Here is a 112,504-nt window from a genome sequence, read left to right as displayed (position 1 = left end):
ACATCTAAAATTATATACATCTATTAAAAATCACATTGTATTTCAATAAGAATAAGGATGCATAAATAATTTTTCAGCTATGAATTATCAAAACGCAGATTTTGATACGGAATGTCGCTGGCAATGTCAAATAAATTAACAGAATTGAACCACTGAAGAGGTCTATGAATTGAACAGAGTCACAAATGTACCGCATGACACAAAATCTAGGAACAAGGGATCAATACGTAGAAGGTTAATGCCAATGAGCAGTTTCAACTATCCTACTGTAATACAGTTATGGTCCTCTCAAACTTCACTCCTCTGAACTTGGATAACTTCATTTGGATTGTAAATTCTATCTCATCCAATTTTCTTGTTTTCAAACGATCTCTAATTGAAACAGAAAGTCAAGGTTCTCAGTTCTCGGCGTATATTTTTTCTGACTTTACTAAAGGAAGCGTATTTTTACCTTTGTGGACAGATTGAATGATTTTAAAATATGCATGGCAGGTACGACCGCCATCTTGGTTATTTTTATCGCAAGATAATAATGCCTTCTTGATTAAAAGATGGAACAACTGTTATACAATACAATTGGTGACGTTGCTCACCTAGTGATATCTATAGTCTTCAGTGACCGTTAAACAACATGTGTACCATTCATAATTCTAGAGGAAAAAATCGGCCGCGTGTCAAATAACAATAATTTTATAAAAGAAACCGATATCGCAATAATCCTTTGAGAAAAATTCTTAATTAAATATTAAGTCAGGTACATTAAGTTAAAATGTTATCGAGTGAGAGCAATTAAAAACTGCTTTATTTTTTAACGAACAATGATTTTTCTCGTAATTCTTATGGGATTATATCAATTCTCTGAACGAAACTTTTCCCTAAACTTATCTAGATAGTTAGACTAATGTTTTCTTAAAAAAAAAAAAAAGCTTAAATCTTCCTATAATTTCAGAAGCTATTCGCATAAATCAAGAACTGAACTTTTAAAACTCAAAATATTTCCATCAGCCTTCAAAATATTAAATAACAAAACGACCTCAATTAGGGACATGTCGGGCAAGTAATTAATTACAACGGCCGGCCTGCGTAACTGAAACTGTAGTCTATCGTAACATAATACGAGAATGACGGGGTTGTCTGGATATCTAATATATCCATCTAGACCCTTTTTGATGTTGAATATGCTTATTAACATCAAAACGAGCCACTAATATACACTAAAACGTACTCTAACTAAGTAAACTGTGTCTCGTGTCATTTTAATGGGGTCGTTACTAAGCTTTTAATAACGGAAAATATATTTTCACTCCGGCGACAAGATTGTTCCCTTGCGATAAAACTGTGAAAAAGTTTAACAATACACTGAAAATGAGAACTCAGTAGCGCAGGGACGATAGCGATAGGTATTTTTCGGCCCTTTTATAACAACTTCGTCTTTCAAATCTGGAGAACTAAATTTTAATAAGTCTTTTAATTATGACCAAAAATATCAGTGGGAATTCTTCACTTGTTTGCATCTGTTAGGACAATGTAATATATGTACATATTTAAACATATAATTTGAAAAATACATTTTCAAAAGGAAACTGAAATTGTAATTATTTCGTTAAGTATTCACTTAAGTTATCCAAAGTCTTATGTATGGCCCTGTACGGTGCACCTGTGTGGGCTGAGCCGCGCAACCGGGCCACTATGGCTCGGTTCCTGCGCCGGCCGCAGCGCACCGTTGCCATCAGGGTCATCCGCGGATATCGCACCGTCTCCTTCGAGGCGGCGTGTGTTTTGGCGGGGACGCCGCCATGGGAGCTGGAGGCGGAGTCGCTCGCTGCCGACTATCGGTGGCGCAGCGAGCTCCGTGCTCGGGGCGTGGCGCGTGTCCCCGAGAGTGAGCTGAGGGCGCGGAAGGCCCATTCTCGGCGGTCCGTGCTCGAGTCGTGGTCGAGGCGATTGGCCAACCCCACGTGGGGGCTACGGACCGTCGAGGCGGTTTACCCGGTCTTTGATGACTGGGTGAATCGTGGCGAAGGACGTCTCACCTTTCGTCTGGTGCAGGTGCTGACCGGGCACGGATGCTTCGGGAAGTACCTGCGCCGGATAGGGGCTGAGCCGACGACGAGGTGTCACCATTGTGGACACGACCTGGACACGGCGGAGCATACGCTCGCTATCTGCCCCGCTTGGGAGGTGCAGCGCCGTGTCCTGGTCGCAAAGATAGGACCTGACTTGTCGCTGCCTGGCGTCGTGGCGTCGATGCTTGGCAGCGATGAGTCATGGAAGGCTATGCTCGACTTCTGCGAGTGCACCATCTCGCAGAAGGAGGCGGCGGGGCGAGTGAGGGAAAGCTCTCCTCACTACGCAGAAACCCGCCGCCGCCGAGCAGGGGGTCGGGACCGGGGTCGTATCCGTGACCTGGCCCCCTAAGAGCTAGGGGTCCCATCCGTTTTGTGCGGGGAGAGACCCAGACGTGGGGTGGCGTGCTTGCACGCTCACCCGCAATAGGAAGCCGGGTGATGGCAGACCGCGTTCCCCCGACCGCTCTGGGGGAAGGTGTAACGCGGCGCCATCAAAGCGGGCTCTCGGCCCGCTGAACGAGGGAACCGGTGGTCGTGTCGCTGGCGGCCACCGGTCCGGCGTCCGTGGGACGGTGGGATGGATGTAATGTGCTCTGCGTCAACCCTGTCCCGCCGTTTCAATAGCCCCGACTGGGCTCCGGCCCGGTCCGAGGTAGGGCGCCGGTTGTGAGCGGCAGGAGTTTTTAGTGAGGTTCAACTCCCACATACCCCACCTGCCGCGCGGGTGGGGATCCGGCGATTTTCTCCTGTGGAAAAAAAAAAAAAAAAGTCTTATGTAAAAACATTTAATCGTATTTTCTCACTGATAACTGTGATAACTGGGAAAAAATCACGTACGGTCATCCGGTCCCAAATTAGGTTGTTTCCCTGTTATGGGTACTAGAGACTTGCATACATTCTTATATAGGTTTAATTATATACGTATATAGATAATAAGCACCCAGACAAAATGCAAACAAACATGTTCATCACACGAATGTTTACCCGATGTGGGAATTGAACCCACGACCCTCGGCGCAACAGTCAGGGGCGCTAACTACCTAAAACATAAAGTGCAAGATTTAACCTTAAAACTGGTATTAATAAGGTTCATTTTATTATCTCTTATATTTGGAAAGAAATCAATCTAGCTATTATTAAAAACTTGAGTTTAGTTTTATTCAATAAGGATCTGAATATTGTTAGGCAGCCAATATTCTCCGTTGAAAGCAACTCGATTCGCTGAAAGCTTTTCGACGGCTTATGACCGAGTGCTATCGGCAAAAGGATGATGTATTCTACTTTCACCACAATATTCATATACTGCAGCGTATTTGGGATTATCATGAACCGCAGTTTCGTGAAAAGTACCTCACGAACATAAACTCATCTCTATTTTCCCTATTATTTATCCCTATTCTATCGTCTGCGCTTCCGAGGCTCATTGTTTCATTGGAAGCGTAATTTAACCCTTAGAACGATATTTTATTGGCTAAGCAAAAAATTAAAAGTAGTTTCTATTTATAATGCATTGAAACGCATGAAAAAACGAAGGAAAACGAACTAAAAAGAGTGCGAAAAAAAAACGTAATAAGGGTTGAATTACACTTCCTGCGCTTCCTGAAACAATGAACCTTGGAAGCGGGAAACAATTTATATTTCAAAATCAATAACAAAATGAAGCCAATAGAATTTAATATTACGTAGTCCGATTCAAAACTCCTTCCACGAAACCCGATAAATTAATCAGATTTAGTTGGCTAGCCAATTGTGAAAGGCTAAGACGCTAGTTTGTATTAAACCAATTAAACATGTAAATTTTTTTTAATTTGCAGTGGATACTACAGTATGTAATCATGTTTGGATTTGTTCTTAGATTACCATAATTATTCACTGGAAGTAAAACTGTAAAGAAGGTCAAACGTCAAACTCCGTTTGACTTGAATGGATATACAGATGCCATAAATATTCAACCATATTTATGGGTGAAACGTCGCTTCAAATGATAAACGAGATATAAAATAATCGTATCAAGGAATGAAATGTTTCCATTTACTTATTAGAAAAGTTCAAAGACTTCAGTTGTATTTTTGTGATATTAAGAACAGAATGGAGGCTGTCCAAAATAAATCTCTTTTAAAATATTTTTTGAAAATGAAAACCTAATGCTGATCCATGTAGACAATACGCCGGTACCTATAGTAGAATTTAGTCGACTTAATAAAAGGGGCGCTTTTAGAACTAACACAATAGAGAAAGAAATGAACTCGAGATTTGTACTGAGTCGAATCACGTGGCAGCCGCGCTACATAGAAAGGCTGGGTGTTTCTTGTTATTAAATAACTTTTATCGACCTACACCCCGCCGCTTTGCGTCCTCCTTTCCACCAACCCTCGACCGAGAAACTTATTACAACAAAATATCTGCAAACAATCCACATATAAGATTATTTAACTTCCCACTCTTCATTGAATACCTTATAATTTTTTAAATGTGTATCTAAGACTATATGGCACTGAGTGAGGTACGTACGATACGATGTTTTTAACCTTCAACATTAAAACCAATAGGCAATTATTTTCGATAAATGTCGAAAATGTAAAATCATACAGCAGATATTAATATCAAATATCTGCTGTATGATTTTCCTATTTTAATTTAATTATTGTCGCTTAAGATGTCGCACGATTACCACCAAACGGTGCTGATACATAACTATTTTACATAAAATAAGAAAATAAATGTTCCAGTACAAATAATCTCGCGTAATACCAAGTAAGCTTATCCCCCAACTAAAGCAATAAGAAAAACTGATTAAGACTTTTCTGAACATTTTGGATGGTACCGACTTTCTTTCCTATCTATTCTAGTGACCTCCAGGGGTCATACTAGATTCACCGAATGAGCAGATGAGCTCACGGAGCTCTAACCTGATGAATTTGCTAAGACTAGCCCTAGCAAGAGCAGTGCTTCGCAGAATCGGCCTACGGATAGAATCGCACTCGGAAATCGAATTAGCACTCGGTATCTAAGTAGATACATACATATGTATGCATGACATAGACATGTGCATGTCTATGTTCATCATTTCGCAGTATTCATTAAAGTTAGTTAAATGCTTTTAATTCCGATTATCGGTTTGAATCGATCGCCGAAACTGGTCTGCTTGGATTTGCTTTTATTCTCATAGACAAAAAACAAATAACAGAAAAACCAGATGATGGAACATGATGATAGTCTATTTGCCTACTATTAACCGTAAAATAAGGATCCACAGTCATATGCTTTTACAACTTGTATATTTTTTCCGCATGAACTTTGTCTCGGTTTTCCTATACAAAGAAAAATATAATTATCTCGCGCTGGTGACACGCAGTCTGCGAAACGCTACGACTCTAAAAAATAACTTTTGGCTATCGACATCATTACTGCTACACAGGACTTTACCATGGTAGAGCTACAATAAAAACTCTCATAAATGTGCTCGCCAAAGCAATAACAACGTAAACCAAAGCCTACATAAGCGGTGATACTGTGCATAATATACGGTTTTTCGTTTAATTTTGTACAAACATAAACTGACTTGAGTATTGTTGGAACGGTTGTTATCGAAATCGTTGATACGAGAAAAATCGCCATGTTTTTTTTAGTTCCGTTATAGACAAGTCGACATAATAGGCATCCTGTCGGCTACCTAGGCCCGTAGACATCAAAATGCCGTCGCCATACCTGAGATATGAGGGCGCATTGTTCTAAAACCCCGTCGTTATCTACGTTTACTTCAACATCAAAGTCATAAAGTAAAACCTATCAAAATAAAATTTATCATCTTGATCTTAGACTCATGACCTCTAGGCTATAATTTCTTGCTAAATTACTCGTTGAAATCGTATTCCGAAAATGATCACAAATTTATAATACTAATATTTGAATCAGTAAAAAATTTAATCTAATGAATTTAAATTATGAATATCCGACTTTATGACCGTGAGGTCGAGAAATAAAATATTCATCCAATCAATACATTAAAATCGAGTTAATAGCCTATCTGGTAAACTATACCTAATATTATATTAATATTAGTATTCACGGCACACTAGCCTATCATTAGTAATTACACATATGGTACCTACCAATTTAGTTTGATTTTTAACACGCTTTTATTTGACAAGATATGAACACATGATATCGTATGTACCAGTAACATTGGAATAATGATATCGAACTACAACACAATTTTGTGACGGTGAATAAGCTAAATGACTTAATTATTAGGCTACAAACGCTTCCATATATATGTCGGCATAGGAAATCATAAAATGAAAGCGTTCCTTAGCTAGTAGGTACAAATAGGATTCTTAAAGATAAAGATAAAGAAGCCTTTATTAACAACCTTAATTCATATTTAGGTACATACTATTCATTTTTTTTCTTTGTATTTGACATCGGCTAAGTTTTTTTTTTGCTTTCGCATAGGCAATGGGATTCTTACCATGAAAGTAACCATGTTTGAAACCAAACATGGACCAAACCTTACCATGAACCAAAGTTCTTACCATGATTCTTACCGTGAGAAGCCACACGCGTCAGTAATAAACTGATTGTTAATTTATTTATTCATTTATTTTGGAAATTTAGGATTGCATTTACTTCTCATTAATATAATACAAATAGTGTTTTGTGAATATAAATTAAGGCTACGATCTAAAAAAAAAAGTAACCTTTATTATTTTATTTCATTTTATTATATTTTTAGGACAAATCTCGGAACCACGACATCCCCTCAGAACCATTTTAATATTGAGCCCTTACAGTGACTATCTCTAACATTTGTAGAGCCATTCAGAACTCAAAGTGGTCGCTTCCCCGTGAAGAACCCGATACTTTAATATTAAATTTGATTCCTTCCTGGCCTACCCTCAATGAATTTGAGCTCATAGCGTTCAAGAACTCCGTTTACCGTTTACTCCTTTTGAATTCGTAATTATATTTTGAACAACTCATTTGCTGCCACAATCGGAAGTTACGTATTTTGGTTTCCCGTTTTGATAACGAATTCTTCGTAAAATCTTTTTTTTTTTTTTTTATCATAAATAGATAATTATTTTGTTTTATAACTTTTTGTTTTTCTGTCAAGGTACACTTTTTTAAGTACAAGGTACAAATTTAGTCTCTCCAAATTAAAGTTCTTTTTTTTGTGATCAAAGAGTTAAAAAATATGTCTGTATTACACGTTAACCATAATATAAAGCTACTTGAGGGGGAAGGCAATGCACGAGAGGCTCTATAATAAAAGATAAGGCACGCACGGTTGCCACTGCGAATTTCATCACGAACCTCCAGGCTTTGATCTTTATTAACTTTATTAAATTTTAAAAACAATGTTAGAAACATTCACATTGCCTTATTTTATGAATTCAACAATCCAGCTATCGTCACATGTCAACTAAAAGAGGAAACAATCTAAATATGTCACGCTTGCGAACCTAAAAACGAATTAAACATATTAGAGATCACAATTATCTAATAAAATTAGAATAAATAGCTTTTAAGTCTCAGAACTTACTTAGCTCTGCATTAATGAAATTTTGACACTGAAGTCTTACCAAAACACCGACGACAAACATAACGACCGAATAAGGTTAATGCTTTGAAAGTCCCTGTGGATACATTTAGAAGCGACGTAACGATTTGACTATCACCAAACCCAGATAGAGGGAAATTTACAAAAAGAACAAAGAAGACTAAATCGCGTTATCTATTCTCGTTTCTCTAATTAATGAGTTAAATATTTAATGTTATAAAAGCGCCATTTCATAAATACCTACCTCATTTTACGAATTTCTTTACTTAATTTGAACTTATACATAATCTAATTACAAAATCTTTATTCAAGAATATTTAAAATCATATTTCTTTAATAAACAAAAATTGCAACAAAACTAACTTTCAAAGCACGACTTAATTTATTTATTGAGCGTCAAAGCAGAAATGGACATTATAATTAAGTGACATTTAAAAGGTACGTAGCGGACCGTGGCGCAGCTATTAAAATAACTAAGTTAAACGTGGACAAAGTTTGAGTACCGAACTGCATATTCTCCCTGACGAAACATTTAATGCAAGCACTTTTGAACACATCGTACATATTAATTTACATATATCGTACATTTTTGCATACTAAGCAGGCTGCTACTAACAAAGAAAATTTCGCACTTTGAGAAATCAGAGAAAAGTCACGTTTATTTTAATCTTAACATATAAGTTCGGGTTCTCAAAATGAAGAAAACTGTACCCTTATAGGATAAATTTGTTATACATCTATCCGACACTTAAGGTCATTATTATCAGGAGCGGTAAAACGTTTTAAGCTGAAATTAGTACTTAACACTACTATGGTTTACACGCTGGAAAGGAGCCGTAAAAATATATGGCTTATCGGCCAACGCAATCAAAACAATTCTTATATGTAGCCATATTTTTTACTTATAAAAACATATAGGGCACTTCTCATTCATGTCGAATTGTGAAAATCCACGAGATGTGAGATCGTATAGCACAAGTAAAGGGGAAAGGTTTAAAAATATTATATTTGACACAATTATTTTTCTTCAGTTTTTCGATTTAGTTTTCAGGCAAATCATAGTAAATGAACCATTTTAGTTCTGGGGGTGCCGACGGGTACCAAGATTGCACCCGAAACATCGGAACGGGAGCGAACATCGCCCATTGATGTTCATAGCCTATACCAGTGTAGTGTTCGCTCACGCGGGTCACACACACATTAACTATCTCCAGATCAGTCATCCAATCCCGTTTCTGTAGGATAACCGTCGGAGCACCATAGTATCTGGGGAGCGTTGATCTTCACGACGACCTCAAACTAGAATCGATGATTAAGTATAGTAGGACAGCGTCAGAACTCTTCTTTGCAAAAGCGGCGCGACACGACAACCCTCTTATCGTGGCCGCGTCTAATTACGTAACCGACCCGGACGACGCGGCAATACAAAGCCACCGCCATCTTAAGCATGTCTTATCGGATCCTCCGCTCTACTCTCCAAGCACCAGTCCGTTCTTGTCGAACTCATCGCTCGTCTCGTCGAAGAGTTCAATTTGCAACTTCATAGACATAACTGTGAGTTTTCGTCAGATCTTCCTAGTAGGTAGCGATTCCAATCCGGTGGAAGATTCAGCGATGCGCTGCTCTTGCTAGAACTAGTGTTAGCAAATTCCCACAGGTTGAGCCCGTGACCGTAAGCTAACAGCGACTAGGTAGGAGGAAAAAATCTAGATGTCAAGAATTTACAAAACCAATTGTGTTCTGTTTCATTACATTGTGTACATTTTTACTGTAAAAGTCAGATAACACGAAAAGGAAATAAAAACCAAAATCAGCCAATGAATCACGATTCGCCCGTGAAAGTTTCATGGCACAATAAACAGTGTTGTCTGGAGTCGAGATCCTCAAATATGTAATATACTATGTCGAAATAAAACAAATTTAGCAAACGCAATTTCTTTTCGTTCGTCCTACTTATCGATCCTGCGTACCGCCTTATTGCCGGAAACAAATGTATACTTAGTTATGTGATTTGGAAAGTATTTTCTTTTACTCCGCAGACGACACCGACATACAGGCTGTTTGTTCAGAATGTAATTAGATATTGTACGAGTATTACTGAGAGTACTTTTTATTATATACTAAAACTACATATTTCAAAATGCAAATTAAAAAAAGAGTATTCATCCCACGAATGGAGTGTGGCCAGAAACAACGATGAACTTTTTTGGTTTGAAAATAATGATAACGAGTAATTAAAAATAGCATCCAATTAAAAGTTCGTTTTAGCGCAACGAACAAGCAAGGTACTTACTCTATCTTGCTTGTTCGTAACTAACTAACGTCTGAGCATAACCGTCGCAACTTGGAACTCAAGTTATGAATTAGGTTGATCTAACAAGTGGAGCAGCTCCGCAAGTAATTCCGCCTTTGTCTACTTATTGTTAGTTTATGCATCCAATTCATATACCTTTGCGAACGCCAATCTTATCAAAAACCGGGTTATTACTTATAGTAGCGCACGTAGTCGAGCTATCGGCTAACAAACTAGTGTTCAGCAGTTACAAGGTCTTATTGAAGCCCTAAGATATCCATAACGCAAATTCCGCTACCAAGGGAGGGACTAAGACGTCTTGTTTTAGAATTGATATAGCCGTTATCATATCCTTTAAACCATATTATTCGTCATGACGTACAACTGATTCGTGACAGAGATAGGCTGGACGAGGGTTCCGAGTTTCCGACCACTAAGCGATCATATCACCGACTTACCACCCTTGACTACTCGAATTTATAAATTTTGTGGGTCTGATATTGTCACATTATATTATTTTAATTTATGGTGAAAATCGTCTGTGAATGTAGGTAGATGAAATATTTACATAGGTATATCAATATTTTTTAAATCTTATATACCCTAAGATCTAACTAAAAGTTCACAAAAAGCGCACTAAGGTCTTTTATCTATTTCATTATAGCTTTATACAAAAAAATTACTAAACTTCATTTTTCTACTATCCTAATAAAATACCGCACTACTTACTTACTAATTTACCTCAGAAATAGGACGATAGTACAAACCTGTGAAAACTTGAAATCGACGTGACCTAAAGGATAAGACGCCCGGTGCATTCGTATCAAAAGATGCGACTATGACGCTGTTCAAATCCCGCAGACAGTTACCAATTTTTTTAAATGTTATACGTACTTAACAAACGTTCATGATTGACAACAAGGTGAAGGAATAACGTCGTATAGTAACAATCAAACCCGCTATGTTTATAATTTGCGTAATTACTGGTGTTAGAACGTCTTGAGAGTCCGCACGAGTAGGCAGGCACCAGCACCCTGCCTATTTCTAGCGTGAACCAGTACTGCGTTTCGATTTGAAGGATGGGGTAGCCGTTGTAACTATACTGAGACCTTAGAACTTATATCTCAAGGTGGGTGGCGTATTTACGTTGTTGATGTCTATGGGCTCCGATAAAAACTTAACACTAGGTGGGATATGAGTTCGTCTATCTAAGCAATAAAAAAAGAAAAGTCCAAAATCTTACCAGTCCTTCCGGGATCTTAATTAAATCTTTGTTAATACATAAAATACAATACTAAGCACATGAATATTGTAGCATACGATGAATAATTCAAATAAACCAGCCATACGGTCGCTGATCCTTACCGAAGTGAAACATTTCATGAAATCCTGTGCACCACGTTTTTTCTCGGCTATTCATTGGATTTTGTTAGGATTTTTATCACGTAAAGGTCTTTCAATTTCGGTTGTGTCTCTCGATCGATACAACGTCAATTCGCTTGGACGCTGAATTCTCAATTTCGTTTACTGATGAAGTTGTCCCATTTCGTATGTATTGAGCAAGACTATTTGTGTTTAAATAGTTTCAATGTATTAATTAAAACGGAATTGCGTGTAATCAGAGACAACAGTATCAGATGTCGACCACCTCGCTACGCTTGCGACTAAATTACCAATTGAAATAAGTTCATAATCTCGAATATGTAACGTATATGTTAACCTAAAAAGCTCACAGAGTAATATAATTTCACAAACTGTACAATTCAGTTCTTATTTTCCACCATATTCAACTGATAAATGATAAATTGTCAAATAAACTATATTGGCAATAATGGTCAATAGGATAGGTCCTATTTGTAAATTACTAGCATATGGAAATGATGGTATATACATATGTACCGTATATAATTACAATACCATATCATGTATGAAAGGTGATTTCAGTATCATAACTGGCGTCAAATTTGCATTTATATTGCCTAAGGTGTCCTAAGAGCGTATGTTATCTTGTGCCACGCGATCTAATCAAAATTTATGTTATACATTTTCATGAGCCAGTAAAACTGACTTGACATCATGTTAGCGCGATGAGCGACGTTTCCAAAGAAAGAGCAAGGAACTTCTAAATAAAAAAAACATTGATCAACAAAACCTACAAATTCAATTCGATTAATCTTGTTCAGTTTTATTCACAATTCAGTGCTCCGTTTCACCCGCGTTTGAATATGAATAATTACTTCCGTTTCTTGCACAATCGATTGACCGAAAAGCCTGAAAATGTCACTGACGCAGTTACTGCCCGTGACGTCATTCCAGGCCGCTACTGCCCCAGCCATGATCACGTGTCTGTACACTGCTCTGTATACACAGAGTGTCTGGGCCTGACGAAGTGACGACACACACCCACGAACGTTATACAGATACGCTTAGTATTCGTGCGCTCTATAGCCGCATCCATGTTTCGGATCTTAATGCGTTTTCATCACTTTTATCAGCCGTTCGATGGCTTAAAATCTAGGCCTAATTAAGTCTGCGCTTGCTTTATCAAGAACCCTCTATAAAGGAATTACTCTGTGATGTTGTCAAATGTAGTCACTAAGATAATAATTAATCGTATTCTAGATTTCCAAAGGGTATAATAATAAAGTGAACGATCCTTAATCGTAAATTTTGTTTAAGACATCCAGAGAAAGAAAACGATACAATTTATTACTGTGAGGCATGTTATTAAATCCCTAAGATGCCTACATCGTAAATAAAGTCAAATAAAAGCCAAATTAGGCAGGAAGAATGACAATAAAGAAGTAACACTAGACGGCCGATGTCGCAACCCGTGTATTACATCTACCTATTTGAATAGGTAGAAACAAAACAGTTAAGTACCATTTTCTCTTCTGTAGTCAACCAAATTTTGTTTAATTAGCAGCTTTATTTAGTTGACGGCCTTCGTTGTTAACAACATATTATATGTAATGGATATATTGTTATTGTATCGTAAGCATGTATATCTTTCCAACGCACATCATGCAAGTGAAAAATCTAAGCTTGGTGCGATTGGATGTGAAAAGTTTGAACTTAAGCTATCTTCAGAATCAATAGACGTGAAAATAATAGTCGCCTAATCTAGAGAAATAATAAATAATCAACATGGTTAATTGAAGAGTTGTTGACTTTTAATTTGATTTGAAAATTTATGTTCCCCAAAATTTAGTCACATAAAAACAATAATTAGCAATTTTAAAAACAAAAAACAATTAAGTCACGTTAATATTATAACTGCGAAGTCGGCGTAGTCTGAAGTATTAGACGCAAGGATTACCGTTATCAAGAGATGTGACAATGCCGGTTTTTTAAGTTCCGGAGAGAAATAGTGTTTTTATAAAATAATATGCAATTAACTTGTGTTCACAAACAACTTTTTCTATGAAGCATTAACATCCTGTAATAAAAATCAAACCCGCAATTATTTATGGGTAACTTTTTTTCCTACCTATGCTGAAGCCTTGAGAGACTATTTCAGCTTCTCCTTGACGTGTAGGTGAGCTCACGGGGCTCAAACCGAAGTATTGCTAACACTGGCCCTAGCAAGAGTAGTGTTTCGCAGAATCTACCACCGGATCGGAAACGCGACCCACTGAGAAGATCCGGCGAGAAACTCAGTGGGCTGTGTCTATGGGTTAATTTACTCGTCGAGCCCTTCGTCGCAAACGACGGGTTCAGCGAGGACGGTAACCGGTGCTTGAGGTACCTAAAAGCACCGTTAATAGATCGGGAGGATCCGCAATGACGTGTTTAAGGCGACGACGACTGTTTCCCATTCGGTCCACAGGAACGCGTATGTAATTTCCGGCGGCCACGACAAGAGTGTTTTCATGTCGTGCCGCCTTCTTGAAGTGGCGCAATGAAGCCGACTGTAAATACTTACTGACTGAGTCAAGCTCCAGGTCATCATGGAGATCCACGTTCCTTAGGAACCATGGTGCTCCGAGGGCTATCCTGCAAAAATGGGATTAAATGACTTGAAGGGGCTTCAAGTTAGTGCGGGCCGCGTGAGCGAACACTACGCTTGCAGTGGATAACTGCTGGTGGTAGACCGTATTGTAAGTCCACACGTCAAGCTGAAACGCATAATTGTTTCGCGACAGAATTAAGCAGGCTGGCGGTGCCTACCTTGTAGCTTATAATATGCCTGAGTAAAAAATAATGAGTGACACATTTTTTTTGATTTAGTTATGCGCTACAAATTACAATTACAATTTCGATTTAACATCATTAAATATCCTTACATCATTAGATATTAATAACCTTTGTATTTTTACGAAGCCTAATGATAATATGTTATTTTGCGAATAAGCATCAACAAAATTAAATACGCATTCAACATTCAATGTATAAGGTAGAAAGCGAACTTTTAAATGCCAGTAGCGAGCCAGAGTTTAAAATATAAGTTATATCTCCTATTGTTAAACTATGGCGTCACAGGAAAGGGTCTTGGGTCCGTCCTTTGACGCATAGAGGTCATTGACACAAATGTGCGAGGGGTTCTGCAGATGTTTATTCGCGCAACCCTCATAGCGCGAAGTTGGCCACGCTACTAAATAATCATTTGACTGTGACATTTTTTTCTCGTGAACATGATTCGATTCTTATTCCGTTCGTTAAACGCAGAATCCTTGCGAATTAAATACTAAAGTACTACACAACTAAAAAATCGACAAAATTGCACACATGGTAATCACATTAAGATAAAAAATGTGTGCCGCGCATATACAAAATAAATTCGAATTTGGAATCTAGTAATATAAAAATGTTATTCCAATTTCGGTTAGTTTTTTGTGCATACAAAAATGCTACCGTTTGAAAATAACATTATATATTTGGCAATAATCACTTGAACTGTATTATCTTTACTAACATTGTATGTTTTACTCACTAATGAGATTAATAAAAGTAAAGTTTTTCGAAAGATAAATTAATTTATAAGGCATCACTTTAACTATAGCTGTGAAGGCAAATTGTATTAGCTCAATTATTTTAATCATGTTTCTGTGTTTCTACTATAACGTCTTTCTTCAAAAAAATCTTTAAAAATAAGCAGTACTTTGGCTGTACCCCTAACATTGACAACCACTACGAGCAACGTGACCACTTTCCACCAGGTGGGCCGTAAGCTCTTCTCCCTGCTTGGTAAAAAATATGCAAAGCTTGGCTTAACGTTAAATTTCATGAAATTATTGTAAATTATTCTAAAGTTGTTTCTGTTGAAAATACGGCTTACCTAGTAGTAATACGCCAATTAACCTCCATTGGATTCCCGCCAAATTGAGTGATCACCGAATACACAGAACGCATTTCATAGTTATGTCCATAGCTGACCGATCGATTTCGGTTCACCGTACTTCACATTCGGCGTCGGAGCGCTACAAGTTAGACAACGTGCCACTGACGGTTCTACATCACGTAATATTCTTAAGTTATAATTTTACACGCACGTCCACTCATGAGAAAGGCAACCTGAGACGACCGCAGCGTACGAAACCTTAATACTTCCCTTCGCTGCAAATATTGGGTGACAGAATCGAAGACCGAGTCGATTGAATGCCTTTGAGCCAACAATTTGCACAACTTCACAACCGATGCGAAACAAAATTCTGTTCCAAATCTACACAAAACTATTCCACATGTCACTATTTATATGGACGTTTCATAAAAAAAGATTTGAATTTAACGACAGAGACCTACAAAAAGTTCGCGACGCGTCTAGCGAGTACCAAAATAATTATGACCAATATGGGGACAGGAGCCGTAGACGCGTAATAATAAGAATGCTTGCGTGGGGATGGTACGGAGGGTGCATTGTGCACCGACGAATTTTGGAAGGGCCCGTTCCGAAAGCCCTTGTTTGCTCCCCTTGCACTTGCGCAAGATGCGAACCAGTTTTGATTTTAGTGAAACACCCGTTGAGTTAGCGTGTGTACAAAGGGTCTTGGCTTCTACTATTTTACCGTTATATACCGGACTTTTGTTACATGTCTTAGCTAGATAAACTTATCGAATTATATTCAACTCTGTTGACTAGTGTCTATTGAAATACCGGACATTTTATTAACTTAGGCGGATATATAAGTATTATCTTACATGTAGAATTCCCATAGAAGACTTTTTAATTTTGGCCGTTTGGAGTTCTAAATCAGATCGTCTTTAACGCTTTTAGCATTTTTTTGCTCTAGATGAGCTGATTAGCTCATAGCCTGTTTTCTTGTTGTTAGTTGTTATTGGAGCCACGAAAAGTCACGTTGCATGAGTGATGCCACACAATTGGAGACGTGTATGTGGACATTGTACTGTATAACGGTTGTTCTGCCCTTCAAGCTGGAATGCATGATTGCTTTGCAACAGAACGAGAGACGGATTTCACCTACTACGCTTGCGCTGACAGAAAATAATGTCATCTGTGCCATTCTTTTTCTTTTTATAATATCGTTCCCCATCGGATGATGTGGATTATTAGGACTATTTAAATAACGACTTCACGAATCGTGATTTTCTAATGCACTAGTGGGCCTGATGAGCTCAAGGCTCACCTGGTTTTAAGTAGATACCGGAGCCCATAGACAATCACAACGTGAATGTCGCTGCGAATATTGAAACATAAAAGTCCATGTCTCAGTTGAATTTTCAAACCGGAATGCATGACTGCTTCGCGGTAGGAAAGCAAAGGTTATGATGATACCTACCCCTACGTCACGATGCAAAACCACCAGTATAAAGATTCACAGGAATTATTTTTTTAAATAAAAACTTTTTGGTTTTGGGCTCGGTACAGTTTTCATAGCATGAACAAGCACAGATTGACGAACGACTTCCACGATGAACAAATGACAAAATTCCCAAATTACAAAATACTAAAAAGTTGTTAGTGTCAGTACTATTCATCACTACTGTGAAGCAATCTTACGTTCCGATTTAAGGGATAGGATATTCATTAGTGTAATGGAATGGGACAATTTTTCTATATTTCTTTTTACTGCAGATTGAAGATAGATGAATCGTGTCGCAACTGTTGTTAAATAGTTACCGAGACCCATACAGTACAATGTAAACAGCAGCCTGTCGATAAATTTAAATTATTGTCGCTAATTTTCCTTCACATTCTAGGTAATTTATCAGTTTTTGTAATATAACCGCACAAAGATAATAATATACGATCGTGCGGTCGATACAATCGTCAAGTCCTATAATGTTTTGTATATTTAATATGTATTCACGAACGACCTTCACGATGAGCATTATGTAATAAGATTTTTTTTTATTTTTTTTTTATTTCTGTATAGGCAGACGAGCATACGGCCCACTTTATGGTGAGTGGTCACCGTCGCTCATGGATGTTAGCAATGCCAGGGGCAGAGCCAAGCCGCTGCCTACCGTTTAATACTCTCCACAAGCCTCGTTTGAAGAAGGACATGTCATAGCGCTCGGGAAACACCGTGGAGGGGAGCTCATTCCATAGCCGGATGGTACGTGGCAAAAAAGATCTCTGGAAACGCACTGTGGATGAACGTAGTGGCTCCAGGTAGTATGGATGAACTCTACTCCGGTGGAGGGCGGTGCGATGGTAAAAGCAAGATGATATGATGATGAATCAAACTAGTAAAATAGGTTTTTGCGTAATTACTGTTGGATTGTAGCCTACACATGTAGGAAACACCACAAGACCTATTTTTATTGCGAGACGTCCGAGTGAGTACATGGGCAGTACGATTGAGATGTCAAGCCCATGTCTCAAGGTATGTGACAACATACACGATGTGCTGTCTATGTACATCATCATCATCATCATATGAGTAGCTCTAGTCTCTCATTTGAATGGAAAAAATAAGCTTCATTTGGATTCATTGTACATAATAGCTCCGGGAGCATACAGAAACATCAAGCACGTTCTAATAAATTTATTTTTTTAAGTGAACGGGACTTATAATCGGATACTTAATTATATATATCGTCATTTCTAAATTCAATCTAGAGATTATCGTGCACACACTGAGAGAGACACAAAGATTCTTTTAGACACAAAAAATCAGGTCTTAATGGAAATTAAACATAACAAATATGTTTAACAGAAATTAAAGGTACATTGAGACAAGAATTCTCCTTTAGTTGTCTCATGTCACACATTTCTGAAATTAACCATTAAACCTAGCTGAAAGAAATCACAGCAAACCTGTTATAGGAAATAGATTTGAATTTTGCCTATAATTTTTATTTTGGAAATTATTTGTAAGTTCAGTTTCAAAATCGACCACGAAACTTCATTCGAAATCTTGATTTCTTTTAGTTTCGAATTTCAGGTACCGTTATCATTATGACAAAATTAAATAATATAAATGGTAATTAATTTTTTTCGATATCAGTCCAACATTTATTTTGCAATAATGTCAGACTACAAAAAAAAATTTGTTGTAAAGAAGCTTGTTGCGTTTACGGCAAACGTAACTAGATGGCGTGGAACGCAATTCTTGTGAGCTCGCTTTGGATTGGCACTGCGCTATTGTATCGATTTTATGAAAACAAGTCAGGGTTGCTCGACTAAAAGAGCTTTATTGGAGAAATATGCAGTTTTCCTCAAAACAAACTCAATACAAACTTTATGATTATAATCATCTTTACCAAAAAAACATATGGGCACTCCGAAAGTGAACGATTTATCAAAATACGTCGTTTATAGTACATCAATTTTTTAACGTTTCATACCGTTTTTTCTAGCAACCCACAAGTGTCTATGAATTTGACCCCGAAGCTCGTGTCCGGATCAGACGGAGAGTGTGGTGTAGGGCTCGGCCCTTCGTTTTAGTCCTTCATCTTGTTGAATATTGTATAAAATGGGCACATAATAGGTAAATTGTTTCTTTTCAATAACAAACCAATTATATAAAATGTTAAATTTGATGAAGTGAATATCTATAATTTTTTCAACAATACATGGTTCGTGTCCATGCGATTTACTGGTGCTAAGAATATCATAAAATTTGTGTAATTACATTTTCAACTTCATACATTGAATTGCAGTGTTGTTTTAAAATGATAGGTAGTGCAAAATGTTTAGTAATTCAAAATTAGTGAGTATTTTTCGCAGTTTGATTAAAATGTCCTCGAAATTTTGGTGAATGTGTTGAGACAATGGGTGTATCGATTATTTTGCGCTAACTAAATGTCATCCCGGTGCCGTGTTAATATTAGAAGTCTATGTTTGTAGCAACTGTTATATTTGTCTAGGTATCTACGTGTTTTATATTAAGCAGTGAGAACTTCAATTTAGCTTGAGTGACCAAAATAGTGTAGACGATTTTCATTCGGATAAATTTCGTCCGCTGACTGCCCCTTGACAATATCTATTTTCTGACTATTTCGTGAGTGGAATGGGAATAGTTATCACGAAAAATATAAATAGAATGCATGGTGGAATAATTAGTGATTTAGAAATTGATCTGTAGAGGAATTAAAACCCATAAGTCCAGATCTTTGAAAAATTATTTTAACTCGCTTAAATTTACTATGAATCAGATAAACATCGGTTAAAAATAAATCAATCAACCTATCATTTCATATACTGCCATACGATCAGTATTCACAACAGAAAATATATTTTTTTATTTAATTTACGATTTATGAACTTTATATTTTAGAACTAGAAATATTTACTGACACAGTTTACCGAGAACGAAAGATACCGTTGAAAAAAATCATTAGTCGTTTTCTTTTTTTGTTTCAGATTTCTCCCCTGGTGCAGAAAATTTGTGCTCAAAATTGTACAATAGGCCCTTGTTGAAGCTGATAACGTAAGTACAACGTATTAAAATGGCTAATCCAAATCGTGAAAGTGTTAGCACGCGGTTTTCGGACAACTATGAACTTAAGGAAGAATTAGGCAAGGGCGCCTTCTCGATTGTTAGGAGAGCTGTACAAAAGTCTACTGGATACGAGTTTGCGGCAAAAATCATAAATACCAAGAAACTCTCTGCAAGAGACTTCCAGAAATTGGAACGAGAAGCAAGAATCTGTCGTAAACTACAGCATCCCAATATTGTGCGACTACATGATTCCATTCAAGAAGAACATTGCCATTACCTTGTCTTTGATTTGGTTACCGGGGGTGAATTATTTGAAGACATAGTGGCGCGAGAATTTTATTCTGAAGCTGATGCGTCACACTGCATTCAGCAAATATTAGAATCTGTCCATCACTGTCACCATAATGGAGTTGTGCACAGAGATCTGAAACCAGAAAATCTTTTGCTCGCAAGCAAAGCTAAGGGAGCTGCTGTCAAGTTGGCCGATTTTGGGTTAGCTATCGAAGTTCAAGGAGATCAACAAGCATGGTTCGGATTCGCAGGTACACCCGGTTACTTATCGCCTGAAGTATTAAAAAAGGAACCTTATGGTAAACCAGTGGATATATGGGCTTGTGGGGTCATTCTATACATATTGTTAGTTGGCTACCCTCCATTTTGGGATGAAGATCAGTATCGTCTCTATGCGCAAATCAAAGCGGGAGCATATGATTATCCGTCTCCTGAGTGGGATACCGTTACTCCTGAAGCTAAGAGCCTTATTAATCAAATGCTTACTGTTAATCCTAGCAAAAGGATCACCGCTTCCGAAGCTCTGAAACATCCATGGATTTGCCACCGGGAACGCGTTGCTTCAGTTATGCATAGACAGGAAACTGTGGATTGTTTGAAAAAATTCAATGCACGTCGCAAGCTCAAGGGTGCAATTTTAACAACGATGCTTGCTACCAGAAATTTCTCTGGTAAATCAATGGTTAATAAAAAAGGCGATGGATCGCAAGTAAAAGAGTCTACTGATAGTAGTACAACGCTTGAAGATGATGATTTAGACAAAGACAAGAAAGGAGTGGACCGAGCATGCACGGTTATATCTAAAGAACATGACGAAGAAGCCCTGACAAAAGCGGACTCGTTTGGAAAAGCTCGGGGCGATAGTAATGCTTCTTTGCGCCGAGCGGAAGTGATTAAGGTTACTGAGGTGCTGATAGATGCAATCAATAATGGTGATTACGACACATATTCCAAGCTATGTGATCCCAATGTGACAGCTTTTGATCCTGATGCTCTAGGAAATCTGATTGAAGGTGTAGAATTCCATAAATTCTTTATTGACAATACACCGCCACATGTGAAAACTAATACCACTATTCTGAATCCAAGAGTACATCTTCTCGGTGATGATGTTGCAGTCATAGCATACGTCTGCGTAACACAAAGCGTAGATTCCGAAGGTCGACGGGCTACACACCAATCACAAGAGACTCGCATTTGGCACAAACGTCACAACAAGTGGACTGCCGTTCATTTCCATCGCTCCTAACTAGTCTCCTCTATAAATCAAAACGTCTTAAAGATAGTCTCTGCATAATTATAACTTAGATCAGAGACTTTGAAACAACTACCATTAATTTCGTTGAGTGAACGAAAAGGTATATAAAACCTAAGACGTTTAAGAAAAGTATCCAATTCTGCTTTAAAATAATTACACGAATTTTATTAGAATTCTTCGTATTCAAAACTTTAAGTTAATAATTAGATAAAATTATATCTTACACTATTTGAGCGATCTTAAATGATAATTCTGATCAAACTTTCAATGAGCATTCTTGAATATAAGAAGCATGAATTGTAATGTGGCTAACATGTGATAACCGAAAATATCCATTGCTTTGTGCTAGTTTTATTAGAATTTAAATATTGATCTCGGCCACAATCGAAGTTTGTCAACGAATATCGAGGCAATTACAGTTAAACGATTAAAAAAACAAAAGAAATCTCATTATAACGTCATGATCTGACTACGTTCGAATCTATATAGGTAATATAAGTAATCAGCAACATGATTTACAATTTTAGCACATTTCTCATTAAGTCTCTCTACAATTTTTAACTATAAATGTTTTGTCGTGCTTAAAATGGTGTTCTATTTGTTATCAAATAACTAGGTAGTAATGAGTAAGTAACTAATGCAATACAGTTATTGGCACTACGCTTTTATAAGATACGCTTTTTTTTTGCATACATACTTACATTTGATTAAATTTATATTGTACGGGTTCAATAATTTCTTCTATAATTGTTAACTAATATCATTACCTATACTTTACTGTTGTATTTAAGTGGATTATATCAATTTTGTCAATTTTAGATTTTAATGTTGTATATTATTGTGCTTTGAGCTTTATAATTCTCATGTAAGAATTAAATTCGAAAACTTTTTAAGTTACCATTATTCCAAGTGTACCTAAAACAGTACCTGATCTAAATCAAATTATAGGTAAAAAATAAGGTATCTACAGAATTCATTGGGATTCATTCTAAATATTTTCTATTACTTTAAATTTACAAAAGCTGACGATTTGTACAGTTATTTTTTAGAAATATGATTTGTCATTATTAATCCAAAGTCTGTGGTACCTATAATTTTATAAAATAGGATTTCTATAAAACACAGATACACACCACCTTTTCATAAATTCGACTTAAACTTTTTTAGAATTATTAATCATTTCAATGTCTATAAAATCCGACAGAAAAGCATGCTCTTTGTGGACTTTGAGATCCTAACCCAGTTTTAAAAGTCAACAATTGTGCCATTGAAATTAGTGTCAATAACTGTAAAACTAAAATATATTCTAGTCTTTATTATTACACATATTTAGTATTTAATCAACATTTTATTAAATTAATTTTGAACATTAATATTATAATAGATACGTAGTTATTTACTTAATGTACATATTGGTTGCACACCGCATGTTTATATTGTTGTTGTCATTAAGCAATCCCTTTTTTGAGATATTTTAATGAAAGTTAATTAAACCTTCTTATTGAATTTTATTGAATTAACCAATTTCAAATTTTGCAATAAACTTGTCATTTTAGAGATTATAATATGATTTTTCGATCGTGTTATATAGGTACCTACCTATCTATTCAGGATATTCAGAAACAAGAAATTCTTTGTTCCGGTCGAGGTATCTAATCAATCAAAAGAAAATTTTAATAATTATTATGGACAACTATTATTATTTAACAAAATTCTCGTTAAAATTTCTTATAAATGTGCAAAGCATTAATGAAATATTAATCTTGTTGTTAGTGAAAATAAAGTTGCTACACAAACTTTTCAATCTTCAATTAAAATGATACTTCTTTGTGTTATTTCTTGATAAAAATAGTACTTAATTATATATAGAAAGGCTATTTAAATTCAATTTACTTGTAAATTCATTTATTAAAATATTTGTCGATGTTTCAGAATTTAATGCTAGCCACTTTTAAATATCATTATAATGTTTGTAATATTTAAATAGATAATTAACGTAATTTTCAATATAAATGTGCAGATTCGATGTTAATCTGAAAATACAAGATAATGGTTTGACAGTTACAAAATGCACAACATAAGTCCTCAACACTATCTTCCAGTATTACAAAACTATTAAAGAGAAATAAGGAAATTTATTTAAATAATCATTTAATTTTACTGTCTTCCTTCCTCAATATATACTTACCAGTGCGAGAATGATATCATACCTACTAGCCGTCTGTTTTTTTAATTAATTTAATATAAAATAGAAATCATGGCTCTCCCTTTTGTTAGAAGGCACGTTTAAGTACTTATTGGTTATGAACTTAGGACTTACTTACTGTCTACATTTGAGGTAGGTAGGTAGCTGGTTTTGTAAATTGTTTTAAATTGCCTGCTTTTAATTGAATAGTAATTTACACATGATACATTACTGTTTAAGCAATATATTTGACTTAAAGAGTCAAACTAAAGCACTTTAAAACATCGTATTTCAAATGGTCATCTAATCAATGGAGTCCATTTTATTCATAATGTGGGTGCAGTGCAATATGGTTATAGCTCTCGAATATTTTCTACATTACGTTATTAAATAATAATTCACTGTGGTACCGAACATTTATAATGTAAAAAGATGTCTCAATACATTAGCCTGCTTTGTCCAAGTTAACAACTTATTTAAAATTTAAAAACTATATAAAACGCTTCTTTTCCTTTACATTAATTACAAATTATTAATCTCAACTAAATACAGCTATGTATATCAAAGTAAATAGTTTAAATATAAATTGATGTTCTAGATTTAAAAAATGGATTGTGAAAATCAATGTTGTAAGTTGTTGTAACCAGCTTTTTAAGCTGGTACTACACTCAATGTATTTATACAAATATTGGTGTTGGTGAATTTGTTTGAAGTAAAACAGCAACTTTATCTGTACTGTCATTGGATTGATTTTGCTTTTACTATATGGCCATATGTTTGTATAAATACCCTATATTATGCTAGCATTAAATGTGGTTGAGATTATTTTAAATTTTGTAGTTTAATAAATGTAACTAGGTAACTTTAACTTCATTGCACCTATCATTTCAGTTAGGAACTTCTCTATTAAAAAATGTAGTAAGTACTCCTATTTGAAAATATAGGTGTAATAAAGAAATGTCAGTATAATATAAAATTTGTATTCGACATAATTTTTGAAACTCTGCATTGCCGATTCTCATGTAAATTCTCTAAAATAAAGTTCTTTTGATCTACAATTAACTACACTTTATTCATTTACAAAACTATCTTTTCTACTTGTCTATACTGTATACCTAGATACTGGCAACTAAATAGTTTCTAATTTAGGTACACAGCACTGTGTACTACTACTTAATTTACATTTTAACTTCTAATACAAACGTCGAATGGTGTCAAGCTATGTACACATTAATTGTTAAGTTCAATAGAAAAAAAAACATTAAGTAGGTATAAAAGTCATCTACATAACCAACTACCATTATGAATATTTTCATTTTTATATTGAAAATTTCAAATGCATTTGAGAAAACAAGACAATATCTCTCATTGTGATTTTATTTGCTTTAAAATACATAATATATCCAAAAACTTTAGTCAATAAATTGTGTGGTTTAAAAACAAGTAAAAACAATACATATAATTATGAAGTTTGCTATGTTACTTTTATTTTATTAGTTAATTCTGAAAAGCAAACTTCAATGAAAACTAAACACAAACTGACCTGAATCTTAAATAGGAACACTTACATCACAAATAAAGCAACAATCATGGACATATTTGGTAAAATTTTTATATGATCAAAATCCATTGTGGTACCTGTAAATGGAGATGTATTTGTTTAAAACAGGATGAAGCTATTCCTAAGCCGTTGAGACCACACACTCATGTTCTGGGCGTGCAACAGAAGGTGATGTGTCATCTATGGACTTTAATAATAATTTACTAAACACGAGAAAGACTGAGCTCATCAGCCATTGCATGTGTAACAGAAAACAAATTAATATGTAGTACTGTACATCAATACAAATAGTGATAATTTCAACAAAATTCACAGGACAATGGAAACTTATTTTCATAATAATAAAATAGTAGTAGTAGTATTTGTTGTAGTAGTAGTAATAGTAGTATTTATAGATGGTGTGAGAACAATTGGTTTGAGATGCCCATTGTTATAGCTTTCCTTGCATTCATATTGTGGCTTGCAATTTACACAAGCTGTACTGGGCCTAAGCCCTACTAAACAAGACAAATAAAAACATCACAGAACATTACCACCTACCTTGAAACATAAGGTCAAACATTAAAACTAATTGTAAGTTATTCTAACCTTCAAAACGGAATGCATGACTGTTTTATGGTAGAGATCCATTGGATGATGGTACTCACTTATGCAATCTCCCGATAAGCCCTACCACCATCAAACTTATAAATTCAGAATATAATATTGTTAACAGTGAATTTGAATATTTCTTTAGAAATCATATATATCAAACCTTTTTAAAGCAATTTAATCTTTGTGTGAACTCCTTTACACCCATCTACCGCAACATCAAAATTCTTCAGAAGTTTTTCGTAATCAACATTTTTTAGGTTCTGGCTGCTTGCCTCTTTTTGTATACATTGTCTCAAATGTAAGTTATTTAACAAATCAAATTTAACAAATGCCTTATGTACATTTACATCTTTAAAGTCTTCAGTTACTTTTACGTGAAAATTCTCATCACACATTTTCATATAATTATTCAAGTTATCACAACTGTATATTAATATAATAGTGATATTCTTATCTAGTTCTTGGCTTTTTTTTATAAGATCTTTTACATGTTGGTTCACAATTTTATCATTTCTACTCAGTCCATCAACAATGAAGAGTGAACTCTTACACAGTATTAAGCCATACATGAAGTCTGTGGAGAAAATTTCTTCAAAACTAGGCATCGTATAGTGGTATAAATTAGATTTTTTTCCAAACAATTCCATTATTATGGAAGCAGTATAAGTTTTACCTACTCCTGTACTTCCATAAAAAAAAAGTAACTTTGTTCCTTCTTTATTTAATACATGAATGATTGAATTAATGGCTTTGTTTTGTCCATATACTTGATTTGAGAGTGTTTCCTTTAATTGTTTTAAATCGAATTCATCAGAACATTCAAATTTTAGTAAATGATAGATTATTACTGACATGGCTAAAACCCCAACAATGGAAATGATTTTAAATTGAGGCGTTATTTTATTCATCTTAGGTTGAGTTTTAATAATGTGAAAAGTTTTCATTGGTTTCGAGGACGAACTTTTAATATCCTCAGCACTCACACAGGGTGAAATGGGTTCCCCTATATCGACACATTCATCTAACTTTTCCTTTTTAATTTGTGTCGCGTAGACTTGCGAGTCGTTATATGAAATATCCATATGTGTAACAGAATTGGCACTGTAATCCACATCCATGGATTCGTAGCTATTATCGTGAGATTCCATTTAAAATGTGTATGCTTATCTTATCTGACTTAAATGGATGTCTAATTGATACAAAATTTTGAGTTACAGCCAACAAGTAATAAAAATGTACCCCGTCTTCTGTTGTATGTTTGTTGCATTTCTGATACAGGCCTAAATGTGGCGTGATAAATGGTACCTAATATTAAATATCTTTAGGGATTCATAATCTCCGCATTATCTTTAGTCGCCGATAGCCCGAACTAAGTGTTTAATCTTTGCCCGATAAATTAATCTTGACATGAGATAACTGTCATGTAGGTTTTTTTTAATTTGTCCATTGAACAGACAAAGGAAACATGCGCACACTATATAGTTAATTTTGTGTAACAACTCTCTGAAATATGGTAAACAGTCAATAATCTATAATTATTAAATCTAAACACACTAATCACTTAATCATACAAATAACAAAGCATATTCACGTTTCCGCCAAAACTCTGTTAAGTCAGTTGCTATTTTTTATAAGATAGGTCGCGATTACGATGAGTTTAATAAATATAAATATAATAACCCTGGAAATATGTAATAAAGTTAAATACTTGTTGTCTGAATTCAAATTCCTGTATGTAACTAAAGTAATAAAAAATGCGATAATAACATACAGAAACAGTTTTTATAAACAATATCTTTGAAAATAATTGCGTCTTGCATACGAATAAATTAAATAAGATTCCAAAACGCTTGAGAAGATTCTATCATGGTATTCTTCCTAGATGTTGGAGTTTGAATATAAACGTGATGGCAGGCAACACTTGACACATATAAGATTACAGATTTGGAATATTAAAATCATAGACCTATATAGTATACTTCATTGATTAAAATCATAGAACTACTTCATTGATTAAAATGCTTTTAAATGTTTAAATCAAACGATTGTCTTCTCGTCAGTGAAGGCAAAGACTTCTCATCTAGACACGGTCAGAGCAGCATCTAAAAGTTTTATAAAGATAATAATTTTAAAACGGTGTAACAGTGTTCATAGTATCTACAATGTAATTATATTAATCATGAAGCAGAGTGTTTTTTAAATAGCCCCTCATCAACCTACAGAACCCAATCCCCTCAAATTTAACTGTCCAACACTAGATGTATAGTTTTAATATCATAATATAATGGTCATAATATTTACATAGCTAGTAACAGTATGAGTCATCTCTTGGCAAATTGCGGTACAAATAAATAGTGCAATATCAAAACAAGTAAGGCTATCTAATATGGAGCATGGATATCTAATATGAAGTCGTCTTGGTCTTAAGGATAAGAATCGAATAAATCGGATAGGAAGAAAATGTTCGAATCTCAGACGGGTACCAATTTTTTTAATGAAATACGTACTCAACAAATGTGCACGATTGACTTCCACGGTGAAGGAATAACATCGTGTAATAAAAATCAAACCCGCAAAATTATAATTTGCGTAATCACTGGTGGTAGGACCTTTTGTGAGTCCGCGCGGATAGGTACCACCGCCCTGCCTATTTCTGCCGTAAAGCAGTAATGCGTTTCGGTTTGAAGGGTGGGGCAGCCGATGTAACTATACTGAGATCTTAGAACTTATGTCTCAAGGTGGGTGGCGCATTTACGGTTATAGATGTCTATGGGCTCCAGTAACCACTTCACACCAGGTGGGCTGTGAGCTCGTCCACCCATCTAAGCAATTAAAAAAAGCAGATGTATCATACAGAATGATAAAGAGCTTACCTTTGAGAAGGTTATACTTTATTCTAAAACCTAGAGAGGGATGTATAAAGTTGGGATGAATGCAACAATATGGACGTTCAACAAAAGAGTACAAAGGGAGAAAAATTATGGTGTGTCCCGTGCCAGTCAGCCCAAACTTTTTTATTTATATTTATTGCTGCTGCTATACTATTTGAGGCCTACAGAAATGCGCTCTTGGAATCGTGCAACAGGTATCAAGAGTTTACCATGTTTTCCAGTTTGTCACGCTCCAAATAAAGCTTGATGATTAGCTTACAGGTTTCACATTCCCGATACTGCGAACTGAATATTAAACAGTTAACGTCGCCCTAAACACTTCATTTCGGATCCTCCCATCCACTAACGGTGCTTTTAGGTAGCCCAAGAACCGGTCATCGTTCTCGTCGAACTCGTCGCTTGCGATGAAGGGCTCGGCGATTAAATTAACCCACTCACACAGCACACTCAGTTTCTCGCCGGATCTTCTCAGTGGGTCGCGTTTTCGATCCGGTGGTAGATTCTGTAAAGCACTGATCTTGCTAGGGCTAGTGTTAGCAACGACGTTAGGTTTGAGCCCCGTGAGTTCACCTACTAGATAAGGTTACGCTGAAATGATATCTCAAGATCATGAGCTTGGGTAGGAAAAAAAAGTGTGTGTGTCCGCTCCGACGCACGACTGGAGTTTACTGGATATAAAAAATTAAACGAAACAATACGAGAAATAGTTCTATATTACGACAACACGATACACTACAGATTATTAACAAATTAACGAGACACAAAACAAACGACTAACAAATATATGAAAATACAATAATGAGAGAAACGCGCGATCAGTACGAGGCTTTGTGGCGGACTGCCGGCGCAGCAGCCCGGCGTCACCTGCGATAACGCGGCCGCGCGTTGGCTCCTGATTGGCGCGCGCACGCATCACGCAATCAGGAGCCAATCAGGCGCATAACGCATTTCGTGTGACATGCTAGTACGATTTTGATTGGCGCGCGCACGCATCACGCAATCAGGAGCCAATCAGGCGCATAACGCATTTCGTGTGACATGCTAGTACGATTTTGGTCCCCATAATTTTCATACCCCGGGCCTATATATGTAAATCGATTCTAAAGGAGTAAACTCCAAAAAAACAGGTTTCACTTTTAATGATTTGTCCCCATTTCGGTATTACCGCGCATAAAAAATTGGTATATAAGAATCGAAATTAATTTAGCGCAAAAAAGAAACGAAAAAACTTCTCGTTCATTTGGCACATCATGCTGAATGTCGATATTATTTTTTTAAAAATTAACATATATGGACGCTGTTCCCTTTGCTTGTGCAATGGACGGGTCAAACCAGAAGAAATTTTCAAAGAGAATATGTTCAGCCGTCAAACCGTAAACTGCATTTTTTAATCGGTCAAATCAACGTTACTTTCAAAAATGAATGATAAAAATGATCAATATAAATCATCACCTCCACCTACTCACAGAAAAGTTCGAAATCCTTTTGATAAAGTTTTAATAGAAAGCTTACACAAACCGATATGCAGGTAAGTTTAAGTCATATTCATTGTTTTGCGTGCTAATTATATGTATACAAATTTTACCATTCTTAGTCCAGGAATGTGCAAAATATACAAGCAGAAGAGCAACGGGTCTTTCCGATGGGACATCGATCAGGCATGCACATTAGTTCCTACAGAGATTGTTGCTTGTAATAGTCAATTTGAACCGTCACCTGATCCAGCATTAGAGAGAATCGCCGAAGAGGCCACTGACAAGTAAGTCCACAAATATTTGAAGAAATCTATGTAACACAAAATTTATAGTTAAACCATTGATTTCAATTAAATCATTTATTTTTGAATAATACGAAACATATCATTAGTGTGTGACAAATGATTGTTTTTTTTTATATATTCAATTATTGTAATATTCACAAATCCAAAGAGTTTGCTAGATGCTTATTTAGATAGAACGCAGGTCTGCTGAAAGAGATTTCTCAAAGAAATAAGCAGTGCCTTTGTACATAATTTTCCTATTACTCTGTACTGTGTCTTGTTTTCTGTGTGTACATAAATAAATAAATAAAAATAAATAGAAATACTTCTATAATTAAAACTTGTACTGAATAACTAGATTGATCCAATTGTTTTATAGCCTTACTACTACACAATGATAGTGCTAAATTATGGCATATCATCATGTCATCCTATTACATTTAAATATTTTACTTTCTAGATTTTTCTCACAGGAGATGGTAATGCCTAGTCCAATGGAATCATTAAAAAAGAATAAACCTATATTAAAGACTTCCTGTGAAGCCAGTGTACAAATAACTAGCCTTATTAGAGAAAAATTAATCATTACTAAAGATGGTTTGTATTTCAACAGATTTTGAATTGATTTATTAGTTTTTTACCTAGTTTGAATGCTTTATGTACTAGGTCGTATTATTAATGGACTCATGGTTCACTGGGTTGCAAGTGTAATATTTTCCTTAGATTTTGTGAATCATAGACATAACTAAAATTAGATAATTAATAATAAACAAGTAGTAGTAGTAATTAGTATTAGATATAATACTACTTTCATGGGATTAGTCCATTGATTTTAATTCATCAGGGTTTGAATATTGTGCTAACTATGACCTATGTCTCTATAAAAATAATACCTTTGTTGTCCATAACCACAAAAATTGTAAAGTATTTGAAACATTGGAAACAATATAATGACAATAAAAAACTATAGGTTTAACTGTAAATGTTGATTAATTAAGATTGCAACTGGTGATTTGAGTGTATAGTTAGTTACTCCCACATAAAAGCTTAAGGTTGAAGTCTCAGAACATTTGAGTATCAAATTTTTCAAGCTGAAATGCTAGTTTGGTTAATGGCAGAATCTGGTATTGATTTGTAAGGGCTTCACATGTGCTACCACTGTAAATATTGGAAGTTGTATTTTATTACAAAAAGTTTCTTAGAGGTAAAAGCAATAAAAACAATGATGTGATTAATAGATAATCAAAAATAATTGTACCTGCCTGGAGTATATTCACATGGCTACTCCACAGGGTGGGTGAAGTCATGGATGCATAAATGAGGGAATAGTAAATATTAATAATAGTGCTATCAAATGCGGTCATCTATTTTAAAATAGTTTCAGCACAAACGATACTCACACTCCCTCCGGAACTACCACCAGAAATAGAAAAAATTCTACAACCTTTCTGCACTTATACACAGGTAAATACAACCTTTACCAAGGTACAACCTTTCTGCACTTATACACTTATACATTCAAATTATTTCATTGTTAAAGTTTTAGTATCCTATTTTACTCAAAAATTTCAATTGAATGATGTTGATTTTAATAAAAGTATTCTTCAATAAATAATTTTATATAAAATAAACAGGTATCTTTGAAAGACATATTTTAAGTTGATTGTTGAAATTGTGAAATATAAATAAATATATATTTATTTATTTGAATTGATTGCGGTTGTTCTGTTCAATTCCAATGAGGCCCTGTGGCTTGGTAAGTTATGTGACACACAATAATCATTTGGTGTTAAAAAACTGCATTTAATAGTGTCTAAATTTACACAACACAATATCTATATAATGAAAGTGCATGTTTACCATGATGTTTACCATGATCAGTACACCTCTGCCATCTCCAAAGATGTTATGGCTTTGCAATATAATTCAGGGATCTGGACTCTTTAAGTGTATGAAGGCATTTTATACTGATTCCTGACAACAATTTATTTCCTACAGAAAGTTGTAAAATTTTGCAGAGAAAAAAATAGTTTAAGTTAATAACTACAAAGTTTCTTTGACATTTCTGTGGGTGATTGATTATCACTTAATAAGACATGGCTTTGGATTAGTAATTTCATATTTTGCTTACAATTATTGTAGAGAATAAATTTTCAATCACATGCCATTATTCATTAATCGTTCCTAGATTGTTTGATAACTAACAAATAGCTAACAAAAGTACCAGCAGAAGCCGGTAATTTTAATTATTATTAAAATTATTTTTTCATCTTCCATTTGGTTCAAACTACCAGTAAAAATTCCCAGTAAGCGATTAATTTGAAATAGCTGTGCATTATATATAGTCTCTTATATTTATTTTCATTTTTGAATTTGAAAGCACATGATAATTAATTGATAAAATTTAAAATATTACTTTTAATATTTTTGTTTATCTTTTTCTCATTGGTTCTGGACCAATATGCATCTTTCTTATAACTCATAGTCTACATTAGAACGGCAACTTCCATTAGTCAACATGTGAATTGTATTAAGAATACACTAGAAGTAATGTGGTTTTAATTCACTTTAATTCATTAAAGTAGTTTTAAACTGCATCGAGGGGCAGATGAGCCTACCTGATGTTATGCACACAGTTACTAGTGCACACAGACATCAGAATAGAATGTTACTCTCAGTTGCATTGTATTAACGGGTATCCTATCCTTCAGACTGAAACCTGTGATTTCTTTGCAGTATTCTTACTGGCAGTGTCATCATGAGTGGGCTTAGAACATACAAGGGTAATGAATAGAGATATTTGCTGAATAATTAAAGTGCTTTGGGTTGACGAAAGTACTGCTAGTAATGATTTGGCCACCCCAAGTTTTGCATACCCCTATTTTCTGAATAGTAGCTTGGTATACAATAAATATCTAAGTTCCTGTGTCCAGAACATATAAAAACAAAACTGTAATTAGGAGATCAGGGATACCTAAAAAGACATAAACATTATGTTGCAAATTGTACACACACTGAACTAAGAATATTCTGGGGTGTGCATATTATTTGAAAAAAAAAAAAAACGTTATTATTTTAGGATCAAACAAACATGTCAGATGAGTATGAAGTAACAGCAAACGGTTCCCTTTGTCGGAAACTGTTTTTCGAGGAGCACAGTGACATAGACCATTATGATTCAGAACAGACTGATGATGAAATACATGCAGAACCTCGGCCCCCTTCAAGTTACGAAGCACACACGCCTATAATATTCAGTCCTGATTTGGTAAGTGCTTTAGATAATTGATTTTAAGAAGTAATAATAAATCATGATCAGTTGCCTAATATCTCGAAATGTCATTACCGTTATCAAACAATGTGAATTCTTTTAATGATGAAGGTGCTTATGAAATGAAATGAAATGCGTTTATTTCAGGCAACTTAAGCCCATAAAATGGTACATACAATTACATAACATCTAAATCAAAATACAATAAAATTAAAATTACAATTTATCAGAATGACTAAAAACAAAAATAAACAAAAATAAAACCAAGTCAAAATTATTAAAATTAAAATTGTCAACTACTAATATAAAATTAAAATTAATAAAAGAACTTATACAATAAATAATGAAATAATGTTAACTGAGTAACCGCCACCATACCAGTCACTGTGTTAGATTAATGAGAGAGATGCTTATTACAACAGTGTCTTATAGGTCACTCAAGCACTGGTCTCCGCCCTTGTCGAACTCGTCGATTACGACGAAGAGTTCGGCGAGCGAACTAATCCATAGACACAGCCCACTGAGTTTCTCGACGTATCTTCTGGTGGGTCGCGATCCCGATGGTAGATTCTACGAAGCACTGCTCTTGCTAGGGCTAGTGTTAACAAATTCTCTCAGGTTGAGCCCGTGAGCTCAGGTACCCGAGGCGTAGTTGTAATAGCCCCTTAGGCTACCAGCGAATAGGTAGGGAAAAAATATAATATAAACATTCATGAAGATGCTTGAAATATTGGGGCTGAAACTTAGGGATATAATAACCTATGTGTGCTTATAACAAGCTACGACTGTTTACTTAAAGAACTAGCGGCTTTTATTTAATCATTATTTATTTATTATTAGTTAATATACTTACTTTTCTAAAAAATAATTAAAAATGAAAATATTTTTAACAAGCCATCATCAATATTTAAATTTGTAGTTTTTAGAAAATCGGCATATAAAATACATAAACTCGCTACATTCTATGCTATGAACGTCTAAACCTAAACATTTAATTTTGTTATTTGTGATGGTGCTTAGAAATAAAATCATTATTTTTATATACATTAACATTCTTAATAATTGCTTATTCTTGCTTGTTTAAGGTTCAAACTTTTACATTAATGTTATTATACTTACTTACACAGTGAAATTTTTTAAAATTTACTAAAGTTAGCATTCTGTATTTTTTATAGAGTCGTGACTTAGTCACGAAGGGTATGAAGAGAACGTTTGGTACTCCATTAAAGAAGAGTTCGTCGGCACAAAGGAAACCTTTTCGTAATAAAATATTGGACGTCGTCGACTTTGGCGAGACGTGCTTCAGCCCTATCGGGTTCCAAACACCGATACGCAATGATCAAAGGTCTGCTACATCGTCTTCTTTGGCGTCTGCTTCGATTTCTCCAGTCACCAAAGTGGCTTCCAGCGACGAAGAGGTATATAGCTAAAAAATAATCGCATCTATATAAGTACATGACGGTCTTGCATCCTCAGCGTCCACATCTCAGCCCCATATAGAAAGATTGGAAAGACCAGGCATCTCATTGAACGAACTTTTGAGTTTTTGTTTATTCTGCGGTCTCTCCAAATCCTTGTTCGTCCCTCAACTGAGGTTCTAGTTACGGCGCAATGTCTTCGGATTTTATCTTCGCAGTCTCCAGCGTTGATGATAATGGAGCTTAGATATATAGCTATTGACTATATACATAAATTAATCCCGCTATATGAAAGTCGAGGGCAAAAGATCTCGCGGACGATAATAATATTAATATAACTATATTTGACACCGCATGTACAGAGTAAGCATATAACACAAATAACAAACGGTGACATAAATTGGCGGCCTTATCGCTGAAAGCGATCTCTTCCAGGCTACCTTACAGGGAGAGAAATAAGCAAACTAGCATGGACGGTGCTATATTTTAATAAACTTACATAAAAATATATACTTATTATTATTCCACGATCTCCAACACGATGGACCGACTTCATAAAATTTGTGACTCACTCAAATATAAATGATTGCTCTCACACTGCGAAACATCGTGCCATATGGTGTCGCATCGCGAGAGCATCGGTGTCCCAGGATTCGACTGATGCATGACCACGACCACTCTGTCAAGAGTGTATGACTAGGATTAAGAAGAAGAAGAAGTACATGAACTTAAAAAACCCAAGTACTCATTTGGTATAAATTAAGGAAGCACTGAATCTACATCAATTATGTATTCCAGTTTGAAGAGTAGGACAGCCGTTATACAACAACTGAGTTTGACCTCACGTCTCAGGCAAGCAAGTGACCACATGCCTGTTTGTTTAGACAAGATCTTGAAACAAGGTGGACTACCTCAACAAACAAAGTCGAGTACAGTAAAAGCTCCTTATTCGCGCATCCTTCATTCGCGTTTTCACTATTCTAGAGTTAAAAAAAATTCGACCCAATTCCTATATTCGCAGCTAAAGATTTATTTATTCGCTGTATCTAATCGGTACATACCCATTGGTAAAAAGGATTCGAATATGTAGGTATCCAACCGAATTTCCTTTGCAAACGCGTGTAATATAAAAGTAAAATAGATCTTAATACAACTATGCTAAAAAGGAGGAGGTGTTATTGATTAATTAAAGACGGATTTTGGTGAAATAGCGAGGTGGCGCTTCGGCGTCGCGTGCGGTTACATCTAGTAATACCCGGCGATGACGTAACGGCGCATGCGCAACCAACCGTAAATGGTTTAATTTAAAAATTTAAATTTCATTTAATGTACAAGATTCAAACTAATTCTAATTCCGCGAACTTATACCGCGAATGTAGTAACATTAGGCATATGATTGTTTTTTTTTTTTTTTTTTTTCCTTAGATGAGTAGACGAGCTCACAGCCCACCTGGTGTTAAGTGGTTACTGGAGCTCATAGACATCTACGACGTAAATGAGCCACCCACCTTGAGATATAAGTTCTAAGATCTCAGTATAGTTACAACGGCTGCCGCACCCTTCAAACCGAAACGCATTACTGCTTCACGGCAGAAATAGGCAGGGTGGTGGTACCTACCCGCGCGGAGTCACAAGAGGTCCTACCACCAGTAATCACGGCAGAAATAGGCAGGGTGGTGGTACCTACCCGCGCGGACTCACAAGAGGTCCTACCACCAGTAACAGTAATATGTAGACGACGACGCGCTTTATATGCGTATATTTTGTCTCCTAAGAACGTATCCCCCTTATGATCCCTCCGTATGATCCCTTAATATTAACCTATGTAAATTACCATTCCATATTCACGGTTTCTGTATTCGCAGATTTTTAAAGGAACAACACCATCATCATGATGATGAGGACCCCGCGAATAAAGAGCTTTTACTGTATGTTCATTTAAGGACGAAGAAGTTGGTGTAATAATAACTCAAAATAAATCTTGCAAATACTTTTTTGCATTTTTCTAGAAAAACAACTTCACTTCGCCGGAATCCGAAGCGATGGCTACATGCCTGGATTGCATCTCGGACCCGCGCAGCGAAGAGAAGGGACCGTGTTTTTGTAAGATTACACCTAACAAAATAAAGAGGAGTGCGTCACTAAAAGAGTCTCCGCCTCGAAGCCGGAAATCATCGTTGTCGTTTTCAGAAAAACGTAGTTTAAGTATGTCGAGCCTACACAGGAGTCGGTCCGTACAGAAACTAGACTTCAGTATGGACATAAGCTTTGAAGAGTCAGCACACGATCAGTCACAAGGTAAGCTTTATGCTATTGACAATTTAAAATGAAGTGAAATAATTAATCCCTCACATAAAACGGGATAGAAAATTTTCGAACAATAAAGCTGAATTCCCATAATTAATTCTCGATACTTAATAGAAAATTGAGTGATGATGATTTTTTTAAATTTTTTTTGTTGCGTTTAAGGGTGGATGAGCTCACAGCCCACCTGGTGTTAAGTGGTTACTGGAGCCCATATTCATCTACAACGTAAAAGCCGCCACCCACCTTGAAATATAAGTTCTAAGGTCCTCAGATTAGTGACAACGGCTGCCCCACCCTTCAAACTGAAACACATTATTGCTTCACGGCAGAAATAGGCAGGGCGTTGGTATCTACCCGTGTGGACTTAGAAGAGGTCCTACTACCAGTGTTTACGCAAATTAAGTAATATTTTAAATGTTGACAACAAATTGAATTTCATATTAGGAATATTAAAGTTATTTAAAATGTTTCTTGCAGCGGATTCGGAGTCCAGTTCACATCCGGACGCGCAGGCCACGTGGTCTATCGTCGAAGAAACAAACGCGCAACAAGCGGTCAGAGACGGATGCATTAAATTACAAACAAACGAAATTCAGTCTTCCACTAGGATACATAATATTAATATTAATAATATATTAGATGATACGCCAATTAAAGGGAAGTGCAAAAGCTATCGTGCTCATGAAATTAGTAAGATTCGTGTGCCGGCGTCCGCGAGCCCTCTGCACATGTCTCTAGATAATAGTTTGGACGGCTCCGACAATCTGCTCAGTATGGAGCACAAGAAGATAGACTTTAATAATGTTGATCTCAAATTTCTGACTGAAAACGTATCTCAATACGGACGCGCGACCAATGACGTCACCAAAGTCGGCGACGACTGCTCGACCAGCTTCAAGAGAGTCGACAGCGGATTCAACGAGAATACATTTTACGCTAGTACTAGTTATTACGAAAGTGCCATAAAACCATCAGAACTGACTGTAACTAATATATCAAAGAGTAATGTAACGAATAATGCTTTGAAGGAAATCTCTAACGTCCATTGGATGAGGGTCGACAGTGGTTTCAAAGACGAGAACTCCGCGGACAGTATACAGTTCTATCCCGGTAATGAGAATTCGGTTAAAAAGTTCTCGAACGTTGAAGAAACAGAAATGAAGATGGCCAATAAGGAGGGCACCGCAGACGACTTCGATCGGTTTCTGGTTCAATCGTGCAATAAAGATGCGATGTCCATGTCGGATATATTCACCGACGATATGACGTTCAACTGCAATTTCTCGTCGACTCCATCCAAAAACAAATCTCGGAGACTTCATTCTTAACATTAATACTTTTATTTTTATAGTATAATTTATAGTGAATATTTGAAGTTTTCTACTCGTATTGTTTTATTTAGCCAATAATTGTCTGTTTTTGACGTTTATCCATTGTTTATTATTGGATGAATTTATATAATTAATTATGTTGAAATAATTTTCTAAAATGAGCTGACTGTTTAAGGTAATTCGATAATTTTGCATGAAATTATTATTATTGTTTTTTTTTTTACTTGAGTTTGTGTGTTACTTGAGTCAAGTATAGTCCAATAAAGATGGAATAAGAAATAATCTCGACTATCCTAATTTTTAAGTCAATTCACATGAAGTGAGAAGTGCTTTGCTACAGAGTTATTCAATTCGAACTATCTACGCGTTTAAATTGTTTTTGAAGTTATACTTCTTTAGGCGCTTTATGAAAAATTGATGAGAGTGAAATTTTACGATGCGCGCGCACCGTGACACAAAATTAACAGAATGAAGTTGCCCACTAAATCGCTCATTACAATACGACCGACGTAACTTGGCGAGTCTGAATATAGCCGCAGGTGAACTTTCCGAACCATACCGAGAATTACCGAATTTATACGATGTCAAGAAAAGGGATGTCCAATATGCGTGTTTGAGGAAGTTGTTATATCGTTTTTTTTTTTAAATTGAGTAAAATTTAAATAAAAAAAAGAAATAAATTTAATAAAAATAAAGTAGTATAACTTCTTACGCGCGTTTTACGATGGTTTTAAAGAAGCAGTATATTAGGGGTTAAACTATGAAATTGCCGATTTGTACTGAATAACTGAAATTCGTTTTTTTTTTCATTTAACATTATTATTTAATCAAAATAGGAAGGTCATTTATGCCTTTGCGATAGAACTCTGGTGATTTAGATTTTACAAACTGTGTGAAAGCATTTTGTACTGCCTCCTGGGAAGAGAGCTTTTTATCGCGTAGAAAATTGTCTAAATCACGAAAAAAAATGGTAGTCCGTTGAAGCAAGGTCTGGCGAATACGGAGGGTGACGAATGGTTTCTAATTGCAGTCTCGCGTTATCATGGAGCAATAATGGTGAGGATCTATTCATGAGTCGGGGCTGTTTCACTGCAAGTTTTGCTATCATTGTTCGGAGTTCGGCACAGTAGGCATCTGCCGTTATTGCTTGACCAGATCAGAGAAAGCTATAGTGAATAAAAACCATGCTGAGACCAGCAAACAGTTACCATTACTTTTTTATTGGTAAGCTTTGCTTTAGGACACTGTTGCGGCGTTTGACCTGGAGTCAGCCATTGCATTTTATGCTTACGGTTATCGTAAAGAATCACTTTTCATCAACAGTCTCAATTCGATCCAATATTCCTTCATTTCTGTATCGATTCAATAAGGCAACACAAGTTTCAACACGCATTTCTTTCTGCATATCAGTCAAATCATGAGGCACCCATTTTTCATTTTATTTTATTTTATTTTATTGATTTGACGCAAATGAGTCAATATTGTTGGTAAGGTAACGTTAAACCATGCTGCTAATTCCTGGGTAGTTTAGCTCGGATCGGCTTCCACCATCTCTTTCAATTCATTGTTATTCACATGTGTCTTTCATTATGTCTTTCACGTGGTTCGTTCTTGAAATCAAAATTTCCATTACAAAAGCGTTTAAACCAAAATTGCACGGTGCGTTCATTAGCAGTCCCCTCCAAACGCAATATTGATATTGCGAGCTGTTTCTACAGCGCTAGTTCCGCGTCGGAACTCTAATCCAAAATCACTCGAATTTTCGAAGTATCCATTTTTCTTGTCTAAACTGAATAAAAAAAACAACTGAAAGTCGATAATTGAATATTGCACATTTTTTAAAAGAAGAACCTTTTAGGTCCCATTTGAAAAAGTTTCACTCAAAAATCTCAAACCATGAAGGTTCTATGTCAATTCGAAGCACCTATTACAATAAAACGGCAATTTCATACTATAACCCCTATTATATCGATCGAAATCTGTCACTTGAAATCACAATACTTTGCATCCTACTAAATCATTACCCAAAAACCATTACGACCAGTTTTTTTAGTCTCGTTATAATGACATAATATAAGACCTCTTGTGAGCGCTCTGCATACATACACCTTTAGACAATGGAGTGACGTACTGTTCTCCAACTCACGCTGGTTCAAACCCAGCACAGCTGGTTTTGGGGTCACAAGCTGGAACCCTGCCGGAGCGGACTTCATGGACCCATACGTAAGGTATCCCGTGTGATAAGGTAATAAGAAAAGCGAGCTAAACGCATCGCATCACCTCCTTTGCCCCGACCGAGTTTTATCTCTGGCGACGCTCCGACGCCGTTGAGTAACAGGAGATTTTAATTGTTTCAACTCCGATGTACCCCGCCCGTTGCCCCCAGCGTGTGAGGATAAAAGCATTTTCCTGCCGTTAAAAACAACGACCATTGAAATTAATTAAATAAATCTATTTTTGGGCACTTCGTGTATTCCAGCTGTAATCAGCTTGTTGATTACAATGTTTGCTCAATAATTATATCTTTAATTAGAAGAAACTATCAATAACGGTTCCAAAGTCCAAGTAAGATGTGTTTACCATTTTTTTTTCCTTTAACTCATTTGTTTCATAATGATTTTCATTTTTATATTTTATTTTACTTTTATCTCAAAACTTAGTCCGTCATCTAAAATTGCTTATACCTTAACTTTTGATCATGATGCCATCCCATATTATATATGAGTCGTCTATTATCAAAGGCGGCAATCTGTGCATTTGGACAAAAAAAAATTATTGATATGTCAATACAGATTTATTTGAATATAATCGTCTCCTTCAAAGAATACGGTTCAAAACATGCATTAAATAAAGGTTAATAGTTAACCTGTTATTTATCTAAGATGTCGTTCCGAAGAGTTTTGTGACTGCCAATGGAATACAAAGTCAATAATTCGTTTTTCTGATTTACCAATCATTGTCCAAAAGTCAGATTGCCGCCTTTGATAATAGTCGACTCATATGCTACACTAGGACGAGGCGACATAATATCCATAATAATGTAACATGGAGTCGCAAAGTCAAGGATAAATCAGCCCCGTCTTATTTGGGGTATTTTGTGCTCATTAGACCTTGTAGACAAGGTCTGTAGGCTTATAGACGTAGGCTAGGATCTAAGAATTTCATAGTCGGATTAATTGCTGGATTGTCGGATTAATATTAGTTTAAAATCTAATAAAAAAAAAAAAAAAATTATACACATTACATTTCGAGGCATGCTTTAAAATATTTACATTAAGTACACTAGTCTAGGACTTCAATGAATCGTATCGGTAAGAAGCCAATCATAGATCAGTATTTTTGGAACTAACACAGCTTCATTATTAAATGTAAATCCATTAAACGAAACTATAGGCATGTCATTGTATATTAATAGTAGGTAATGTAAGTACCTACTGATTAACAGTCGACCAGACTGCTCGTGCGTCAATTGTTTTTTAACAAATTAGTAGTGGAACGATAACGTCGTAACCCCTGTTATCGCCGCATCCCGGTACGTCTGCGAACTAGAAGCTGGATCTGTTTGGTAGCGACACTCAATTGAAAGTACGCGAGGTGCATCAACCGAGTGTATATAAACAAGTTCTTACTTCGCGCATTTCATTTAACATTAGTCAGTTGAACGATTAGCTACAGCAGCGTTTCAGTTCGGGTCAATTTCGGATCAAATTACGCTGTTGCCGGTCCCGCGAAACGTACACACGTTGTGACATTTCCACGTGCACTTTGAAATTCGCGTTCCTTTTGTGTGTACGAGAACAGATTCAGGGATGATGTACAATCGAACGAGTGCAACGTTGATGCTGCAGACCATCATGCTCTTGATGAAGAAGCAGAATTCGACGGATGTCACTAATTTCCCTGCAGGATTTAGTGGTAAGTTTTTACATTACCTTTATTTTACTGTGATTGATTCTTTTTTAAGCCGCATCGTGTACTAGTTTCGGATCATTATGTACTTTATTAATGTGCCATATTTTTTATGTATCTTTATCCACCGTACACCATGCACCGGCCAAATCATAACGTACTCATTTTACACTGATAAATATACGTGTGAGTTTCACAAGATACATTTATGCCTATTGTAGATGATATGGAACTGGAGCGATGTTATGACATCTACGGATGTTTTTCTAAAGCCTACCCGTGGACGGAGCACAGACCCGATAATTATTTCCCTGCATCTGTCGAGTCAATGGCAATACGGTAAGTTATTGCGAATTTCAGACAGCAAGGAGATAAAATACTCATGGGGCTTACTGTTAGTAACTAAACGCTGCAGTCGGTCTTCGGACAAATTTTTTGCTTGTGCTCGTCGGTTAATATTAGGCCTTTTTTATTATTATTTTTATTGCGTAGATGGGACGAGCTCACAGCCCACCTAGTGTTAAATGGTTACCGGAGCCCATAGACATCTACAACTTAAATGCGCCACACACCTTGAGATATAAGTTCTAAGGTCTCAGTATAGTTGCAACGGCTGCCCCACCATTCAAACCGAACTGCTTACTGCTGTTTTGCATTACTGCTTCAAGGCAGGGTAGTAGGCGGGGTAGTTGTATCTACCTAGATTTTTATTACACGATGTTATTCCTTCACTGTGGAAGTCAATCGTGAACATTTGTCAAGTACGTATTTTATTAGAAAAATTGGTACCCGCCTGCGGGATTCGAACATCGTTGCTTCGCTAGATACGAATGCACCGGACGTCTTATCCTTTAGGCCACGACGACTTTGAATTTATTAGTGTGTGATGATTACAAAACCTTCACTATAAGTAAATTATTTTATTTGTTTTTCAATTATATCAAGCGGAGAACTAAAACATGGAACCGTGAAACTCAAGCTCCTGTTTTAAATGAATAATTTGATATTTTATAATGGTTTTTAGATTGCTTGTTACTTGAAAATTTTATTCTGGGCTGTTTTATTTGCATCGGTATCTAACGCGTACATAGCCCACCTAATATAAAGCGGTTACCGTCGAAATAGTTGTCGATAACTATAGTTGTTGCAAAGTACGACTGCGCGTCGCCCTTAGTTGTGTAAGTGATCAATCTGTTTACGCGTCAATGTACGTGTGAGAGCACGTAGGGTTAGCAAACAAAAATTCCTTAATTCAAGTTATGAATTTCAACTATTTTTATATTTTAAGTATTTTTTAATTCATATATTAGGAGTAGTCAAAATAAAAATAAACAACATTGTTAAAGCAACTACCAATTTACATTAGTAATAATAATTAATTGCAGGTAGGAAATAAAATAAACACAAAAGAAATGTAATCCTTAACAATACCTTAACTCTACACAAAATAAAAAGCTCTCTCAGTTATTATTATTAAAAAATCATGTTAATTTATATCACTACCTTCATCGAACATTTCTACACTGTCACTGTCATCATCTTCACTGATATTTATATTAAAATGAATCAATAAATTAATAAATAATAATTAAATATGAATTTAATTAATTTATTCATAATTTTACTTTTAAGATTTGATATGCTGACCATACTTCGTGAACAGTAGAAACGTGGAAACAACAAGTACAAGTGACTCGAGCGACGGCTCACTCGCTACTGACCGCTCCGTCGGGTACACACACTAACGAAAGTGTGTATTTACGATTACAACTACAAATAACGGCCACGCGTGCTCGTACTTTGCAATAACTATATTATAATTAACATTTCATTTATTTGTTTACTTTCGCTTAAAAGTTATAGCCAAGATTTATTTAATTTAAATTGATATAAAATGAGACCGAATCTGCATGTAAGAAAACAGATTTATCAATAACAAATGCAAGGATCTATCAAGTCTCTTTTAGTTGTAACTAAAACATGAGACCCTAGAACTTATATCTCAAGGTGGGTGGCGCATTTACGTTATACAGTCAAACCTGGATAAGTAAGAAAACTCTATAAGTGAGAGTAATAGCAAGGACCCGTCATTTTAAGCTCCCAAAACCTCTATTAGCGAGAAACAAACCTCTGTAAGAGAGAGTCGTTTTTTTCTCATGGACCTCCGTAAGTGAGACTGCTACCTATCTATACCTCTATAAGCGACAGCCGAGCTTTATTTATTTATTTATATTATTTAGGAGGAACAAATGACAAACCAAATCACAAATTTAACATCTTCTATTTTATGACTCATTTTTAACTTTCGTGGAACTTCCTATCATTGTTTTTGTATTATTTTCTCGTGAATATTGAACTTATTCTATTTCTTGGAACTAAATAACGTTGTTATTTTATCGTATTCTTTTATCGCATTATTTTCGAATGGACACGTGTGCCTGTGTACCGTCCTGTTTGTCGGACTTACTCAGTTTATCGTTAATCAATTGCGAAGGAAAGTTCTGTTCTGCATCATGTAAAAACAGAAAATTAAAGTACTGTCATTAAAGTCATAAACTTAAAATAGTGAATGCATTTGAATGCGGAAAATCGCGAATCGAAATTCAGAGGGAGCATTAGCGAGAAACTCGGCTTAGTGTGAAACCTCTATAAGCGAGAATGAGATTGTGCTCCCTTGAACTCTCGCTTATCCAGGTTTGACTGTAGATGTCTATGGGCTCCAGTAACCACTTAACACCAGGTGGGCTGTGAGCTCGTCCACTCATCTAAGCAATAAAAAAAAATAAAAAAAAGGCAAAAATGAATCAATATGTCATAATTTGCATATCCATAAATTGTGTAGGTACAGCTACCAATAATGTGAAAAATTTAATAAAAGAATCTTAATTGATCAAAAATTTTCATGGAATGCACAGATAAAAGAGGTTTGCCGTAAGGTGTTTGCATCAGCTGGATCTTTAAGACGGTTACGATTTTTTTTTCCAACTGCCACTAAAACTGCGTTTGCACAATCTCTCCTTCCAATTCTTGACTACGCCGATGCCAGCTATACTGATTTAACCGAAACACAACTTGATAAACTTGAGCGGTTACAAAATTTATGCATAAGATTCATATTTCGTTTACGGAAATATGATCATGTATCTGAATTTTGCGCTAAACTCAAGTGGTTGCCAATTCGCCTTCGCCGTAATACTCATGTCCATTCTTTACTATATTGTATTCTCTTTATATATCTCAAAGAACGTTTCAAGTTCCTAGGTGATACGCATAGTTTTTCCCTGAGATCATCGGATAGCCTGAGACTGAAAAGGCGGGCGCATTCATCATCATTCTTTGATAACTCATTCACCATCCAGGCGGTTCGATTGTGGAATTTTCTGCCGGATGTAGTGAGAAGTGCTCCAACTTTAAACTGCTTTAAAATAATGGTGAAAGAACTTTACCTATCCGCCTAGTGTTGTTTGCTGTTTATGCTTTATCCATACCGTTGATGTATTATGTGAACCTATGTAAGTATATTGGAATATAAATCATATAGTGATTTCATATTATATTTAATGGTATATATCTATTTATTCTATGTTTGTATTTTCTTTAATAATATATTATTAATAGTACACCGCAACATACCTGCTGTATCTTTATCTGTCCAGAATTTTGGGTAATTAAACGGTTGTCTGGAAGAAATCGCTTTTAGCGATAAGACCGCCTGTTGTACAAACGTATCTCCTTGTTGACTTTTCTAATGTTCATTGTGTTTTGGTGTGCAATAAAGTATGTTCTCTCTCTATACCAGTATTAGTGACATTCCATATAATTATTAATTGAATAGTAAACAAAATCAAAGTGCATGTTTATCAGCCACGCTTACTGAGCGGTCTAATAACATCATTAATTATATACATAAATGAGAGGGCGTGGTGCATCGGCACTTTCATAATTTATGTTATTAAGTCACTTCGCAATTTCGTATTAAAAGTTGTTTATTTCGCGTGTAATCAATACTAAACCTAAACCTCGGGACCTTAATATCAGTGGAGCTGATTATACGAGTAGGATCCGCTTCGTGGACTCACAATATGTGCGTATTGATTATATGTATAGTATGTTGTGTTGAGCATATTAAAATGTCTCGGGACGATAAGAGTCGGGGGGCTCGTCCGTGACATCAATCAATAGCAAATGAAGACAAAACAAATATTTATGTTCTGTAATTGCATGTGGCGCGTGTACAACCGTCACGATAAATAAATAATTTATTTGTTTTTTGTTGCAATGTATGCGTTATCTAAAAGATTGAATGCTTTAGGTGTACTGACCTGAAACTTCTAGAATTTGTTTACTAAAGACGACGTCTCAAAGAGAGGTTAATTGAAGGGGTTTTTTTCCAGGTTATGTAATTTGGCTTTACTGGTTTCTCGCAGCTTTAAAATTAAAATGTAGTAGTAGATTACCCACGAGCTAACACGAGCCCTGATATGTCCTTCTTCAAACGAGGCTTGTGGAGCGTATTAAGCGGTAGGCAGCGTCTTGGTTTTGTCCCTGGCATTGCTGACGTCCATAAGCGACGGTAACCACTGTTCATCAGGTGGGCCATATACTCCTCTGCCTGCACTAGTAACAAAAAAAAGAGCTGAGAGGAATTTATAGACATTACTTGGAACAATTGCATTTGTCCATAGTATGTTTCCAGTGATAGGTTTTTGTTACGTTCTATCAAACCACGGAATGACTATTCTTCAAGGTTTTCGCAGCATTTTGTTATTTTTGTACAATTAAAAGATATTTTCTGAGAGATTGGAGAGCGCGTTAATTGAGCGCTCTGCATTTTATGACCACAAGCATTTGTCTGTACAGATTGTGAAAATTTAAATTATAAGAAAATAACATTGTTTTCTGCAGGTATCCAACTTTTACTCGTCGGAACCGAAAAATACCAGTGTTGCTTCATGCCGATAATACGGACAGAATACAAAATGCCAATCTTGATGCGAATGGACCGTTTTACTTCATATCGCACGGCTTCTTGGAAGGAGGTCACAAGAAATGGGTAATCTGTTTACTTACGGTTATTCCAAACATATTGACAGGGAAAATCGAATGACGCATAAGATTGAAATAGCTTTGTTTAAGTTTTTAGACATAATCATGAAACTTTAGTTGATTTTCAAGGGCACTTGCGCGTCGCGTAGGGATTTCTTTAATTTCAAACAGCGTTATAAATTTATTTTCACTAGAAACGAAATCTTCAAAAATTTTCTTTTGAATATCCGTCTGTCTATTTCTGCGTGTTTCTATAATCTATATAAATACAATCAAATTCAATGCTAGAGGTCCGCCGTCATGCGTGCATCGTGTAAAAACAACTGAGATATTGATATATATTTTTAGGTGTACTTCTGACGCATTTTATATAAAAATATATGTAGGTATATCACGATATTAGTATCTTTATTTAATATGAAGTAATTAAAGTTGTAATTTCATAAGGGCATTAAGTTATTAGCTCTCAGTTGTAACAGTAACAATTACGACTACACCCACATTTTTTTTTATTGCCCTTGTAGGCAGACGAGCATAGGGCCCACCTGATGGTGAGTGGTTACCGTCGCCCATGGACTTCAGCGATACCAGGGGCAGAGCCAAGCCACTGCCTACCGCAATAATCTAAACTCTAAATTAATAACCTTTAAACTAATCACAAACTTCCGTGCCGCGTGATGCGAGTGACGTTACTATACCGCGAAAAAACTTACCACATCCATTTTTTTACGTTATATATGTTTAAACCACTTCACACTTCTTGATCACCTACTTTGTGTGCTAATGTGTACGTTTGAAGTGTAATAAAAATGAAACCCCATCAAATATATAATTAAGGTAATGATTATTGATGGTAGATCGTATTCCGAGTCTGCGCGGATAATTATCACAAGTTGCTTCTTTTTTGCCCCGAAGCTGTCGTACATTTCGCTTCGAAGGGTGGGGCAGGCCTTAACGCAATATTAAAATTTCGACGTCATATTAAAAGTAAACAACAAAATTTGCCATTTGCAGATTGAAAATCTAGCAAATGCCCTCTTAGACATTGACGGTAACGAATCAGCCACAGTGATCATAGTTGACTGGCGTGGGGGTTCCCAACCTCCGTATGGACAATCGGTTGCTAATATTAGATTGGTCGGAGTTATGACCGCCCACTTGATACACAATATTTATGTAAGTACCATTGTATTAATAGCGATTTTTTTTTATTTTTTGACTTGACTTAAGGTACAACGTTTACTTTTTTATTTCAGGAAGTTTTGCAGTTGCCACATATAGATAATTTTCATTTCATTGGTCATTCACTCGGCGCCCATTTAGGCGGTTATTGTGGCCACGAATTGCAGAAGGTTACAATTTTTTTACAAAAGTCTACATCTAATATTCATATGCCGTTTGACAATTAAACATAATGATTAATTTACAGAAGTTCAATTTGAAACTAGGACGAATAACTGGTTTGGATCCGGCCGCCCCGTACTTCAGCAGGACGGTGACTTTGGTTCGCTTGGACAGATCTGATGCTAAATATGTCGATATCATTCACAGCAACGCGATGCCTCTTTATTTCTCAGGTAAGCTTACCGAGCACATTTAATTTAGAATTATGTTAACTGCTAGACATAGACACAGTAAGAAATTCCAAATGTTTATGATTCATTGTTAATAGTCGCGTTCCGCGTGGTTTCAATGCCTTGACATTCGAAAGAAGTAAAATTAATTCATTTGAAAAAAAAAAACGTTATTTGTATTCATTAATGTAGAAAAATGTTCTCACTTTACTACAATATATAAATTTGTAAATGAATAAACTAGGAATCAATGATTTTTTTCTCTTTCCAGGTTTCGGAATATCAGAACCGATAGGCCACGTGGATTTCTATCCAAATGGCGGTTCGACCCAGCCCGGTTGCAAGCAATCTGACTCGCCCAACCAAAGCGCTTCGTACCAACAAGTCGTCAAGTACGTAGGCTGCAACCACGAAAGAAGCCACGAGTACTTCACGGAAAGTATTGCACCCACGTGTCCCTTCATGGCGATACAATGTGAATCTCATGAAGTGAGTAATCGAACTTTACTACGCACTAACAGCAATTAACTCGAAGTAATTTAAAAAAAACGGACATCCTATCATAATTACTACTTTATTTTTAATTGCTTTCATTTGCGCTATTATGCGCTTAAAACATTATATGCTTATAATTTTAAAATAATGAAACCGATTCACTTTCTTCAGACCTCAAATAATTCCTTTGCCAAAAATGTATTGAAATATGTAATTCTGGCATTTCATCATTATCAGCCTGCAGGCGTCGACGTTTGGACATAATCTTTCCACAAGATTCACGACAGGTTTCGCATTGCGAGTATTCTTGTGAAATACACAACCAACTCATAATTGTAGCCCAGAAAATTGTTGGCCCAAGTGCTAAGCGACATACAAAAAAGATAATTTGTAGGTAATTTAGGTCAAAAGGCGAGTTAAACTCGGAGATGGGTTTTTTTAACTCTTTGGAGTTGAGTGAGATAAAAACTAGCCGACCTTTTGCTTAGATTTTTATTCATGATGAGATATATTTTAAAACCTCCCATTTCGAACAGTGGAAGTTGCTTATAGTAATATGTATACAGTGTAATATTAAAGTTTTTCATGCAGTTCACACTGCTATGCACTGATGACTTGTTTAAATACATTTTATTCTGTCTTCGTTTTGGCTAATAATATTTGCAAAATAATCGAAATCAATATTTATTTCCCTTTTTTTAAATCGTTGCAATTATGGTTTTTAATTTCTTTAAAAACGTGTGCTTCAAAAATTTAGTACAAACGAGAGACGGTAAAATAACCTAGAGAATGAGAAAATTAAACCACATAACAATGAAAAGTATAAAGATACAACTTGATAGTAAAAAAAACTGGCACAATTAAACACACAATTATAAAATAAAAATGCACTCAAATGTGTTTAAAATCAACACTCGGTATATCTATATATCGGCATATTTGAAATTCAAAAGTACAGTTTTTAATTAAATAGATTTAAACATAAAATATAGAGCATTTAGACTTATTTGTAATAAGATCTCATTAATTTTAATTAACCATTTAAAATAAACTTGATACATGCTGTAAACGTCGGATGGATGACCATGGTTAATTTAAATGGTCTCGAATAATTAATCGTTAACCTATTTCTATATGTATTTTAATTTATATATTGTGTACACACAGCTGTTAGAAGAAACACGACCATAAGGATACAGAGTACAAGGGCAAGAGTAATTATACAACAAGGTTTTAATCTTGCTCTATATCTTTCTCGAATATCATAATATGTACTTTTTTTTTTTCAAATATAACATGTCTCTATATGTAATATATATATAGGTATGCAGAGATAAAACATTTAAGGTTCATTTTCTCTGTTAATTCATCAACCGTTTTTGTTTCGTAGCTTTTGACACGATTTTGTTTTTTTATCGGTTCTGCTAAAGATTTTATCACATCTTGTAACCTAAGACTGCGTCAGTTCAATTTAGCATAATACTACGTTTACCTTTACTTAAATATTCAAATGAAACACGTAGATTATTCTAGTAATCGACGACAATACGATAATATTTTTTTTTTATTTTTTTTTTTCTAGGCGTTCCTAGCTGGCAATTGCACAAACTGCGACAACAAACACTTCTGTATACCAATGGGATATCACTCGTATGACTTATACAAACATCTTCAAATAGGCGGGCTCGTCGATACGAATACTAATATAGCTCTTTATTCGCTAACCGGTAACGCGAAACCTTATTGCAGTAAGTAACATACAGTTTAGTTATTTTTTGTTTAATACATATATTCCTTTGAATACTGTATAAACATATATATGTATATATTTGAGTATATATGTATGTACGTATTAGTAATTTAATATAAATTTCATTACACCTACCACTATTTTCTCTGCACTACCTTTGATTGATTGGTAGAGAATAATGCCTTACGCATTAAGTCCGCCAATGTAACTTTACTGGTGGTAGGACCTCTTGTGAGTCCGCGCGGGTGGGTACCACCATCCTGCCTATTTCTGCCGTGAAGCAATAATGCGTTTCGGTTTGAAGGGTGGGGCAGCCGTTGCAACTAACTTGAGACCTTAGAACTTATATCTCAAGATGGGTGGCGCATTTACGTTGTGGATGTCTATGGGCTCCAGTAACCACTTAACACCAGATGGGCTGTGAGCTCGTCCACCTATCTAAGCAATAAAAAAAAATTATGTAAATTTTACATGAAGTGTTATAAATAAATAAATAATGCTCAATTACATTTAATACCGTTACCAAAAAGTAAACACCAAGTCAGATGAGACTTAAATAGAATCAGAACTTATGTCCTACCCGGTGCTAAGAGGTTGTTAAATCTCATTAACTGTTTCGTCTTCACTGTAATGAAACATCGGCTAACCTACTTTTTAAACTAAAACTTATGATTGCAATGTTCCAAACTCACTTATTAAATCGACTTCAAACTTTTTACACCCATTGGCAGTCCGGGGTGAAGAGTATGTCATCAACATACAACCTATTCAATAAATGAGCCTATTTCACACATTCAGCATTAATCATAATTTAAAAAAACATAAGATAATAATAATTTGCGGCTTCGAGTTTTTTATTGTTACTGTTATTTTAATGTATTCTTTTATTTATTTATTTTAGAAGTACATTACAAAGTCGTTTTGAAAGTAGCGAATTCGACGGAGAGTAAGAATCACGGACCGGAATCCGGTAAGGTAACGATCACTTTGGTGGACAGAAACAATAATAAAACCGATCGGAGATCCCTCAATCCGGAACAGTAAGTTGAAACTAGTTTCATTAAACTATTGTAATGTTTTCGTATATTTCTACCTATATAACACCACCGACTGCTTTAATGTATTCCAAGAAAGAGTAGATCACATCTGCTTTGATTTGAGACTTCCACCTAACATATGAAGGTGGACGACGGAAATTCCTTTATTGCGTTTCAATAAGCTCTGTCAAATATTTAAGCAAATCGACCCTGAGATAATTTTTCGATTGGCGTTAGGTCTGAATAACAAGACTGGATTGTATAAGAATTCTTAAAGATACGATCTTAATATTATAAATTGTAATTCAACACTGAACTACTTTATCGCAGTTTCTGATATAATCGAATTGTATTTCCAACTCTTATATAAGGAAGGCGGAGACTGTGAATTGTTTATAAAATGATGACGTCATCAACATTACGTAACATCAGTATTGGTTAATATAGAACGGAATATTCCATTATATGATTTGTTATAAGTAAATATAATAAACTACTTTTTTTTATTAAAATCGAGCCCAGATTCATTACTATGTAGCTTCAAATTTAAATAACCTTTTGAGTAGTTTTGTTTGCATTTTAGGATTGTAAAATTCCAGATAAATATTATTCTCCGTTAGAACTTAACTAAAACATGGGCGCTGTAGATAAATATCTCCTGTGTGACTTCTTAAACGATTGCTATTTGACCTATATATTTAATTTGTATATTTAAACTGCGATTACAAAAGTATAAACGAATTACGTAATTGTTATTTACGCCATAAAAACTTAATAGGTCTTGATGTTGAACCTATTAATTAGCTAGTCGAAATTGAAACACAACAATTATTGTTTATTTCTTCATTATTATATACAATATTTTTAATTATATCCTATAAACTTATACGAAGCTTGTGCTAAATAAATAAATTGTCGCATATATGTATTATGTCAATTTAATTCAGCAGTTTTATAAATCTGTTACATCAAAAAAAAAATTTTTAAATTTATAAATTATATCTTAGAGTACAACAATGGTATTCTATGTTAATTGTGAATTATATTTGTATGCTAATTTGTTATTGACGTAAATGGTAGATATCGTTTGGGCCCATCTGATGTTACTAAAACCCAAACTGCAGACGTGGGGCCGTGCGTCTAGAAAGGGTTGAATTTCTGACCTTATAAATACTGACGTTACCAAGTTGCCGACTAACGAAAAACGCATACATATGACGTCACAGCCATTGAACTGTGGACGTCAAAGTACGGTAGCTCATTTAACTGAGCTCATGTTTTCAATTTATTTATTTTTAAGTTGTTTTTTTTTGTTAGACAATAAAGTACAAAATTACTATAACACTAATTTGTCTACCTTTTTTTTCCAGAAAATATTACAAGCCCGGAGAAATTGAAACGAAAATGCTGGCTTTCCAAGATGCCGGTAACCCCCCTCTGTACGTAATAGTTGAATGGAAGTACGAAGCCTCATTATTCAACCCAATGACGTGGAGATTAATAAAATCCCCAAGTATTTTCATCGAATATATAAAACTTTCGTCGATCGAATACAATACTGAGTAAGGAAATAGAAATTATTATATTTGATCATAATTATTTTACTAACCTCAAATGGCTGACTGTTAACGCATAACTTACAACACTGGTACTTATGATAACTAATGAGAGTTTGATAGAAAGGTAAAGTGAAAAGGAAAATAGGGATGATCACAGAAGGACGAAGTAATCGTGGCCTTAAAGATAATACGCACGGTGCATTCGTATCGAGCGATGCGTCTGTGCCGGTGTTCGAATCCCGCAGGCAGGCACCAATTTTTCTAATGAAATAGGTACTTAACAAGTATTCACGAATTACTTCCACGTTGAAGGAATCGCATCGTGTAATAAAAATCAAACTCGCAAAAATTATAATTTGCGTAATTAAGTACTGGTGGCAAAGCGTCTTGTGAGCCCGCATGAGCTTGCTCCGCTTTTTCTGCCGTGAATCAACTGGTGGAGTTGGAATAGCCCTTTGACGCTATCAATAATTGGGGAGGGGAAAAACAAAAATGAATCTAATCAGTGCTCCCCAATTGCGCTATCCGAATACTGATACCATAAATAACTCACGTCACGATTACTGGCGGTAGGACTTCTTGTAAGTCCGCGCGGGTAGGTACCACCACCCGGCCTATTTCTGCCGTGAAGCAGTCATGCCTTTCGGCTTGAAGGGTAGGGCAGCCGTTGTAACAATACTTGAGATCTTAGAACTTATATATCAAGATGGGTGGCGCATTTACGTTGTAGATGTCTATGGGCTCCAGTAACCACTTAACATCAGGTGGGCTGTGAGTTCGTCCACCCATCTAAGCAATAAAAAAAAACGTCCGAAGCACTCTTAACCCTTGTCGCTTGAAGGTCGGAAGAATGTTTTTTCTTGTTTCAGAAATTAATTATTTCAAAATAACCAATGACTAAGAACTCCCAAATTATTTGTTACAGAATAACGGTATGCCCAAAAATGAAAAAACCTGTCGTCAACAATCTGCCAACGGTCATGAAAACGAAATACTGCAAGTTCTAAGAAAATTAAATGAACCACATTACAATAGCAATGCAATTGTTAATTTATTAAGTCTACGAAAAGTATTCTTTTAGTATTCTATCAATTAGATTTAAGCACATGTTGGATATTTGAACTGTTAAGGAAATTAATACGTAATTTAATATTTAGATTACTTTATTAAAGTGTAATCAAACAAAAACATATTTTGCTTTAATTTTTCGTATTTTACAATGTAGGTATTGTTTAAGCCTTTAGAGAAATCGTTTCTAAAGCAGAGAAGGGAAAAATATATCACATGTCAATGAAATAAAGAATACTCTTTGAATCAAGTTCAATTTGGCTAAATGCTTTTTCATTTAAATATTTACAAAATACATACCATACTATTAAAGAGAAAACTTGATTAGTCTCAGGGACCTACCTACCTATAATGAATCTGAGAAACGTTTTATTTGCTATTCGTATAAATTTTTGAACAGAAAAACTATTCAAAGATGGTTCCGTGGCGAATACAATAGTCGACTGTAACTGTATCAGTCTGTATCAGGTTCTGTCTAGGCGCCGTTACAAAGTTAATTCTTTCGTGATTGGTTCTATGATAAATACGCATCCAAATCCCTCTTCGATATGTCAGCTTATTTTGAAAATGTTAGTGCGATTCAGAATCCTGTCAAATATGTTATATTCTCTAAAAGTTAGGGAAAAAAATATCAAAGAACATTTTTGCGCTAAATAGGCTCAAAAGCTCAGCTACCACTTGCCGTTAGGAAAATGTCAAAACAGTGACAACTTTGACCAGTGACACTTGCGTTTCAAGCGGTTTGTTGGAAGGTTGGATGTTGTTGAGTTAGTAATTCAATTCAATACGTAACATAATAATCTGTTATATCATCCATACTTATAAAGATCGATTGCATAGTTGATTCGGTGCATTCAACATGGGTGACACGAGGAAAAAGAAGAAATTTTACTTTAGGAAACGAAGAAACAAATATTTCTTAGAACCCGGCTTCAAGGGCTTCTTTTGCACGTGTAACTTTAGAGAAAAAGACTGCGTCAAAGAAGTATATAATCTTCTGAACGAATATGCCAGTAAACTCTACCCAGATTTAGATGTGGAGCAAGTTCCACCGTCTGCAGTACCTGAGTCAGACGCTCCCGAGGATAGGTCCGAGAGCGAGTCTGAAGATGAGACTGATATTGGAGACATACTAAGAAGGGAAGTGGATTCAATAAAAAAAAATTCGCAGAAATCTTTACGGTTTAAAAGATTTCAAGTGGTTGAAACGGGTGCATCAAATTGTATCTTTGTTAAAACCAATTTACCTAGTCCAGAGGAACTGACCACCGCCATTATAAAAGACCTAATCGCTACACGAATTCAGAAAACCAGACATGTGATGCGACTGCTTCCAATAATGATTACTTGTAAAGCAAACCTTCCGGACATAATGGAAAGCGCTGGAAAACTTTTTGATAAGTATTTCTTAAAAGAACCAACTAGCTTTTCTGTAGTTTTCAACAAAAGATTCAATAACAGTGTATCCCGAGACTTGATCATCAAAGAGCTTGCGGAATTAGTAGTTGTAAAAAACAGGGAGAACAAAGCTGACCTCAAAAATCCAGGTCTCTGCATTATAGTTGAAGTTATTAAAGGAATGTGCTTGCTGAGTATTGTTGATAACTACTTTACTTATAAAAAATATAATCTTAATGAAATATGCAAGGAAGAATCAAATGATTCTGAAGAATCACAGGCAAAAAAATTCAAGAGTAGCTTGAACTGTGAAACTGAGGAACAGAATACTCAATAAATCTACATATTTCCCTAGAGTTTTTCTACATTAAATTTTTTTCTAACCTATCCCTAGGTTGCTGCGCCTGGAAGCTTATACCAACTCTTATACCAAATTTTCTACTTATTATAATATTTTTCATTAAAGTTTTAACCCTAATCTGTGTATTTTTTCACCTTAATTATGTTAACAATTACTTAGTTTTACAATAACCTATGTTATATTAAGGTTTTTACAAGATTATGTAACAAGAGAACCGCTTAATGCTGTGGCATTGGTTACATAACTGGCTGAAGGCTTAGTAGGTCACTTTGTGCCTCAAATTTATAGATAAGACTCTGTCATAAAAGTAAGTATATTTTATACTAGTTATGACCACAAAATGACTAATGAGCTATGACTATCTATCTGTTTGCTTATTAATAGTTCAAGTTAATAATTTGGACTGAAGAAAATTCTACTCCTGTAATGGCAATATTACTTTATGCCTTTATCAAATGATTTAGTTACATGTTGTATCGAAAGATGGCAGTATGCCATAAAATACTCCATGCTTCTATATAACTTCTGAAATATAATTTCTCTACTAAGTATTTTAATGTTGTTTTAGATCCTTCATTGTTAAATGGATAATTAGAAGTTTTTATTGGTAAGAGGTTTTCAATCAGATCAACAGCGTTATCTACTTGAATTTCAATCACCCATAGATGTCAATACGTACTAAAAGATGAAAAAATGAATTTGCTACACAGATGCAAATAATTAAACTAACTATCTTTATAGCAAACATTTAAACAGTGAATCTTATTTTACACATCAAAAATAGTGAAAAGGGTTTAAAAAGAGGTTGAAATGGATTTCTTTTTGCTATACCTATTTTTTGTTTCTGTTTGTATTAAGTAATAAAAATAAGTAGGTTCTGAAATAAAAATAAATAAAAAACCAAGTTAGTATAACAGAATTTTTTTTGGTATGTTAGTAAAAAAATATCACTATTTTATTAATTATCATGAACTTATAAAACATTTTTACATATTCCCAAAATTTAAGGTAAGCTGAAGCGATACAAAGTTTCAGTTTCCAAGATGATCGAGAAATATCTCAACAATTATGGCTTATAGATGTCGCTTTTAGTGTCCTTTTTCTTATTTATACTTTTTTCAATCTAGCTCCTCAGTTCGCAAACAAAACATGCGGTAAGGAACTTTGTTCCAATATTTCTGTGGAAAATCTAACTTTTTGATAGATGGCGTTAGTCTGCACTTTAATTGTTACAGCTTAGGAGAGTAAGAACAAACACCTCTAAATGACCTAAAAAATTTTTGGACAGTTGCAATATAAGATTAATGTCTAAGAATTAATAATTTAAGTATGAACGAAGTCTACCGGTGTACCGGTAATAGGTCCTGTTGGACTCGCTTTTTTTTAAATTGACCTATCAATTATTGTGTGTACATCATTGACGAGTTATTGATGTTCCTGCCTTTAAGTCTGAAATAGTTCACACTTCTGTTCGATTTTCTATGATCAATCATTGTCTAGGGGCAAGTTTCTCACTCAATTGTTTTGTGAGAGCCCATGTTTCGTATTTAATGGCCTTACGCAGATGTTGAAGTCCATGTATTTTACATACATTTACATGCTACACCTAGGAATCATACGTGTACTATTTTTTTAAGTTATTTTCAATTAGTATTAAGACGTTGATGGTCTTATTTTAAGTGCAATGTTCGCTACAACAACTATTAACTGTAAATAATTCGTTGCCCCTTCGTCATCACACGGCCAAGGATCCATCGTGTCATAGACAGATTCTAATAAAATAATTTGTTAGTACCTATTTATTTTATTTCTATTACCTAACCTGTTTACTTGTGTTAAATAATTCATTTGGTTTATACAACTCGTAAATACAAACCTATTGATTTTATCCGGACTCTAGTAGCTTTACAAAATGGACAGTGAATATGTACAGCATCATGACATATAGATTATGTACTCTATTTAATTATCTTGATTATACCTATAAGCTAGACATCCTTAAAAGTATAGAAGTTGCTAGTGATGTCTTCTTAATCTCTTATTCGACACGTTTGCGACCAGCTAGGTCGGAAAGTTGTAAATTCGACAATTATTTCCGAAAAAATAAAGAAGTCATTTAGTAAATTACTTAGTATCCTACCAAACCGCAAGCCAGCATCAGTGTCAGATAACCGCTTATTTTAATCAAGTTGGGGTTTATGCAACAGCTTGTAGCTTATAGGCAGCAACTTGGCCATATGAGTCGTCTATTATCAAAGGTGGCAATCTGTGCATTTGGACAAAAAAATGTTATTGATATGTCAATACAGATTAATTTGAATATAATCGGCTCCTTCAAAGAATACGGTTCAAAACCTGCATTAAATGAAGGTTAATAGTTAACCTGTTATTTATCTAAGATGTCGTTCCGAAGAGTTTTGTGACTGCCAATGGAATACAAAGTCAATAATTCGTTTTTCTGATTTACCAATCATTGTCCAAAAGTCAGATTGCCGGCTTTGATAATAGACGACTCATATCCACAGGCGTTTCTAGCCAATGGGGTGCCCGTGTAAAATCTAACGATTAATGGGTAATTTTCTAGCGCCCTATACAAAGCGCGGTCAAAACGTATTAAGCACCCACTAAATGTAGCAGGTTCATTGAAAGTGCAGAGGTCATTGCCTTTTTTATTTTTTATTGCTTAGATGGGTGGACGAGTCCACAGCTCACCTGGTGTTAAGTGGTTACTGGAGCCCATAGACAACTACAACGTAAATGCTCCACCCACCTTGAGAGATATGCGTTCTAAGGTATCAGTATAGTTACAACGGCTGCCCCACCCTTCAAACCGAAACGCATTACTGCTTCACGGCAGAAATAGGCGGGGTGGTGGTACCTACCCGTCTGGACTCACAAGAGGTCCTATCATCAGAGGTGCTCTAACAGAGCTGCGCCCAAATGCAACGCACATCCTGCACCATAAGTAAAGCCGCCTCAGGATGTGTCTCTGGCACAATTGACGTGCTTGAGCGATTATAACCACTCACTAGTAGGTGGACCGTAGACTCGTTTGCTTGCAAAGGCAAAAGGATCTTTTTGTATGAATGATGTGAATGATTCACGTTAGTGTCATAGACATAAATCTGCAATGATCACAGGAATTATTTTTCGTGTACAGGAATCTAATCCACGAAAAATCAGCTTCATTAACTAATAAAAAATAAAATCTGTAGAACAAAGAACAAATTACTTAGTAAACTTTAATACACGGCAATTAAAGTAACAATGAAAACAAAATGCAAGTCAATAAAACTATTGTTTTTCCTTCGGAGAATGTAACAGCAGCCAATTAAAAGTTTCCAAGGGCAACCGCAGTTGGAATTACGCCAATACACTAGTGTAATAAATTGCTTTTCGTGATGAGAATAACAGGACTCTACAATCTTCCAGTAAATAAAATGTATACGTTTTTCTTCAATATTATTACTGCTATTTTTATTACTCACGATTTGTAGATTGTCTACTGGAACTCAAAGACATCACAACTTGAACTCTATAAACACGCATCCAGAGACATAAGGTCAATTGTATTTTAAAACGAGCGTTTCACCCACCAAACACATTACTTTTAATTACTTGAGTTCGCATTCATTCACCTGCTGCCAAGGCACATCAAATAAATAGTTACTTACGTAAATACATAAGCTGAATCTAATTCCAGTCATGCAGCAGTGGACATCACCTAATGACATCCCTTGACGGTCGTTAGGGCCAAGTTCCCGTTTTATTTTTTCCCCCGAGTGATTCAGTCAGCGAGTCTCGTTTTTCAAGAGATCGTTTTTATACGAAAAAAACTGTCAATGAATTGGGAATTTTCGGCTGGAATGATGATATTCGAAACGTTATTTTGAATACAAATCTCTACATTACGAGATTAGCACCTAACTGACCTGTTAAGTTGATACTTTATCACTGTCGTATAGGCCTGGCTTAAACCGTTTATACCTAATTGGCAATTTAATGCCTAGCGGCGTGACCCGTTTCGTGGCGTTCTATTTGAGTACCGATTCGATTTACTGTGAGTTCAGTGAAGGAATACCTCTATTCTGTGTGTGAGCTATACTTAAGCTGCGAGCACGGTCCGTCCGTGCTGGAATAACAAGCATAAAACGGACACTGGCAAATCCAACCGAAGTCCCGGATTTGTTACAAAGTACGGCTTATTCCGCTCACTTCAACAAAATATGGCCCAAATACTTGAGGCGCGCTTGCTGGCTGCAGATTTTCAATGCGGTTTCAATTCCAGTAAACAGATTAGTTTAACGAAAGGCTTTTGTTAGTTTTTATTTAAAATACGGATCCATTAGTTACGATATTTTATTTCTTTTAAATTTTGCGTTAGTTTATAAAATAAATTACGTTTCAATTAATACGAGCTTTTAAAAAATGTAAAGGATATTCAAAATAAACTTCAAAAACTCTTCAAAAGTTTTGACTAATTATAAATTGAAACATGCAATTTCTTCTTGGTATAATTCGCCATAATCAAATGAAACGATTTAGCAACTCCGAAGTATTATAAATACGAAGCATGTAGAGGTTTAAAAAATGCGTTTGTTTCCATACCTACTTTGCCTTTGCTCGCCCACCTGTCCTGCTGAAACTGGAAAGGCCTCCGGGCCACCAGTAATCTTTCAAACATAACAAAAAACCTACATTGTGTAAAGCTGTCAAAGTAATTCGGTTCCTTTTACCGCCCGATCCCTTTTTAATATCACAATAAAATTTAACAATTTTTTTATTAACTTTCTAATGAGAAAATGACAAAAAATGTTTAGGTATATCAAAAGTTTCAAATTTGAATTTAAAGTTGTTGTTTTTTACATATATACCATTTTTAAAACTACATGGCTAGAGTATAAATGTAACTTAGGTTACATGGAATTACATTTTTCCGGGAGATCTTTGGCTCGTCAAGATTTAATCGTTTTTATTGATTTAAAAGGACGGCCTAGCTGATGTTAAAGCGGTTACTGGAGCCTCTTGACACCCCATTGCGAATGATGTTGACTACCTGAACATTAAGGTTGAACTTTGAGGATTTGAGCAGTTTCATTTTTACTGGTGGCAGGACCTCTTGTGAGTCCGCGCGGGTAGGTACCACCACCCTGCCTATTTCTGCCGTGAAGCAGTAATGCGTTTCGGTTTGAAGGGTGGGGCCCCCGTTGTAACTATATTTGGAACCTTAGAACTTATATCTCAAGGTTGGGGGCGCATTTACGTTGTAGATGTCTATGGGCTCCAGTAACCAATTAACACCAGGTGTCGTCCACCCACCTAAGCAAAAAAAAATATCCCGAAAATACTCGTAGATGGGCTTATTTAGGAAAAATCTAATACAGATTAACTTTCTTTAATCATTGTTTTCGCACTCTAGCTTGTGCGGCACTTATTTTGTGTAATGATTGATGCAAAATAGTCGAATTGAATTTTGTCGTCTATTTAACATACATAATTAAAAAAATTGCAACAAGGTTTTGCATTTTGTTGAAATCGTGCGCCTAAAAAAATTCAATCAAAGATAAACATTAAAATATTTTTTATTCTGTCTTTATTTATGTTTTTCTGTTTTCTTTATTTCCTTTTATTTTCAAACAATTCAATTTAAAGGCTTAAGGATTACTCATCTATCTTAAAACGATAAGCGTGCGTTCCGTAGTGGACGAAAACGAGCTTAATTTTTTTTTGCATATTTTAAATTTTTATTCGCTATTTAGGACTCAAATATTTTAAAATTCCTTTTTTCTTATAAAACGAACTGCTGTAACTCGGTGTGTTGAATTATATAGTCTTGCCAATTGAATTGCTCAGAAATAGTCAGACTATGGATTAGAAAAACGGAAATAAAACATTGTAATTTTTTAAAAAATGTCTTATTTAACTGAACAAGAATTGAATTTAGGTCCAACATAGTAGTTAATGAGCATTCATGTACGTAAAAACAATGTCTTTGTTTGTCGTTGCATTTGATAAATATACGTGAGTCCAGTAGGGACGACTACCCCATATAGCCTTTGTCAGAATACTTCCAACTTACAATTTTTTTAAACACTATTTTAGTGTATATTATTACAACTCGGATATTCTTATTGAAGAGATCCTAAAAAAGTAATAAAAATACAACGACTGTGACTGAAAATTTTCATGAAAAAGGAAACTAGTCACAACAAAAAGAAGTGAACAATTTAAAATATCTGGGTAGTAGTACGTACACTCTGGGGTATTTTTACAATAAATTAACACCAGTCAAATCCGCGATCTGGGGTTAAAATAATTCAGAGGGATAGAGGTAATTGAAGAGAAGTTACTGCTGCTACGAAAATGTAGTAAAAATTACCGGCCCATAACAAAGAATGTTCCATTTATGTATACCAAACTTAAACAGATATTCCGCATATTGTTCTAATAAACTGATATTGTATAAATATTCTATATTTCTCAAAATGACGAATAAATCAATGCGAACAAACAAAAGGTCACAAAAGCATTTTAAATGTATCAGGGAAATTAAGCGCATGTTAAACCGCACTGTTGGCTTCACGACAACGAGTTTAGCTCATCGTGCGTGATACAAAGTGTCTGCGGCTAGCTTCAAGATGCGTTTTACAGTCCATAAACACGACTGTAACATACCCGTATAACGATGTTAGATTGTTTCTCGACCGAGTTAACTACCGTGGCTTGCGACACTTTAATGAAATGACCAACAAAAACTCGTATGTATAGTCTATTTGAGTTTTAACCGTCTCTGAAACATAATAAGTCGGGATACCTAAGAGTAAATGGTCTGAAAATATAGGTTGTCATTACAAATTTATGTCACGGTAGTAGCAGTTGTGATTTAGAGGAAGCTTTAAGCAACAATCATAGTATTTACACATAGTATTTATAATACAGGCTTTTAAAAAAAACTTAATTACTGGGATTCTAAGAGCTAAAATTATACAAATTTAATTCACAAGTCGTTGAATAAAACTTGCTGTGTTTGTTTGTCTTAATGAGCAATAATTCTTCGTGTACAACCAAAATTTCTTGCAATAAATTCTTAGAAAGTCGTAGGGGGATGTTGTCCTCAGCGCATAAAATGAATTGAAGGTAATTCATAATACTTTCAAGTCGAGAACGCTGTACGTTTGAAATGAAAACAAATTGCACTAATTTATATTTATAAACATGGCTAGACAAAACACATCAAACATTATTGTTTTGTCTCGATCCTTTAAGGAACATTCCTTTAAGGAAATGATTTTTTCCAGTGTTTTAGTATTTTGACAACGCGCATGCCTAGAATTATGATTTTCAGTTTGATCTCATGCCTCAATCCTGTTAGCGGCATGCATGTCGTGATGTCCACAGCCTTCTCTAGTTACTTCATAGTCGGTATTGAGTTAATTTGGACTTTTAGTTTATAGTTTAAAAAATATTTGGAAAGGACCATAGCTTAGTATTAAATCATTTTAAAATTATTGCATATTGCTAGTGTATGACTATTTCTTGTACTTTGCTAACCAAAATCTTGCGTTTACTTGCCTAATGAACTCAAATAACTATTTATCTTAAGTCTCTATCAATAAAAATTATAAAACAGGCAGTTGTTAACACTAAAATAAACCTGTAGATTAAAAGTGTGCGAGTTTAAATTACACATCTGTGAATACCGGAATATTCTTCCATTAAACAACAAGTGTCAAGGTACGCTTTAAAGTTTAACGAGTCATCGTTTCGGCACTTTTGTTTACAGCCACCGCGAGAACGCAGCGATTAAACGAATATATACGTGTTTATTGCGCGATAATTTCAGAACAGTGCCGAACATACAGAATCTTGTGAGTGTGAAAAAATATGTTTGGAACAAATTTAGAGAAAGTCTTTTTATAAATAAGCGATATATATGCTTGAATTTTCATTTTTATTCGATAAAACTATTTATAGCTAGCTGACCCGGCAGACTTCGTAGTGCCTCAATCGATAAATAAAAGACCTAAACTTTTGTATAAAATAAACTTAAAACAAACAAAACGGAATCCGTCCGACGGGGGACACATCAAAGGAAAAATAAAATTGTTATATTTATTTAATTCCGAGCATTTTCATATTTATCTTTCTATCTTTTAAACCTTCTCTGGACTTCCACAAATAATTCAAGACCATAGTTAGCCAAATCGGTCTAGCCATTCTCGAGTTTTAGCGAGACTAACGAACAGCAATTCATTTTTATATACTTATATATAAGTATAGATTCATATACTGGGTGTTAGGAGACCGCTTCCGAAAACGAAGACTGATAGATATTACTAATGACACCTTTGATGATGGGACGGAAAAAAAATCGATCCTGATTTTAGTAAAGTAAAGTATTTTTTATAAAACTATCGTTTCATTTATAGCTGTAGTTATATGATGAAGCGTAAATAATGCTAATAAAACCTTTTAAAATAATGATTTTTTTTTTAAATCAGATTCTATTCTTTTTCCGTTCCATGATCAAAGGTGTCATTAGTACCATGGTCTGCCTTCGTTTTCGGAAGCGGTCTCCTAACACCCAGTATACAGATAATGTACATGATGTTAATCACGATTAGGACCGTCAGGGACTTTGAGGCGGTATTCCTGGTGGTTGAGACTTCACCCTGTTTCCTGGAGGTTGATTGCTATCACCGTGGACGCAATGTTAATACAGCGGGGCACAGACGGTTTGCCTCGTATAGGAGGAGCTTGTCATTTAGGATTATTTTATGTGATTAGTATTGTCATTTAAATTACTACCGAATGGAGGCGGACGCGGCGGAAGACTTTTGCGAATATATTATGTACTACCTAACAGAATCAAGTGGTAGAGCATCATGGAGCACTTTTCTTTCTTCCTACCAAACCGTCGCTGTCGACATTGCACGAATCCTGGCGCCCAAGTGCTTCGGATCTTCTTCGTATGCCGATTTGGATCACAGGAAGGCTCAAGAAACCGACGTGTAGACTACATTAACCGTGTTTTTTTTTAAATATTTTGAGATTATGTTTGATCTTAAATAGCGAGATTTGATATTTTATCTGTCGCTTAGTTTATTTGATCGCTCGATCAAATTAATCAAAAACGACTGAACTGTTTTTAGAAGAAAAAAACGTTGAGTGTTCATAACCTTATAAATAGGTTTAAAATCTGCGTTAATGGGAAAGTTTAACGCGAAAAGGAAAGTAGAATCGAAAAAAATCAGTTGAATACGTACAACATAACCAATGTTTCTCTTATTTAATCGTACAAAAACCGAGTTCTAAAAAATGTGACATTTTAAGATAAAAGAGAACAGCTTCCGCATAATGCATTTGAAACCCTAACCCGAGTTGTGCGGCGGTATAATCGCACAGGAAGCGATAAATAAGACTTGTACAAGGGACGTCAAAACTTGCAGTCTCATCCCCTTTGTTGGTAACTTTTATGCTTTGTTGTAATTGAACGTTACCCGGATAACTACGCAGGCGAGGGAGCCGTTATCGGGCCCGCTCCCAAACTACACTTCATTTCAATCTTATGATGGCATTTTAAATTTACATTTTGTTCTTTAGTTCAATTATAAAATTTTTGCACATCGGTTTTTTCGTATGAGAGTTTTTATTCTTGACAATTAATTACAAAGTATGTACATGTTATTCTTGTTTTTAACATACTGAGTCAGATATATCATTTCGCCTTATTATATTTTTTTTTATTGCTTAGATCGGTGGACGAGCTCACAGCCCATCTGGTGTTAAGTGGTTACTGGAGCCCATAGATCTCAAGTATAGTTACAACGGCTGCCCCACCCTTCAAATCGAAACGCATTACTGCTTTACGGCAGAAATAGGCAAATAAAATGTATGTCGTGCCAAACGCTTACAATTTAGTACTACGTGTAAAATACGCAAAACTATAATTAAAAATGTAACTTATGCCAAAGATTTAGGAACTATAACCAGATGCAAATATAATTTAACGAGCTTGCTAGAATGCCTGCATTGAGAGATTCACATGGAGAGGGGCCAATGGCTGCCGGAGAGGTCGTGATTGAGCCGCGTCTCCGAGATAGAGCAGGGCCCACTCGAGAACAAAGCCCTTACCACATCACTTTCTGACGCTTCTCATTTACACAACGCAGCACTTACTGACTTACCTTCACACCGAACAAAATATACAGGCACTGCCTCTACATTAACATTTGTTATACTTGGATACAATATTCACTATTTACTTATTTTTATCTCATTCGAATTCGTGTAACGCCTGCAGTGCTACGATAATGTTTCTGTCTTTGTAGACAGCAAGAGTAATATATATTTATACGCGTACATCTAAGCCGTATAATGACCCCATTGTGAAGATTCCTGTTACCTTTTCTTCGGAAGTTATAAAAGGTTTGCTGAGAGTTTTCATTGCGTTTTTACGAGGCCATCCTTAGGAGGTAACTTAAACTAACATACACGTCAATAGTAAATAACTAAGTCGATAATTTCCTATAAGAAACACAAACGAAGAGCTGATAACGAAGAATATAAAAGATCGACTCGTATTATTCTATTTATTTGATAAAAAAAGAAATACTTTGGGCGGAAAATTTCGTTGCTCACGTTCGTCAATCCTAATGGAAACGTTGTCACAAACAGGGAATGAGTATTTCCTTTATCGGATTCCCGAACAAAGGTGTCCAAATGAAAACGGCCCGCGGCTGCCGGATATTAAGCTAGAGCCCATCAATGCTTAGCCACAGTGTGCCGGTCGACCAGTAAAATAAATTACAATCGATACACAGTAACCAATTTCCACGGGGAACTGTCTTTGTTATTAAAATAACATCACATCACATGAAAGTGCCGAAAGTATTTTTTTATAAATCAATCGTGGTAGTCAATGACTTTTGAGGATTGAAAAACGAAGGTGATGTTAATGTAATTTTTAAAAAGTTAGTCCACCAAAAAGCTACTTTTATATCAACTGGTATCGGCTAGCATTTTCTGTTGGATTCATAAAATTAATATACTTTCATATTCTTTCACTTAGCCCTCACTCATTGAAAGGTTAGACGCCTTCGCGTGATCTTCTCCCTTCAACTTAACCAACTACCATCAGCTTCAATTCAGAATTAAATTATACAGCATATGAAATCAAAGCTTGGAATATAATAATTTATGACGTAATTAGAAATCTCTATAAATACCAAAGTATAAATCAATATAGAAATATCAAATAAATGTGAAAGTGTAGGGTAATCAAAGGGAACCGACATCTTCATTAAAGGATCAGATGCTTGTATCAAAAGGATTTAATTGAAGTGAGCTTTTCATTTCTGCACCCGTGAGCCCCCCGGAGAATGCTTCACCACGAATTTAATTTATGACGGCTGACTTAGCTAAATGTTACTTAAATAGAATTAATGGATATTCTGCTACATCGTAATGACTTTGCATCAACTGCTTCAAAACACCAAATTGTAGGATCACATTTATGCAGAAATCCTGTATTGTTAAGGACCTACGATTGTAGTACTATAACGAAAGTTGTTTTCATCTTTGTAGAAGGTTTTTCAAGGAATGGACATAGCTATTTTTTTGCGAATACAACAGCACGTCTAATAATGAACAATTTGGATTTCTTCAACCCTTGTTGTTTGTGTTGAAAACATCAAAACAACAATTAGTCAGCTACAGTTTTTATGACTTTATTATAACGACAAACATTGTTACGTTTCTAATAAACAGAACCAAAGCGACAAAAACTAGTAATAAGATTAACGAACGTAACAAAAATATTTTCTAAATTTATAAATATTTACAGCCTTTTCGTTTTGTCCATGCGAAAAGAGAAACATTGGTCTTATTTTGTTTCTCTGCCGAAGAGTAAATTTAATTAAGTCGAAATGGCTCTTGGCTTTTTTCAATCCGTAAGTCTGGCCAATTAAAAAGTTGTTGGGGCTTGTACGTTGACTAGCGACAACCAGTCGAGAGTGCTTCAAGTTATTCAACAATTCTGCTGTAACATTAGCAGCCTATAAATACAGTCTAAAAATAAAATAAATCGTTATATACACACTCTTAAAATTTGTTATAACTGAACTCGCAAATTCAGATAATGCATCGTGTAATCATTTAAACGAAAACAATATTAATCTAACCAAGGTCAAGTAATATTACCCGCTCGGTGGAAAATCTTCCATTTGTCCGGTACCCCTAAATATTCAATAAAATTATTAATTCTTAAACCCGATAAACAACCCGATAATAATTTGTAGTTATTTTTTCAGATTTTAATGCAATACACGAGCAGTTTTCTCTTGCTAAGAATTTTGGATTAAATTCTAATTTTTACAAGCACAAAATAAACTCGAGTTCACACTTAATTACTTTTATTCGTTTATTCCGAATGTATATTCTTTTTGCGACTAATTGTTAAATTGATATATAACTTTATTTTCGTCAAAAAAGTACGCCAAATATTTTGTTTTGGTTGGGCAGTATTTACAGTGCCACTTTGCATACATCAAAGCGACTAATTGCCGAGCTGAGGAGCAAAAGGACCCAAATCAATATTTTCGTTACAGTGGATGGCAGAAAGGATGAGTTTATTCCATTGCCCGTCTGGAGGTGCTTAATCGAGGAAGTGATAATTTATGTTTGAACTAATTCGGGGCAAAGTTAATATAAATAACAAAGTTTATAAAGGGGAAAATTTTCAGTTAAGTTCGAATCCTTAGACTTATGCAAAACTTGAAATTGATTTTCTGCAATTGGTGCGTACCGAGGTAATTTACAGCCCTAAGCCCGCCTCAAACTGGAACGCTAGTCTGGTTCGCGATAATCATAATCATCACCAGCCTGGATTTCTCCACTGTTGGCCTCCCCCATAGTCCGCCACAATGAACGGTCCTCTGCATTCCGCATCCAATATTTTCCCGCATATCGCTGCAAGTCATCAGTCCAGGGCAGGGGCACGCCCAACGCTTTGCGGCAACAAATAGTGACAATGGCTTGACGATGGTACCTTTTTCTCATTTCTTTCGAAACCACAAAAGCATCCCTTGCTGGTGCGTGATCACCGCATAAAATATTCTAGCACGAGTATCTATTTTTTCCATAAAATAAAATAAATGATGTGGATATCTCTATAATAAACCTTTTAATTAGCTATTCTAAGCTGCATTATCATAAGTTCGACGATTTGTTATGAACCTGCAAAAAATCTACATTCGTTGTTAGAAGTGGAAGTCACACAGCATAGGCACTCACACCCACACATTCTATATAATTGGGGTACATTAAATATTAATTTGTAAAGGTTAGTTTGAGAATTTAAATGTTAGATTGTCACACTTCTTGTCACCTTATAAGTATGTAAAATCGATCATATTTTAATGAAATAATCTGCTGAATACGGTAACATGGAATTGTAGCCGGCTGTGTTGCTACAGGATGGGGTACAAAATTAAATTATGTCGACGTTAATAAAAGTAATTTAGTGGGAAACGCGTCAACATGGAATGTTTATTACGTCAACATTGCCCGGCTGGCTGACAAATGAAGACATACGATTATTCCGCCCTGCGCGAATCACCAAACTCTTGGTGCAAGAATCCAAGAGATCAGACAAATATCTTAATCTCGCTATTTCTCTCTTTCACCGAATGAAAATCCACTTTGAGAAAGTGAAGATTCATAAATAAAACATAAAGGTTCCGTGACGTATGACTTTGTTTTTCGATTTTTACCTTAATAAATAAACTTTTTATTAATTTTGAGATGTGTGTTTTGAAAAGGATGAAATTAATTTATGACTTATTTAAGATGCTATTAGTTAAGGTATTATAAAATTAGAACGATATTTTATGTAATACGTTATTTTTATAGAATAATGACATGCCATATGTAATTGGCAATGTTGTAGTGCTGTATAGTAGCTATGGCTTTGATTTGAATCCAGGGCAATTATGAATCTTCTTATTAAATTATACAGGGTGTATCGGAATTATTACCGATAAGAAGGGTAGATTATTTCTGAAAAGATAATAAATAAAATCAATTACCACTAATGACTACATTTTCAGTGAGACAATTAAGGTTTTAATAGTTAATTAATAGGTTTATTACTTTTAATAAGTATTTAAATCGAATGTCAAATGAAAATTGCAATTGTTTTTTAATCGAATGCTCAGTTATCGTCTGATAATACAATATTAACATTTTCTTTCGATTTGTTCTGATAAGAATTGATCTACTGAAAAAATAATCGTATTATGTTTTCATACAGAATCCTAAAAAAGCAAACTGGTTAGAGCAAAACGAGATGAAACAAAAATACTACTGAATAAAATATTCAAACCATACATTGCGAGATTGATGGGGCGAGATACAGAATTATAAGACGAAGCAAAACAGTAGACCTGCGGTTGACTTCTTACCCTCATTGAGGTAATCTTGTGGGAAATCAAGGCGACCGCAACTGAGCAATCTGTTATTTTACCGGTGGACCATCATAGTTTGAACCTCATAGCGAATTCAACCACATAGACTCTTTATTCGTTCGGCAGCTCCACTATTGTGGACAAATTATTGATGTGCATTTGTGTAATAATATTTATGTAATATCGTAGGTCTAGATTATACCGGGAACTAAATGGTCGAATATGAAGAAAAATAACATAGCTTTAATAACATTTACATCAAAATTATTTGCAGAAAATCGAAGCAAACCTTTTTTGTCCGAATGTGTAAGTAGACTGTACGACTTTTATTAGCAAAGAGGGTAAGAGGAGTTCACAACTCACCTTTTTTTAAGCGGCTATTCTAACTTAGATATCACAACACTGCCACGTGCATGATATAAAAATAAAATGACGATCTGGTTTTTTTGGGTGATTATTAAGACAGTGGCACTAATTTGTGGCGACATATAACATACTCTACCAATAGTATAGGTACAGTAGGTATTAAAGTAATAGTTGGGTAGGCAAATATGTGTTACATGTAGATAATTAAGAACCAGATAATTTTTTTGGGCGAAATGGTATCGCATACCCGTAACATTTATCTGATAATCGGACAGACTGTAATAATGTATGATCATATAACTTATCAAGCACTTAAATGTTCTGTCGATTTTTTTTTCATATTTCGATGCAGCAATCAAAAAGCATTCACAAAATAATCGTTGCGAGCGCGCGGGACATCGACATGATGTCAATATTTTATTTCAATAGCCAATCGGCTGTCGCGCAAACATTTGATATTCACAGTGAATACGAAAGGTTTGCTTATTAATTCGATTGTCGTGCCACGTAGCGAGTCCGTTGACAGAAAAACGGCCGAAGTGAATTGCTCTTAATTCTCCATAAAATATTCGTTCCTCTCGAATTCGACCACCGCAATTTTTTCGTATAACAAATAGAATATCATAAAATAGTTGAGCGAATGGGTTTCGTTTATTTGTAGTAATAAAACAAGTGAATATATTTTCTAATTCTGATACGGTATTTTTTCATTATGATAACTTATTTGGCCACAACGCGAATACCGTTTCTCTGGCATAAGATTGTAATTTTTACATCAGTACAACGGTGGTCTCAAACAGCAAACTCGGGTGAACGAGGGGTTAAACATTATGGAATTACGTAGGAAATAAATAAGTATACTGCTGTAAGAAACTAATAAGAATAGTAGTACTTGTAATAATAAGCTCGAACGGTTAAGATAGCGCTGATGAAGTTAGAAAAGATCTCGCAGTCCTTGGACTATAAGCGCAGCTTCCACTAGCGAAGAACAGGGACTAATGGAAGTTTCTCGTGTCAGAGGTCAACATCCTTTTTGAGTCGTTGTCTCACTGTGGTTAGTAAATATAAGCCGGAAGTCGAAGCGGCTTTACTACTATTATATCTTTTATATCTTTAATTGACTACTTAATTGTTACAATGGGCACAAATTCTGTGGCCTCTATGTTATTTTTTTTACTTTACACGTAAATAAAACTTCGTCAACGTAAAAGTCAATTTGCATCGATACGCCATTTCGATATAAAAGCATCACCTAGTCAGCTCTTATCGCTATGAAAAACTGTGAATATGAAAATTGGGTTGAGTCGAAAGATTTGCATAAAAGTTAATTTTTATGCAAATAACAAAATTCATTTCAGTTGAAAGTGTTAGAGGATTCAGAGTCTGCAAGATCCTTAAATTTACTCAGTTCTGATTTAACAATGAACTGAATTCCTCGTTTTATTAAAATTTTCACAATAATAATCGTCTTATTTTGAATCGACGACGGATAGATATAATCTCACAATAAGTCATTAAAATTCGGTCGTCAATCTGTTCGCGATATTCACTAACTCTGAGAAACTCATAAAAGTTTTTAATGACAGCCTCCAGCGTCAAAACCCATCTATTTATAATCTTTGTATTCCAAATCCCAAAGGCAAATTATTTCAACCGATCTCTCAGAGCGGATAATCTGTAATTTACTTAATACTACAGAACAATGGCAAGCTCCAAAGCAAACGATAATGATTACTGTAGTTTAAAGTACAAAATATAATTGAAAATATTGAGAGTATCAAAGAGGCCTACATACTATATGAAAAAAGTATTACTTAGTAAAATGTGTTTTACGTTTTTAAGAGTCCTTGGATATCATAGACCTTTATAGGTTTCATACTTCAGTGTTGGATATTAATAGAAAAAATGTCAAATACAATTGAGATGTCTGTAATTCGGTCATATTTTGACAATTCAATGAGCACTATGAACATTGCAAAAAAGCACATTAACAGTGATGGTCATAGATTATACACTTAATATTTGAGAGTGATGGTGATACAGATAAAAACGCTTGAAAAATGCACAATACATTTGGAAACGGATTGTTGGGTCCGAAAACGCACTTAAATCGTATCACATTATTAACAAAACGTACGCTCAATTAAATTTAGGTAATTAAAATAAAACGCATGTTGTTATACAATTTGTAATTCGTTTTTTTTTTTATAACAACTAAGAGGCAAACGAGCAAGACGGGTCACCTGATGGTAAGTGATTCACCGCCGCCCACGGTCACCAGCATTTACGCCAGTGCGTTGGCTACCCTTTAGGTAAGAATATGCTCTTTTTCTTGAATAACCCAATGTCGCAGTTGTTGGGGAAGACCGCTGATGGCAACGAATTCCAGAGATTTACTGTGCGTGGCAGAAAACTGTTTTTAAAACGCATTGTAGTGGAACGCCAACCATCCAGATGGTGCGGATGATAGTTCCGGCGAGACGATCGGTTGCGAAAATCAGCGGCTTCTATTAAATTGAACAACTCCTCGGAACACTCCCCATTGTAAATTCTGTATAGTATGCATAGGGAAGATAGATCCCTACGCAGTGCCAAAGGATCTAGCCGATCGGCAAGTTCAGGATCGTCGACAATCCGAGATGCCCTACGTTCGGTCAAATGGAGATAGCTGATAACCCGGAGCACCGGCCCAAAGGTGGCAACAATACTCCATGTGAGGCCGCACTTGCGCCTTATACAATTTATTGACAAAAAACTTATTTCTCCCAAATTTTGAAGTTAATTGGTAGTCATTTTGGCCCAAAAGGATAATATGCCCAGAGTACTGGTATAAAGCGATGCTACTACGCCAGTGCTCTAATCCTGCGGCAGCCACAATTTTTCTTATAAAAAACAGACTTAACACATGTTCATAAATGAATTCCACAGTGAACGAATAAGAGTATCGTCTAATAAAAATCAAACTTGCAAATATTTCTGCCGCGAAGTAGCTATTCCGTGTGTTCCGGCTTCAAGTATGGCCGTTTCATAACACTTTTAGCACAGGGTAGCAGGGTAGCATTCATATTGCTATATATGGGCTCCGGTAACCAAGGACCAGGTAAGTTCTTTCATCCATCAATGAACTAAAAAGTAAGCAGAAAATGTTGCGAGAGCAAAAGTAATTCCACTCGTTAGAAAAAGAATAACCATAACTTCTTTAATTATAAATTATTTTTTATCTCGAGTCACGACGAAAAGTTTTTCTAAGAAAGCTTACAACGAGAAATTCAGATTAAAAAAATACGCTTCCGCAGGGAAATAGGTAATCGCGTCCATATGTTTATTTAACTGGGGTCCACAGCAACTTCTGTAACTGTATCCACAATAGTAGAGTCGGTACTCTAAGTTCTTTAAAGCTTATTCAAAAGTGTATCTTCTAAATACACAGATATAGTTTGAAAATATTAATTTTAACTATTCCGTCCTATAATCTTGCATTGTATGCTACATACTATAAATGTAAGTATGTTATTCTACATTACTATTCTAATTAGCAACGCCTTGGCTCTGCCCTTGGCATCACTGAAGTCCATTGGCGACGGTAACCAATTACCATCAGGTAGGCTCGTCTGCCTACACAAGGAATCCGAATTTGGGACCGTGCGTGATTTGTTCCCCGTTATTATTTATTATTATTATGGTTAATAGCTTTTTTTATTTACGTTTGTAGTTATATCATTGTAGTTAATATTATTATTATTTATTTATATTTATTTAAAATCTTATTAATTACATAATATTTTTTTAAAAAGATATTAAAAATACAATTTTTAAAAAACACTATATAAATTTATTATTATTATTATTATATATCATTATTATCGTTAAGTCTAGCCACCGTACTGAGAGAAACTTGTACACAGACACATCTCGGTTTGGGTCGCGTTTCCGATCCGGTGGTAAATTCTGCGAAGTCCTGCTCTTGTTAGGGCCAATGTTAGCAACACTCCGGTTTGAGCCTCGTGAGCTCACCTACATGTTAGGGCGAAGCTGAAATAGCCTCTCAAGGCTATCAGCATAGGTAGGAAAAAGTAAGTAAACACACAGGCACACTGATTTTTTGTTCCTGACTCACGAATCAAGGTGCGAGCTATAAAACTTCAACATTTGTGAATTTTAGATAATTTTGAAAAGTTTGTAGATAAGTGACGACGACTACAGGGAGATGCTCCAGTATTATCGAAGGTCCAGTATTATCGAAGGTCGGATCGCGGTATCGGACGGTTGCTCAAACTTTTAATTAAGCTGCAACATCTGGAGACCTCGTTACTGAGACGACAATTATTGTTAGGGCACACACGGAACCGTGTAGATCACACCAATGACCTGGTTAATTATTCAACGTATACCTATCCATCGTATTGTACTTTAGTTTTCTGTGTTTTCATTATACACTAAAAACTTTACGGTGATATGAATCTGTGCTGAAAACAAAAGTATTTATTATTCGTAGTGGAATTCACGCCCCCATGTTATTGGAGCCCATGTGAATGTTGCTATGCATTTGAGACAACTGTCTCAACTGTTTTGTCTCACAGCTGGCCCGTCTTTCAAAGTCGGAGTGCGCTTTAGTAGAATAATAGATTTTTTTTAAATATTAAAAGAATACATCAACATAGCTAAATGCACTATCGCAAAATATCTAAACTTTCCAAGTAAACATTCCGTGGGAATGAACGCTATCCCGTCATGCATTTCCATTATTATAAAAGAGATTTGGAGAGATGCCTTCAGATATACACTTGAAGCTAATATTGAATTTTACTGCTGGATACTTTTACGCTTCGAAACATTAACACGGATTTATTCGAGGCTAGCTGACCCGGGAGACTTCGTAGTGCCTCAATCGAGAAATAAAAGACCTAAACTTTTGTATAAAATAAACTTAAAACAAACAAAAGGAATCCGTCACATCAAATGAAAAACAAAATTTGTTATTTTTATTTAATTCCAAGCATTTTCATATTTATATACCTTTTAAACCTTCTCTGGACTTCCACAAATAATTCAGGACCAAAATTAACCAATTCGGTCCAGTCGTTCTCCAGTTTTAGCGAGACTAACGAACAGCAATTCATTTTTATGTATATAGAAGATAGAAGATAAGTACCCAAAACGTATTACGTATTGCACAAAGACTGTCTCAGTGCTTTACATAAAGCGCAGTTCTGTAAGAGGAGCGACGATTTTCCGCAACATTTCCGGGCGGCTAACGAACGGAAACGCAGGGGACGCGGCCAATTGCCGGATAAATGCACCTCAATTACTATATTGCGGTAACATTTTTTTCCGTTTAATGCTATTTCGGCATTGTAGCACGAAGCTTTTACTCGTCTTATTAAAGACTTTGTTTAAGCTGCACTCGGCTTTGATTGTACGACAGGTTGTGAATAAGGTAGTCGTTAGGGTAAATTAACAAATTTTAACAGTATCAACGGACATACAGTCATTCGACGACTTGTGAGGCGTTCTAGAAACTTCCCGGAAGATGAATTCACATAGCTCCGTAGGCTTGAACTGGTACTGCATCCGAAGGAAGTTAAAGACTGAAAGAGACAGGAATGAGCTATAAGTATATGAATATACAAGCTCTAGTGTGACTAGTCGTGTCAAGTGACGTAGAGATTTTTAATCAATAAAATATTTACTAAATTAAAATAATAAAAAGATAATAGAAGATTTTTGTTTACAAGTTCTATATAGACGTATGCAATTAAAAATCACAATTTATGGAATAGTCTTTAAAAAGTCGTAGAATTCAAAAGAATCGTTATATCCGAGTGTATTCGAATGTTTCATCTCACTGTGAATCTTACTAGGTATCTACATTTGGCTATTACCTTAAATCATTGCGTAAAGAAATGCTGATTTACCGGTTAAGCGTACTTTTCGTATAGATCCTTTCCTTGAAAATAAGAGATGAATTTGCTCGCATTAGAAATGGTCGTTACTTAGGTCCTCGAGTAGTCGGGTTTGAGGCACGGGTCGGCCGCGCTGTGACTAATAGCTACTGTGGTGAAATATGCTTCTCGTGAGGGTACCGCATATCAAGTATGCCATAGGTATTTTAAGTAAAAATACGTTACGTTCTAGTTCCAAAACAAAATAATTATCTGGAGGCGACTTGAACTTGTCTATTATCTAAAATATAACACATTGCTTGAGGAAATGTTGAGATAGATGTAAAATGGAAGGAACCAAAAATCTGAATCTCGATTGTGATCTACGACTTCTTTTGGAATTGTGAAGTTAGATAAAAAAATTAAGGTCGGAAATTCAGCTTTAAGCCTGCCTAGTAAGTTTAATTTTTATTCAGAGACAAATAAGTTAAAATAATCTACGCGTGGTACCACAGGTCGCTTTTCCAGACTCTGTCTCATTATTCTTTCGTCCTCCCCTTTCTAAGTGACTTCATTGTCGTTTTCACTTCCTTCCCTTCTCAGGAAATAATTTCAATTTACGGTCTTCAATGAAATATTCATAGTAGCTTTTTGCCTTTGTATATTTCGTTAGCTTATTATATGTACGATAAACAAGAAACAGTTGTTAGTTGCCTACTCAGCTCAAGTTAGGTTATGAAAATATTTTTATTTTAAAACCTTACATTTATATAAAGTGTGAAATACGACGGTGTTGTATAGAGAGCACAAAGTTTGGTAGGAATCGGGGACGCGCGAGATATTTACGACTTCCTCGCGGCTCCCAGAGGCTCTCGAGGTTCAAAAGCTAATAAAACGATGTCATATAATGCAAAATTTTAGTTTAATCTTGAACATTCAACTTTAATGTAAGTAAGAAGAGTTCGTGATGAATGAAACCCAAATGGAAGAATTTCATTGAGCGCGTTTAATATGGGATTAAAGTATGAAATTGCCGATTTGTACTGAATAATTGAAATTCGTTTTTCTTTTCTTTCATTTAATATATTTATTTAATCAAAATATCTATCATTATTATCTATACATTGCTGCCATCTAATAGAAAGGTCATTTATGCCTTTGCGATAGAGCTCTGGTGTTCTAGATTCGACAAACTGTGTGTTAGCATTTTGTACTGCCATCTGGGAAAAAAACTTTTTATCACGTAGAAAATTTTCCAAATCACGAAAAAAATGGTAGTCCGTTGAAGTAAGGTCTAGCAAATACAGAGAGTGGCGAATGGTTTCTAGTTGCAGTGCCTGTAGAGTTAAAACGGTTTCTCGTGCTGTATGAGGTATCGCGTTATCATGAAGCGATAATAAATAATAAAAGTATATCTTTTGAATATACAAGTAAAATACGAAAATATCAAATATAATTATTCCGTACTATAATTGTGCATTGCAACTGCAATTTTTATTTAATTAATTTAATAATGTCATTTTGTTGTCCTTTTCGTAGCATTTTTTTTATTCTTGTTTTTTTTTTTTTTATATATTTTACATTGTTACCTATGTAAATACCTATGTAATAGGTACTTCGAACGGCAATTTCATACTTTAACCCACCCCTATTATTAATGCAATACGCAGTATTTACTCAAGTCTGAAAAACCAAAACATTTTCAAGTGATCACCTTTCCACCTTTTCACAAAATTACTTAGAGTAAATTGTATAATGTATTTTTGGAATTTACATTAAATCTATAAAACACCTTATAAATCGAAACTAGCTAAGAAAAAAAAAACATTGAACATCAGATTAATAATAGTAAAAGTAATAAGGAAAGGTAAAACCCTAAACATTTAATTAGAACGTACTTATCATAAATTACTAAAGATCGATTCATTGGTTGCCGCAACTGATTTATTGATAGTATAATCTATTTATTGAAAGGTACGTTAAACTCTTGATACGTGAGTGTAAGAGACGGAAGCAAGGTCGCCCAGAGACTCGTTTAGATAAACCCACCCGTGTACGCCACCCCGATTTTCACACGACTTCAAATGTAATTTGAAAATGTTGCTGGTTATGTAACAAGTCTCTCGACCCTGTATTAATGTGGGTTGAGTTTGTTTATGTGTCGAATTTACTTTGTTGTTAATTGTCTTAGTTTTTATTTAATCGTATTATTTTAATTAATCATTTAGTAAAGGTCAAAGTGAAAATTTAATCATTGTTTATGATAAGAATGGGCATGCAGAGTACAATCTGCAGATCATGTTCGGACGTGAATGTCGTTAATCGATGTCCAAATTTTGCATAGATACATTAAATGTTGAATAGTTTAAAAAAAAAGACACCTAAGCTTCTTGTGTATTTTTTATTTTCTGTTCTGGTTTTAATAAAGTTGGATCTAGCAATTAAGGCCTGCCAGGTGACCGAGGTCCATAAAAAACTAAGTAGACAGTTGTACGCGCATCGATAGCTTTCAATTATATTTTCTATTTTAACAATTTATCCTAAATTGTATGTATAAATTCAATTAATATAAAGTTATTTAAAGTTCTAAGGAATTATACACGTTTATTAAATAAATCAAATTTTATGAATCGGGTTATGTCTACTTGACACGTATTAATATGAAAATGTATTTCCAGACAGAGGTTGTCGCAAATACGCTTTAAAATGTTCATGTTCTTTGTACGCTCATTCCAAAAGCTACAAACCGAATATATTCGTAATTTTTTACATCACTTTTGATATCATAAGCCGTACAGACGTAACTAAATGTTATTTCATACCTCTGTAGGTTCACAGGAAGGATCATTACGTACAAAGTAATATTTCTGTCAAATATTTATGTACGAGTATCTAGAAGAAACAAGCCCATGGGATTGACCTCATCATATACGGCTTGGCCATCTCATTTTGTGTAATAATGGTGTAATAAATTTAATGTTATGTGTATGTATGAGCTTTTTTTTGGTCTGAACCAAATAATCGGACTTCCGCGAGCAATTGAGGGTGGTAGGTGGATTAGTCGGAGTCGAACTGACTAATTCCCCCGTTGAATAAACCACGTCTGCGTCTCAGTAGGTACAAAAATCAAATGAGGCAGACAGTTATCGGCGACACAGCTGTTCGGTTGGCAGACTACCTGAACCACACCTAGACGACACCACCAAATTGTAGTTCCAGTATACTGGGTCAGAACAAGTATGGATCGGAGAGTCTGTCATTCGTCACTCGGTTAATTTCCGCAAGACACGCATAGCGCAGCATACACGTCATCTTTTTGGATCTAGTTTGCCGAACCCCAAACTGGCATAGGAAGGGGGTCGAAACACTTAGAGGGATAGCATACAGGCGGAATTTCTCTTCATTAGATACCATACCATATACAAATATATGTATATATAGGTATATTTTTATATATATCGCGCATTAAAGCTATTTACTTAACTATCAGTAGTTGATGTTAACTGTTTCCGTAATGTTAATTAAGTGTTATAAGTTCTTCGGTCGGCGGTGTACCGCGTTTCGATCCGGCAGGCTGATTCTGACCCAGTGGGGTATCCCGGAACACCAGTGGCATCGCCCGGGCGGGGTGGTGGGGCGGCCGTACCGCGGAGACCGTTGGACTATCGCCTCGACGACCCGTCAGTCGGGCGTCCTCGGAGTGGCACCGCGAGTCTGGTTGTAGCGTTAACCGCGGGAACCCCCCTACGCTGACCGGGTTCTGACCCCGGACGGGGATCGGACGTCGGGTGTAAGAGTGCAGGGGAGTTGCTTAGTGCTGTAGGGCCCTAAAACTCCTTGGGCCCGCGGTCTGCTCCCAGCATCAGCAGATCGTCAAGCCCTATATCCACGCGCGCCCCCTAGGCGCGGGGACATCGCAGGAGGTTCGGTCCCCGGCCCAATAAAAAAAGTGAAAATCCCAACGCATGAAAACAATTATTTAAGACGGTATTCAGAGAATTTTTGAATAAACAACCACTACTGTTCTACTATAAATACGAGTGGCTGGCTATTGCCGCGCTACAGATTCTGACTCGAGTAGCCGAAAGAGTGGACCTCTCTGTTGTTATTGTTGTATCCTAGAAATTAAACAAAAGCAATTGTTTAGAAAAGTACACTTTAATTACTGTCACTATGGAAGGAAATCATAATAATGAAGAGAATGGTGAGAATTAATGAAATGATGAGAAATGATGACGTCAGCGTGGCTGATTTTAAAGACGAAATGGACTCTTCGTCATATATTATAATATTTTTACAAATACATATTTTTGATTAGGCAGTGTATCAGCGTAATACACGTGGTTAGTTACATTGTAAAAAATAAAACAAAACATTAGGTATTACTATTTAATCGCGCAAGTCATTCTGTAAAACATTAAATGATGTTACTGCTGGGTTACAGGCTGTCGATTACACGAGAAATATCCACACTAGAAGTCCGATATCAGCTCAAAACATTTTAACACTTAAATTGCGCTCAAAAGCGTGTTCATATACTCCGACTCAGAAGAAAAAAAATGGTAATTTCTTTTATTGTCCAGGCGGCTGACCGATCCTTCGGCTGGTCGTAGGACCGTCGAAGCGGTTCGCCCAGCCCTTGCGAACTGGGTGAATCGTGACAGAGGACGCCTCACTTTCAGGCTCACTGGGCATGGTTGCTTTGGTGAGTTCCTGCACCGGATCGGAGCCGAGCTGACGGCAGAGTGCCACCATTGTGCTTGCGACTTGGACACGACGGAGCACACGCTCGTTGTCTGCCCCGCATGGGAGACCCGCCGGTCCGGCGTCCTGAGGGGGAGGGTGATGGGAGAGATGTGCTCCGAACTATACGCTTCAGTTTCCCCCCTTTGCCTTTTCATAAGTTCTGTCTCATGCGAGGTTTGGACGTTGGTTGTTGAGCGACGATGTCTAAATGCCTTTTTGTTAGGTATCCATGTCGTAGAATTTTTTATTTTATTACTTTTTTTTGTTTTGGATGACCAATGGCGGAAGTCCGGCGATTTCCTCTCGTGAGTTATTTCGGACTCCGGCGCCTCCAGAGAGGAAGAGGGGGAGAAGAGAAAGATCGAGGTTCTCCACCTCCCGCATTTTCTCACAGGAGACTACGCCTTGAAAAATGCGCGTGAGGCACTTGTGCAATCACTGTGAAGTGCAAACGAGTCTTCAAACCCAAATTCATTAATGCTTTACAGCAGAAATAGTCTTGGTGCTGAGTAATTACTGAAATTGTAATTTTTATTATTACTTCAAACGTCATAGAACTATAATTGAGCCTGAGGCCTTTCTGAAGGTCCACATTCACATTGCCATGTTCATGGCCTCCAGTGGCCATACTCAACACCGGGTGAGTTGTGAGTTAATTTGATATTTATTTTTATTGTATAACCATCTATATATCTATCCTTTAAAAAGTTATGATTTTCTTTCACAAGACGGCATTTTCATAATAATTTCAAATTTCCAATTTTTTTAGCAATTTTCGACACCGGGACATATTTTAATAAGTACGTCATTTTAACGCCATTACTAAAATGCTTAGCTTAATTACACGGACAATCTTATATTAATTCAGATCAGTTAGGTACGGGAACCGAATCATAGAAAAATTAGCCCGATGTCAAAAAAAACACGTTAGTTTTATCAAGCATAATATATAAAATTACTATTTGTTTGCTTATATTGATCCGCTTGCTTTTCTTTGATTATGATTCGATTGACTTGAAACTTCCTGCAGCTCTTTCTATTAATTTAGGGAATGTTTTTATCATATAGTAGCGCCGCTTCATAAAATTTTGTAGCAGAATAGAGTACTTTCATCAAACAAATTAAGCGGCACTCACTCACAGCCGAGCGTGATTCAATAGTAGGTATTAAATAAATTTAAACAAAACACTGTTTTAGTAAATTAGCATGTACACGATATATAATTTTTCCACACCACATATAAAAGAAAATATCATTACCGTGTCGGATACGTTACGTGTGCTGTGCATGTCCATAAAAGAATGTGAGCCTTGAGAGCGGTAAGTGCGCCAATACGTAGCTGGAGATAAGATATGTAACCGACAATCGTACCGTTTCGGAGGCCATTTTATGTAATATTTGCGGTTTATATGAAATTCATATCGAGAATACGACGCGGCGCGGTGACGGCGATCCCACTGGAATTATTCAGCAGTTCAAAAAATAACAATAATTCTTCTTCGGGCTGCTTGTAAGTTAAACGGTTATCTGTTGTAGTAGGTCGGAAAGTCGCCATCTTGCTTTAAGATATTATTCTGGTGTTTTTAGATCATCTATGATTTTCAAAACATACGAATTCCAAGTTTGAAATTGACATTAGCGAACGATTCTCTACTGTTTTCATTTACATTTTTTTCGGTCTTTATTATATTATTATAGTCAATATCCCAAAGTACGAAAAATGCTAGGTTGAAAATTTCATCAGTGTTATTTTTGTTTTCATACATTTAGTATGTTATACAAAAACGATTTTATCGTACACACATACATGAATCGGGACTGTTCATTCGTAATAATAACTACAGTATAAAAAATATCTGAATACTAAATTATCTATAGAAAATGATCTGATGATGATGATGATGATGATGATAGAAAAAATCTTTCATTTCACTAAAAAATATCACAAGTCTATATATAAAGCGGTACATATAAACTGCATCGAAACCATGCTCTACTGACTATATCTAAGATACTCCACGCTTTCAACTACAATGTTACGCTTTATTGGGATTAGAACACTTCGGGGCGGATATTATCTTCTCTTACAATATCCTGTGTTCAGTTCAATGTAGGCATCTAAGAATGTCTACACACGTCTACACATGTGGAATGTGTACTTAGGTTGAATTCGAGTTTATACCAAATATATTCCTGTGACGCAAGAATAGACGCTTTCATGCTTACGTTCCCTTACAGGCGATTTAGAATTTCTAATTTGCGAATAATATTCGTAAAGTACGTGATTATTTGCTTCCGAAATATTAATATTAAAGCATTGAGATTTAGCCATACTAAACAAGAGTTACCTTAAACAATTACATAATAAAAATAACTATCGATAAAAACTTTTAGTTTACTGGTGTTTTTGTACGACGACCAATTAAACGCAAATAAAATTTAATGATATAAGCGGTCATTGATCTTATACCACGCGATAGCCTGAAGTGCCCACTACGTCACATTCGCTATAAGCCCAAAGACTGGACTTACGTAATATGGGCGCACTAAAACGCTAAATATTTATATATAGCTCTATATACAACTTAATATATATAACTATTTTTATCTGATTACGCAAACCTACAATGTTTTAGTTGATACGAAAAGTTTGTCATATCACATTCGCCGCTTTCAAGCGTCATGTATTTGATAGTGTTGTTTTTCTTTTTTTTTATTGTATTTACGGGTGAATCAGCTATTGGCAGAACTGGCACCCACCTTAAGACATTAGGCCTAACTCTTAATTGTATAGTACAACGGCTATACCAAATCAGAACCTTCATGCCGCAGAAATAGGAGTGTTGTGGTGCCTCTCCTAATACGGACTTACAATTCTCCCTACTACCAAAGTTACCTAGTAACTAAGTACCTAGTGAGTATAATTGTTGTTGGAACTTCGGTAAATACTGACATATCAATGATAAAAACAGGACACGATTCGTTTATTTCTTATATTTAAGGATAGTCACGGCTCTCTCTTACTTTTCTCTCTCTCTCTCTCAAAGTTCTCCTACTTATAATAGGATGCATTAACTTATGATATAATCGTCAACCTTACTGAATAAAAAATAATATATATATATGAATTTAAGAATTTTAAAATAAGAAAGTATTTAAATATAAATAAAAGAAATATATGTCTGCATTTTTGTAAAATTGGATAATCGGTAAGCAAATTAAAGTGATGACATACTGGAAGTCCAATTAAATCTAATTCAATTATAAATTATCAGTACCGAGATAATTATAATATACTTGTGTGTGAAGACATGAATCAAAATAATGTTAGTTATGCTTCATAAAACATGATTTCTGCAATCTGGTTTCTGAGGAATCCTTTTGAAATGTCACGAATATCCTTATCCCTTCCACTCCACTCCATCAGTCAGCTACAGCGGCACGGAAGTAATCAAACTTTATAACGAGTTACATAATTAAGTACCTACTTAATCTTTCTAAAGCAAATTTAGTTTCTACTCCGCTATTATCTTATCTCACAGGGATGAGACAGATCAGACAGATATTATATTCGTTCTCGTTTAAGTAGTATTTCAGATCGATAAATTAACTCTCTGATTTAATTACTGGTGGTAGGACCTCTTGTGAGTCCGCACGGGTAGATACCACCATCCCGCCTATTTCTACCGTGAAGAAGTAATGCGTTTCGGTTTGAAAGATGAGGCAGCCGTTGTAACTATACTGAGGCCTTAGAACTTAGATCTCAAGGTGGGTGGCGCTTTTACGTTGTAGATGTCTATGGGTTCCAGTAACCACTTAACCCCAGGTGGGCCGTGAGCCGTCAGCTTGTCCACCCTAAACGCAAAAAAATCTAATGAAACATTTAATCAGTTTAGTATACATTCACATCGTTAGTCATCTTTTATTAAATTTTAAAATAAATATGCATTCATTCATTTCAAATGGGAAAACAGAAAGGGAAGTGAATTAACGCCGCACAAACTTTTTAATTAATGATTCGTTAATGTTCGGGAACGCTGACATGGAAATGAAAATTTCGGAACTCTTAAATCTTTTGAAACTTTGTGTTGCCGATGTTTGTGTGTCGACCAGCGAATAGAACGAAAAATATAGCCGTGCGGATATTGGTTTTCACGTACTAATAGATACCAACATGTGATACAAAATTCCCTGCACTCTACACTATTGGTTCAGTTGTTCGATAGTCAACGTGTATTAATTCATTTCAGTTATTAACCCACTGGTCGTATCACTCGGTATTGAATTCGATAAATTTAAACATTACACGGCCGAGTAATGGTTAGCCAAAAGGCTCCGAGCTAGGGTTTTAACTCGTGATATAGGTACCGGAAATAGGTACACAAAAATATTATGAGTAATCCTAAACTCCGAATGATATACAGAAATATCATTAACCGCATTGAAACGTATTGAATAGTAGTCAGGGCGACGACTAACGAGGCAATGAAATAAAATGATTTCTATGTCTCCTTTTGTGTTTTCATTTTTCCATTATCTCTCGTGTGTCTTCTATAAAGCTACGTTAAAGACTACTGAAAAACATGTCGAGTTCAATTGAATAAAAAAGCATTTTTATTTGATTTATGTACGGTTTTACAACTGCACGCTTTCAAACAGCATCATATAATAATCATTTTAAGATAAACTTAACTTTACACAAGTTTTTCTTTAAAACATATGTTGAAATTAAGCTTCATTTTACACAAGTTTTTATTTGAAACATATTATTATGTTGAAATAATATGAACGGTAAACATAGTACAATTTTATATGAGTTTACGTTCAACTCCACTCAAGTATAATAAGACGTGTGAAGTGCGAAAGATAAACATGTTCAGAGCATTCAATGCAGGTTTGGAACATTTATCAATGTTGCTGCAGACGGCTTCAGCGACGCTTAGGCAAGCCGGAGACAACTGAGACCGCGATTCATCTGGATCCTGGTAATGCAATTCATGTGTTAACTTGTTTCTTGTAGTAATGTCAAGTCGACTGAGACTGCTGTTTTTTTTTTTTATTGCTTAGATGGTTGGACGAGCTCACAGCACACCTGGTGTTAACTGCTTACAGGAGCCCATAGACATCTACAACGTTAATGCACCACCCACCTTGAGATATAAAAGTTCTAAGTTCTCAGTATAGTTACAACGGCCCCACCCTTCAAACCGAAACTTATTCCTGCTTCACGGTAAAAATAGGAATAGATTAATCGTAAAATATTTGTTCCTTATTGAAGTTACGTAAAATGACGCTGAGCGCAGCGGATGACGTAACGTGGGACGCCCCCTGGCTAGGTGGTGCGATGACCTCCGAACGGTGGCCGGCAAGAAGTGGATGAGGAGAGCCGTAGACCGGGCTCAGTGGTGTGGATTAGGAGAGGCCTATGTCCAGCAGTGGACGACTGTGGGCTGTTGATGATGATGATGATGATGATGATGATGATGAAAATGACGTCAAAACTCAAGATTGACGTTGCGAGAAGGGAGCGGGATGTTGCTCTCGATTCCCACAAAAATATGTAAGCGCTTTTGCGTTAAAACTTCAACTTTAATTTCAATTAATTCTTCAGGGATTTAATTTTGAACTATTTTGAAGTCGATGAAATCTAAAGGATCAGGCGCCTGATGAGGTGTGCTCGTGTTGAGCGATGCGATTATGTCGGTATTCGAATCCCACGGGTGGGTATCAACTTTTCTAACGAAATACGTACTTGCATTTTGTTCGCCAATTACTACCACAGAGGTAGAATAGTAAAGTAAAGTAATAAATAATTGAGGAATAGTATCGTGTATTAAAAATAAAAATTATAATTCGCATAAACAATTGAGACATAAGACCTCAAGTCTTGCAGTAATAGTTCAACAGCAGGTGGGCTGTAAACTCGTTGACCCGTCTAAAAAAATCCATGTTTTTATTTTATTCCTTGTCACTAAACCTTTTAGCGTTAATTAATTCGATAACAACCAAGTATCCATTAGAAACGAAAGTTGTTTTGGGAAGTATAAATATTTTGTTTGTAAATTATTGGAAGAACGAAGAAAATACGCGTAAAAGGTAATTTAAATGTTAATTTTAGGACAAAGCCGTGCAATGAAACGTGTTTTTACATAGCATTTATCGTTATAATTGCTAAAAGTGAATAACATTACAGCTTAGGCCGCATTCTAAAATTGTTAAGTGCCAAGGTATCAATCTACGAATCACGATTTATTTCTTTTACTTAAAGAAACATGTCAAGAATTTCTCAGTGGGTCGCGATTCTGATCCGGTAGTACATTCATTCGTGAAGCAATTGCTCTTGAGTTGTTAGGCCTCCGTCGGAGGCGCTCGGGCAGTTATTAGCAAATCTCACCCCTCCTGGCTGAGCCTTTGGTCGCCCACCTGTCCTGGTGAAACTGGAAAGGCCACCAGTAATCTTTCAATCATAAAAAAAATATCTCAAGAATTTGGGCAATAGTCGCCATTCTCTTATCAATTGTACGAATCAAATAGCGGCGCAGCGTTCCAAGTGTTTGAGATAACGACTGAGAGACAAGAGCCCTCGCAAGTTGCGCTCGATGCTCACAACTTACCCCGCAAATGCACCTCACCTTACACTAACTTCGACAAGGACTTCCCAGAGCTGACTTTTGCTAGAAGTTCGCTTTCATTGTTTCAGGCTGTTGACCGTAGTTGCAAGGGATCTATTTCTGTGTAATAATCTTATTAATATTTTAGTTATTATATGTGCCTCACGAACAAAACTTCAAATTACTATAAGTTCTTACTGTAAGAAAAGAAATGTAGATGTATTTTATTAAAAAACTAACAATTTGAAACTGTAGATGAATAAGACATTATGACGGCTGATGTTAATCTCTTTAGTAAATTTCTTCAGTATTTGTACATTATACACAAATCTGTAGTTCCCTAGATACATAGATAACCAAAAGTCGAAATCTATTATAGTCGGAAACATAAATGTATAACAATAGCAGCACTTGAGCATCGAGTCAAATTTTTTAGAATCCGTGTATTTTTTTAGGTTCTATACAGCAACTGCTACAAGCATCTGTGGCTCGGAAACCTGCTCTTCGCCAAGACACTCCAAACGTCAGCTGACCGTTTCGGCCCGCTTCAATTATTACGTACAACTTTTCAAGGAAAAGTCTGCCATTCCAGTGCCCATAGAAGCTCTGCGAAATTTCTTCATTAGGATAAATAACAAAAATATATCGACAGAAAATTAAAATTAATTAGTTCGAATGTAATTTTGGTAAGCGATCAGTGGTTCTAGATTAATATAATCGTGTAATAATGTTCCTAATTAATAGCTTTTATAGAAACGTCGCTGAAAAATAGTTTTCATTTCGACAAATGAAATTGTAAACGCGAGTTGGTCCTTTGTACGAGGACCCTCACCCTCGTTAGCTTCGCCACTTCAAAGCCGACAAAGGGCACCCACCTACTAAGGTACCTAGTAAAAGTCGACCTTTATTTTATTCTATCTTTATTTAGAGATAGTTTTCAATTTGAGCTTCGATTTAGAAAAAATAAGAAAATATTATTATTAGAAAGAACATAAAAGAGAATATAGATATATAAGATAGATAGAATATAATATCGTTAAAAAGATACTAAACTTTACCTCCGATCTAATTACTTGATTTTGCGTAACGGCTCGTCCTTATAATTTAATTAGACGTTGGGTTTGAAAAACTTTTTAAGTTAAAACAGCAGAGAGGTAGAAAGTCCACTTATATTTCATTTTAGTAAGTAGTAAAAATAATGTCCCTAAAGTTTTTTTCACTAAGTCAGGAGTTTTAAAACAGCACGCTTCAAATTTATGAAACTGAGCTTTGGAGACTGAAGATTTTTTATCAAAGTTTTTTCTATGCATAGTGAAAGAGATGGGATTAATGAAGCGCCATCATTAAAAGTTAGTACAAAATCGTTTTTTTTAATCACCAACGCTTGTTTCGTTTTTTTTCTATTACAGATTGAAGAAAAATCAAACCATTCATTCGTAGATCATATCATTACTGTTGGGTACGCAGCACGTCACCCGTGTCGATAAGGCGAGTGACGCCAACCCAGGTTGGACGGGTTTATGAATCTTATAAGATTTCTTGAAATCCTATAAGACGCCGGATGCCCGTCTCGTGGCGATTATTCGTGTCGATCTGAAGCAGTCGATGTAGGGTCCTGAGGTGTACGATATCGTACAAGCTCACTCGAAATTAAAACTCAAAACTTTACTAATTAACGTAAACCGAGCCGACCGATCTGTCAATACAACCGAATTCTCATTCCGATAGAGGCACCCGTCACGCGCGGACGTGCTCATCGACCACTCGATCGCCCGGCCTTTGTTCGCCCGGCTTTTGTTAGCCCGGCCATTGTTCGCGCGGCCTGTGTTCGTGGTACATCTGCCGACTAAGTGCTCTTCCTGGAAGTTTTTATTTGTTTTGTTTCCTTTTGTTATTTCTGTGTTCGTGGTACATCTGCCGACAAACTGTCTTCCTGGAAGTGTTTAATTGTTTTGTTTCTTTTTGTTATTTCCGTTTTGTTGTGATTTTTCTTTGTCCTGCAGTAATCGTGCCGCATCGCCACCTGTGTTCAATAGAACCGCTCAGGTCCGAGAAGTTGGGGCCTCGCCGCAAGGCGAGTGTTTTCTAAGACCCAGGGTAGCCCCACCTGGGCACGTAGACATCATGGACGCTGTATTTGCGGAATTTCTCCGGCTTCGCTACCCAAAGCTCACTTCCGAGTTTCAGGCCTTCAAGGCCGATCACACTGCGAGCCCTCTCGTGGACTCCACCGAGCTCGCTGCTCCTGCGTCGCCTGTACCTGCGTGCAAAGCTTCTGCATCGAGCACCGCAGCCTCCGTCGTGCCTGCCGTTCCCGCGTCGCCTATACTGGCGAGTAAAACTGCTGCGTCGTCCGCCGTGGTCACCGTTCCAGCAGCGCGATCATCCGCGGCCTCCGTCGCGCCGTCCAAAACACCTACTCGTAGGTCACCTGCGCCCGCCTCCTCGTCCTCCGACTCTGACTCGGAGATGGAGGTCGACCTCGCTCCCGCCTCATCGACGGATGGATTCACCCTGGTGCAAAAGGGTAAGAAGCGTGCCGCGGAGTCTCGAGCTCCCGCGGCCGCTAAAATTAGCAAAGCCGCGAACGCGTCGCGCCCCCGCCCTCAGACTCCCGTTGCGCCTCCAGCCCGTGCCACTCCGTCGCCGCGTCCGGTGGCACAAAATAAAGCCCAGACCCCTCCCCCGGTAATCCTTCAAGAGAAGGCAGCTTGGGAACGAGTTTCCCTGGCCCTTAAGGCCAAAAATATCAATTTTACGAATGCCCGTAACCTCGCGAACGGCATTCAAATTAAGGTTCGAACATCCGACGACCATAGGGCCCTCTCTTCTTACCTCCGTAAGGAGCGTATAAGTTTCCACACATATACGCTCCAGGAGGAGCGCGAACTCCGTGCCGTTATACGTGGCATCCCTAAAGAGTTGGATGCCGAGCTCGTCAAGGCCGACCTTCTCGAACAAGGCCTACCGGTTAACTCCGTACACCGCATGCACACAGGCCGCGGAAGGGAGCCATATAATATGGTTCTCGTCGCCCTCCAGCCTACCCCCGAGGGTAAGCAAATATTCAACATCCGAACGGTCTGTAGCCTTTCCGGAATCGCAGTCGAAACCCCACACAAGAAAGGCACACCTAGCCAGTGCCATAACTGCCAATTATACGGGCATTCTTCCCGTAACTGTCACGCGCGCCCCCGATGCGTCAAGTGCTTAGGCGATCACGCCACGGCCCTATGCACTCGCGATCAAAAAACCGCGACAGAACCGCCTAGCTGCGTCCTGTGTCGAACACAGGGTCACCCCGCAAATTACCGCGGATGCCCCCGAGCCCCGAAAATAAATCGCCGCGTCGCCCGCCAAAACCGCCTCCGAGCTTCCGGCCCAGACATCAAAGCCTCGGCACCCTCTGTGTCGCAGGCTAAGCCAGCGTTCGTTCCGGCGCCGGTGCCCAGTGTCTCGGCCTGGGCGAAACCGCTGCCGTACATAAACACGGCTACAACTCCCTCCTCCGCGATTCGTCCCGCCCCCGCGACTCGTCCCTCTCCCGCGACTTGCCCTCCGACCGCGTCCGACAATCTCGCTTTAGCGATCGACTTCTTTCAGTCGATCAACTTTGAGCGTGTTAACGCTTTGGGCGACGCCATTCGCTCTGCCTCCACTGCACAACACTTTATCGCCGTTGTGCAAGAATACGCCGACGTATACGCGTCATTAAATACGTACGTCCTCCCCTCACTCCGCCGGTAATCAATGGCGTATATAAGTAGAATAAAGCCCCTATCCGTAACGATAGGATTTTTTTAACGCTTACGGTCTCGCAAATCAGCGTGATCAGGTTTCTGACTTTTTGCGTGACCATCAAATTGATATCTTTTTAGTGCAGGAGACCCTACTTAAGCCTGCGCGCCGTGACCCTAAAATCGCGAACTATAACATGGTCAGGAACGACAGGCTCTCTGCTCGTGGTGGTGGTACCGTCATTTACTATAGAAGAGCCCTGCATTGCGTCCCACTCGATCCTCCCGCGCTCGCTAATATCGAAGCATCAGTGTGCCGAATCTCACTGACGGGACACGCGCCGATCGTTATCGCGTCCGTTTATCTTCCACCGGATAAGATCGTTCTAAGCAGTGATATCGAGGCGCTGCTCGGCATGGGGAGCTCTGTCATTCTGGCGGGCGACCTAAATTGTAAACACATTAGGTGGAACTCACACACCACAACCCCGAATGGCAGGCGGCTTGACGCGTTAGTCGATAATCTCGCCTTCGATATCGTCGCTCCGCTAATCCCGACTCACTACCCGCTAAATATCGCGCATCGCCCGGATATACTCGACATAGCGTTATTAAAAAACGTAACTCTGCGCTTACACTCGATCGAAGTAGTTTCAGAGTTAGATTCAGACCACCGTCCCGTCGTTATGAAGCTCGGTCGCGCTCCCGATTCCGTTCCCGTCACGAGGACTGTGGTGGATTGGCACACGCTGGGCATCAGCCTGGCTGAATCTGATCCACCATCGCTACCGTTTAGCCCGGACTCTACCCCGTCTCCTCAGGATACCGCTGAAGCCATAGACATCTTAACGTCACACATCACCTCGACATTAGATAGGTCATCGAAACAAGTTGTAGCGGAGGACTTCCTTCACCGCTTCAAATTGTCCGACGATATTAGGGAACTCCTTAGAGCTAAGAACGCCTCGATACGCGCCTACGACAGGTATCCTACCGCGGAAAATCGTATTCGAATGCGTGCCCTACAACGCGACGTAAAGTCTCGCATCGCCGAAGTCCGAGATGCCAGATGGTCTGATTTCTTAGAAGGACTCGCGCCCTCCCAAAGGTCTTACTACCGCTTAGCTCGTACTCTCAAATCGGATACGGTAGTAACTATGCCCCCCCTCGTAGGCCCCTCAGGCCGACTCACGGCGTTCGATGATGACGAAAAAGCAGAGCTGCTGGCCGATACATTGCAAACCCAGTGCACGCCCAGCACTCAATCCGTGGACCCTGTGCATGTAGAATTAGTAGACAGTGAGGTAGAACGCAGAGCCTCCTTGCCACCCTCTGATGTGTTACCACCCGTCACCCCGATGGAAGTTAAAGACTTGATCAAAGACCTACGTCCTCGCAAGGCTCCCGGTTCCGACGGTATATCCAACCGCGTTATTAAACTTCTACCCGTCCAACTCATCGTGATGTTGGTATCTATTTTCAATGCCGCTATGGCGAACTGTATCTTTCCCGCGGTGTGGAAAGAAGCGGACGTTATCGGCATACATAAACCCGGTAAACCAAAAAATCATCCGACGAGCTACCGCCCGATTAGCCTCCTCATGTCTCTAGGCAAACTGTATGAGCGTCTGCTCTACAAACGCCTCAGAGACTTCGTCTCATCCAAGGGCATTCTCATCGATGAACAATTCGGATTCCGTACAAATCACTCATGCGTTCAACAGGTGCACCGCCTCACGGAGCACATTCTTGTGGGGCTTAATCGACCAAAACCGTTATACACGGGAGCTCTCTTCTTCGACGTCGCAAAAGCGTTCGACAAAGTCTGGCACAACGGTTTGATTTTCAAACTATTCAACATGGGTGTGCCGGATAGTCTCGTGCTCATCATACGGGACTTCTTGTCGAACCGCTCTTTTCGATATCGAGTCGAGGGAACCCGCTCCTCCCCACGACCTCTCACAGCTGGAGTCCCGCAAGGCTCTGTCCTCTCACCCCTCCTATTTAGCTTATTCGTTAACGATATTCCCCGGTCGCCGCCGACCCATTTAGCTTTATTCGCCGACGACACGACTGTTTACTATTCCAGTAGAAACAAGTCCCTAATCGCGAAGAAGCTTCAGAGCGCAGCCCTAGCCCTAGGACAGTGGTTCCGAAAATGGCGCATAGACATCAACCCAGCGAAAAGTACTGCGGTGCTCTTTCAGAGGGGAAGCCCCACACGGATTTCCTCCCGTATTAGGAGGAGGAATCTCACACCCCCGATTACTCTCTTTAGTCAATCCATACCCTGGGCCAGGAAGGTCAAGTACCTGGGCGTTACCCTGGATGCATCGATGACATTCCGCCCGCATATAAAATCAGTCCGTGACCGTGCCGCGTTTATTCTCGGTAGACTCTACCCCATGATTTGTAAGCGGAGTAAAATGTCCCTTCGGAACAAGGTGACACTTTACAAAACTTGCATAAGGCCCGTCATGACTTACGCGAGTGTGGTGTTCGCTCACGCGGCCCGCACGCACATAGACATCCTTCAATCTCTACAATCCCGCTTTTGCAGGTTAGCCGTCGGGGCTCCGTGGTTCGTGAGGAACGTTGACCTACACGACGACCTGGGCCTCGAATCAATTCGGAAATACATGAAGTCAGCGTCGGAACGATACTTCGATAAGGCTATGCGTCATGATAATCGCCTTATCGTAGCCGCCGCTGACTACTCCCCGAATCCTGATCATGCAGGAGCCAGTCACCGTCGACGCCCTAGACACGTCCTTACGGATCCATCAGATCCAATAACCTTCGCACTAGACGCCTTCAGCTCTAGGAGCAGGCTTAGGGACCTCGGTAACCGTACTCGTCGAACTCGACAAAGAGTTCGCCGTGCAACCTAACCCATGAATCAGCTCGCTGAGTTTCTCGCCGGATCTTCTCAGCGGGTCGCGATTCCGATCCGGTAGTAGATTCATTCGCGAAGCAGCTGCTCTTGAGCTGTTAGGTCTCCTTCGGAGGCGCTCGGGTAGCTGTTAGCAAATCCCACCCCTCCTGGCTGAGCCTTTGCTCGCCCACCTGTCCTGGTGAAACTGGAAAGGCCTCCGGGCCACCAGTAATCCTTCAATCATAAAAAAAAAAAAAAAAAAAAAAAAAAACAACCGAATTCAATAACCGACGATCTTTTCAATGGTCTTCAAGTCTTCAATAAATATCTTCGAGGCGCTGATGTCTTTACTCGTGCTTTTTTTATGTAATCTTCGTTCGGAGGGTCGGCGGCCGGCGGTTGGCAGGTAGTCGGTCGAGGGTCAGTCGGTAGGTCGGCAGGTACCTGACAACGTCGCAGGGTCGCTTAACTACCTCGGAATGTTACCCTACAGAGATCTCGTGTAAAATACGTCTCTCGTCGAGATCATTTTCACTATGATCGGCTCGGTTTATTCGTTATATCTATTTATTTAATAAATGTATATACTAATGCCTTATACTTAACTATTCTATGTTGTAATCCCTATCGATACATATAACTTATTCTATGCTTAATCTATATGACGCGCCCGTATAAACAAAATACCCGGTCCTGAACACAGATAAATGCTGTTTGTTACATCGTTTCGGGACGCGGGCCGGGCGCGTGTTCATTTAAGTTAATATGCTAATCTTAAAACTATCGGGAATAATAAAGCAAAAGTGTATACTATTTATTACAAAGCAACTTACGTTCTATTCTTAGTAAAATATATGTGCACATTATCTATATCCTTATCTATCTATATGCACTCTATATAATTTATCTATTTGTTATAACTCTATGTCTATGTACGTATCTATATAAATCTATTATAAATTCTATTCAACTTATTCTATAATTATGAGGCGACGCCGCTGTCGCCAACATCCTCCCCCTCGTGCGTAGCACCGACTCCTTGTAGTGGCGACTCTATGGGCGGGGCTCGTCGCTCGTTGCAGGCACCAGCAGGATCATCTTGGAGGCAGGTCTCTTAAGCAGACCGCCGCTCGTTCTGACGTCGACGGTTCGTACACGGTTGTCGGGGCCTGGGTAGGTGTGGACAACTTGCCCGCGCGGCCATGTGTTGCGTGGCAGCGTGGAGTCCACTATGAGGACGGTATCCCCACACTGCAAGTCCTCGCCAGCCGCTCTCCCGTCGATCTTCCTGGGCAGCAGCGTAGGCAGGTATTCCTTGACCCACCTACTCCAGAAGTGGTCCGCCATACGCTGCGCCACTCTCCATGTCCTTTTGCCAGTCAGGTCTTCGTCTCTGTAGTCGCCGATGCTTGGAGCTCCGCAGGACCTCCCTATGAGGAAGTGGTTCGGTTAGTGCCTCTGACTCCCAACTCTCTTCCCTGGCGACGAGCGGTCGCGAGTTGACGACGTGCTCCGCCTCCAACAGAAGAGTGTGCAGAACTTCTTCCCTCGGGTGTCTTTCTTTCAGTGTGACCGCCAGCGCGGTCTTCACGGACCGCACCAAACGTTCCCACACGCCTCCCATGTTCGGCGCTCCTGGCGGGATGAACTTCCATTTTATGTTCATCTGAGCGGCCCGTAACACGACGTCTGTTTCCCTTGCATTCTCGATTGCCTGCTTGAGCTCCTTGTTAGCGCCGACGAAGTTAGTCCCATTGTCGCTGTAAATGACTTTGGGCATTCCTCGTCGGGCGGCCATCCTGCGCAGCGCTAACAGCATTGAGTCTGCCGTCAGTGACGCTGCTAGCTCCATGTGAACTGCTCTCGTGGTGAGGCATGTGAACAGCACGCCCCACCTCTTCTCGTGACGTCGTCCTACAGTCACCGTCATCGGCCCGAAGTAATCGACGGCAGCACAGGTGAACGGCGGCTCTCCATGTCGTAGCCGCTCTATCGGCAGGTTTCCGGTGGGCGGTAGGCGTGGTGTACTCCGATAGACCTTGCACCACTGGCATCGGACGGCCGTCGCTCGAATGATCGATCTTAGACCTAGGATCCAGTAGCGCTGCCGCACCTCGTTCATCACCGTTGCGTGGTTACCGTGCTGGAACGCCTCGTGATAGTGTTTGATCAATAATCTCGCTATCACGTGCTTCCCGTCCAGCACGATCGGTCGCTTGCAGCCTGCATCTATGTATTGCGCTGCGTCGATACGTCCGCGCAGGCGCAACAGGCCATCTTCCATCACGACGTCGAGCCGTCGCAACTTGGGGTGACGTTCGGGATCTTTTTCACCGAAGCTCTCTCCTTGGCTGCTTCTCAGTAGGATCTTCTCCGCCTTCTTCAAGTGGGGCGGATCAAGCGGCAGCCACGCTTCTGTAGGTGCTTCCGGGGTCCTTAGCTTCCATGTGGATCGGGGTTGCTTCGTTCGTGTCGTCCTCCACGTGGGATCTTGCTGCTTCAATTGTCTGGACACGCAGGCGCTCTCCTTCCGGGGTCGACACAGCTCAATAAATTGGAGGACCCTGGCTGTTGCTCTCAATAACTTGACCCAGCTCGAGAATCTGTGCGGATCGGGCGTGGGTCGAGCGTCAGCGGTCCTCGCCGTGGCGACCAGGAAGGCCTCTTTCTCTTCTCCAGACGGTTCTTGCTTGAATGTTCGTGGCTTGGGCCAGCGCGATTCATCCCACGTCAGGAACTCGGGTCCATTAAACCACCGATGCGTGTGGTCGAAATCCGCCGGCGCCTCTCTAGTTGCGTCGTCTGCTGGGTTCTGCGAGCCAGGCACCCATCGCCATTCTTGGGGCTTCGTTGACTCTTCTATCTCGGCGAGTCGGTGCGCGACGAAAGGTTTGAACGTGCGTGGGTCGGTCTTTATCCATGTCAGGACTGTACTGGAGTCAGTCCAGTACGTCCTTACACCGACTGCGATGTCCAATTCGTCCGCTATTGCCTGCGCCATCCTTGTCCCCAGCAGCGCAGCTTGCAGCTCCAGCCTTGGGATGGAGACTGGTCTCAGTGGGGTCACCCTGGCTTTCCCTGCTAGAAGCGTGACGCGGTAGGTGCTCTCGTCTGCCTTCTGACGCCAATAGACTGCACACGCGTAGGCCTTCTCGCTGGCGTCGGTGAACGTGTGCAGCTCCCCCTCAGTGTTGCAGCACGAGAAGCACCTTGCCATTCGGAGGCCTTGCAGCATGCGAAGGTTTCCACGCCACCTCGTCCTTTTCCAGGATGACGTCGTCCCAGTCGATCCCGCTCCGCCAAATGCTCTGAATGAGCGCTTTCCCTTCTATTAGCACGATGATGCCAGCCCCATAGGGTCGAAGGTTGACATTACCGCGCTAGTCACTTCTCGTTTGGTCGGGGTCCGTGCTTCTATATCCTTTGGGTCTCGTGGATGTGTCCGGAATCCCATCTCGTCCGACTCGTAGAACCACCGCAGGCCCAGGGTCTTTTCTTCCTTCGACCCCAGCTCTATGTCTCCTGGGGTCACACAGCCTGCGAGGCTCGCCAGAATGCAGCGCCTTCTATTGCCCGCGCGGCTTCTGGATATCGATGTCTGTAATCCTTGGCATTCTTATTTGTAACGAACGACGCCGCGCTCGGTGAACAGGCCGCTCCGAATATGACTGACGTCATTCTATACTCTTTGGAGCGGCCTCGCGTCGATCTTCTCTATAGAGGAATCTTGGGTTGTCGCGGTCCACGTCCCTGATCCTTATCTGCAGGAACCTCTCCTTGATGTCCGCGACAACCGTGACGAGCCTTTGCCGGAACCGCAATAACACTCCGAACAGGGATTGTAGGTCCAAGCTTCGAAGCGGCCGTCCTCGCGTCTCCGACCTCTGTCGTCCTCCTTCTCCAAGATGTCGAGCGCCTTCGCCTCCATATCCGTGCTCGGACGCTTGGGTTCGACTCTATCATGAAGTACTCCTTCACCTGTCTGTCCAAGGCCTCTTCACGCATCGATACATGGGCGCAGGTGAGGAAGTTGGCCTCTTTGGCGTTGTTGCCATCGAGACCATGTAGCACCCATCCCAATTGGGTGAATGAGGCTACCGGCTGGTTCCTCCTGCCCCTGCGCGTCGTCTTGGCGGCGATGAGTCCCCAGTTGTCCTGCCCGATCAATAGTTGGGGGGATTGTTCATCGTAACATAACTGGTCCGCCAGGCTCCTCAGGTGCGCGTAGCCTTCGATGGTTTCCCTCTTCAGTCGCTGGGGTGCAAGGCTCATGTCATCCATTGTGCGCGCTCCGACGATCGTCCTCTTCTGCCGCTGGTGAAGCCCTCGAACTCGGATGTTAAGCTTCATCGAGTCCTTCTTTGTCAGGGTCTTCCCGCCCACGGTCTCAAGGCGGAGCGTCTCCTTGGGTCCCTTCAGGCCAATCTGCTTCGCCACGCTCGAGTCCAGGAGAGTTACCGTGGAGCCTTCGTCCAGCAGGGCCAGCACCGTCGTCGATCCCGATGGCCCGTACACTTCAACGGGCACCATCTTCAAGTACGCCCTGCTGATCCGCGTGCAATTGATGGGAAGTCGCACGTTGTTCGCGACTTCCCTGTTCTCTGCTGGCTCTGTCTCCGGCTTCTCGTTGTGTAGCGAGTGGTGATGCCAGCGCTTGCACGTGCGGCATGGCGGTCGTTGACATGTTTGCTTCCGGTGCTTACCGTTGAGGCACTTGTAACATAGGCGCGACTCCTTGGCCATTCTCCATCGTTCCTGCACCGCAGCTCCCTTGTACCTCGGACAATCGTACAGCGGGTGCCCTTCCTTGCACTGCGGGCACGCCGGCTTGTCTATTATTACTCTGTCCGAAGTTGCGCGCTCGGTGCAGTCGGTTGTGGCGTTCGTCGCCTGTCGCCTCAATGCTTGTCTTTTCGGTGCCACCTCGGCCACGGCGTGTGGCCCGCACCGGTCCGCCATCTTGTTCAGGAAGCCGCACATCGTGTTGAGGTCCGGGTCTCCTTCAGTCTTATCGATAATGTGGTCGTACCACCGGAACCTCAGGATGGTCGGCATCTTGTCGACGATGCTCTTCAGCAGTTCGGGCGACATCAAATATTGGGGTTTCCGCAGTCCCCTGATCGCTGCGACGGTATTGTTAACATTGCTCGCCAGTGAGCAAATGTCGTAGGCGGAGTCGCTTATCGTCGGAAGCCTTCGTATGCGGTCTAGCTCCGCTAAGACTAAAGCGTCCGCCCTTCCATAGCACCGCCGCAGTGATTCCATTACTTCCTCCGGTGTGCTCTCGGAGTACAGCTGGCTGCGAACTCCTTCCCTGGCTTGTCCTTTCAGCGCTCTTCTCAGCCGCGCCATGTTTTGAGCGCTTGAGAAGAGTGGAGCGGTATCCTCGTAGACAGCCTTGAAGGCCACCCACTCCCTGCAGTCGCCTTCGAACGTCGGCAACTGGTGCATGTAGTCGGGTTGTGGTGGCAGCTCCTTGGTCGTCACGCTCCTCACCGCTTCCACTATCGCCTTAGCCAGGTCCCTGTTGCTGCAATCTTCCATGTTGGCCTTGCTGACGGGGTGGTTCTCAATGTGCTCGCCTGCGGGCTCCTTGTCCATACTGCCCGCCGACGTCTGGACCCAGGCCCTGATCTGATCATCCCGGTCCTTTGGCTCTTCTATAATGGAATCATCGTCGTCTTCGTTTTCAGCCTGTATCAATTCCAGGCGGAGTCTGGCGGCTATAGTGGCTGCTTGTGCTTCTATCAATTCTTTTTCCGCCAGCTCCGCTCTCGCTGCCAGTTCCTTACGTCGTAGCGATTTCTTCGACGCGGGTCTATTTTCACCACGTGTCCGCGTCGTTGTCTCTTCAAGTTTTGTGTTCTGGGTCGTACCGGTCGCGGAGCTCTCGTATGTTTCGTACGACGTCGCTTCTGTTGCTCCCGGACTGGTTTCTTGAACCGCAGGTTCGAGTGGCTGTTCCCTCGATGATCCCTTGTTGCTCCTGGTGATCGGCATCGTTGAATAACCGCTGTATCCGGCTCGAAGGACCAGCTGTTGGGTACGCAGCACGTCACCCGTGTCGATAAGGCGAGTGACGCCAACCCAGGTTGGACGGGTTTATGAATCTTATAAGATTTCTTGAAATCCTATAAGACGCCGGATGCCCGTCTCGTGGCGATTATTCGTGTCGATCTGAAGCAGTCGATGTAGGGTCCTGAGGTGTACGATATCGTACAAGCTCACTCGAAATTAAAACTCAAAACTTTACTAATTAACGTAAACCGATTTTTTTTTTTTTTTTTTATCCTACCTATGCTGATAGCCTTGAGAGGCTATTTCAGCTTCACCCTAACGTTAGTAGGTGAGCTCGCGGGGCTCAACCGGAGAGTTGCTAACACTGACCCTAGCAAGAGCAGTGCTTCGCTGAATCTACCACCGGATCGGAAACGCGACCCACTGAGAAGATCCGGCGAGAAACTCAGTGGGCTGTGTCTATGGGTTAGTTCGCTCGTCGAGCCCTTCGTCGCAAGCGACGGGTTCGACGAGGACGGTGACCGGTGCTTGTGGTGCCTAAAAGCACCGTTAATGGATCAGGAGGATCCGTAATGACGTGCTTTGGGCGACGTCGACGGTTTACCATTCGGTCTACTGGGTCGGGTATGTAATTTCCAGCGGCTACGATGAGAGGGTTCTCATGTCGTGCCGCCTTCTCAAAATGGCGCAGCGATGCCGACTGTAGATACTTACTAAAAGAGTCGAGCTCCAGGTCGTCGTGGAGATCCACATTCCTAAGGAACCAAGGCGCTCCGACGGCTATCCTGCAGAATCGTGATTGAATAACCTGAAGGGATTTCAAGTTGGTGCGGGCTGCGTGAGCGAACACTACGCTTGCATACGTCATGACGGGGCGTATACAAGTTTTGTAGAGAGTTACCTTATTACGGAGGGACAGTTTGCTTCGACTACAAAGCATTGGATAGAGTCGTCCTAGAATAAACGCGGCGCGGTCGCGTACCGTTTTTATATGGGGACGGAATGTCATCCCTCTGTCGAGGGTGACGCCTAGATATTTGACCTTCGAGACCCACGGAATGGGCTGGCCAAAGAGAGTGATGGGACTAACGGCGGAGGTGTTTGCGCGCCTACTACGGAGTGGGATGCTCGAAGTGATGTTCGGAGGGCGACCCCTTTTGAAGAGCACCGCTGCGCTTTTCGTGGGGTTGATGTCTATTCGCCACTTCCGGAACCACTGTCCCAGGGTGGCTACTGCGATCTGGAGTCGCCGATGAAGCAGCGACATCTTCCTACACGAGTAGTAGATAGCCGTGTCATCGGCGAAGAGCGCTAGATGGGTCTCCGGAGACCGGGGTATATCATTGATATACAAACTAAATAATAACGGGGAGAGCGCGGAGCCTTGCGGGACTCCGGCGGTCAGTTGACGGGGACGAGAACGAGTTCCCTCTACTCGATATCGAAACGAACGGTTCGACAAGAAGTCTCGTATGATGAGCACGAGTCTGTCTGGCACCCCCATGTTGTATAGTTTATAAATTAAACCGTTGTGCCAGACTTTGTCGAACGCCTTCGCGATGTCGAAGAAGAGGGCGCCGGTCGGGATTTGTTTACGCCTATTTAGTCCTATCAGAATGTGCTCCGTGAGGCGGTGCACTTGTTGTACGCACGAGTGTTTTGAGCGGAATCCGAACTGTTCGTCTATGAGAATTTTGTTCGCGGTAACAAAATCCCAGAGGCGTTTCCTAAGGAGCCGTTCGTAAATTTTTCCTATCGTCGAGAGGAGACTAATCGGACGGTAACTAGAAGTTTCGTTTGTCGGTTTGCCCGGCTTATGTATACCGATAACGTCCGCTTCTTTCCACACCGCGGGAAAGATGCAGTGCGTCATAGCGGCATTTAAAATTGTAGCCAACATTGCTATCAGTTGGACTGGCAAGAGTTTAAGCGCGCGGTTGTGGATGCCGTCGGAGCCGGGTGCCTTCCTAGGTTGTAGGTTGTGGATCGCGTCTCTAACTTCGTCCGTGGTAATGGGGGGTAACGCGTCCGAGGGCGGCAGGGAAGCTCTGCGCTCGACCTCCCTGTCGACTAACTCGGTGTGTTCGGGGTCCGCGTGTTGAGTGCTGGTGGTGCACTGCTCTTGCAGTGCATCGGCCAGCAGCTCAGCCTTGTCATCGTCATCGAATGCCGGTGGTTGGCCTGAAGGGCGTACGAGGGGAGGCATAGTAGCGGTAGTTTCGGATTTGAGAGTCCTAGCTAGTCGCCAGTATGCTTGGTGGGAGGGCGCGAGTTGTTCTAAATAACTATGCCAATTATCGTTACGCGCGTCGCTTAAGCGGGAGTGGACTTCGCGTTGTAGACGACGCATCCGAATCCGGTTTGAATGCGTGGGAAGACGATCGTAGGCCCGGATTGCCGCCGTAAACCGAGCCGACCGATCTGTCAATACAACCGAATTCAATAACCGACGATCTTTTCAATGGTCTTCAAGTCTTCAATAAATATCTTCGAGGCGCTGATGTCTTTACTCGTGCTTTTTTTATGTAATCTTCGTTCGGAGGGTCGGCGGCCGGCGGTTGGCAGGTAGTCGGTCGAGGGTCAGTCGGTAGGTCGGCAGGTACCTGACAACGTCGCAGGGTCGCTTAACTACCTCGGAATGTTACCCTACAGAGATCTCGTGTAAAATACGTCTCTCGTCGAGATCATTTTCACTATGATCGGCTCGGTTTATTCGTTATATCTATTTATTTAATAAATGTATATACTAATGCCTTATACTTAACTATTCTATGTTGTAATCCCTATCGATACATATAACTTATTCTATGCTTAATCTATATGACGCGCCCGTATAAACAAAATACCCGGTCCTGAACACAGATAAATGCTGTTTGTTACATCGTTTCGGGACGCGGGCCGGGCGCGTGTTCATTTAAGTTAATATGCTAATCTTAAAACTATCGGGAATAATAAAGCAAAAGTGTATACTATTTATTACAAAGCAACTTACGTTCTATTCTTAGTAAAATATATGTGCACATTATCTATATCCTTATCTATCTATATGCACTCTATATAATTTATCTATTTGTTATAACTCTATGTCTATGTACGTATCTATATAAATCTATTATAAATTCTATTCAACTTATTCTATAATTATGAGGCGACGCCGCTGTCGCCAACAATTACTCTAAATCATTTTAATGAATATTTACGTCATAATAAAAAAAATTAAGGACCATTATTATACCTATTTTAGTAAATGAAAATTAGTCGACACCAAATACTAGACGTCTTCATATACAGATCACAAAACATTAAACGGCTACTATCAAATCCCTAAATATTGGTTTCAGATATTAAAATTATATTACTTTATGATTGTAATAAAGGTTACGTCAGGCTGCTATCTAATTAATTTTGATAATACCCTCTGAAAATAATTTATCAAGTGCCACTTCTATTGGCGTTTGTTGATGAATATTGAACAATTTCGCCGAGAGCACTGTCGCTGAACTGCCTTAGATTTGGCACGCTAGTCCATTTTATCCGAGGCAATTATGTACAGGATGCTTCGTTTTGCTTAAAGATGTATTCGTAAAGTGTCAGAGTGTGTTGAATGGCATGATGTTCGTCGAATGTTTCATTTTCTCGGTAATTACCTGCATCTCGACAGAGACTAATATTTATCCCGAGGAAATGGATCGTTCGCTTCCCTTCTCTAAGCTGAAGCATATCTCAGAGCATGGTCACTTTATTAAGAATTTCAGTAATGCTTTCCTCTCCAAATAGATTATACGAAGTAATGAAAAATGTGCTTGTATTACGTGTACAATTTCTGACGATTTGCTTTAAAAGATATGTCCCAGAGTCGAAAATTAGTCATAGACCAAATGAATTTGGAAAATTTAGATCGATTTACATCAATAATAAGTTAAAGACAGTGATATAGATTTTGAGAACTTAATTATTGACACTGAATTCGAACATGACATTCGACTTGACTCAAATGTAGAAGCCGATTGAATTTCGCAAAAGCAGATGGCTATTTGCGATATCATAAGTGTGAATGAGATAAACCGGAAGCCGTAAGCCGGACCGTACAGCTCACCGGTAAACGAACGGAATGAAAGCCAACCGAACCCAAATTCATTAATGTTATCGCGTTTGCCGTCCCAACACTTCCACTGAGAAATGAAAGTCTCAGAGATAATAACATCACAAGCCTGCTGTAAGTAATACACTACCTCGAAACTTACGAAATCGGAATTATCAGATTTAATTTGGACGGCTTTAAATTTCGAATTTCGTGAAAATTGAGGCTGTATTTGGTTGTCCTTAAAATTAAAATAAAAAGGTTTCATAACCTTAGGTTATAAACTTATACAACTACATACATATATTCTTTTTTTATTTATTGCTTAGATGTGTGGACGAGCTCACAGCCCACCTGGTTTTAAGTATTCCACTGAAGGTTTTGGCAACTTACGTATTGATCGTAGTTCTTGAAGAATTTTACTGCCAAAGCAAATCTATTTGCCAGGCTAATTTGAATCCGTTTTTATTATTATGTTTGTTTCATGTGTGCTTTATTTTTATTTATTTAATTTTAAATTTATTGGCCAGGCTATTTTGAATCCGTTTTCATTAGTATATTTGATTCATGTATGTTTTTACTTAATGGAATCTTTGAACGTCATTTACACTGATTTCAAGACATCTGATTAACTTGAAATTTGCACACGCATCAAGGACCGATGACAATACAATAATTATATATTTCTATATTCTATTCTATATTTTGTTTGCTGTTTAGGTGTGTTTTTTCTAAATTTTAAACATATACATACATAACTTTACATATATGTTCTCTTGGCATAATATTCATTAAAACGTCATAATCAAATTATACAAAACATACCTGCATAATTGAGCATCGTTAATTTGAAAATGGCGATAAATCTTTAGTAGCTAATGCCATTCGGAGCTAATACGTACTGTTAAAGTTTAGGGCCGTCCGTCCTTCACTGAATACGTCATTCACCCTTTCGGATACGTCAAATGTACCCATTACTCGGAAGTAAACATTCAGTACGGATAGTTATAGGGTCTCAATAAACGTTTACAACAATTGCAAATACACAACGGTATTGCCAAACGAACTTAGACTTTCTGACATAGAAACGAGTTATATTAACCGCTATCAAAAATTATTACAACGACAACACGATAGGATAATCTTGATAACACACGGAAAAACGATATTGGTACATTGTTTTATGAACATCTTATTTAAATAAGACTACTGAAGAATCTATCTAAACATCTTTTCTGATGTAGATAGCTTCAAATATTTATAGAATGTAGTGTAAATGTCAAAGGTTAACATATATCATTTAAATAGGTATTTACTGCTACTAGTATTGTGAAGTTACACAAGCGATTTCACAACCCTGTTTTGATGTCAAATACGAAGAATCTATGCGTTTTATTTGTGTAATACAATTGAAACTTCGCCCTCATATTTCAAGATGGGCGGTGGTAGTTACGTTGGGATGACTATGGGCACCAGTAGGTACGTAACACTAGATGAATGGCAAGATCATTCACCTACGTACCTATGGAGTAAATGTAGCATTTTTTTTATTTCCCTTGTAGGCAGACGAGCATACGGACCACCTGAAGATGAGTGGTCACCGTCACCCATGGACTTCAGCAATGCCAGGCTGCTAAGGCTGCCTGTCTAGCATTACCACTCTGTGTGTATATACTTAGTCTGGCCATAAATACTGCTACAATTAAAAATAAACAAAATATTACATTTGAATTTGGAATCTGTCATTTTTATATGATTGCTCCTTGAGTTTTCTCATTTTGTCGTCAATACATTGTACAATATTTTGCGATATTAAAATGGAGTTACTGCTACTAGTATTGGGAGTTTACACAAGCGATTTCACAACCCTGTTTTGATGTCAAATACGAAGAATCTATGCGGCTGCGTAATACAATTGAAACTTCGCCCTCATATTTCAAGATGAGTGGTGGTAGTTACGTTGTGATGACTATGGGCACCGGCAGGTACGTAACACGAGATGAATGGCAAGGTCATTCACACCTGCCTACCTATGGAGTAAATGTAACATTACCACTCTGTGTGTATATACTATGTGCTTATATCAGAATTGCGTAAAAAAACATTGAAAACAAACAGTAAATAATACGAGAACGAGATCACGATTATTTCACAATAATCATATTTTTTACTCTGCATGTATTGTCCATGTATCATGCGTATTTATAAACAATAAAACCCCGGATTTCCCTGTCACAAATCATGATCATGACTGACCAGCTTTTTGTAACATGTTTTCATTTTAGTAACGTTTTAGTAATTCTATTACAATACAATGGAGTTAGTTAATACTTTATGCCTTCAGATGAGCGAGAAGTTTTTGATGTGCTGTTGAGTGGTTAACAGAGCCGGTAGGCATTAACAACGTAAATGCCGCCAACACTTTAAGACATGAGTTCTTGTCTCAGTTTCGTAGAGCAACGGCTCCACCCTTCTAAACGAATTGCATCACCATTTCACGATAGAAATAGAAAAGGAAATGGTACCTACCTATGCCGGTCATGAAACGCCCTACGATCAGTGAGTTCCAGTTACTTGGATGGAACCTTGAAACCTTTTGCCTCCGGTATAATGCGTTTTATGTTTTCTTCTTCTCAGTCGTATGCACTCTTGAGAAAGTGGTCGTGGTCATCATTTCGGGTGGTGGTGCGCTTCACCAGACGTCGCCATTCCTCGCGAATCATAGCCCTTCTTGTGCACTCGTTGACGGGACTGTGTAGAGCTGCCTTTTCGTAGGTCCATCGTAATGGGGATCTGCCGCGCGGTCTTTTACCCTCTATCATGTCCTGCATCACAAGGCGCTCAACCGAGTCGTCACCCCGTCGCGACACATGTCTGAAGAAAGTGAGAATCCGACCCTGGACGACCAAAGATAGACGCTGCTTGATGCCGAATTTTATGTTTAATTCCCTCTATATACGGTATAGTGCTGGAAAAAATTCCCCCTAGGATTTTCCCGGAACGCTATGACATGTCTTCCTTCAAATTAGGTAGGCCGTGAGCTCGTTTACCCACTACACCAATAAATAATTGTATTTTTTTCTATTATTACTCAAAATTACATAATATTCCATTATATTTATGTATAATACAACTGTGTTCTATTCTATTTTATACTCACCAAAGTTCAGAAATAAAATATTATATTAAGGCAGATCAAAATATAAAACTTCTAATTAGATTTAAAGGAGTTTCTATCAATATCGTTCAACTTAAACAGGCTGCTTAAAAGTTAAATAATTGTTTAGGGAAACGAAAAATTTATGAAATTTTTCACTCAATCCCAAACAAAATAAAAGTTTCCCTTCGAAGTTTTAGTTAAAACACGTACGTTTTAGAAGGCGGCACACGCACCATATATAATATTTCCACTCTAATGAATTTGTCTACATATCGACTTCATTAAAAGCAAAATTAAAGCTTATTACAAAGTAGTATTCTATAAATTATAACTTAATACTACAATTTAGAGTATTAAGCAGTAGGCAGCGGCTTGGCTTTGCCCCTGGCATTGCTGAAGTCCATGGGCGACGGTAACCACTCACCATCAGGTCGGCCGAATGCTCGTCTGCATACAAGGGTAATAAAAAAATAATTATAAAGGAACTTTTTAAACAACATTCACGATTTTAATGTTTAGCTGGAATCACAACCGAGCATTCGCACTTTTCAGTTTTGATGACCTTCGACGCGCGTAAGGCACTAACTTCTAAGTTACCAACCACTTTGGAGAATCCCCGGTCAGTCGATGACTATTTGTTAGGTGATTGGAACAATAAAGTCGTCGTTGAAAATCTTGACTCTGATGACCACTAGCTCTCTGGTGATTCATTATGTTTTTTATCATATGGATAATATTAATGTAGTAAATGATTACACTGGGGACGTAACTATACCTCCGTCTTCAGAGCTTCGCTCAGAATATGGTTAGAATCAAGGTGATCGAAGCTTATGTTTGAGGTAGACCAGGTAAATTAAACTTCGTTTAGTTGAGCTAATCGTAAACAGTTTTATACATACATACCTACATTGTCATAGACCCTCAAAATCTCTCGGCCGAGGCACTCAAATACCAACTACTTCCATTTGACACCTTTGAATTTATATATATTTTACACTAAATGATGATTTGAAGTTAAGCTTGGGTTGGGTCTTTGTTTTACGTGTACACTATTAGTGTTGCCTCTGCGTTAAAAGGTTCCGCTTCTTATAAGAGTTTCTAATGGTAGGTAAACCGTAGGTAGATCAATCACAATTACTGAAAGCTATATTTTCAACTAATACATAAGTACTAGAAATTGGAAAGTTATGAATCATTTGAAATTATATTACTTTTTTTAATTAATTATGCTTTACCTTTGAATAAATTAACACACAATAAAACACTAAAACTTTTTCGTGTACTAATTCAAGTCTGATTTATAATTTAAATTTGTTTCTGAATTTAATTACTGACATTAATGAAGTTGCTGTTTATGTTTTGTTTAATTTCTATCCAAAATGGAATGTGTACTTCAAAGCTCTTTAATTCGAGTAACAAGTTAGATTTCAGTGGATTTAATATGTTTCTAAAGCAATTTTGAATTTTGACAAAGGTTTTCAAATTAATATACGTAAAAATAGATTTCGTAGGCTGTATTGCTATTGTCCTTAGTAATACGGGATGGCGGTCGATTCAAGGAGAGCTGAACTTTTTCTCTACGCGTGTTCCGTTACCTCGAAGGCAGCTACCTATCTGATCTCTTTTGGAGAGAAGAAATCTTGGCTTGTTTTCACATTGATTACATCCGTGAAAAGGGTAGATTGACGGGAAAGTCATGGATGTTTTATAAGCCTATTGTTTTCGGCATAATTTCAGTTTTTTTTTTCTCCAATAGTGTCTTACCCTGACATGGAACGTAACGTTTTTGCCGTCCAATCACCTGGGAAGGGTTTATGCCACGGGTCGTTGCTCCTGGATGATGATTAAATTTTCCGTGAAAGCTGGCTTAACCTGGGTATTATGTGTATTAAATTATAACCAAAGCAAAAGCAATCTCCAGGTGCCTGATGCGTAGCATACATACGAGCTCTATTACTGAGAATCGCATAAGCAGTATCTACAGGCCCCAAGGAAACTTTTATCCATAGCAAATATTTTACCTCTAAGTTTCAAGTGGTAGGCCATACTGTAAGCAGCACGGATAGATACTGATCTCTACCGCGTTTCTTTTAGGAAACTCCGTTAGCCGTTACACTATAATACAATTGAGACTTTGGCCTGATCTCTCAAGGTAATTGCACGGCATTAACATCATGATTTTTATGATAAGCACTCAACACTTTTGATCACAAATAACTAACATAAACAATAAGTACTGGCGTAACATTGTGCACTGACGCATCATTATCACTTCTGCTACTGGTGTATTTCACTTTGCAAACACCGTTTCCTACTTACATACGAGTATGCACATTTAAATTATATTCATACCATTTACATGTCGATCTTCAAGAGCACTTTTCATTACATGAACGGAAATCAAACGTTGTACATACAATGAATGGTACCGAGTTAGAATAATCACATGTGTTATACTCGTAGTAGCCGGAAAAAAACTTATGGGACGACCATTCGACGACGAACTACTCTCGATACCAAATATCGTTGGCAAAAATCCTATCAGAAATCGATACCTCCATGATAATCAAGACACTAGGCCAACGAGGCGATTGTTACAAAAAAATAATCACTCTATACCACTTTATAAAATTATTGTGTTATAATATATGTACATATGTATATGTATGTGGTTGTGTGTTAAGTTTATGTATCAATGTACCTACCATTATTCTCTGCATTATTACCTTTAGCTCGCCGGTAGACAATAATTTTACTGGTGGTAGGACCTCTTGTGAGTCTGTGCGGGAAGGTACCACCACTCTGCCTATTTCTGCCGTGAAGCAGTAATGCCTTTCGGTTTGAAAGGTGGGGCAGCCGTTGTAACTATTATAAGACCTTAGAACTTATATCTCAAGGTGGATAGCGCATTTACGTCGTAGATGTCTATGTGCTCCAGTAACTACTTAACACCAGTTGGACTGTGAACTCGTCCACCCATCTAAGCAATAAATTAAAAATTAAACTGAGGTGTTAAATTCACTGATATCTACAAATATGTAGAATGTTAAATATAAATAAAACAAGCGTAAATAATAATATATGTAAATAATACAATATGGTTTAAATGTGTTTAATTTAAATATCGAGATATGAAATAATCTCGCGACTCTCGTTCTGAACTCCAATATGGAGGAAACAGTATAAACAAGAAGAAAACACGTTCCGCGCCGCTCGACAAAATGCACCAGCTTGTTCTCTTTTAATTAACGACCCTCTTGAATTTTTAATGGAATTTTTATCTGCATTACATTGAAATTGAAACCGTTAATACAAATTCCATTTGCAATTGCATTAGGTATGTCGGCGGTGTTTGCTTTTAGCGGGTAAGCGTCAGTTGTTAAATTGTTCACTTATGTGTGGAAACGATAAAGTATACCTTTTTTTTTTTTATTACGATTTTAAAGTTTTTTCTCTTTTCGTTTTTGATCTTTCACGGTTTGTGAGTTCATTGACACATAACATTACTATAGTTAATCTATCCACAGGCTAATGATTAAGACGTACATATTGGCATCACCTGATGTGACTATGCTGATATTTAAACCGTGGGGCAGATAGTAATTTCTTTTTTGGTTGAAGGCTGGGTGAAGCAGAATTATATTAAGCTACGCGCTACCCACTTGTTCTACTTCTGGTTAGCCAAGTTCTATATCTACAGACAGAGGGGGGGTTGTTTAGTACGTCA

At 37.8% G+C, this 112,504-nt stretch overlaps 6 protein-coding genes, 2 long non-coding RNA genes and 1 other non-coding gene across 14 annotated transcripts; 5 read left to right on the top strand and 4 right to left on the bottom strand.

The window, feature by feature from the left end:
* Positions 1-18,701: 18,701 nt before the first annotated feature.
* Positions 18,702-24,569, top strand: CaMKII (Ca2 /calmodulin-dependent protein kinase II). Of its 2 annotated transcripts, none has more exons than XM_021351752.3 (2): positions 18,702-19,041; positions 19,695-24,569. In XM_021351752.3, the coding sequence occupies exon 2, from the start codon at positions 19,781-19,783 to the stop codon at positions 21,311-21,313; it is 1,533 nt and encodes a 510-aa protein (XP_021207427.1). In that variant the 5' UTR covers positions 18,702-19,041; positions 19,695-19,780; the 3' UTR covers positions 21,314-24,569. The 2 variants fall into 2 exon arrangements, with proteins under 2 accessions (XP_021207427.1, NP_001177296.1); NM_001190367.1 differs by having other exon boundaries at positions 18,737-18,819; positions 19,695-21,750.
* On the bottom strand, positions 23,211-27,079 carry LOC101738950 (uncharacterized). 2 transcript variants are annotated; one of them, XR_009976103.1, is made up of 3 exons: positions 25,823-27,079; positions 25,076-25,145; positions 23,211-23,355 (listed from the first exon to the last, which is right to left on the bottom strand). XR_009976103.1 is itself a non-coding variant. In XM_012695339.4 (2 exons), exon 1 carries the CDS (start codon positions 26,808-26,810, stop codon positions 25,827-25,829), a length of 984 nt encoding a protein of 327 aa, XP_012550793.2. In that variant the 5' UTR covers positions 26,811-27,079; the 3' UTR covers positions 24,867-25,145; positions 25,823-25,826. The 2 variants fall into 2 exon arrangements, 1 of the variants encoding a protein (XP_012550793.2); XM_012695339.4 differs by lacking the exon at positions 23,211-23,355 and having other exon boundaries at positions 24,867-25,145.
* Positions 27,080-29,893: 2,814 nt separating this feature from the next.
* On the top strand, positions 29,894-38,921 carry LOC101739091 (uncharacterized). 3 transcript variants are annotated; one of them, XM_038019003.2, is made up of 8 exons: positions 29,894-30,081; positions 30,148-30,312; positions 30,773-30,909; positions 31,697-31,776; positions 33,392-33,580; positions 34,759-35,001; positions 37,011-37,299; positions 37,786-38,921. In XM_038019003.2, exons 1-8 carry the CDS (start codon positions 29,972-29,974, stop codon positions 38,634-38,636), a joined length of 2,064 nt encoding a protein of 687 aa, XP_037874931.1. In that variant the 5' UTR covers positions 29,894-29,971; the 3' UTR covers positions 38,637-38,921. The 3 variants fall into 3 exon arrangements, with proteins under 3 accessions (XP_037874931.1, XP_037874928.1, XP_037874932.1); XM_038019000.2 differs by having other exon boundaries at positions 31,691-31,776; XM_038019004.2 differs by having other exon boundaries at positions 29,939-30,081; positions 30,153-30,312; positions 31,691-31,776.
* Positions 38,922-42,073: 3,152 nt separating this feature from the next.
* On the top strand, positions 42,074-55,197 carry LOC101737000 (pancreatic lipase-related protein 2). Its single transcript, XM_038018892.2, has 11 exons — positions 42,074-42,554; positions 42,770-42,887; positions 47,454-47,601; positions 48,609-48,770; positions 48,851-48,946; positions 49,024-49,171; positions 49,440-49,657; positions 51,246-51,411; positions 52,315-52,453; positions 53,821-54,012; positions 54,935-55,197. The coding sequence occupies exons 1-11, from the start codon at positions 42,449-42,451 to the stop codon at positions 55,014-55,016; spliced, it is 1,575 nt and encodes a 524-aa protein (XP_037874820.1). The 5' UTR covers positions 42,074-42,448; the 3' UTR covers positions 55,017-55,197.
* Positions 55,198-55,778: 581 nt separating this feature from the next.
* LOC101739330 (THUMP domain-containing protein 1 homolog) lies at positions 55,779-56,953 on the top strand. The gene has a single exon (XM_004931879.4). It carries the CDS (start codon positions 55,937-55,939, stop codon positions 56,810-56,812), a length of 876 nt encoding a protein of 291 aa, XP_004931936.2. The 5' UTR covers positions 55,779-55,936; the 3' UTR covers positions 56,813-56,953.
* A 24,971-nt stretch (positions 56,954-81,924) lies between these two features.
* Positions 81,925-83,754, bottom strand: LOC134200971 (uncharacterized). The gene is made up of 2 exons (XR_009976108.1): positions 83,555-83,754; positions 81,925-82,811 (listed from the first exon to the last, which is right to left on the bottom strand). It is a non-coding gene; the product is annotated as an uncharacterized LOC134200971 (long non-coding RNA).
* Positions 83,755-87,630: 3,876 nt separating this feature from the next.
* Positions 87,631-89,847, top strand: LOC134200972 (uncharacterized). Of its 2 annotated transcripts, none has more exons than XR_009976109.1 (3): positions 87,631-88,015; positions 89,362-89,592; positions 89,660-89,847. It is a non-coding gene; the product is annotated as an uncharacterized LOC134200972 (long non-coding RNA). The 2 variants fall into 2 exon arrangements; XR_009976110.1 differs by lacking the exon at positions 87,631-88,015 and adding an exon at positions 88,309-88,391.
* A 9,208-nt stretch (positions 89,848-99,055) lies between these two features.
* LOC119630264 (uncharacterized) lies at positions 99,056-100,296 on the bottom strand. Its single transcript, XM_038019041.2, has one exon. It carries the CDS (start codon positions 100,259-100,261, stop codon positions 99,233-99,235), a length of 1,029 nt encoding a protein of 342 aa, XP_037874969.2. The 5' UTR covers positions 100,262-100,296; the 3' UTR covers positions 99,056-99,232.
* Mir2859 (microRNA mir-2859) lies at positions 99,659-99,741 on the bottom strand. Its single transcript, NR_107474.1, has one exon. It is a non-coding gene; the product is annotated as a microRNA mir-2859 (primary transcript).
* Positions 100,297-112,504: the final 12,208 nt, after the last annotated feature.

This window comes from Bombyx mori, chromosome 22, assembly GCF_030269925.1.
Source record: "Bombyx mori chromosome 22, ASM3026992v2".
NCBI classification, from domain to species: Eukaryota; Metazoa; Arthropoda; class Insecta; order Lepidoptera; family Bombycidae; genus Bombyx; species Bombyx mori.
Note: the sequence above shows the minus strand (reverse complement) of the source record. Positions and strands in the feature narration are given on the sequence as shown.

Bases quoted from the DNA above. Each gene is read 5' to 3' on its own strand.
- CaMKII (XM_021351752.3), top strand. From the start codon at position 19,781: ATGGCTAATCCAAATCGTGAAAGTGTTAGCACGCGGTTTTCGGACAAC.
- LOC101738950 (XM_012695339.4), bottom strand. From the start codon at position 26,810: ATGGAATCTCACGATAATAGCTACGAATCCATGGATGTGGATTACAGT.
- LOC101739091 (XM_038019000.2), top strand. From the start codon at position 29,972: ATGAATGATAAAAATGATCAATATAAATCATCACCTCCACCTACTCAC. The intron at 30,313-30,772 runs GTAAGTCCACAA...TTTACTTTCTAG, and splicing joins GCCGAAGAGGCCACTGACAA to ATTTTTCTCACAGGAGATGG. The intron at 35,002-37,010 runs GTATATAGCTAA...GCATTTTTCTAG, and splicing joins TGGCTTCCAGCGACGAAGAG to AAAAACAACTTCACTTCGCC.
- LOC101737000 (XM_038018892.2), top strand. From the start codon at position 42,449: ATGATGTACAATCGAACGAGTGCAACGTTGATGCTGCAGACCATCATG. The intron at 42,888-47,453 runs GTAAGTTATTGC...TGTTTTCTGCAG, and splicing joins GTCGAGTCAATGGCAATACG to GTATCCAACTTTTACTCGTC. The intron at 49,658-51,245 runs GTGAGTAATCGA...TTTTTTTTCTAG, and splicing joins TACAATGTGAATCTCATGAA to GCGTTCCTAGCTGGCAATTG.
- LOC101739330 (XM_004931879.4), top strand. From the start codon at position 55,937: ATGGGTGACACGAGGAAAAAGAAGAAATTTTACTTTAGGAAACGAAGA.
- LOC119630264 (XM_038019041.2), bottom strand. From the start codon at position 100,261: ATGGCCAAGGAGTCGCGCCTATGTTACAAGTGCCTCAACGGTAAGCAC.